We start from the raw sequence: 123,829 nt of genomic DNA on the forward strand, positions 1-123,829 counted from the left end.
GACACTGGGAGCTCCCCAGGATGGCAAAAAAAAAAAGCCCCAAAAAAACCCAGCTCTGCTTTTCCCTGATCTGCTGCTCCCCTTCCCAAACCTCTCCCATTCCCAAAGAAAAGTGGGAATGCTGTCACCACCGCTCCATGGAGAGGACAGGAATTTCCCTGGATTTTCCCTGGATTGACTCTCACCTTCCCAATTCCCTGCATCCCATTATCCATCCCTGATCCATTTTTCCTTTTTTTTTTTTCCCAAGGTCTCTTTTATTTTCATTTTTTTTTGGGAAGAAAAGCTGGAGCAGGCCTGGTTCTTGGGAAGGTTTTCCCTCACACAGTCCCATGAGGTATTTCCATGGATGTTCAGGCTCAGTTTCACCCAGAAACCTGGAATTTTTTTAAGGATTGTGGGTTTCTTTCCCCTCCAAATCCCAGCTGGAGGAGGCAGGCAGGGTAGGGTTTGTAGCACCTTTTATGGCAAAGCAGCTTGGAATTTTTTCCATTGAAATCCACAGGAATTCCAGGACTGGGATCGTCCTGGCTGCTCCCAGGGCTCCGGGGAATCCTCAGATCCAGCGAGACGGGGCAATTCCTTGGATTCAGAGCACTGCCAGGAATGCTGCTCCTCGAAACACAGCAGGGAAGAATTCTCCCCATGGAATTCCTGCTCGGGGGGTGGAGCAGCAGCCCGGGGTCCCAAGGGGTGAGGGAGGGAATTTGGGCCCAGAATCAGGGAAGGAGCCAAAACTCTCCTGGATTGGCTGTTCCTGGTGTCCCGGGGAGAGGAGGGAGCTGCTCCAGGAGGATGCTCCAGAGGGAACCACTCCATTCCCAGCCTCTGGAACCCACCAGGGACGGGCTGGGAGCGCCCATCCCAGGTCTGGGGTCCCTGCAGGATCCAGGGGCAGCTCCAGCAATTCCAGCAGCAGCTCCTCCACCTTCCCAGGGCTCCAGGGGAACCCCCACAGCCCATGCTCCTCCTTCCTTCCTTCCTTCTTCCACGGCTCCAAGCTTTTCCCAGGATGCTCCTGCCACTCCTGGAGGGTTTGGATCTCTTTTCCCAAATCCTGGGAAGTGGGGGAGCTGTGGAGCTGCTCAGGACTCTGCACTTTGTTTATTCCCCGGGGTTCTTCCATCCCCCTGGCTCCGTTTGCAGCTCTCCAGAGAGGATCAAAGCCTTGCCACGACGCCTGGGAGCAGATGGATCTTCCCAGAGAATTCCCCCTTTTTCCCTCCCTCTCCCCCACCTGGAAATTCCTGAGGTGGGATCCGAAAATCCGGCTGGATCAGAAAAACCCAGTTTTTCCTCATGCTGAAAATCCAAAAGCAAAAAATAAAAATCCAGAGACGTCCAAACTGAAAGCTTCCAGGAAAACTCGGGAATAGTGCCGTGACATTCTTTGTTCCGCGGGGACCCCGCGGGGCCGGGCTGGGTTCCCCCGGGATTCCTTCTCCCAGGAGCCGGGGCTCCAGATCCTGCTCTGCTGGGCTTCCTGGGAATGCTGGGCCCTCTCCTCCAGGAAAAGAGCAGCAGCAGCAGCAGCTCAGCCTCCTCCCCACCATGGCAGGAGGGCAACATCCAAATCCCTGCCGGGACAAAACACCGGGAACTGGGATCAGATGGGACTGGGAGGGATCCCATCGCGGGGGCAGAGAGGGAATGGGAATGGGAACAAGGGAGGAGCAGGAGGGTGGAGCCCTTCCCGAGGAAAGATGGGAATGGTCAAAGGCCAGGAAGCCTTGTTCCCCTTCCCAAGGAAAGCTGGGAATGGTAGAAGAACATGAAACCTTGTTCTCCTCTCCAGAAAAAGTTTGGGAATGGTAAAAGACGCCCGAGGGAGCAGCCACGGCTTCTCCAGGGGGGCTCTGAGGGAACAGGGTTGGATCCTGGGATGAGGAACCATTCCCAGCCATTCCTGGGGCATTCCCAGACCACTCCAAAACATCCACGGACCATCCCAGACCACTCCTGAACCACCCCCAGATCATTACTGAACCATTCCGAAACCATTCCCAACCATTCCTGGGGCATTCCCAGACCATTCCAAACCATCCACAGACCATTCCCAGACCATTCCAAACCATCCACGGACCATTCCAGACCACTCCAAACCATCCCCAGATCATAACTGAACCATTCCAAAACCAATCCCAACCATTCCTGGGGCATTCCCAGACCATTCCTGGGCCATCCACGGACCATCCCAGACCACTCCTGAACCACCCCCAGATCATTACTGAACCATTCCGAAACCAATCCCAGACCATTCCAGGACCATTCCCAGACCACCCCCAGAAAATTCCCAAACCATTCCCGGGCCATTCCAGGACCATTCCCGCACCGTCAGTGCCGGGGCGGCTCCGGCTCCGCTACGTGGAGGATTCGGGCTCCTGCTTCTGTCGGGAGATGAGCTGCGCCTCCTTGAGGGACAGGTACTGCTCCTCCTGCGGGTCGTAGTAGTAGAACTTGCGGATGTAGGAGATCAGGGGCCTGGAAAAACACCGGGAACAACCGGATCCCTGAGCCACAGCCCCTCTGAAACATTCCCAAAACACACCCAGAGCCTCTTCCCAGGAAAAACACCAGGAACAACCGAATCCTTGAGCCACAACCCCTCTGAAATTCCCAGAGCACAGCCCCTCTGACATTCCCAGCACCTCCAAAGAAACAGGAGCTGCCTGCCAAAGCTCTGGCACAGCAGGGAATTCCTCATTCCCAAGCTGCTCAGAATTCCCACTGCACCCACAGGCCATCGATCCCGCCACCCCAAAGCTGGAAAAGCCAAGGATTCCCTCCTGGATCTGAGCTCACAGATCCCTTCCTGCTGCCTGGGAGGGAGGGAGGGAATTCCAGGGATGATCCACGGGGGAATCCCAGCACTCACTTGGGCAGCGGGAGCTCGGGAATGTGGTCGATCCGGACCAGCTGCCGGATCCGGAAGCGGCAAAGGTGCTGCAGGGATTTGACGTTGCTGAACCTGGAGACAGGGTACAGGAGCTGGACGGGCGTCGGAGGGAGACCTTTTGGGGGAAAAAAAGGAGATTTTGGAGATCCGGATTAGGCAGGATTAGGCTCCCAGGCTCACCTGGAACATCCCATTCCCAGGTTCACGTGGATCACAGGAACATCCCATTCCCAGGCTCACCTGGATCCCTGGCCCATCCCATTCCCAGGCTCACCTGGCCCATCCCATTCCCATGCTCACCTGGGACCCGGGAGCGCAGGAAGTAGAGGAATTTCCCGTTTTTGGAGTGCATGATCGCCCTCTTGATGAACTCCACCACGGACTGGCAGCGGTCCTCGAACTTGGGGTGGCACCACAGGCTGAAGGTCCCTTCCACGAGAGAAAGAATTCCCATTATTCCAGGGGAATTTTTGGGAAAGCACAGGGGAGTTATTCCAAGGAATTTTTGGGAAAGCAGCTTTCCCAGCACCGCCACGGAATCAACAGGGGGAGGATATTCAGTGACAAATCTGGCATTCCCAAAATTCCGTGGAATAGGCTGTTTGACGGATTTGGGAACAGCTAAACTTTTCAATATTCTTATGTTTAATCAATATTCTTATATTTAGTGAATTTAATATTATTATATATAGGAAATTAAATATTCTCATATTCTGGAGTGTCCCTTGTCCATCCCAACATTCCCAAGGGAAGGTGACCTTGGAGCTCCAGGTGCTGCTGTCCCCATTTCCCAGCCTGGGATCATTTTCCATGGGAGCAGTTTCATGTTCCTGCTCCTTGATTAAGGGGATTGTTAATTAGGCCCTGGGTCACCCTTTGTCCCCGTGCTGTCACCTGACCTGCCAGGTGGCCCAGGATGAAACTGGAGCTGGGGACATCAGAGCTCCCAGTGGGTCTGGACACCCCCTCCTCCCACCAAAATCCGGGAATTCTGCAGGCTGGGAAAGATCCCAGCTGTCCCCTGGACAGCGGTGTCACCGTGTCCCCAGGTGCCACCTGCATGTGAGGCTTGGACACTTCCAGGGTCCAAAAGCCTGATCCAACGCCTGACCACACTTCCCAGGAATAAATTCTCCCTAAAATCTCCATTTGTCAGAATTTCCTTTAAATCCACTTTTCCAGGGCACTGCCAGCTCCTTATTCTCACTTTTCCAGGGCACTGCCAGCCCTTTATTCCTCAGTAGTGCTCCATGCAGGTGTGGTGGGTGATTTATAACCTCCTGAAGCTGGTGAATGGCACCCCAGGGATTTGGGATTCTGGGAATGGCTCACCTCAGTAATGCTCCATGTGGATGTGGTGTGTGGGTGATTTATAACCCCCTGGAGCTGGGAATGCTATCCCAAGGATTCTGTGATCCCGGGAATCGCTCACCTCGGTAGTGCTCCATGCAGGTGTGGTGTGTGGGTAACTTATAACCCCCTGGAGCTGGGAATGCTATCCCAAGGATTCTGTGATCCCGGGAATCGCTCACCTCGGTAGTGCTCCATGCGGGTGTGGTGTGTGGCTGTTTATGGAGCTGGGAATGCTATCCCAAGGATTCTGTGATCCCGGGAATCACTCACCTCGGTAGTACTCCATGCGGGTGTGGTGTGTGGCTGTTTATAACCCCCTGGAGCTGGGAATGCTATCCCAAGGATTCTGTGATCCCGGGAATCGCTCACCTCGGTAGTGCTCCATGCGGGTGTGGTGTGTGGTTGTTTATGGAGCTGGGAATGCTATCCCAAGGATTCTGTGATCCCGGGAATCACTCACCTCGGTAGTGCTCCATGCGGGTGTGGTGCGTGATGCCCTGCGAGCGGAAGCTCAGGCTCAGGATGTAGCGGGGGTCGGAGCTGTCCCGCACCAGGAAGGACCCGTCCGGTTTCCCCTTCAGCTTCATCTCGGCGTCCTCCCAGTTCATGGGGCCCCAGTACCACCCGCACTGGGAACAGAGAACGGCCGCTGCACAGGGATCGCCTCGGGAAAGCTCCCGGGAGCCGATCCCCATGGGAATTGCACCCGGTGCGGGCGGCCGGGATTGAGGGACTGAGGGACGCCAGGCCCTGAGGGGACAGAGGGGATCCAGACCCCCCTTCCACACTCAGAAAAGGTATTCCTGGAGCCCAAAATCATGGATTCTCAAATCCCAAACCCTGAGGGGCCGCATTCCCAAATCCCACACTCTGAGGGGCCGCATTCCCAAATCCCAGTCCCTGAGGGGCCGCATTCCCACATCCCACACTCTGAGGGGCCGCATTCCCAAATCCCAGTCCCTGAGGGGTCAGAATCCCACATCCCACACTCTGAGGGGCCGCATTCCCAAATCCCAGTCCCTGAGGGGCCGCATTCCCAATCCCAGTCCCTGAGGGGCCGCATTCCCACATCCCACACTCTGAGGGGCCGCATTCCGAAATCCTACACTTTGAGGGGCCGCATTCCCAAATCCCAGTCCCTGAGGGGCCGCATTCCCAAATCCCAGTCCCTGAGGGGCCGCATTCCCAGTCCCAGTCCCGAGGGCTCGGATTCTCCCCCTGTCCCCGGTACCTTCTCCAGCTCCCTCAGGCTGGCGGCGAAGCTGCTGGGGTCAGGCCGGGCCAGGGGACACTGCAGGTGCGGCGGGGGCGGCTGGCCCGGGGCCTCGGGGGGACGCAGGGGCACGATCCGGGGAAAGGCGTCTGCAGGGACAGACAGACAGACAGACAGGGTCACTGTCACTGTCACTGTCACTGTCACTCAGACACAGCCAGGGTCACTGCCATTGCCACCTACAGACAGCTGGGGTCACTGTCACTGTCACACAGAGACAGCCAGGGTCACTGTCATTGTCCTTGTCACTCAGACACAGCCAGGGTCACTGCCATTGCCACTGTCACTGTCATTGCCACCTACAGACAGCTGGGGTCACTGTCACTGTCACACAGAGACAGCCAGGGTCACTGCCATTGCCACTGTCACTGTCATTGTCACCTACAGACAGCTGGGGTCACTGTCACTGTCACCCAGAGACAGCCAGGGTCACTGCCATTGCCACTGTCACTGTCATTGTCACCTACAGACAGCCAGGGTCACTGTCACTGTTACACAAAGACAGCCCAGGGTTACTGTCATTGTTGCTGTCACTGAGAGACAGCCCAGGGTCACTGTCACTGTCCTTGTCACCCAGACACAGCCAGGGTCACTGTCACTGTCACCTAGAGATAGCTGGGGTCACTGTGACTGTTACACAGACACAGCCCAGGGTCACAGTCACTGCCATTGTCACCCAGACACAGCCAGGGTCATTATCATTGTCACTGTCACCCAGAAGCACCTGGAGATTGCAGGAGGGAAAAAGTGGGGACTCCAGGAGGGGAAAAGGGGGAGATTCCCAAAGGGAAAAAGCAGAATTCCAGGAAGGGGGGAAAAGCAGAATTCCAGGAGGGGGGAAAAAGCAGAATTCCAGGAGGGGGGAAAAAGCAGAATTCCAGGAGGACAGAGGCAGGGCTGGCCAAGCTGAGCTGACCTGGGGCGTGGGGCGGAGGAGGCGGAGGCAGAGGGAAGGATTGCAGGGAAGAGCCCATGGGCCCCACAAGCACAGCCGGAGGCAGCGTCCCACTGATGTCATCTAGGAGAGAGCAGAGACAGGTCAGGAAACAGAGAGAGAGCAGCCCCAGAGCCTGGGAAACAGCCTGGAAAAGGGAATTTGGGGATTCCCCATGGAGCCCCAGAAAACAGCACGGAAAAGGGAATTTGGGGATTCCCCATGGAGCCCCAGAAAACAGCACGGAAAAGGGAATTTGGGGATTCCAAGCAGCACCTCCTCTCTGGTTTGGGTTCTACAGGGATCCCTTTCTCAGCACTGGGATTCCCAGGGCTCCAGGGATGAATCCCAGGGACCATCCCCAGGTTTCCAGGGCCCATCCCAGGGCAGTACCCAGCAGGCTGAGGCTCCGGCGGGGCGGCGGCGGAGGGGTCGGAGGGTGAGGGGAGCTGAGCCCTCGCTGGGAAATGTCCACGTCCACCAGTGACACCGTCTCACCTGCGAGAGGAGAGGGAAAAGCCCAGTGAGGACCCGGGATGAGCACGGGGAAAGGAATTCCACAGGGTTTGGGAGGTTTTCCCCATTTGCTGCTCCCCAAAAAAATTTCTCCATCTTTGAAGAGGCCTTGAGTGAATTTGCCCCAAGCCTAGCAGCTGGATGGGATGAGGAGGCTCCATAGGATTTTTCCCAGCGTGGAATTTCCAGACTGAGCAGAGCTGATCCATGTGTGGCACCAGGGACACGACCATTTTAAAAACATTTAAATTTTTAAAGTAATTTAAAAATAATCAGATAAACCAATAAATAATGAAATCAACCTCCCAAATTAAAGTAAAAATTTGGCATCTCCAGGTTTTGCTCTGCAGATTCCTTTGAGGAGAAGCAGCTCCTTTCCTGGGGGTCTTGGGCTCAGATCCTCTCCTTGGGGTCTCCTTTAGGGTCTGAGGCCAGCAGCACCAGGGCACACCAGAGATCCCAGTACGGGATCCCACAGAAGCGAAATTCCCCATTCCCGGCTCATCCCACAGCAAAACAAAAAACCCCAAACTCGCACAAATCCCCCCCAAATCCTCACCTGTGAAGAGGGGGCTGAACACAACCGGGGAAAAGGCACTTTGGGTTCTTGTCAGTCTGTGTTTCCTGTGCGGGAAAACAGCGGAAAATGGGCTGAGGAGAGATGAGGGGACGCGGAACTCCCAAAGGGAAAAAGCAGAATTCCAGCAGGAAAAACAGGAGAGGCTTTTCCACCAGGAGAAACTTCTCATTCACCAGGAGAAACCACCTAAGGACCCACCCGGGCCCGGCTCAGCACCATCCTGGCCCGGCTCAGCACAAGTCACGACCGGACTCAGCACCACCATGCACCGGCTCAGCACCACCCCAATCCGGCTCAGCACCATTCAGGACCGGGCTCAGCACCATTCAGGACCCGACTCAGCACCACCATGCACCGGCTCAGCACCACCCCAATCGGACTCAGCACCACTCAGGACCGGACTCAGCACCACTCAGGACCCGGCTCAGCACCATTCAGGACCAGGCTCAGCACCACCATGCACCGGCTCAGCACCATTCAGGACCGGACTCAGCACCACCATGCACCGGCTCAGCACCATTCAGGACCTGGCTCAGCACCACCATGCACTGGCTCAGCACCACCATGCACCGGCTCAGCACCATTCAGGACCAGGCTCAGCACCACCATGCACCGGCTCAGCACCACCCCAATCGGACTCAGCACCACTCAGGACCGGGCTCAGCACCATTCAGGACCCGACTCAGCACCACTCAGGACTAGGCTCAGCACCACTCAGGACCCGGCTCAGCACCACCCCAATCCGGCTCAGCACCATTCAGGACCCGGCTCAGCACCACTCAGGACCGGGCTCAGCACCACTCAGGACCCGACTCAGCACCACTCAGGACCGGACTCAGCACCACCATGCACCAGCTCAGCACCACTCAGGACCCGGCTCAGCACCACCCCAATCCGGCTCAGCACCATTCAGGACCGGGCTCAGCACCACTCAGGACCGGACTCAGCACCACCATGCACCAGCTCAGCACCACTCAGGACCCGACTCAACACCACTCAGGACCGGACTCAGCACCACTCAGGACCCGGCTCAGCACCACCCCAATCCGGCTCAGCACCATTCAGGACCGGGCTCAGCACCACTCAGGACCGGGCTCAGCACCACCATGCACCAGCTCAGCACCACTCAGGACCCGACTCAGCACCACTCAGGACCGGGCTCAGCACCACTCAGGACCGGACTCAGCACCACCATGCACCAGCTCAGCACCACTCAGGACCGGACTCAGCACCACTCAGGACCGGGCTCAGCACCACCATGCACCAGCTCAGCACCACTCAGGACCGGGCTCAGCACCACTCAGGACCGGACTCAGCACCACCATGCACCAGCTCAGCACCACTCAGGACCGGACTCAGCACCACTCAGGACCGGGCTCAGCACCACCATGCACCAGCTCAGCACCACTCAGGACCGGGCTCAGCACCACTCAGGACCGGACTCAGCACCACCATGCACCAGCTCAGCACCACTCAGGACCCGACTCAGCACCACTCAGGACCGGACTCAGCACCACCATGCACCGGCTCAGCACCACCCCAATCCGGCTCAGCACCATTCAGGACCCGGCTCAGCACCATTCAGGACCCGGCTCAGCACCATTCAGGACCGGGCTCAGCACCATTCAGGACCCGACTCAGCACCACTCAGGACTAGGCTCAGCACCATTCAGGACCTGGCTCAGCACCACCATGCACCGGCTCAGCACCACCCCAATCCGGCTCAGCACCACCCCAATCCGGCTCAGCACCATTCAGGACCGGACTCAGCACCACCATGCACCGGCTCAGCACCATTCAGGACCTGGCTCAGCACCACCATGCACCGGCTCAGCACCACCCCAATCCGGCTCAGCACCATTCAGGACCGGGCTCAGCACCACTCAGGACCCGGCTCAGCACCATTCAGGACCAGGCTCAGCACCACCCCAATCCGGCTCAGCACCACTCAGGACCGGACTCAGCACCATTCAGGACCAGGCTCAGCACCACCATGCACCGGCTCAGCACCACCCCAACCCGGCTCAGCACCACTCAGGATCACATCTCTGTTCCCTCAGGCCCCTCAGCCGCCGCCACCGCCCCGGCCGGCAGGGGGCGCTGCGGAGATACCTCCGGGCCCGCCCCGGCCTGCGGCGGCCGCGGTGCGCACCCGGTACGCACCCGGTACACAGCGAGCCTCGGTGCGCACCCGGTACACAGCGAGCCTCGGTGCGCACCTGGCGCACATCTGTTATAAAGAAAAATCTGCCAGTTTTTTTGTGAAAAAGGAGTTGCGAAACCAGTCCGACGAGTTGCTGGCAAAGTGAAGTTCTACCTGTTTGTTACTATCATCACAAGTCGTTGTAGTTAATGGCTCCTTTTGTAAGAGTACAGGCCCTGGCTAGGGCTAAGTTAATGGCTCTTCTCCCCGGACAGCGCGGGGAAGGGACGTGGGCATCAGAAGGTGCAAAATAACTTCGGGACCACCATGGCTTGAGAAGTGTCAAACTTACGGAAAAGACCCCAAAAACAACGAGCCAATACAGAATTAAGAAATTAGAGTGATGTCTGGACGTGAGGAACAGACCGCTGAGCCTGCAGAGATGCTGAGAACCTTTGCTGCCCCTCACCCTGAGCAAAGACATCATCTGAAACCAAGACCACGAGCCGGGAGGGGGCAAAGAGTCGAGGTCGGGGTCACGCTCTCCTGCTCCCGCAAGAACAGAACCCCCAGATCAGCCCCTAGTGGCAAAGCTGCGCACATCCTCCTCCTCCGAGTCACCCTGGGAAAGAGGGTGGAGACTGCAGACCCGTCGGGCTTCCCAATCTTGAGCTGAGCACTTTTCATAGAGGCATTAAAAGGAGAAAAAGTCTCCTGCCCTGTTTATTTCACGCCGAGCCCCGGTACACACCGGGCCCCGGTACACACCCGGTACATCCCCGGTAGTCACCGGGCCCCGGTACATCCCCGGTACTCACCGAGCCCCGGTACATCCCCGGTACTCACCGAGCCCCGGTACACCCCCGGTACACACCGATTCCCCCTCCCCGGACACCGCCTCGCCCGGCGCTGCCGCCCGCTCCCATCCCCGGTTCCGCCCGGCCACGCGTCCCGCACGCGCTGCAGCCGCCGGGGCTGCCGGCCCTGAGCGTCCGTGGAGATGGCGGCAGCACCGGCTCGTGTGGGAGCGGCCTCCCCTCCGCACCCGCTCAGCACCGGCTCAGCACCACCTCAGGACCCTCTCAGCACCGGCTCAGCACCGGCTCAGCACCCCTTCACTCACCACCACCTCAGCACCACCTCAGGACCCTCTCAGCACCGGCTCAGCACCCCCTCAGCACCCCTTCACTCACCACCACCTCAGCACCACCTCAGGACCCTCTCAGCACCGGCTCAGCACCCCCTCAGCACCCCTTCACTCACCACCACCTCAGCACCACCTCAGGACCCTCTCAGCACCCGCTGAGCACCGGCTCAGCACCACCTCAGGACCCTCTCAGCACCCGCTCAGCACCGCCTCAGCACCTGCTCAGCACCCCCTCAGCACCCCTCAGCACCCCCTCACTCACCACCACCTCAGCACCCCCTCAGCACCCCCTCAGCACCTGCTCAGCACCACCTCAGCACCCCTCAGCTGCCCTGGGAAGCAGGGATGGAGCTGCCCTGGAAGCAGGGATGGAGCAGCTCTGGAAGCAGGGATGGAGCAGCCCTGGGGAGCAAGGATGGAGCAGCCCTGGACTGGGCACAGCTGGGACCGAGCAGCTCCTGCCCTGCTGGAACAGGGGTGAGAGGCAGGAGGGATCTGTGAGGTCTCAGCCCAAGAAATCCCGGGATTTGTGTCCCCATCCCAGCCAAGCTGGGGCTGGCAATGATTCCTCCTGGAGGGAGGGAGGAACAGCTGAGCCCCCACAGCAGCCGCTCCTCACGGGAGTGATGCTCCGAGCCCCGCTCCCGGTGCCGCTCCCTGAGGTTTTTCCGCCATCCCCATCAGGGATGCAGGCCTGGATCAGCGCGACCCTGCTCGGCCGGCCTCTCCCGGGCCCCAGCGCTCCCGAGTGAGCGACGAGGCCTCGGCAGCCGCTCCGAGAGCTCGATCGCAACCGGGCCCTGCGGGGCGGGATGGCCCCGGAACCCCGCACCCCTCTCCGGAGAGCATCACAGCACGGCCCCGGGACACCCCCGGGACAACCCCGGGACAACCCCGGGACAACCCCGGGACACCCCGCGCTGCCCCCCCCGGGGCGGCATCCCCCCCATCGCAGCCCGGTGCCCCCGTACCTGCCCGGCTCCTGCTCCCGGCCGCGGGCCCCGCACACATCCGTGAGGCTCCCGGCCGAGGCGGCGGCGCTGGCGGCGTCCCCGGTGGCCGAGCCGCCGCTGCAGCTCTTGGTGCGGAAGAGGCGGCTGAGGCGGATGCGGAGCGAGCCCTTCCTGCCGCCGGGGCCGGTGCCGGTGCCCGCGGGCGGCTGTGCAGGGCCCGGGGCTGCCGCTCTGCCGGCGGCACGGGCGGCCCCGCGCCCGGGGGACCCCGGCTCGTCCTCGGAGCCGCTGCCGGCCTCGTCGGGCTCCAGCGCCTCGAGCACCAGCAGCGCATCGCTGGTTTCCTCGCCGGCGGGCGGCCCGAGGCACGGGCAGGGGGTGCCCGCCGCGCCCGCCGCCCCCTTCGCCCCCAGCCCCGGCGGGCGCAGCCCCAGCGCCGCCAGCTGCAGCTCCAGCCCGCTCTGCGCCGCCGCTCCCCAGCCCGCCGCCGCTTTGGGCTCCAGCGCGCAGCGGTGCCGCGGGCACAGCTCGGCCCCGCCGCCCCCCGGGACCCCCCTGCCCGCCGCCGCCGCCGCCGCCGCCGGGCCGCAGTCCTCGCCGGGCCGGCCCTCGGCCGCCGCGTTGCGGAAAACCATCAGCTGCGGCCGCGGGCTGCGCAGCGCCGGCCCGGCCCCCGGCAGCCGCCCCCCGCCGCCGGGCCCCGCGCCCGCCGCGCCGGCACCGGCACCGGCGCCGCCCGCCGCGCCCGCCTCCGGCCCGGTGCCATAGCCCAGCAGCCGGCTGAGCACCCGGTACGAGGCCGCGGCGGCCGCCGCCGCATCCCCGTCGCGCTGCATGGCTACGGCCGCCGCATGGCCCGCGGGGACCGGGACCGCACCGGCACCGGCGGCCGCCGCCGCCGCCCTCGCACGGCCGCGGCGCCCCCCCCCCTCGCCGCCGCCGCCGCCCCGCCCCCGCGCTTCCGCCGCTGGCCGCGCCCCCCGGTGCCGGTCCCGCCTCTCCCGGTGGCTGCGGTCCCTCCCCGGTGTGGAGGCCGCGCCCCCGAGCCCCCCGAGCGCGCGTGGAGGGGCCGCGGGGACCCGCGGGGACGCCCTCGGGACACGCACCGGGCACAGGGAGCCGCTCGAGCCCCGCACCCGCCGCCGGCACCGGCACCCGAGGGTGGCTCCGGCACCCACGGAGGGACCCGCTCCGAGCCCCGGAGCCGCTCCGAGCGCCCAGACCCGCGGGCGGGAGCGGTTCCGAACCCCGGCCCCAGCTCGGTCCCGGCATCCACGGGCACGGGGGGGTCACGGATGGTGGGGCCGGGGGCAGCGAGGGCTCCCGGACGCGCAGCTCCAGCCGTGACCCTCGGACTCATCCCCCGCTCCGGGGCCGGGGGATGCAATGGGGGAAACTGAGGCACGAGGACGAGACGCTCCGTACCGCGAGCCCTGCGGGGCTCTTGCCCGGTTCTGGAGGGCAGCGCGTCCCAAGCGGAGCAGAGGGGACGGGGACCGGCTCTCCCCACACCTCCCCGCGGGCTGGGGCTGGGGAAGGTCATCGTTGCTTGAGGCTGGAGCAAGGAAACTGAGCGCCCTTCCGTGCCTCAGTGTCCCCCCTGCACCCCGGCTCTGCTACGCGGGACATCCCCCCGCACTTGGGGGGGGCTTCAGATCCCGCTCTTGCCCGCCCCCAGCCCCACAGGGACACCCCGAGTGGGGGACACCCCCCCCATTCCCACCCCATGGCCCGGGGGGCGCCGGGCACTGCGGGATTGGAACCCAGAACCGTATGGGGGCCCCGCGGGCGCCCCGTTCCCCCCGACTGCCGAGGGGCCGCGGGGAGGGGGATACGGGCAGGAAAATTCCGGCTGCCGTTGCCATGGCTTCCCATCAGGATGCGCTTGCATCACGGCCAGCCCGAGGGGCCGGGGCGCGGGGTCCCCTCGGTGCGCGGTGCCCACGGGGCTCAGAGCGGGGGGCTCCGGGCAGCGCTGCCGCCCGAGCGGGAGCGCGGGGGCGGGCGGGGGGGCTCCGGGCAGCGCCAGCCGCTGAACACGGTTTGGAGCCGGTGACGTCTGCTCCGGCATCGCCGAGGGAGAAGAACGGGCGGCAGAGCGCGGGGCCGGCTCCGGGCAGATCGGGGGCTCTGCCCGCCATGCGCCCCCCGCGCCGGCCGGGGGGGCCGCCGGGGGCCGGGGGGCTCCGCTGAGCCATGGGGCCGTGCCGGTGGCCGCTGCTCTGGGGCTTGCACGCCGTGCTGGTGCTCGCGGCGGGGCAGCGCCCGCAGGAGAGACCCCCGCGCCCGGCGGGATGGTCCCCGGCCCCCTCATCGTCGTGGGCGCCCACCGCGGAGCCGGGAGCGCCGGGGGACGGCGAAGGCTCGGCGGCAGCGCTGGCGTTCCTGCGCACGGGCGATGCCGAGCGCCTGGCCCGGGCCAACTGCAGCGGGGGTGTCGCGGCGGGGGCCCCCGGGCCCGGGCCCCCCCCGGCGCTGCGGGCGGCCCTGCGAGCCGCCCCCGAGGCGCTGGCCCACGCCGCCAACTTCCTCAACATGCTCTTCCAGACCAACGACATCCGCGAGGCCAGCGTGGCCGAGGACGTGGAGTGGTACCAGGCGCTGGTCCGCAGCCTGGCCGAGGGGCACCCGTGGGTGCGCAGGGCGGTGCTGGCCCTCGACGCCCACCCGCTGGCCCCCAAGCCGCGGCTGATGCTGCAGGCCACCAGGGGGGACGGGCAGATCCTGCTGCAGGACGTGTCCAGCGCCGCTCCCAGCCTGGGCAACCTCAGCTGGGACAACGAGTGGTTCAACGCCCTCAAGTCGCAGCGGGTGCCGGCGCTCCGCAAGCGGGTGCTCAGCAATGACCTGCGCAGCCTGGAGACGCCCAAGTGGCAGCGGGGGGACAGCTACGTGGGGGACCCGGGCCATGTGCGCTGGTCCCCGCCGTTCCTGGAGTGCCGCGAGGGCCGCTTCCTGCCCACCTGGGCCGTCACGCTCTCCTCCGCCTTCTACGGGCTCAAGCCCGACCTCAGCCCCGAGTTCAAGTAAGTGGAGCCCGGAGGGGTTCGGGGGGTGTCGGAAGGGGTGGGGGGTGCCCCGTGTGTGTGCCGGGGGTGCAGCTGGATGTGTCACCCACCCCGGGGCGTCCCCAGGGCGTCCCAGGGGAGGGAAGGCTCCGCTGGGATCAGTCCCAGAGCCCACGGCCCCATTCCCGCCCCCTGGGCTGACCCCGTCCCTGGCCACAGGGGGGTCGTGCGGGTGGATGTGGAGCTGCGGGACGTGGCCATCGACCAGTGCTCCAGCGGGCCGGGCTGGTTCTCGGACACGCATCGCTGTGACCCCAACAGCACCCAGGTACCGCGCCCCGGCACCCGCACCCCATCCCCTCCCCCGCCAGGAGCGGGTACCCCGCGCCCCCCAGCCCCGGACCCCGCGCTCCGCGTCCCTCCCTCCGGGCTGAGCTTTATCCTCTCCCGGGCGATCCATCTGCTTCGCTCAGCTGCTCTCGCACCGCGGGGAGAGGTTTATTGTGCAAATCTTCCCTCCCCACCGCCAGCCGCGCCGTGTGACCCGGCTGCTCCCTGTCCGGGCACCGCGGGGACGGTGGGGACGGGGCCTGGCAGCCGCTGGCAGCATCACCGCGGCGCCTGCAGCAGAGCCCGAGCGGTGCCCGAGCGTTTCGGGGCTCGGCACAAGCGGGCGGGGCGAACCCCGCAGCCCCCCAGCCTCGGGGTCCATCCGGAGCTGGGCCCAGGCGGGAAAGGCGTCGCCAGCTCCTGTTTCCTACCAGCGATGCCTTCCAGAGGGCCGGGCCCGGGGCCGGGCATCCCTCCAGAAAACAACAATGCCCAGGGAGCCGCCAGCGCGGCCGCCCGGGGCGGGATGCGGCCGGGGGGGATTAGGGAGCAGGGCCCGGGCCGAGGCTGCCGTCACGGCTGGGCAGGATTAGGGCGCTCGGCTGCATTAGGTGTCCATTTAGGTTTTAGGGAGGGATTTGGGGCCAAGCTCTGGGTTTTAATTCTGAAATGTTTAACCACTGATTCCTCATGGCTCCGGGGGAGGATGGCGTGGGGTCAGGTGCCCGTGAGCCGGGGGCTGCTGGAGCCCCTGGGGCGGGGGATTTGGGGACAGAGGGGACACAGGGGCTGGGGGATGTGTCTCAGGGTGTCTCCTTCAGTGTGTCCCCCAGGAGAGCCGCGGCTTCGTCCTCGGGAGGTACCTGTGCAGGTGCAAGCCGGGTTTCTATGGGACTGATGGAGTGGCCAGCAGTGCCTGGGCAGGTGGGTGCCACCAGGCCCCGGGGTCCCTGCTGTCCCCAGCGGCACACGGACACAGCAGTGGGGACCAGGCCTGGGGGGCTTTGGGGACACAGAACACGTGCCCTGGTGTGGGGGGCGCCACCAGGCCCTGGGGTGTGGGGATCCCACCTGGGGTGTGCTGATCCCACCCGGGGTGTGCTGATCCCACCTGGGAAGTGCTGATCCCACCTGGGAAGTGCTGATCCCACCCGGGATGTGCTGATCCCACCTGGGGTGTGCTGATCCCACCCGGGATGTGCTGATCCCACCTGGGGTGTGCTGATCCCACCCGGCATGTGCTGATCCCACCTGGGGTGTGCTGATCCCACCTGGGAAGTGCTGATCCCACCTGGGATGCGCTGATCCCACCTGGGATGTGCTGATCCCGCCCCAGTGCCGTGTTCCCCCCTGGCCATCGCTCTGTCCCCAGGTGTGGCAGGGACAGACGGGGGGTCCCGGCTGGGGTGCCGCCCGTGCCGCCCGGGCTGTGCCACCTGTGAGGACGACACGCCCTGCCTGATCCAGGAGGACCAGGTGCTGCGGGCAGCGGTGCTGTCGTGCCAGGCCTGCTGCATGCTGGCCATCTTCCTCAGCATGCTCGTGTCCTACCACTTCCGACGGAGCAAGGCAAGCTGTCCCCCCGTGTGCCCCTGCTCCGCTGTCCCTCCAAACCCTGCAGGGTCAGGGATGCCCCTGCCCTGGCCCTGGCCCCTCCAAGGCTGCACCCTCACGCTGGTATCCCTGCAGAGGATCCGGACATCAGGAATCATCCTGCTGGAGACCATCCTCTTCGGGTCCCTCCTCCTCTACTTCCCCGTGAGTACCCAGCTGCCCCCAGGGCTGGGAAGCTCCAGGATGGGGTTTCCAGGACGGAGCTGCCCCACGCAGGGCACGGCTCCATCTAATTGTTAATTTTGCTGGCACGGTCCCTGGGGGCTGCCGTATAAACCTTCTCAGAAAACCAAATCCCTTTTCTCCCGCTGCCTGCGGGAATTAATCCCTGCCCAAATCCCCTCTCCCCTCCCGCACGAGTGCAGCGGGAGCTGCGGGGTCACGGGGGAGGTGGCACGGGGCTGGCCTGAAAAGCAGGTGGCTCCCGAGGCTGGGGCAGGTGGGATCCAGCCCGGGTCCCTCTCTCCCACGCTCCAGGTGTTCATCCTGTACTTCAAGCCCAGCATCTTCCGCTGCATCGTCCTGCGCTGGGTGCGGATGCTCGGCTTCGCCATCGTCTACGGCACCATCACCCTCAAGCTCTACAGGTAGCTGGGATGGGGGGCTGGGGGCTCGGGACCCCCACAGCAGGAAGGGTTTGGGGCTCAGGACACCCATGGAAGGAAGGGCTTGGGGAGGCTGGGAGGCTTGGGACCCCCACAATGGGGAGGACTGGGGGCTCAGGGCCCCCAGAGTGGGAAAGGTTTGGGTACTCAGGACCCCCAGAGTGGGGAGGGCTTGGGACCCCCAAAATAGGATGGGTTGGGGCCTCAGTGGGATGGATTGGGGTTTCACTGGGACAGGCAGGAGTCCCAGTAGGACAGGCAGGGGTTTCACTGGGATGGGTTGGGGTCTCACTGGGGCAGGCAGGGGTCTCACTGGCACAAGCAGGGGTCTCACTGGGATGGGCAGGGGTCTCACTGGGACGGGCAGGGCTCTCACTGGGACGGGCAGGGCTCTCACTGGCACAGGCAGGGCTCTCACTGGGACGGGCAGGGCTCTCACTGGGATGGGTTGGGGTCTCACTGGCACAGGCAGGGCTCTCACTGGCACAGGCAGGGCTCTCACCCTCCTGCCCCGCAGGGTGCTGAAGGTGTTCCTGTCGCGCACGGCCCAGCGCGCTCCCTACGTGTCGAGCGGGCGGGTGCTGCGCATGCTGGCGCCCATCCTGCTGCTGGTGCTGTGGTTCCTGGCGGCCTGGACCGTCGGCATGCTGGAGAACGCCCGCAAGAACATCCCGCTGGTCGTCCGTGCCCAGACCAGCCGCGGCCTGCGCTTCTCCCTCTGCGGCCACGACTGCTGGGATTACATGATGGTCATCGGTGAGACCGGCCCCCGGCACGGCTGGGGGGCCCCACGGCCCCCGGACCCCACCCCGGGACTGCGGGGCTTTCATTCTCTCATCTGTTTAATCTTCCTGAAAGCTGCAAGGACCTGGGGTGCCCACAGCCCCACAACCCCATCCCATGACTGTAGACCTTTCATTCCTTTGTCTATTTAATCCTCCTGGAGGCTGCAAGGACCTGGGATTCCCACAGCCCTGAGACCCCATCCCATAATTTGGGGCTCTTATTTCCTTGTCCCTTTAATCCTGGAGGTTTCAAGGAGGGTTGGGGTCCCCCAGCTACCTCCCACCTTCCCCCCGAGCATCCCCTGGGGTTGAGTCCCAAACTTTGGGAAGGCCGTGCTGGGGTTTGCTCCAGACCTGGCACATTCCAGGGTGAGGGTGGTGGACAGCAGCTGAGCACCCCAAAAGCTGCTGGGGCTGGGTGTGGCCGCTCAGGGTGTGTCCTGCTCTGCCCCACAGCCGAGATGCTGTTCCTGCTGTGGGGCAGCTTCCTGTGCTACGCCACTCGTGCCGTGCCCTCGGCCTTCCACGAGCCCCGCTACATGGGCATCGCCCTCCACAACGAGCTCATGGTCTCTGCCACCTTCCACGTGGTCAGGTAGGGCCAGGAACCGAGGTTCCCCCCCCGGGGATGCTCAGGAACCGTGCCAAGGTGGGGAGGGTTTGGGTGCCCTGGATCTCCAAAGGAAAGGGGGTTTGGGTGCTCGGGACTCCCGCAGTGGGAAGGGTTTGGGTGGCCAGGCAGGGGGGCTGTGGGGTCTGGAGGTGGGGAGGGGCTGTGGTGGCAGCTGGCACTGCCCTCCTGGTCCCTTCCAGGTTCCTGATTGTCCCCTCACTGCACCCGGACTGGACTCTGCTGCTCTTCTTTGCTCACACCCACGGCACCATCACCATGACCCTGGCCCTGCTCTTCATTCCCAAGGTATTCCAGGGAAGGAACGGAGCTGGGGAAGGGGCTGGAGCACCACAAGAGGCTCAGGAAGCTGGGGGGGCTCAGCTGGGAGAAGAGGAAGCTCAGAGGGACCCTCTGGCTCTCCACAAGTCCCTGACAGGACCTGGGGAGGGTTGGGCTCTGCTCCCAGGGAATGGGGACAGGAGGAGAGGGAACGGCCTCAGGCTGGGCCAAGGGAGGTTTGGGTTGGATACTGGGGAAATTTCTCATGGAGAGGGTGATCAGGCACTGGAACCAGCGGAGTCCCCACCCCTGGAAGTGCTCGAGGTGTGGCTGTGGCACTGGGGACGTGGGTAAGCGGTGGCTTTGTCAGCGCCGGGGGAACTGCTGGACTCGCTGACCTTGGAGAGCTTTTCCAGCCCGCACAATTCCACGGTCCCATCGCTAACACTCATCCCAGAGGCTCGGGGAGCGGGGACAGGGCCCCCCGAGTGACTGCCCCGTGTCCCCGCGCAGTTCCTGCACACGGGCTCGCCGCTGCGGGAGGAGATCACGGCCGAGGTGTACGAGGACGAGCTGGACATGCGGCGCTCGGGCTCCTGCATGAACAGCAGCATCGCGTCCGCCTGGAGCGAGCACAGTCTCGACCCCGATGACATTCGGGTGGGTGGCACACTCAGGACCTTCTTTTGACGCTAGCTGTGCAGAGTAAGAGGTGCCTTTCGCAATCTTTTCCTGATGCAAAGCAGAGGGAGGGGACGAGGGGGTGCAGGGTGAGCGCACCCGGATGGGCAAACCCGCTGCGTTCCCTGGGCGGCGCGGGGGCTTCGGGGGCATCGGGAGAACCCGGGGCTCGGCGGGGCGGTCCCGGCCGCAGCCCCCGCTGTAGGCGCTCTCCTCTCTCCCTTCTCTCTGCCGCGTCCCCCCGCCCGCGGCGCAGGAGGAGCTGAAGAAGCTTTACCGGCAGCTAGAGGTGCACAAGACGTGGCGGATGGCGACCAACAACCCGCACCTGGCCAAGAAGCGCAGCTCCCGCCGCAGCCTCGCCCGCTCCATCCTGCGCCGCAGCGGCGCCGAGCTGGCCGAGAGCGCGTCCCGCCGCAGCAGCGCTGGGGACCGGGACCGGGCGGGGACCCCGTCCCGCCGCAGCTCCTCGGCCAAGCGGCTCGTGGATGCCGCCGGGACGGGCCCGAGGATGCGGGACGAGAGCTCCCGGCGCCGCTCCTCGGCCCTGCGCAAGTCCCGCAGCTCCGAGGGGCCCCCGCGGGAGCCCCGCCGAGGGTCGCGCAGCCCCAGCCCGCCCGAGGAGCCTCCGCCGGCGGCCGCGGCGGACCCGGAGCTGTCCGACAGCGACTCGCTGGACGCCGCCCCGCTCCTGTGCAAATCGGCCAGCGCCCAGAACCTGGCGGGGCACTGGCAGCGACCCCCGGGCCGCGCCCCGCCGCTGCAGAAGTCGCACAGCGTTGTCAGCGGGGCGCGGGAAGCGGCGCTGCTGGCCGCCCGCAGGGCCAGCCGCGAGCAGTGGCACGGCGGCCGCCACCTCTCCGCGCCGGCCCCCGCGGTCGCCAGCGGCACCGCGACACCGCCGAGCCCCGCCGAGAGGGGCCCGCAGGAGGACGCGGCCCCGCCGGGCGACGCCAAGGGACACAAGCATGTCACCTACGCGCCCATCAAGAGCGTCAGCGTTGACAGCGCCCAGCCGGCCAGGAAGGTGCGGGTGACCGTGAAGAAAACGCCCCCTGCGCCCCCCGTCCGCTACCAGAGCCTGCAGCGCTCGGGGACGCTCGGGGACGGCCCGGAGCCACCGCCGGGCCCCCCGGCACGGGCGGGAGAGGCGCAGGGGACAGCAGGGCCCGACCCGGAGCGCGCGTCCCCCCCGGCAGGGACGGGCAGGCCGCTGGCCCCGAGCGCCAGCGCGGCACACGTCTGTCCCTGGGAGCTGGTGCAGGACGAGATCCTGGGCAGGAAACAAAAAGCGGCCGAGGCGGCCGAGTCGGGGACCCCCGGTGACGCAGCGGCCGCCACCCCCGGCCCCAAGCCGCCCCCCACGAAGAGTTTCCGGAGCCTGGGACTCGCCATCAAAGCCCTCAACCGCTCCAGGGGGAAGAGCGTCCTGAAAGGGAAAAGCGAGGGGAGCCTCAGGAAGAGGGGGAGCAGCAGGAGGGAGAAGTGCGGCCTGGCAGAGGCCTCGGCCGTGTCCCTCGCGGGGGGCAGCCCCGAGGGGAGCGGGCAGAGCCTCGAGGTCCCCGCCCTCCAGCACAACAACAACGCCGCCACCCCCGGGGAAGCCGCGGGCTGGGGCGACAGCGGGACAGGAGGACAAGGGGACAGCCCGGCCGCGGCCACAGGCGGTGGGGACAAAGCGGCCGAGGAGCCCCGCGCTGCCCGAGCGAACGCGGGTACCGCTCTGGAGCCACCCAGCGCGGGCCACCAAGGAGCTGAATGTCCCCCGGAGGTGGCACGGGTACAGCCCCGGAAAGGGGACCGGGCTCCGGCAGCGGATCTGCGGGAGGACGTTCCTGGGGTCGCAGCGGAGGAAGGGACCCTTGAGGAGCTCGAGGGGACCAGCGGGTCCTGCCAGCCCCGGGAGGAGCAGCCCCGGGAGGAGCAGCCGCCTGCGAAGCCCAGCCCGAGCAGCGTGCGGGGGCCGAGGCCGCCCGGCTGGCCCGGAACGCCGGCAGGAAGGGGAGCCTTGCTGCGCCAGGCCGCGATCGCCCCCCGGGAGGACGGAGGGACCCCAGAGAGCCCGGAGAAGGCGCTGGAAGAGGGGGAGCGGCCAGGCCGAGCCCGAGCGGGGCCCCGGAAGGAGCGGGAGCGGGGCCGGGAGCGCGCAGGGCGAGCTCAGTGCTGGGGGAACGCGCGGAGATCCCAGCTCCAAAGCCGGAATCTGCCCCGGGAAGGGCGGCAGCGAGGGGGATTCTCAGCGCTCTCCGGGCATGGAAAAACCAGCAGGGCCGCTGAAAGTGGCCTCGGAGCAAGCCGAGGGCAGGAGGGCTGAGGTGTGCCCGTGGGAGAGCCGGGAACAGGGAAGGAGTGTCCGAGCAGAAATCTGCCCCTGGGACACAGAGGGGGCTCTGCCGGAGCAGGGATCCCCCCGATCTGGAGAAGGTGTGGAGCAGCCTGGGATGGGGCTCGCGGGGAAACCCCCAGCTCTGCCCAAACCCTCATCCCAGCGGGCTGGAACCACGGAGAGCAAAAAGGCAAACATCTGTCCCTGGGAGGTGGAGGATGAGCCGCACCCAAAGCCAGAGATCTGCCCCTGGGAAGAGGCTGCGGCTCCCTCGGGGAAGGAGAGAAAGCAGCCCCCAGCCAAACCCCTGCCCAAATCTCCTTCAGGGAGATCCCAGAGCTTGGAGAAGGCAGAGATCTGTCCCTGGGAGTCTCAGGACGTTGAATCCAGCAGCAAAGCCAAAATCTGTCCCTGGGAGGTGGCTGAACAACCCTTGGGTAAAGAGAAACCCAGACAGGACAAAGAGGATCCACCCAGGGTGAGCAAAAGCCCTTCCACAAGTCAAGGACTCCTGAAGGAAGTGGGAAAGAAGGACCGAGAGTCCATCTGTCCTTGGGAGAGCCTGGACACGGAGCAGCTCCCGGCCAAACCCCAGACTGGGAGCTCAACACTGCCCAAAGCAGCTCCAGGGAAATCCCAGAGCTCAGAGATCTGTCCCTGGGAGAGTCAGGACCTCAAATCCACTGGCAAAGCTGAAATCTGTCCCTGGGAGAGTCAGGACCTCAAATCCACTGGCAAAGCTGAAATCTGTCCCTGGGAGAGTCAGGACCTCAAATCCACTGGCAAAGCTGAAATCTGTCCCTGGGAGGTGGCTGCACCTCAGATGGAAAAAGGAACTGGCCCAGGTAAGGAGAAACTCCCAAGAAAAGAGGAAAGCAAAGCTCTGGAGAAGGGGAGCAGAGAGAGGGAATCGATCTGTCCTTGGGAGAGCCCGGACATGGAGCAGCCTCTGGCCAAACCCCAGACTGGGGGCTCAGCACTGCCCAGAGCAGCTCCGGGGAAATCCCAGAGCTCAGAGAAGGCAGAGATCTGTCCCTGGGAGTCTCAGGACTCTAAATGCAGTGACAAAGCTGAAATCTGTCCCTGGGAGGTTGAATCCAGCGGCAGAGCCGGGATCTGTCCCTGGGAAGCGGCCGAGCCTCCCTGCCAGCAGCCAAAGGCACAGCCGGTCCCTGCTGGGGGCCCCAAGCGCATCAGGCGCCAGGCGGCGCTGGGCAGCCCCGAGAGGCCCCGGGACAGCAGAGACAGAGCGTCCGTCTGTCCTGGGGAGAGCCTGGACACACCACAGCCTCCGGCCAAACCCCAAAGTGGGGGCTCAGCACTGCCCAGAGCCCCTGCAGGGAAATCCCCGAGCTCAGAGAAGGCAGAGATCTGTCCCTGGGAGACTGAATCCAGCAGCAAAGCTGAAATCTGTCCCTGGGAGTCTCAGGGCTCTAAATCCAGTGACAAAGCTGAAATCTGTCCCTGGGAGTCTCAGGGCTCTAAATCCAGTGACAAAGCTGAAATCTGTCCCTGGGAGGCGGCTGAACCTCAGCTGGAGAAGGGAACAGCCTCAGGTAAGGAGAAACTCCCACCAAGAGAAGCCTCCAAAGCTGTGGAGAAGGGAAGAGAGTCCATCTGTCCTTGGGAAAGCCAAGATGTGGAGCAGCTCCAGGCCAAACCCCAAACTGGGAGCTCAGCACTGCCCAAAGCCCCTTCAGGGAAATCCCAGAGCTCAGAGAAGGCAGAGATCTGTCCCTGGGAGACTGAATCCAGCAGCAAAGCTGAAATCTGTCCCTGGGAGTCTCAGGGCTCTAAATGCAGTGACAAAGCTGAAATCTGTCCCTGGGAGTCTCAGGGCTCTAAATGCAGTGACAAAGCTGAAATCTGTCCCTGGGAGGCAGCTGAACCTCAGCTGGAGAAGGGAACAGCCCCAGGTAAGGAGAAACTCCCACCAAAAGAAGCCTCCAAAGCCGTGGAGAAGGGGAGCAGAGCCCGAGAGTCCGTCTGTCCATGGGAGAGCCTGGACACAGAGGAGCTGTCCCTGAAATCTGCAGCAGGGAAGGAGCCATCCAAGAAATCCAGCAGCACGGAGAGCAGGAAATCTGCAATTTGCCCCTGGGAAGCAGCAGAGCCCATTGGGTTGGAGGAGGAGATGTCCCAGGCAGGTGTGCAGCCACAGGGAGCGCAGAGAGGTTCCCCTGCAGGGATGGGACAGCCGGGAGCCAGCGCTGTGTCTCCAACACTTGTGGAAAAATCCAGGGGCAGATCCCAGGGGGAAGCCGAGCACGAGCCCCTGTGCCGGCTCCTGCCCAGCATGCAGCACCCAGGGCTGGGCAGCAGCTCCAGCCCCAGTGCCGGCCTGGCTGAGGTTTGTCCTTGGGACGCTGGAGAGGCTCCAGCAGCACCTGCCAGGCCCGGGCTGGGCATGAGGAAAAGCTCTGAGGTGTGGGAGGAGGAGAGCACGGAGCCCTCCCAGACCCGCCCCAGGCAGGGCAGAGCCCGGGATGGGGATGGGGAGTGAGGGGAGCCCAGCACCAGGGGCTCATCCATCCATGGATCCATCCACCCATCCATCCATCCATGGATCCATGGATCCATCCATCCATCCATGGATCCATCCACCCATCCATCCATCCATCCTTCCATGGATCCATCCATCCATCCATGGATCCATCCATCCATCCATGGATCCATCCCTCCACTCATCCATCCCTTTGTCCTTTCCCTCCATCCATGGATCCATCCCTCCATGGATCCATCCCTCCACTCATCCATCCATGGATCCATCCCTTTGTCCTTTCCCTCCATCCATGGATCCATCCCTTTGTCCTTTCCATCCCTCCATGGATCCACCCCTCGATCCATCCTGATCCCCCCTGCCCAGCCCCAGAGCTGGACTGGGGGGTCTGGGGCTGAAGCTCCTGGTTGTGCAATTTTGTGTAAATGCAGGAAATAAACGGAATGAATTATCTTCGGCGTGTGCTCAGAGAGAGGCTCACTGAGAGGTGGGGAGAGCTGGGAAGGGGCTGGAGAGGAAATCCAGCAGTGCAGGGGCTGAGGGACAGAGGCTGGGAAGGGGCTGACTGGAAGGAAAGGCCATTCTCCCAAAAAACGCCTTTAAATTCAGAGTCAGGGCTGGGGAACCCCCAGAACCCCAGGTTTGGAGGGAAGGGACCTTAAATCCCACCCAGGGACGCCTCCCACTGGCCTTGGGCACTGCCAGGGATCCAGGGCAGCCACGGCTGCTCTGGGGATTCCATCCCAGCCCCACAGCACCCATCCAGGGAGGAATTCCTTCCAAATATTCCATCTCTCCTGCCCTCTGGAGCCCATTCCCTGTGTCCCTTCATCCCTCTGTCCATCCTCAGGGCTTCTTCAGGGAATCCTCAATGAAGCCACCCCAAAAAAATCCCCTTTTCCTGAACAATCCCAATCCTCTCCCCGCTCTGGGTTCAGGAATTCCATCCCCTCCTGCCCCGAGATCCATGGAGGGGTCTGAGCTCCCACACTCTGCTCCTGAGCGCGGCAGAGGCTCCATGGAGAAGATTTTTTTTAGGAACAGAGGGATTGTGACACCCCAGTGACATCCCAAAGGACATGGCAGGGATTGCACTGCTGGCTCCTCTCCCAGCACAGCACAAAGAGGAGGCCCTGCCCTCCCAAAAGGAACACTGAGGAGCAAAAAGGAGCCACAGCTCCCCTTTCAACAGCTCTGCAAAATCTCTCTCAAGGAAGAAATAAAAATTCCCTGAACTCTCCCACGCTCTGGAAGTGGCCGAGTTAAAAAGCAGGACAGGAAGGAGAAAAGGGTTTGTTCTTGGGTGAGCAGGGAGGATTCTTCTCTGTGAGTGAGGAGAACTGGCTGAGTAGAGCAGGAGTAGAGAAGGAGACCCACAGAGGAGGAAAAAGGAACCCAGGCAAAGCAGGGACAGCTGCAAATGTCCCCGTGTCCACAGGATGGTGCCACTCCCTCAGTGACAGCACCAGCTCTGCCACCAACACCAGCCCGTGTGAGGAAACGAAACTGAAATTAAATCCAATTATCAGCTGTGCTGCAGCCCCTCTGGGCAACCCCAAAGGCAGCACTCCCCTCACCACAGAACTTGAACTAAATTTTCCTGGTTTCTGTTAAAAAATAGGAATTTGTGAATCAGCAGAGAAAGAGAGATGGGAGAACACTGGTGAAGTTTTAATGGCTGGGCAGCTCCTCTGTGACCCCTCCCAGGGAGGTGACAAATGTTCCAAGGGCTCTCCCAAGGAATTCCGGGACAGAGGGCGGCTGTGGATGCTCCCAGGGCTCCTCATCCTCAGGGAAACCCAGCGAGGGGGAGGCTGCAGCACACGGAGTGCGGGACAGAGCCGAGCTCTTCCCACAGCTCATCCAGGTCCCGCTCCCAGCTCCTGGAGGGGCAAATCCGGAGTGGCTGGAGCCCATTCCCTGTTTGTTATCCCGGTCCACGTTCCAGAACCTTCTACTTCACTGTTTCATGCTCCTGTGAGGGATCCGGGGCTGGAATCATCACGGTCTGCAAAAGCAAGGGACAAAAATCAGCAGGAAAAAGGGGAGCAGAAGGTTCTGGAAAGGGAAAAAAGGGGGATAGGGGGATCAGAGGGAGGCAGGAGAAGGGAAGGGGATGGGAAGCCTTGAATCACACTGGAGTTCTCCCCTCCTTCTTCTCCACGATCTGTTTTTAGTAACAGAGGGAGGCAGAGACAAGTATGGAGGTCAGGCAGAGGGGGAAATAATTCCCAAAATTATCCCAGACTCGCCCTCAGCCTTTCCCAACCCTCAGCCTGCCAGGGAACAATTCCATGGCCATTCCAAACAGCTCTGCCCATGGATGAACCCCCCACCTTCCCCTCCCAGGCAGCCCAGCTTTGTCCAGGATGATCCCCAGGGATTTGCATTTTCCCCCAGGGATTTGCATCTCCCAGCCCTTTCCCACCTTAATGATGGGATCCTTGGGTGGGGCCCACTCTGGGACGATCTTGCCGTGCATCCTCCAGGTTCCATAGGGGTTCACCAGGTACCTCTCAAACACAACATATTCCAGAACATCCTTGGGAATCTCCTCCCCGCCGTACATGAGCCGCCCAAAACGGTCATAGATGGCCAAAATCTGTCAAAAGATCCAGAAAACGGCCCCAGGATGGATGGGGTTTGGAGCGACCTGGGAGAGTGAGAGGCGTCCCTGCCCACAGGATGGGATTTATGGGATTCCAACCCCAAAAAAAAGCTGGGATTCTCTGTGCTGGGCTGGCAGCACATTGGGGTTGGTGAGGGAAGATGCAGAGAGGGATTTTCCTAGAAAGAAAGGCTGGGAAAATTGGGATTGGTCATCCTGGAGAAGGCTCCTGGGTGATCCAACTGTGACCTGGGACAGTGGGAGGTGCCCCTGCCCATGGCAGGGGTGGAGTGGGATGGGATTTGGGGGCTTTCCAACCCCAAAAGAGGCTGGGATCTCTGTGCTGGGTGGGCAGAATTTTGGGATTGGTATCACCGAGGTGAGGGAAGATGAAGGGATGGATTTTTCTAGGAGGAAAGGCTGGGAACATTGGGATTGAACATCCTGGAGTCTTCTCCAGGATGATCCAACTGTGACCTCCCAGAAAAGGCTGGGAAAATGGGGATTGTTCACCCTGGAGAAGGTTCCTGGGTGATCCAACTGTGACCTCCCAGAAAAGGCTGGGAAAATGGGGACTGTTCACCCTGGAGAAGGCTGCTGGGTGATCCAAATGTGACCTTCCAGGAAAGGCTGGGAAAATGGGGATTGTTCATCCTGGAGAAGGTTCCTGGGTGATCCAAGTGACCTCCCAGGAAAGGCTGGGAAAATGGGGATTGAACATCCTGGAGCCTTCTCCAGGATGATCCAACTGTGACCTCCCAGAAAAGGCTGGGAAAATGGGGATTGATAATCCTGGAGAAGGCTCCTGGGTGATTCAAGTGACCTCTCAGGAAAAGCTCGGAAATTTAGGATTGTTCACCCTGGAGCAGGTTCCTGGGTGATCCAACTGTGACCTCCCAGGAAAAGCTGGGAAATTTAGCACTGTTCACCCTGGGGCAGGCTGCTGGATGATCCAAGTGACCTCCCAGGAAAGGCTGGGAAATTTAGGACTGTTCACCCTGGGGCAGGCTGCTGGGTGATCCAACTGTGACATTCCAGAAAAGGCTGGGAAAATTTAGGACTGTTCACCCTGGGGCAGGCTGCTGGGTGACGGGGGCAGCGGGAGGTGTCCCTGCCCTCTGGCCCAGGCTCACCTGGCGGCTGTGCATCCTCACTGTCACCTGCCCGTAGAGGTTGCCCCGGTTCAGGATGCCCTCACAGCGCACGTGCACCACCCTGGGCGGCTCCAGGGACTCCAGGAACCTCCAGCGGATGGTTCTGTACCTGTTCCCACGCACCATGTCCTGCCAGCAGAGATGAGCTCGGAATTAATTAAATTATCATCAATGATTTGTTCGCTCCTCCCAGCGAAAACCAGCTCCGACTCTGCTGGTGCTTTCTGGGCACTGGAACAGCCACGACCCCAGAGCTGGGAGGGATTGTTGGGATTGTGCTGATCCCTGGGGGTCCTTTCCATCCAGCTGAGACACCCCAAAATTCCAGGCACTTACGGGGTAGCAGCGCTCGGTCACCAGGGAGTGAAGCTTCTGCTTGTTAAAGCTGCAGAGGAAACGCCCCGGTCACCTCAGCACAGGAAAAGAGGTTCCTCAAAAACTCCTGCTTTCCCCTCAAATTCCTGCTTTCCTCTCAAATCCCACACAAATTCCTGCTTTCCCTTAAAATTCCTGCATTCCCCACAAATTCCACCTTTTCTCCCCACAGAAATTCCTGCTTTTCTCCCCACACAAATTTCCGCTTTTCTCCCACACAAATTCCACCTTTCTTCCCATACAAATTCCCGCTTTTCTCCCCACACAAATTCCCGCTTTTCTCCCCACACAAATTCCTGCTTTTCTCCCCACACAAATTCCACCTTTCCCCCCCACAAATTCCCTCTTTTCTCCCCACACAAATTCCCTTTTTTCCCCACACACAAATTCCACCTTTCCCCCACACAAATTCCCGCTTTTCTCCCACACAAATTCCGCCTTTCTTCCCACACAAATTCCCTTTTTTCTCCCCACACAAATTCCACTTTTCCCCTCACAAATTCCCACTTTCTCCCCACACAAATTCCCGCTTTTCTCCCCACACAAATTCCTGCTTTTCTCCCCACACAAATTCCACCTTTTCCCCCACACAAATTCCACTTTTCCCCCACAAATCCCAGCTCCCCATGGGCCAGGGAAGGGCCTTACTTTGCCAGGGAGTTGTGGGCCTCAATAAATATCTCCTGGGCTTTCTCAGGGAAGGTTTTGGTGCTGAAATCCGGGTCGTGATCCTTGATCTTCCGAAGGCTGGGAAAGAAAGGAGTTGAGGAAAGAACAGAATTTGAGCTGTCCTGGACATTTGGATCCTACAGGATTCAATCCCAGCTTTTACCAGCTGAGAATTTGAGATTCCCCCACTAAGACAAAACCTTCAGGTGATCATAAAAGAGCCAAATCCAAAGAATCCTAAAAGAATTGGGAGTGCACAGCGTGGCTGCTCCCAGCAGGAGAGGTGGGAACTCCTGGGGAAGGGGAACCAACAACAAAAATGGAAAAAACAGGGAGGAAACAGCCCCTGAATCCTAAAAATCACCCAGAGATCCCTCAGCCCCCTCACAGAGGGGGTTTGGTGGAGGTTGAGAGGGTGTGGGGGGTTTGGGGGGTTGACCCTGGAGGGGATTTAGGGGATCCTGGGTGGCTTGGAGGTGACTGGAGGGAATGCAAGGGGGTCACATTGGGGTCCCGGGGGGTTTGTGGGAGTTTTGAGGGGATTTGGGGTGGCCTGGAGGGGAACTGGGGGAGGAGTATCTCCCATGGACAGACCCAGGACAGGCCAAGCAGCAGGTTCATTACGCTAATTAGCTAACGAGGGGTACGTACGCCAGCTGGGAGGCCGCTGTTTGCCTCAGCTTCTGCATCTGCTGCGTCACCCCGTCCTTGGAGAGCGAGGTCAGGCGGGCATCGCCCTCGGGAGGGACGTAGGGATCCATGATCTCAGCTGGGGTGGGGGAAAAGCAGCTCAGGGGGAGGCTCAGAGCCCAGGGGATGAGCAGGGGAAATGGGAGAATTTCTGAGAGACAGCTCCTGGGATAAGCTCATACACAGGTGCTGAGCTCTGCTGTTCCCTCACAACGCACGGAAGAGGGGAAAATGGCTTCAAAATGAAGATTAGAGGGGATTTTGGGAAGGAATTCCTCCCTGAGAGGGTGGGAAGGGGTTGGGATGGAATTCCCAGGGCAGCTGTGGCTGCCCCTGGATCCCTGGAACTGTCCCAGGCCAGGCTGGACAGGGTTCAGAGCCCCCGGTATTGGGGAAGGTGTCCCTGCCCATGGCAGGGGTGGCACTGGAGGGGCTTTCCCAAGCCAAACCTCTCTGAGATTCCAGGATTCAAGTAAAAGGCACCAACAGCTTTGGAGATCAGGCAGGGAGGCCTCTCCCCCGGCCAGAAGGAACACTGGGGAAGGAATTCAGCCTGATCCTCTCTCTGTCACATCACCGGGGCCAGGCTGAGTGCGCCGTGCTGCCGTACCCGTGCAAGCCAAGAAGAAGGTGCGCTCCATGCGCTCGTCCGGGAAGATCGGCGCCGCGGACCGGAGCCGCCTCTCCCTCTCCTCGGGGCTCAGCTCCCGGGCCCACTCGGGCAGCCGCGGGCCCTTCCTCCTGCTCCGCACCGGCACAACCACACAGGGCGGCAGCGCCCCGGGACGGAGCAAGGACTCGGCGGCCTGAGGGGAGGCAAAGGCAGAGCCTGGAGTGAGCCCCGCAGCGCCAGGCCTGAACTGATTTCCCCTTACGCCTCGCACGCGCCACGGCCCCCCGCGCTCTCCCTCACCCTCAGCGCCCGCCCCGCTCATCCCGCGGCCCCACGGCCGCTCCCCGGCGCCCCTCAGGCCGCTTTCCCGGCCGCACCTGCCAGCAGAGCCGCGGGGCCCTGCGGCCCAGCCCCGCCGCCATGGCGGCCGCCATCTTTGCCCTGCCGCGGGGGATGGCGGGAACGGGGAGGGCGGGGCCGCGCGGAGGGAGGGAGGTGTGGGCGGGGCCGCGCGGGGCGCGCGCGCGCGGGAAGGGGCGTGGCCGGCGGGAGCCCGCGCCGCGCCCGCGAGTGGAAAATTCCATCGGCTGCGGAGGCCGGGAGGGCGGGGCCAGCGCGGGAGGCTCCGCCCACCCCCCGAGCGCGCGGAGGGGGGACCCCCGTGCGTGGTGCAGTGCGGGGGGCGGGGGGGATGGCACTGCCCCCATCCCCCACCCCCCACACGGGTCACGTGCGACACGCGGGACCCCCACCTTGCCCCGTGCGGGGGATGCTGCGGGTGTCGGAGCCCCCCCAGACCTGCAGAGACCCCCCCCGGATCTGTAGTGACCCCCCATGGACCGGCGGAGACCCCCCCCGTAACCCGCGGGGCATTCCCGGACACGCACAGCTCCCCCTGGACCTGCAGAGCCACCCCCGGACCTGCAGAGCCCCCCCCGGACCGCCAGATTTGCCCCCCCAGACCCGCAGGGACCCCCCCAGATGTGCATAGCCCCTCCCTCGGGCACGCAGGACCCCCTCCCCGGATTTCCAGAACCCCCCGGATCCACAGAACCCCCCCAGGTTCCTGCACCCCCAGCAGCTCCGTGGGGTTTGTGCGATGCTTTTGGGATTTGCCATCGCAGCAGCTCCTGACGCTGGCGGGGAGGGGGGGATATCGAGGGCAGGGGTCCCTCCAGATGTTCCTGGCACAGCCCAGGATGCGGCACCCCCGGGATGCTGCCCGCAGCGCGGGGGGCTCGGGGGTCCCTCCGAATATCCCGGGGACAATCCAGGATGCGGCACCCGCGTCCTAGAACACAAACCGGCTCATCCCAAACCCTCTTCCCTCGAAACCCCATCCCTGGGAGCCGCCGGGACACCCTGGGGATGCTCGTCACCCGCCCACGCCCGCGGGGCGAGGCCCGCGGAGCCAAAGGCGAGCCCGGCCCGGGGGTGCGAAGCCCGGGGGGGCCCTCGGGGGCGGGGGGCTAGCCGCGAGGCTCTGGCCGCGCTCACTGCGCCTGGCCCCGCTCCCAGTTTGCTTTGGGGACTGTTGATCTTGGCTCCGAGGACGCGTTGCTCCATCGGACAGCTGGTTAATGTGTAGTGACGGCTCCGCTGTGCCCGAGACCGTTGATCCCGGCCCGCGCTCTTATCTGGGCCGGGACGAGCCGGGAGCGGCCGTGCGGGGCCGGGCCGGGGCCGCGGGGGCAGCCGGGCCCCCCTGCCTGGGGGGATCGCGTCTGCTGCCCGCCAGCACCCCCCAAAATTCGGTGTGATGCTCACTGGGGTGTGCGGGGGGCAAAACCAGCAGAGAGCGCTTCCCGCAGCGCCCCGGTGGGAAAAGTGGAGCCCTCTGGAAAACTGGGATGAAGCCCCGGGGCTCCGGAGCCGATCCTGGAGCAGCCGGGGCTGAGTCACCGGCCCCAGAGCTTTCCCACGGCTCCCGACTCGTGGGGCTGGATTTTCCCAGCCCAGCTGGCTCTCCCGGATGGCCCGGATGCCATCCCGGCCGCTTTCACCTCCGTGGGCAGCGCTGACGGGCTCTGGAACCCCTCTGGAGCCACGTCCTTGCCCGTGGGGGGCTCAGCCTGTGAGCATCCCTGAGGAAATTTGGGATGGGGCCGAGGAGATGGCACCGGATGATGTCCCCAGCCCACCTGCGCTCTTCTCGCAAAACCACCACGTGGGGATTTGTCCCGTGGGAGAGCGGGATCAGGGCTGGGATCAGGGCTCGGCACCCGCCCCGAGCTGTCCCCGCCAGCTCCAGGCAGGGGCTGGGCCACGTTTGCCTCCATCCTTGTGCAACCTGTCCCAGGTGCCCGGCGGTGAGGCGGGAGGGGACGGGCAGAGCCGCACGCACACGCGGAGAGGGGGAAATCCAGGGAAAACGCCTCCCAAGCCGCCGGGAACGACCCGCGGAGCAGGAGGCCCCGCAGCTCGGAGCGCTGCTGTCCCCGAATACCAGAGATTCCAGCCCTAAGCCGGCGGCCCAGACCTGCGGGGCAGGATTAGCCGGTGCCCTCCGGCTGCTCCCGCTCCCGGCAGCAACGGCGAAAACTCCGGCGAAACAGAGAGAAGAAAAGAAAAGCCTCTCATGGGAATTTCATTTTTTTTTCTTTCTTCCCTCTTTTTAATTTTTTTTTTCCCCCTTGTTTTTCCTAATTAGAAAGGAGCACTGACAGCGGTTGGTGGCTTTGGGCTAATTACAGCTCCTGGCTTCCACCCCGTCCGTTTGTCCCCGGGCTCTCCGCAGTCTCGCACTACAGGAGAACCCGGTTTGGTCGGGACACGGCGGAGGAGGCGGCGTCCCCCCGGCTTTCTCCGCGGAGCCTCGCTCTTTTTCTCTCTTTCTTCCTTCTTCTTTTTTTTTTTTTTTTTTTTTCCCTCTCCCGGATTCTTGCTGACAGCAGCATCTGCCACCTCCCAGCATCTCCCGTGCGGGGCAGCACCCGCGGGAAGCGCCCGGAGCCCTTTGCCAAGCACAAGCCCCGCGGCCACCGCGGCCACCGATCTCCCCCCCGGCGGGCCGGGAGGGCACCCGGTGACCCCGCGGCCATCCGGGATGGGAATTAAAGCTGAGAGGAGACAATCCCCCCCGCTGCCCTCCCGCGGGGCCCAGCAGCTCCGCTCCAGGAATAGTTTTATCCTGGCCCTGACCTTCCCGTGGCTCTGCCAGGGACAGTCACCCGCGGCCACACGCGCTGCCAGCACCGAGGCCAGGCGGGAGGGGACGGGACTTTTGCCCTGGCAAAGTCGCCCAGCACGGCCGGGGCACAGCTGGGCTTCTGCTGCTGCCGTGGCCTCGGGGTGTCCCCAGCGTGGCATGGCCGGGCTGAGTCCAATTCCGTCCACGCCGGCTGCAAACCGGGCTGCACACGGAGCCTCCTCGCCGAGCCGTGGGGTGCAGCCCTTCCCTCGCTGCAGGGCAGACGGGGCTTTCCGCCCAGAACCCCGCCAGGATTCCATCAAACCCCAAAACACTCCCTGGCCCCGCTCGCAGCGCCGATGTCCCCCGCGCCCCGCCGCGGCGCTGCGAGCTGGCAGGACGGAGCAGGGCGGCAGCTGCCCAGCCCCCGCGCGGCTCCAGCTGTTTCCAGCTGTTTCCAGCTGTTCCCTTGTCTCCCTTTCCCTCCCCGGGGCTCTGCAGCACAATGCGGCCCCTCGGCAGCCCCGGATGAACCCGGGCTCGGCAGCGCTGGGTTTTTGTAACCATCTGCTGAGAGCCGTCTGTACTTTCTCCCTGCCCCAGTTCGTGCCGCCGGCTCCCCCAGGTCTCAGTGAATCCCCGCTCCCCCCCTGAAATCCCTGTTCCCTCCCTCGAACCCCTTCTCTCTACCTCAAATCCTATTCCCCTCCCCAAATCCCATCTCCCTCTCCTGAATTCCTGCTCCTTCCCTCAAATCCCTGCTCCCCCTGCCTGGAATCTCCACTCCCCTCTTCAAATCTCTTTTCCCTCCTCAAATCCCTTTTCCCTCCTCAAATCCCTTTTCTTTCCCAAATCCCCAATCCCTCCTCAAATCCAGCTCCCCTCCCCAGATCCCTGCTCGCTCTCTCCACTCCCTGATCAATCTCTCCCCTGATCAGCACTAACTTATATGTTTTAAACAGCAAAGTATCACTTTTAACAAAAATAAATCTCGTTGGGGAAGGAATAGTGAGAAATAAACTGAAATACAGAGAGGAAAGAGGGAAACCGGGGTGCCACCACTCCAGCTCTGCCCCCCGCCTGAGTGCACTGGGAGACCCAGGAGCTGTCATCCCCCTGAACTGGGAGTACTGGGAGCCCCGCTAACGGGGTGCCAGTGTCACCCCAAAACCAGGAGCCCCTGGGTGCACTGTGCCAACCCCCACCCAGGCCAGCTGCCCTGAGAGCCCACAGTTAACGGGGTGCCAGCATCTGCCCAAACCGGGAGCACCGGGAGCCTCAGTTAATGGGGTGCACTGTGCCAGGCCCACTCGGAGCGGACACACCGAGATCCCCGTTACCGAGATCCCCATCCTGGGATCCCCATTACCGGATCCCCATTACAGACACACCGGGATTCCCGTTCCCGGGATCCCCATTCCCGGGGCTCACCGGGATCCCCATTCCCGGGGCTCACCCGGATCCCCATTCCCGGGATCCCCATTCCCGGGGCTGCCCCGTCCCTCAGAACTGGGCAGGGGCGTGGCCAGGCGCGCCGTGAAGGGGCGTGTCCGCGCGGGGCTTGTCTTTGCGCAGGCGCACTCCTCGCCAGCGCTTACGCAACTCCTCCCGCCGCCTTCCCCCCCCACCCCCTCCCCTCCCCGCCCCCCGCGCGCGCTACGTGCGCGGCCGCGTGGCGCCGCCGCGCGCACGCGCACGCGCCGCCCGCGTGCCTCCCTCCCTCTCTCCCTCCCCCCCTCCCGCTCCGCTCCCCGCACTCCCCCACCGGGGCCGCCTCGAGCCGGGAGCGCGCGCGCGCCCCCGCCCCTCCCTCCTCCTCCTCCTCCTCATCTTCCTCATCCTCCTCCTCCTCATCCTCCGCTCCCGCCGCTGCTCCCTCTCGGTGCGTCCGTGCGGAGCCGCCTCGTCGCCCTTCCCGCGCCCCCCCCGCCGCCCCCCCGCCCCCCCCGCCCCCCCCCCCGCCGCCGCCGCCGCCGCCCCGCCGGGGGGGGCGCAGCCCCGCACCCCCCGCGCTCCCGCCATGCCGGAGAAGCGGCCGTTCGAGCGGCTGCCCGCCGACGTGTCCCCCCTCAACTATGGGCTCTGCCTCAAGCCGGACCTCATCGACTTCACCTTCGAGGGCAAGCTGGAGGCCGCCGTGCAGGTAGGGCCCCCCCTTCTTCCTCCTCATCCTCGTCCTCCTCCTCCCGCCCCGCCCCCGAGGGGTCCCGCCGGCCCGCGCCCCCCGAGGGGACCCCGCAGAGCCCCCGGGGGACCCCTCAATCCCCTCCTCGATCCCCTCCTCATTCCCCTCCTCACCCCCGGGGCTGTTTCCCCCCCGCCCTCAGGGACCCCGCTTCCCCTCAGGGCCCCTCGCCCCCTCCCGGCCGTGCCCTGAGGGACCCCCGGCCCCGATCCCCCCGTTCCCCTGCGCTCCCCCGGGCCCGGCCGGGCAGGTGCAGGGAGGCCCCTCGGGGCTCCCCCCGCCTCTCCTCCGCGTTTCCATTCACGATGGGCGGTCAAACCCCCTCCAAACCCGCCAAGAGCCCTCCGGGACCCCCCGATCCCGGCCCGGCCCGGGGGGAGCCCCGCCCAGCCCCGCTGCGGCCCCCGCGGGTCCCCCCGGGCGGCTCCTCCCGGGCTGGGCCGGCCCGCGCCGGGATGCGGGAGAGCCGCGGCAGCTCCGGGGTGAGCCCGGCCGGGATCCCCGGTGCCTGCAGCCCCCCGGGGACCCCCCCGTGCCGCGCTCCGAGCGGGCCTGGGGATGGATGGGGATTTTGCTGGAAAAGCCAAATAAGCCGTGAAAGGAGAAGTCCCCCCGTGCGGCTCCCGGGGAGGGTAGGCCTCGGTGTCATGGAGAGGGAGCTGCGGGGAGAGCCTGGGGATGAGAGCCGGGGAAGGTTTGCGGAGCCGAAACGCCGCGTTCTTCTGCAAGGCGAGAAGAATCCTCCTCGCCGTGCTCGTGCTTCAGAGCCGGAACCAGTTCTGTGAAATCCTTCAAGTCTCTCCCAGTCATTCTCATTGGCTGCTCTGCCAAGATTTCCCGAATTTGCTTTCACGTCTTTTTTTTTTTTTTTTTCCCTTGCGATTTGAGAGAGGTACAGAATTATATTAGCACAACTGTATTTTTTGGGGTTTTGTTTTTTTTTTTTTTTTTTTTTTCCTGAAAATTAGATGGTCGCACAGAGAGGCTTAAAAAAGTATTTGAGGGAGGCTTTAAGTCTTGAGATGTGAGCAGATCAAAGCCTTGCTGTGCTGAAGGGATGGTTAAACCTGGTTTTAAATAGATAGTAAATGCAAGGAGGCAATAAAAGCTGCAGGATGTGAAGCACAGGTAGGGAAGAAGGCGAGTTCTTCCCTGGGGAAGGCCCGAGGCTGGGGATGATGGGGGATCTTGTGACTTTTGGGAGCTGCAGGAACCCAAGCAGACATGAGTAACTTTGTGTCATGTGACAGAAATATTGAAAACCTAAATCTCCTCGCGGATTTGATCCTGGCTCAGGGGTTTGGTTCCAGCCTCGGGGCCGCTGCCGCCTCTTGGGCTGTTTCAGTTTGAGAAATTCCCGTTTTCTTCCACTCTAATCCCAGGCACCTATTCCTGTCCTCACACCCCGGCCCTGTTACAGCTGTGGGGCTGTAAATGGGATCACTGAAATCATCCCGGTTAAAAATAACGCTCGGGGGGAGGGGAGCAGTGGCTTTTGAAGCCGGAGCTGCGGAGAGGAGCGGCGGGAGCAGCCCTGGGAGCTCCTCTGGGCCGCAGGGATTGCCCGGGGGTTCCGGGCTGGGCTGCGTGTTTGATTCCCGGGCAGCGTTCGGAGTGTCCCGGCTGTGTCCTGGAGCAGAGGGTTCCACCTTGGACACGGGGAATGCTGCACTTCCCTGTGCTGAGGGAAAAGCTGTGACCCCACAGGTTCCAGGCTGTAAAACAAAATCCTCCTCACGTCCTGCAGAGCTGCTCTGGGGTTCCCACAGCAGAGAGGAGGGGAAAAAACCGCCAGCAAAACCCCAGAGGAGGAGGGTTTTGAAACAGATCTAAAGAATGTATCTTTATTTTGGATAACTTTTAGCGCGGCGAAGCCAGGAGGAGGCAGCTCCCAGCGGCCGGGGAGTGAGGGCAGGGAAGGGGATCGGGGGTGAGTTCACCTGCCCGAGCAGGGCGGGGAATCTGGGGAGGTTTCCTGGGGCTGCCCAGAGCCCAAAGCACAGGGAAATCCCAGGAAATTGGAGGGGAACTGCTCTGCACCTTGATGGGGAGAGGAACAACCAGCTCATCACAGGATGGTCTCTGTGCAGGGCTTGACGAACAAAAATTAATAACTGTCGGCGTATTTCTGTCAGGATGGTCCAGAAAAAAAGACTTTTGGATGCTTTTGGGGTCAAATTGCTTCAATTTAGGACCTTTTCTACCTGAACCTGAGCCCAGCAGAGATGTTCTGTTTCCAGCACCACCTGAGAGCTTTGGAGTCTCTGTAAACTCATCGAGGCAAAAGTGGCTTTATGTTAAAACACAAATTTTTTGGTTTTGGGTGGGGAAAATACACGTGCTGCCTCCTCTTGGAGATCCTGAAGTTGTTCCTTTAATCCCAGTCAGTAATAATTGCCAGCTCCTCTGCTCCATCCCAGCTGGATAATGGCAATAATCCACACCGTGATGCTTTCTGAGCCTCTGACACCAGAAAATAAAAACGCCCCAAAAGCAGGAAAAAAGTTCCCAGAGCCTGCAAAGTGCTTTGTTTGCTTTGCTATGTGGCATCTTTAGGAGCAGAGTGGAATTAGTGCAGGCTGTTTAGTCAAGGTATTACAAGTAGACACTTGATCATTCTTACTCACTCCACTAATAGGATTTGCAGCCCTCTGTGGAGAATTTGGGGCTTTCAAACCCTAAAAAAAACCCAAAACGTCCCAGCCTTGGCTGTGGGGCAGGACACTTGTGTTGGCTTTAGGACCTATAAATACCCTGAAGCACTTTGTGCCTCAGTAATAAATGTTGCCCCTTGCATGGCAGCTCCAGATAATCTTCAGGGGATAAAACCTCTGGTGATGCAAAAGATAAGAGGTGGCAGCAGATTCCAAAGCCTGGAAGGAGGAGCGGGGACCTGCTCGTGGTTTGTTCCCGTGTCCAGCTCGGGGAATTGTCCCCCCTGGAGAAGGGAATGACCCTGAAGCCTTGGCAAGTTGAGTTTCACAGCCCTTGTTTTGGAGCTGTGCTTCTGGAGGCTCTGGTAACCCAGCTCTTACAATTTTGACCGGTTCTTCCAGATTTTTAAATAATATAATTTGTGGCCACATGAACACTTTTGAAGTCCGTGCAGTTGTGTAACAATTACATAAACTGACAGTACATTATTCCCATTTATCACAGCTGAAAACCCCAAAAAATCCTTAAATGAACTGTTTCCCAAGGAGCCCTGCTCCCAGCTGGGACAGAGCGTGGCTGTGGGAGAGCCGGCGCTGGAACGGAGGCTCCTGCTCACACTCCTGTGATTGTTCTGCCACTTATGTCATCTCCCAGCATTCAAACTTGATTTGTTGAGGGCGTGGGGATGCCTCTCCACGAGCACAATTAAGATTGTGGGGTGGAAATGGTTCATTTTCATTATTCCTCTGTTGGCTGGAGCTTTAATTACGCCAGCCTTGGCTCTCAGGGCCTGGTTATCAGCACAGGGCACTTGCATTACTCAGTGTCTGGGTCAAACTTTATTTTTTTTCTTTTTTTTTTTTTTCCCCGGCTTTTTTGGCTCTTGGGAGGGTTGGAACAAAGAAGGGATGTGTGGCCCTGGTGTTGTCCAGCAGCAGAAGCAAAGCTGCCTGCAGCTCTCAGGCTTTGAAATGGAATTTTTGGATGCTGAGAGGATCACCTGCGAGGGGCAGGGCTGCCTCCCCTCTTCCTGGTGTTTCCCTGCCCATAAATTCCCTTCCTGGGAGCTGGGTCACTCCCCTGCCTGGAAACTCCACCGAGGTGCTCCTTGATCGTGGGACAACTTATCTGGGAGGAATTTACAGCCTGGGCTCTCTCAAACCCTGCTGCAGCGTTTAATGCACCTCTGGCAGGTTTAGCAATATTTAACTGCTTGTCTGCTGCTTTTTATAGGTTCATTATGCAATATCTGCTGGCCTAGGGAATGTATGGAGCTGGTTAAAGATTAATGCTGACACTGTGGGGTGGAATCCTGGCCAAATGCAGCTCGCTGGGTGTAGTATTTTAGTATTTGTGCTCCTGGGGAGCTGGTCCAGGATAAATCCTCTGCTCTCCAGCCTTGGAATTCGCATTTCCAGCACATGAAACTAAACCTGCAGTGGAGGGTTAAAGGGCTGGCAGCTCCAAAACTGGGGTTTTTAACCTTTTTCCCACCCCCCAAAGGCTCCTTGAGCCCCATAATTTCCAAGATTGGGGTGGATTTGCAGCGGTCACAAAAGGGATTCACTCACTCACCCCTGTGAATCCCACAGCCCTGGAGCTGGATGTGCTTTGGAACCAGGGGAATTTTTCCAGTGGGCCAATTGGTCCTGGCACTGTTAATTTTACTCCTCGGCCACTGGAATTTGCTGGAGATGCAGGTTAATAAATCTCTTTATTGCTCTCCTCATTGAGGCTCTGAATTCTTACAAAAGACACGCCCTGGAACTCAAATCCAGAGTAAATTTAGGTGTCTATTTTTAGAGAGAAAATTGCTAAAAACACACGCAGTTGTTGTAGTGCTGCTTTTAGAAAAGGGCTCTGGAGCCGTGTGACAAGACTGGAATTATCTGGAATTAATTTTGGCTCCAGGAGATCCCTTTGGATGCACCTCAGCCTGTGCTTCAGGTAGGCTGCAGTTCAAATCCCTGTTCCTGATATCCCAAAAAATTGGGAAAATATTTTCCATCAAATCCTTTCCCGCTTTGACCACCAAAGGCTTTACAGCACCTTTAGGTCTCGTTTGGCAGAGCTAAATAATTGACATTTTTAACTTTTCTTCCATCAAATATTAAACTTTTGGGGGGATTTCAGCTGTTTTCTCCTGCTGGATGAATTTCCCCTTCCCTGCTCATGGTGCCTGAGTCTGACCTCAAAACAGCGTTTGAATTCTGGTTAATTCAGTATTCAATTGAATTCATCAAGAGCCAGGAGTTTCCAGCCCTGAACCATCCCTTCCCTGCAGAGATTCCTCTTGGCCCACCTGATTTCTGAGCAGCGCAGAACTGCTCTTCTCTCAATTAATTAAATTAAATTAATTCGTTTTCCTTGCTGAAAAATCTATTTCTTACATATTTCTGACATATTTCTCATATTCCAGAGCAAGGTGAAGCAGGGTGACAACCCCACACGTTGCTGACTGCTTCTACCTTATGCAGTAATCTGCTTTTTTTTGGCCTTTAATGCATAAAAATCACTGCATTTACAGAAAATCTGCCTTGCAGAGCGTGGCATTTCGGAGGGATAAAAATTCATTTTTTTAAATGAGTTCCTTTTTGAGCTGTTCCTGCTCATGAGTGCCCCGTGCTGGGGCAGGTTCTGCTCCTGTTTTGTTTTTGTTCCCACAGGTGTGGCTGCACCTCCGTGGAGCAGGGAGGAGGCCCCTGCTGCAGGAAAAATTCATTTTCCCCTCGGAATTAAATTCTCAGGAGTCTCAGCAAACGCTGAGCTCTGCAGGCAGAATTTCTGCCTGCACGGTGAATCTCACCCCTTTTTTTGGATAGCTGGAAAACTGAACTAATTACCCTCCTGGCTCATTTTAGGTATTTCCTTCTATGCTGCCCTCTCATAAAACTGGCTTGATATTGGTAGGAAGGGAGGAAAAATATCTAAAAATAGGTAATTGCCTGTTTAAGGAGCCTCTGGATTTTCTCTGCTTAAACCTAAAGTTTCTTATTCTGCAGGCTCAGTGCTGCACTGAAAGTTGTGTCCTGGAAAAAGTTGTTTTTTAAAGATCAAGCCCATTGTTAAACTCACATTGTCTGCAATTTGGACAGCTCTGAATCCAGAGAGATTTGGGTTTATAGATTGAATAAAGGTCTCCAGACACTTATAAAAAGCTTTTCTCATCCTGATTTTTCTGTGTTTTAGAAAAACCTTGTAAACCCCCCCCCCAGCTCCAGTATTGTGGTAAAAACTGTTGAGATTTGATTTTTGGGTTTGGGGCGAGCTTTGTAATTTTTCAGTTTCATGCACTCGGAATTTAACAGAAACAATGGATTTCAGGTTGTAAATCTTTCCTGGGAAAACCAGGTTGACCCTGCCTCACCTCAGCTGTTAGGCTTGCTCTCAGTGCTTGACACAAACATTGCTTCCACAGGCAGGTTGGGTTCATTAATTGGAATGGATTTGATTTTAATTCCATCAAGAGGTGAAGGCAGCCTGAGTGCTGCACCTCTCGGTGTGACACGGCTGCAGGGAGCAGGCACCAGCAGTCCCTGCTCAAAAGGTGTAAATGCATCACATTTCTTTGCATGACATTTGTTAATTAAACAATGCCCTAATTGGGGACAAGCCAGGGGTATTGGTCAGGTCAGAGGGGACAAGGGGAGGCTCCTGGCTGGGTTGGGGTTGGGCTGGTGCTCCCTGCACCGCTGGTGCCTCAGGGATGGACCATGCTGCACCTCTGAAATCCCAAATTTGGATTCCTCGCTCCTCCCTTCTCCATGGAATGGCTCAGATTCGGGGTTTCTGTCCCAGATGGACGAGGGACATCCCTGAGGGACATCCCTGAGGGACATCCCTGAGGAGCATCCCTGAGGAACATTCCTGAGGAACATTCCTGGTTTATTCCCAGCTCCTCCTCTGGCCCAGGGAGCACTGGGGGGCACCTGAGCCTTTTCTTGTGGCTTTGCAAACCAAAGGAAATCACAATTTGTGTGCTGCCCGTGGGTGAGCTGGCCTGAGCACGCCCAGGGGCTCGGGCTGTGGAACTGGGGCTGGAAGGGACCCTAAATCCCAGCCAGGGCCACCCTGCACGGGCAGAGGGCACAGTGCCAGGGTGAGGGCAGCCAGAGCTGCTCTGGGAAGCCCACCCCAGCCCCTCCAGGGCAGGATCCATCTCAGCATCCCCCCCACCCACCCCTGTCCTCTGGCACTTCACCCCATTCCCCCTTTTCTCTTGGAAACTCGTTCATTTTCCTTCCTGCCTCCTTTCAGGGGACCTAAACCCAGCTCAGCCCTAGACCTGCTCTGCTCTGGGCTGAACAATCTCCCTTCTCCCAGCTTTTCCTCCCAGCAGAGCTGCTCCATCCCTCTGATCAGCTCCTCTGGGCTCTCCCTGCCCAGAGCCCAGAGCTGGAGGCAGCTCCAGCAGGTTCCTGGCTCCCAGCTCGGATGTGGGCACCTGGAATGATGGCCCCAGGAGTTCACAGGGCATTTTAGGGTTATAATAGTGGGGAAAACAAAACAGGGATGGAGTCTCTCAGGCTTTGGTGAGCTGATTCTGGGGTAGGAAGCAGTTTCTCTGTGCCTGTGTTAAATCTGGTTGGTCATTACAGAAATTTTTACTCCTTTATTTAAGAAACTGCTGGTGCCTCCAGCTAGAAATCCTATCCTGGACAAGCAGGATTCCCAGCTTGATCCAGCCTGATCATTCTGGTGCTTCCAGCCATAAATGTCTGAATAACTCCCTGGTTTAACTCCCAAATATTTTACCCCTTTGTAATTAATTTTTATTTAATTTGAATTCCTCTGTATTCAGGCTGTCGCATTCAAACAGAGAACTGGCACAGCCCCACGGTTTATTCCTACGCTGGGAGCTGGCACTGGGTAAATAAAGCAGAGAGTGTGGAGCCAAGAGCTGGCACAAGGGGAGCTCCCAGGGAAGGAGGAGGAGAATCTCCTGGCAGATGTTTTTGGGCTGAGGAGCTCAGGGAGCCTGGAGCACGCACAGAGGTTGTGTTGGTGATGTCTCCAAGAGAGGTTTTCACTCCGGTGTCCCTTAGGCCATCCCCAAAGGAGGCTGACGGGCTCAGGGTCTGTTTCTATTGGGTTTGGATTCCCAGGCCTGCACAAGGGCCCCATTGTGAAGTTTCCAGCCCTGTTTTTTTACCTAGCATGAAATAATTCCCAGTGGAGGTGAGTGGCTGAGCACAGCTCCTGCTCTGCGGTACCTCCTTCTCCATCCCAGACACCCAACTCCCCTTCAAACAGCTGGAGCTGGAGCTGCTTTTTAGATGGATGAGAGCTGAGAGTTCCCATTTCTTCCTGGTGCTGATGGAGTTTCTCTTGCAGGTGAAAAATGCAACCAACCAGATCGTGATGAACTGTGCCGACATCGACATCATCACCGCGTCCTACGCCCCGGAAGGAGACGAAGGTGGGAGCCCTGCCTGCTTTCTGCTTTCGTTTCTGCCCCTGCAGCTGCTGCCAGCAGCCCAGCAGCTCTGATAACAAAATGATGTCATGCTTTGATAAGCTCAGCCCTGCCCCTGGAAGCGCGGAATTCCTTATCTTAGTTCCATGCCGGCTCTCGTGGCTGCCGCTGGTGTCATGGTGCAGGAATTCCTTCAGTTGTGGTGAAGGAATTATTTCAGTTGTGTTATGATAGAGGAATTCCTTCAGTTTTGTTAGGGTAAAAAATTCCTTCGGTCTCCTCCACCTCTCCTGAGGGGTGAGGGCAGAGGATGCTTTGATATTATTTTTATATCTGGATGTTGTGTAAACCTCTAAGGACATCACCTGTGCCCATGGATTTGGGAATATTGACCAAATGAAATATTGACAGGGAATGCACCAGTAAGAGCCTGCAGTAGGAAATGGTCCCAGGAAATGGTTTGGAGAAACACTTAATTGGCATTCAGCAGGATTTTCTGAGTGTTGGGTAACGTGGAAAAGGGTGATTGTGAGGAGCAGTCCAGCTGCTCCTGGAGCCCTTCAGGGAACAAAAAATGCTGCAGGGCTCCCCTTTCCACCAGGGAATGCCCCTTTCCATATGGAAAATTCCACAAAAGGGTTGGTTAGAGCCATGGTTAGGGGTTAATGGGGTGATCTTGGTGAGGGTGGCAGGAAGGTGCTCTTTGGGGAGATGGAAGCTTTGTTCTTTGTGCAGGGGCTGGGCAGGGGTGGAGGGGAGGGCTTGGGGACCTGAGGAAGGGGAGGGATGTGAATTTGTGCAGTGGGGCTGACTCCAGCTATCCCAGGGGTTTGTGCCAGGGCTGGCAGCACCCAGGGACAGTGAAGGTGTCCCTGCCATGGCACGGCTGGCACTGGGTGGGATCTGGGGTCCCACCCAGGGCAGCACCAGGGCAGCACCCAGGGACAGTGGAGGTGTCCCTGCCATGGCACGGCTGGCACTGGGTGGGATCTGGGGTCCCTTCCCACCCAAACCATTCCATGGTGCCACTTTCAGGTCCTCGTAGCATTGCTCCACTTTTACAGGGGGAGAAATGCACTCAGGAGGGGATTTTGGGAAGGAATTCCTCCCTGTGGGGCCGCTCAGAGCCTGGCACAGGTGTCCAGAGCATCCCTGGAGCACTGGGACAGGGCAGGGGTCCCTGCCCTGCCAGGGGTGGCACTGGGGGATTTGGGGTCCCTCCCATCCCAAAAGGTTCTGCAGTTCCAGGATCCCAAGCAGAGCATCCCCGCCCAGCTTTGCCTTCCAGCAGCTTTGGTTTCTTTCTCGATTTTCAGGGTTTTTGGGCGTGAGGAAGCTGCTCTGGGAGGAGGGCGGGTGTGGAAAAGCAGAGCTCAGCTCAGGAAGGGCCGGGCAGGATCCTGGCACGGGGCCACCGGGCTGGGCAAAGTGTCCCCAAGTGCTCGGGGCTGTCCCCTGGCACCTCAGGGCTGGCCCTGCCACTGTGGGGGGGTTGCTGAGCATTTATTAATTGGGAGTTATTAAGAGAGAATGACACTCTGGCCCTCACAAACTGCTGCATCATAAACACGCCAGGTACAACTTGGTTGCAATTCATGCTAAAAATAGAATTAATTTCAAATTAAAATTAAGGTGTTTAAATAGAACGAAAATAATAAAAGGAAAATAATAGAATTTAAAATGTTAAAAGGAATAAAATGGAAATTAACAAAATGGAAATAAATAAAATGGAAATAATAAAATGAAAATACTCAAGTATATTAAAATTAAGAAAATGAAAAAAAGAAAATAATAGAATGAAAATGAAAAAATAAATACCTTCATTCTAATTAAGGTATTTAAAATAGAATGAAAATGATAAAAGGAAAATAATAAAATTTAAAATGTTAAAAGGAATAAAATAGAAATGAATAAAATGGAAATAATAAAATGAAAATACTCAAGTATATTAAAATTAATAAAATGAAAAAAGAAAATAATAGAATGAAAATAATAAAAAGAATAAAATTAAAATTAATCTAATTAAAATGATTAAAATATAATAATCCAAATTTATAATTAAAATAAATAGTTAAAATTACAATTAAAATAGCTTAAAATTAAAAATATTTATAAATTTAAAAAAATAATGAATTGCCACCATCACACCCAGGCTCCACAGGGTTAAAACCAGATCCGTGGGATTTGGGGAGGTGCCAAGGAGCAGAATGGCTTTGGAAGGAGAATGGCATGGAAGTGGCACCTGTTGATGCAGATGCTGCGGCTCGCTCTGTGCTCGGCCTGGGGATGGGCACAGAACGAGCCCTGCAGAGAGCAGCCCTGGGCGCTCCCTCTTGGAGGTTCATGGTGGTTATAGAGAGTTGTCACCCTTTGTTCTGTGGGCAGGCGTTTGTCTCATCCTCACCAGAAACAAAAAATAATTGGGAATTTGTCTCCTTTCCAGGCCTGGAAAGCAGCTGTGGGAATGAGATTTGATTTAGCAGATCCCAGTTCCCTGTTTAAGGAGCTGACCTGGTGACTTTAGTGCAGGATAATTTGTTTTTCCCCCATCCTTGTCAGTGCCCCTGGTGCTGATGGGCGCAGCTGAGGGCAGCACTTTGGAATCTGAGTGTGGATTTGCAGGGAGAGCAGATTATTGCCCAATATTTGACAGGAAGCTGAGGGAGGATCCCCACAGCTTTAAAGTCAAAGTGAGGAATTTTTGCTGTGTAATCCACAAAGGAGCAGCAAGAACTGAGTAACAAAACCAGCAGAGGTTGAGCACTGGGGAGCAGAAATTCCTCAGTTTCAACCCAAAATTGAGATTGCCAGGGAGGGCTCTGGGTTCCCTCCGTGCCAGCAATGCTGTAATGGAACAAAGCTGCTCAAAACTCCAGAGTTTTCCATGGCTGAATTCAAACTGGTTGGATATTTTTATATTTATTTTCTCCCCAGAGCTGTTATTTTTTTCTTTCTTTTGAACATTTCCAGTGGAATTTTAGCACCAAGGTGTGCGCGTGTCCAGATGGACGCCTTGGCTCAGCTGGAGTTTCACATAAATGTCATTTTTTTGGAGGGGTTGGGTTTCATCCTCGGGGGGTGTGAAGGAGTCTGGAGCTTCCTGTGAATCCTCTCCCAGCTGTGAAACCGTGCTGGAACTGGGGAATTTGCCTGGAATCCCCTCGGATCCAAAGGAGTTTCGGGGATTCCTGCAGGGTTGGCAGCGTCCCCGGGAGTCCCAGCGGCTCTGGGGGTGTTTGTGCAGCAGGAGGAGCACATGGAGATTTGGGCTGGGCTCACACCGAGGAGGTTTTTGGGTGCAGAATTCGTTATTTTGGGTTTTTCCTCCTCTGTGTGGTGGGGATGGGCCTGGATGTTACAGCAGGGATTTGGGTGGTGGTTAACATAGGACGAACAAGAAAAACCCCAAAAAACCAAAAGAAACCAATCAAAAAACCTGAAACCCAAACCAGATCAGCCGAAAAGAAACCCCAAAACCAAACCGACCAAAAAACCAAACCAACCAAGAAAAAACCCCCAAACCAAACCGACCAAAAAACCCAAACAAACCAAAAAAAACCCCAAAACCAAAGCGACCAAAAAACCCAAACCAACCAAAAAGAAACCCCAAAACCAAACCGACCAAAAAACTGAATCAACCAAAAAGAAAACCCCAAAACCAAACCGACCAAAAAAACCAAATCAGCCAAAAAGAAACCCCAAAACCAAACCGACCAAAAACCCAAACCAACCAAAAAAATCAAACCCAAACCTTAATTACCTGTGACTTCTCCACAGCACAGAAGGGATCCTTGAAAAAATTGCATTTTGGAAAAATTGCATTTTGGAAAAATTGCATTTTGGAAAATTTCCATTTTGGAAAATTTCCATGGTTTGCTCTGAGCTTTGTGCTGGCCCTGTTGGGAAGCAGCTCTGAGGGCTCAGCAGGGTTTGGGATTGTCCATGGCTGCAGCCCTTTGCAGGAAATGTGATTTATTCCAAATGCTGCTGGAGCAGTTGAGGTGCTCCCACTCCAACCCCTCAGACCTGCAGCAGCCCCTCTCTATTCTGTGTATTTGTTCTGATTGAAGTGGTAACACGTCTCACTCCTGGCTGCTTCCTCCCTTTATTTTCATTTTCTCATTTCTTATTTTCTTTTTCTCCATGACAAAAAAAAAAGAAAAAATTTAAAAAAAAAAAAAATCCCTTTTTCTTCCTCCAACTCCACAGCAGCTTTTTCCTTTCCCAGCCCGGGCTGTGCTGTAATGTGCAAGTGATTAACTTGCAACCTTGCAGTGCCAAGGAGCTGGGCTGGTCCCTCCAGGAGCTTTTGTTCTCCAGCCCCAGGAACGGAGCCAGGCCCTGCTGCACTCACGGATTGGTAGCAGCAGCTCCCTTCCAGCCCAGCCAAAAGCATTGTCCAGTGTTTGCCACGGTCCTGCTGCTCTGGATTAAATTATTGGCGTTGAATGAGGAGTTTAAACAACAACAACGAAAAAAAAAAGCAAACCAAAAAACCCTGAAACAAAACAAATAACCAAACAAAAAAAAAACACCCCAAAAACCAGCCAACCAAACAGAAAAACAATAGGAAAAAATAAAAACAAAAACACCCCAAAAACCAGCCAACCAAACAAAAAAAACACCCCAAAAACCAGCCAACCAAACAAAAAAAAACAACAGGAAAAAATAAAAACCAAAAAACCCCAAAACATACCACAAAAAACAACAACAACCAAAAAAAACCACCAAAACTCAAAAAGGAAACAAGCAAACAAAAAAAAAGAGAAAATGTAATCTGGACTCTTTGGTTCATGTCCTGTTGCTTTGGGGTTTGGTTTGGAAGGAGCTGCCTGGAGATTTAGCAAACCCTGAAGGTTTCAGTGTTTCATCTTCCAGCCTTGGTGATGCTCACCTCTGGGTTTTTGGGACAAGTTAAAACTTCCAGAGCAGCAGAAATTGCCCAAATTCAACCCCAAACAGAGAACTCCAGCTGGGAGAGGAGGGGGCAGCTCGATGTCCATTGTCAGCCTTTGGCAGAAGCTCCACGTGAGGAATTCCTGTGTGTTCCCGAGTCCCAGGAGCCTGCAGGATCACATCCTTGCCTTTGGAAGCTGTAAAAAAACCCAAACATGTTTTTATATTGTGGCTTTGCTGTGGTGGTGTTCGAAAATCCCCAGAAAATCCCCAGAAAATGCCCCAAAATGCAGGTGGGGAGCGTTGCTGCGTTCCTGGGCTGATCAGGGACCCTCTGAGCTCCTCAATTGATCAATTTGTGATGATTTATTTATTGATAAATCAGTGAGTTCCCAGCAGATGTGCAGCCCCTCTGTGGCCAGGGTCGCCCTCATTGCCCTGGTGGGCTCTGGAAATGACCAGGATCAAAGCCAGCACCCAGCTCCTCTCTGCTGGAGCCCAGTCCCATCCACCAGGGTTGTTCTCCTTCCAATCTCCCTCTCCTGCCTCGTTTCCTCCTCTCCTGCCTCGTTTCCTCCTCCCTGGACCATTTTCTGCCTCAGCATCCCCAGTTTGAGGAAGAAAACTCAAACTTTATTTTTGGTTTCCTGATATTTGCTGGCAGTTGGGCGTCCTTGGGTGGATTTTTCTTCAATGCTCAACTCGGCTGATTTGTAAAATCTTGGAACTCCTCAGCATGGATCAGGAGAGCCTAAAATTGATCCTGTAAAGGGTTTATTTTTGTAATTTATTCCAGCCTCGTGTTTTTTGCTGGTTTTTGGAGCCTCTCAGTGTTCTCTGCGCCCCAGCACGGTGGTAACTCAGGTTAAACCCTGAGCAGAGCTCTGTGAAACCTGTACTTAAACCTAATCCATTCCTGCAGCTCCTGCAGTGAGCAGAGGTTGGAATGAAGGCTGAGATCACAGTGCTGCAGGATAAACAGCCCTGGAAACTTCACCAGCATAAAACAAGCACGGTTCCAGTTCCCTTTGTCACTCCTGCGGGGCGCTGGGGCTGAAACCCAACGCTGGGAGCGACACCTGAGCAGCAAAACGAGTCCTTTTGTGGCTAAAATTGTCACTTCAGGCCGGCTTTTGTCATCCGAGCGGGCTTTGTTTGAGCGGCAGGGTTTCCTTTGGGGATGGGAAGTGCCTGGCTGGGTCCGGGCTTGCCGACTTTGGCAGCTGGAGGCGCTGGTTTGGAGCAGGTTGAAAGTTCCTAAGTAAAGATAATTTCTTACAGGTTGCAGCAGTGGCTGAGCACGGAGGGAGCAGCACCTGCAGAGTGAGGTTCTGTGGGGCTGTTCCAGGTTTTTTCAGCTGAGTGAGAACAGATCCACATCCCCTTGGAGGGTGTGATGAATTAGGAAGGGAGGAGCAGCTCCAGGTGCTCCAGGACTGTTTCATCTCCCTGCAGATCCCCAGCCTGGCCTCACAGTTTGGATTTTTGCATCCACAAATAGTTCCTGTGCTGTGTAAATGCCAAATTTCCTCTTTTTTGGGTGCCTTTGGGACCCTCTGCCTGAGCAGGGCGGGAACCCCAAAGCAGGGCCCTGCTTCTGAAGGCATTTCTGAAATAAAATCAACATTTATTTTGTGGTTGAGTCCGAGCAACCCCCCCCCTCCCCATTGCTGTGGAGATTAATGGGATTTTCATAGTGAGAGCCACAAATTAGGTCAATAAATCCTAAGCATCCTGTTTGGGATAATTAATGGGAATCCTGCTGCCCTGATGGGAGCATTTAACAGCAAGGGGGAGATTTGGGGCTGTATTTCACCATTCCTGGCATACACATCCCGTTTTTCCTGCAGGTTTGGGGTTTTTCAGCCCAACTTCCACTCCTGGAATCGCCATCACGAGGTTGTTCCTGTAGTTCCTCACACAGAATCGCTCAGAATTCATTCTGAGCTGTCGAGCTCAGCTGCTTGGGGTGAATCTGCAGAGGTTTGGGCCCAAAGCCCTTCCCAGGGTGGTTCTGATCCTGGTGCTGTTGTCCCTTTGCAGAGGTTCACGCCACGGGGTTCAACTACCAAAACGAGGATGAGAAGGTGACGCTGTCCTTCCCCAGCACCCTGCAGAAAGGTAGGAGCCCTCCCTGCCTGCGGGGCCTTGAGCAGCAGCTCCTTCCCTGGGTCCCTGCCCCGGAGCCTCTGGAATTGCGGATTTGGGCTGATTTCTGCTCAGATCCGTGACTGATTTGCCACAGTTCCTTAAATCCCAGACTTTGCAGACTTTGCTCCCAGTTTCACTGGAAGATGGAACTGTTGAGGTCCCTCTTGGTCGCTGCTCTGTTCAAAAAGATCCAGAACTCCTGTGGGGAACTGTGGGGGGTTTATTTTGTTCGGGGAGCAGCCCCAGAGCAAAGCCGGTGTGGTGGCGCCTGCCCAGGTCTGTGTGCTTGTGTTGCAGGGACAGGGACACTCAAGATAGACTTTGTGGGGGAGCTGAATGACAAAATGAAAGGGTTCTACCGGAGCAAGTACAGCACGCCCAGCGGGGACACGCGCTACGCCGCCGTCACCCAGTTCGAAGTAAGCCTCTGATCATTTTCATTTCTTTTCTTTTCTTTTCTTTTCTTTTCTTTTATTTTATTTTTATTTTTATTTTATTTTTATTTTATTTTTATTTTATTTTTATTTTATTTTTATTTTTATTTTCATTTTCATTTTTATTTTTATAAAATTTTAATTTTTATTTTAATTTTTATTTTCATGTTCACCTTAATTTTTACTTTCGTTTTCTTTTTTATTTTCATTTTAATTTTTATTTTATTTCAAAATTTTAATTAAAATTTATTTTAATTTTAATTTTTATTTTTAATTTTAAATTAATTTTAAATTAATTTTTATTTTAGTTTTAATTTAATTTTAATTTTATTTTTATTTTCATTTTTATTTCCATTTTATTTTTATTTTAATTTTTATTTCAATTTTATTTTTATTTTCATTTTTATGTTCATTTTCATTTCTAGCCAGGATTTATACTTACAACAGGCAAAGATGCATTTTCTTATCTTCCCCCATCCCCTCTGGATGAATATCAAAAATTCACATTATTTTTCATCCTTGTCCCTCCTTACAAAGAGCTCAGGGCTGGGCTGGTGCTGCCCAGGGCACTCCCCCAGCACCAACAGCATTTCTGGGGCTCTTTTGGACAAATTTGGGGCGGTTTGGGCACATCTGGGTGCCCTCAGTGCTTCCCCTCCTGCCGTGCCTCTGCTCAATTTGGGTCATTTTTTACTTAAAATCAGGAGTGAAAGAAGAATAAAAACCTGATTCAGAGGTCAGGAGTGCAGTGGGGAGACCAAACCACGCTTCTCCCTTTTTTTTGCTGGAAATCAATTGAATTTCTGTGGTTTTTACCACAATCTGCTGGGATTTATTTCTTTAATTCTCTTTATTCCAGGCCACTGATGCTCGCAGGGCTTTTCCTTGCTGGGATGAGCCTGCAATCAAAGCAACCTTTGACATTTCTTTGGTGGTTCCCAAAGACAGAGTAGCTTTGTCAAATATGGTAAGTTCTAAATATTTTAATTAAATATGCCCTTGATAATTAAAATTTTGCCTTGATAACAGCTGGGAATAAAATCGGCAATAAATGGAGAGAGAAACACAAAATCTGATGTCAGGACAAACCTGGTAGTTTTAAAAAATAAATTAAAATTAATTTTATATGCTGCTTGATTAAGAGGGACTGGGAAAAAATCCTTTGTGAGTTTTCCTGTCTGGGTTTCTGTCCAGACCTGGAACAAAATGTGGAAACAGAGGAAACACAAACAAACAAAACCCAGCATTTTTTATTTGCTGCCTGCACGTGTTTATAGGTGATGTTGCTGGAGAATAGGTTTTAAAATATGCTTTATTTTAATATGCTTTATTTTTATTATTATAAATAATAATAAATAATAATAAATAATAATAAATTTATTTCAATTTATTTATAAATAAATAAAGCCTAGCCTGGCCCTGCCACAAGGTGTTTGTGTCTGGATTTAGGGGGTGCCTTGCTGGGATGGCATTGATGCTGTTTAGTTCCTAATGGGACATAACTGAAATAGAAACAAAAATTTATTATAATATCAATAATATGCTAATATTATCAATATAAATATAATATTAAAATTACATATGTTGTATATTATATATTATATGTATTCTACATAATAATTATAATTATATGCAATAGTGTAATATTTATAATTACACTATAATTACATTATAATTCATATTATTTATTAATGTTTTATTGTAATAAAATCACACCTCCACCTGGGATGGGGCACTTCAGCCACGAGAGAACTGCTTGAAAACACCAAATCCTTTGAATTTGGGGTTTTTTGTGGTTTTTTGTTTTGTTTTTAGTTTTTTCCCTTGGCTTTTTCTTTCTTGTTTCCTTGCTTTTTGTGGGTTTCCCTTTTGGGATTTCAGTGCTGAAAACCCAGAATCTTTTGCTAAAAACCTGGGCTTTCTCTGCTAATTAGACCTGACCTTCCTCTTCCTATTGCAAAGAGCTGCTGGAATCCAAATACCCCACAGCTTGTGAGGTTCCTTGCATTGTAAAGAAACAGCATTGGGGTAAAAAAATTCCCCTTTTGGAGCCCCAAAGCTGCGCTGCTCTGGATTTGGGGTTGAGAGATTTTTCTCAATTTTTCAAACTGAGATTTGAACTTCCCCTGGAGTTTCGATTCAAGGTTTTGATTTCAAATTGAAATTTCAAGTTGAAATTGAAGAAATGTGTGAGGCAGCATAAAGAAATCCCGTTTAAAAATTCCATTTTTGGGGGTTTTTCCTCTTATTTTCAAGTCTGTCTTTCTGAACCTCTTTGCATCATAAAAACCCCCAACGCTGGGGTAAAGCATTGCGGTTTGGGAGCCCCCAGCCCCATTTCCGTGCACGCCAACCCCACCCTCCCTGTGCTGCCCCAGAACGTGGTGGAGCGGCGGCCGTACCCCGACGACGAGAGCCTGGTGGAGGTGAAGTTCGCGCGCTCCCCGGTCATGTCCACGTACCTGGTGGCCTTCGTGGTGGGCGAGTACGACTTCGTGGAGGCGCGCTCGCAGGACGGCGTGCTGGTGCGCGTCTACACGCCCGTGGGCAAGGCCGAGCAGGGCAAGTTCGCCCTGGAGGTAAGGGTTTGGGGTTTGGGGTTTGGTCATGCACTGAAATGAGCCATTTTGGGGTTTTTTGGGGTTTTTGGTGGGTTGTAGATGCACACACCGTGCTGGTGCGCGTCTACACGCCCGTGGGCAAGGCCGAGCAGGGCAAGTTCGCCCTGGAGGTAAATCCCAGACAGGTTTGGGGTTTGGGGTTCGGTCACTCACTGAAATGAGCCATTTTGGGGTTTCTGGTGGGTTGTAGATGCACACACCGTGCTGGTGCGTGTCTACACGCCCGTGGGCAAGGCCAAGCAGGGCAAGTTCGCCCTGGAGGTAAAGGTTTGGGGTTTGGGGGGTTTGGGGTTCAGTCATTCACTGAAACCAGGGAGTTTTGGGGTCTTTTCATGGGTTTTTGGTGGGTTGTGGTCACATGCGGAGTCTTGGTTCGCACCTGCACGCCTGTGGGAGAGAAAGGGGGAGCAGGGAAAGTTGGCCCTGGAGGTGAATCCAAGACAGGTTTGGGGTCTGGTCACTCAGGTAAATCTCAGCGTTTTGGGGTTTTTTATGCGTTTTTGGGGTTTTTTGTGGGTTGCCCATTGAGTCCTGGCACGGGTCTGCATGCCCATGGGCAAGGCCGAGCAGGGCCAGTTCCCCCTGAGGGTAAACCTGAGACAGCTCTGAGGTCTGGTCACTCACTGAAAGCAGCAAGTTTTGGGTTTTTTCTTGGTTTTTTGTTGGTTGTATTCCTGGTTTTTGGGGCTTTTTTGCCCAGAAGGGCAAGTTTGCCCTGGAGGTAAATCCGAGTCAGGTTTGGGGGTTTGGGGTCTGGTCATTCACTGAAATCTGGAAGTTTTGGGGTTTCTTTTCCTAGTTTCAGTCATAATTCCTTAGTTTCAATCCTAATTTCTTAACTGCAGTCACAATTTCTTTGTTTCAGTCAGGATTTCCTAATTTCAACCATAATTCCTTAGTTCCAGTCACAGTTTCCCAAGTGTTGCCCAGTTTCAGGTTAACAGAACATTTCTCCTCTCGTTTCTTACAGGTTGCTGCTAAAACTCTGCCTTTTTATAAGGACTACTTCAATGTTCCTTACCCTCTTCCTAAAATTGATCTCATAGCTATTGCAGACTTTGCTGCTGGTAAAGTAACTCACTTTATTGCTGAAATTGAATTTATTTGATTTTTTTTTTATTAAAAAACCTTTAGGAAGAGGTGTGGATCAATATCAATAAACCTTTGTATTTATTTTATAAAGGTGCCATGGAGAACTGGGGCCTTGTTACTTATAGGTATGATGTTAAAATACTGTCTTTCCCCCTCTCTGTTCATTAATTCTTGGAGTTAATTGGATTCATTTGAGGCAGCTCTAATTGTTGGGTGTCATCCCAAATCAGACAGAATCAATCCTTTCAATTTTTAGTTTGGTTTGGATGATTTACGGTGGTGTTACAGCTTAGGAAGGCAAAAAGCAGCCACTGGCTGAGGGTTTGAAATTGAAAAAACCTTCTTGGCCCCTTTTTTCTCCCATAAAATCTCCTGACACAGCTGGGAGAGTTTTATTTTACCTCGTAGGTAAATTTGGCAGCCACAGAGTAAAGGTGTGGAAGTGGGAAAATCAAAAATATTAACTCGCCTTCCTTTGCAGTTTGATTTTTTTTTTCCTTCTTCTGATCAAGCTTTTGCACTTTTGCTTGATATTAATTCGTTTTCTGTGCTGGTGGTCAGGAGGATTTCCCTGAATTTCGAACAACTTGTAAGCTTTGGACTTTAAACCCTGAAATAATTTGGGATTTCTTCTGCTCAGCTTTGAATTTGGCTTAAAAAAAAACCAAAACAAATTTGAGCCCAGGTTTTAAACTTTTCCCCGCTTATTGCGATTCTGATGAAATCTGATATTTTATTCCTTGTGGGGAAAACAATTTAAATGTATTTATCCTGGATGAGGAGCATTTTTGGGATGGAGCTGTGAATTTTTGCCCCTTTGTGCTGAGTTTGCTCTGCCCCATTCGGGGACCTGCAGACCCCATCCTTGGGGAGGTTTTTCCCTGGAGTTTCAGCATTCCAGAGGTCCCTGAGCAGGGCTGGAGGTGCCACAGAGGGGAAAAACCTCCTGGAAGAGCCAGGATTCCTTTGGGAGCACTGAGGGGAGCAGGATCTGAGCACAGAGGGAGCTGAGCTTCCAAAAATTACCTAGGGGAGCATTTTGATCAATAAAAACTGCATTTCCCTCCTTCTGCCTGGGTTTTTTTTTTTTTTCCTTCCACTTCTTGCATGCCCTAAAATAATTCCTGCTCCAAAGCATTGCAGCAGCAGCTGTGGAACTCACCCTGACAATTCCATGGCCACACTGAGAGAAATTTCGGGTCAGTTTTTTTGGGGGGGTTTTCTCCTCTCTTAGGTAATTTCACCTCCTTTGGGTTGTGGTTTTTTTGTCCTCCTGGGGCCGTCCCCGCCGTGCTGAGCTCTGATTTCTCTCCTCCACCACAGGGAGACTGCTTTGCTCATCGACCCCAAGAACTCCTGCTCCTCGTCCCGCCAGTGGGTGGCTCTGGTGGTGGGGCACGAGCTGGCTCACCAGTGGTTTGGAAACCTCGTCACCATGGTACCTCAGCCCCCCAGAATCCCACTTTTTGTTCCTCTCTGCCTCCTGTCCTGCCCAAAATCGGGGTTTGCATGCCCCTAAACGGCAGCACGTTGTGTTAAAATAGTTAATTTAATGTTGGAATGGAGGTATATGGTAGTTGACCGTTCAAAATTTCATTTTTTATTTAAATAATCTGCTTCCTATCCTGTCCAAAATCTGAGTTTAGATGCTGTTAAGCAGCAGCATGCTGTGATAACATAGTTAATTTAATATTTAAGTCGTAGTTTATGGTACCTCCAAAATCCCCTTATTTAATTTAAATTTCCTTCGTATCCTGCCCAGAACATGTGTTTGTGTGCCCCTAAAAAGCAGCACACTGTGATAATAAAATTTAATATTTAAATGGTGGTCTATGGTACCTCCAAACTCCCCTTATTTAATTTAAATTTCCTTCGCATCCTGCCCAGAACATGTGTTTGTGTGCCCCTAAACAGCAGCACGCCGTGTTACAATAACCAATTCAGTATTCCCAGTGGATTTTGCCCTTTATCCCTGGTTTGTGTGCCCCTGCAGGAGTGGTGGACCCACCTGTGGCTGAACGAGGGCTTTGCCTCGTGGATCGAGTACCTGTGCGTGGATCACTGCTTCCCCGAGTACGACATCTGGACCCAGTTCGTGTCTGCTGACTACACACGGGCCCAGGAGCTCGATGCCTTAGACAACAGCCACCCCATCGAGGTCAGGCCTCATTTCCCAGCCTTTTTCCCTCCCTTTTCCCTGTGATTACAAAGGGAATTTTGTGGTGGCCGCTGAGCCCAGCGGAATCCGCGGCTGGGGCTGCGCTCTGTGGGTTCTGCTCTCGCTGTGCCCCAAAAAGCTCCCTTGGAATTGCTGGGAATTCTAAACCTTAAAGATCTAATTCCTAGAGATCCAATGCCTGTGGATTCTAATGTTTTTTACAAAATATTTGGTGGAATAAATTTTGGGCATTAACCTTATCCAGCAGGGCGTTTTAGAGTGATTTACTCCCTGAGTGTGCCTTGCCCGCTATTCCTGGATTTAATAATCTTAATCTTAATTTAACAAAAGATTTGCTGCTTTTGGGAAGCCAAGGATTGAAGGAAGATCCCCAAATTTATCTGATCCAGCACCAAAACATAACTTGAACCATGTTTAACTTCCAAACCAGCCCTGACCCAGCCATATCTGGGGCATTTTCATTGTCTGGGGGCAGAGTTTGCTCTCAGACAAATCCAGCAGTGGGAGAGGAAAGAATCCCTCAGATTTTCACCTCTAAAAATTATTTTCCCTCACTTTTTCACCTCCAAAACGGACATTTTCCCTCAGATTTTCAACTCTAGAACTTTGCCACGAGCAAAATGCAATTTTTTGGCAGCCCAGATCCTTCTCACTGTGGGTTGTGGTGCTTCCCACAGGTCAGTGTGGGCCATCCCTCCGAGGTGGATGAAATATTTGATGCCATTTCCTACAGCAAGGGAGCCTCTGTGATCCGGATGCTGCACGACTACATTGGGGATGAGGTACAGGGATGGGAACTGGAGATTTTCAGGGCATTTTTAGCAGCTAAAATTACCGGGGTTTAAAAAAAATGAACTTGTTCTGTGTTTTGAAATTTTCTCCACTTCAAGCTCTGTTTGAACTTATCTGGGAAAAAATAACAATGGGAAATACAGAAGGAATTGGTGATTGTAAAGATTCCTTGCCTGATTCTTGGGGATAGATGCAGAGTGGGAGGCTGGGAGATCCCTGTGACATCTGCACTTGTGCATTCCCAGGATTTCCGGAAAGGAATGAACCTGTACCTGACCAAGTTCCAGCAGAGGAATGCTGCCACAGGTAACTGGGTCACTGGGATGGGCACAAAAGTTATTTCTGGACTCAAAACTGCTGGTTTTGCACCTGAAATAATTGAAATTCCTGGAAACTCCTGGCTTGCTCCCAGCTTCATGCCCTGCATGCCTGGGGAGTTTCTGTCCCTGGAGTGTGTGGCTGACGTGATCTCCAACATTTGTAAGATATTTTTCAGTTACCACTGAAAAATATCACAAATATTCTTTGGTTTGCCGAGAGAGCCTTCTGCAGTATTGATCTTGTGATTAAACAGGTCAAAGTCTGATATTTTTGCTTTTAAACCTTCTATTTTTGTGGATCAGGCACAAATGTAGAAGTGGGGACATCAAAGCTCCATCAGCCAAATCCAATCTGTGGTGTTTGGTCAGCGATTTTTGACATAATACATAAAAAACCCAAAGGGAAATGTTGTTCTCTTTTAATATTTAATGTTAATTTTTGTATCACAATGTGTATTGATTGGGTTTTTTTAGCAGTAAAGAAGTTGCTTTTCCCCTCTCTCCTTCCTGAGGAGGTTTAAACTATTTCCTTTTTTTTTTTTTTGCCTGTCGTCTGTTAAATTTCAACAAAACACAAAAGTGGAAAAGGTGAAGTAAGAACCCAACTTTCCCTATGCTAACCCTAATAAAACCTAATTCAAATCCTTTTCTCCTGCAGAGGATCTCTGGGAAAGCCTGGAAAAAGCCAGTGGCAAACCCATTGCTGCTGTGATGAACACGTGGACCAAACAAATGGGATTTCCACTCATTTACGTGGAGGCTGAACAGGTGAGAATGGAATTGTGCTTTAATTTTGGATCAGATTTAGCAATATTCCCTGATTTTGAGTATTCCCTTGGATCAGGGGTGGTAAAAATGGAATTGTGCTTTAATTTTGGATCAGATTTAACAATATTCCCTGATTTTGGGTATTCCCTTGGATCAGGGGTGGTGAAAATGGAATGGTGCCTTAATTTTGGATCAGATTTAGCAATATTCCATGATTTAGAGCACTTCCTTGGATCAGGGGTGGTAAAAATTGAATTTGTGCCTTAATTTCAGATCAGATTTAACAGTATTCCCAGATTCTGGGCATTCCCTTGGGTCAGGGGAGGCTCCGTGTGGGCTCAGCTCTGGTTCTGACGGGTGGGAGGTGCCAAATCCCTGCGGATTCACCCCAAAACTCCCTGGATCCCTGGGGTTTGCTGCCTTTGGGAGCCGTTTGTGCAGGGAGGGAATGATTCCCCTGCACTTCTGCTCCTTGCCCAGGCCTGCAGGGTGAGGGAGGATCCGGGGCCGGGGCTGCCCTCAGGCCGCAGGTCCAGGCCGCGGGTCCAGGCCGCGGGTCCAGGCTGCAGGTCCAGGCCGCGGGTCCAGGCCGCAGGTCCAGGCCGCGGGTCCAGGCCGCGGGTCCAGGCCGCAGGTCCAGGCCGCGGCTGCTGGAGCCTTTTCTGGCAGGAAAAACCAAATTATTCCATGAAGCAGAGGGCAGTGACACACAGGGACTGAAATGAAACGTGCTAATCGTCCCCTTTTCTCATTTTCTTGCCTTTTTTTCTTTTTTGATTTTTTTTTTCCCCCTCAGCAAGAAGATGACAAAGTGTTGAAGTTGGTCCAGAAGAAATTCTGTGCCAGTGGACCATATACTGGTAAGAGGAGAGCTGGGAGCAGGAATGGGTGGGCACAAAACCACAAAATAGCCCAATTTTGAAGGGATATTGTTGGGTTTTTGTTGTTTTTCATCCAAAATCAGCAATTTTGGGAGCTGGAACAGCCCCAGGCCTGTGCTCTGCCTGGATCCAGGTGGGGAAATCTGAGGAAATCCAAGTTTGGGCCTTTCCCACTTGTGGTTTCCATATCCTGGCATGGAGAGCAGCATTCCTTGTCTCAAAATTCCTTCAAAAATGTCAATTTTAGGGCCGGGGCCCTCTGAGGGGCTGGGGAGCAGCTGGTTTGTGGTGGTGCTGAAATAAATGAAATAAAAACACCTCAGGTGGGCACAACCACTGATTTCAGCACTGATTCCATTTCCCTTCCGTGCTTATCCAAATTAAAATATTTGGCTTGAAAGTTGATTTAAAGATTTTGGGGCTTTTAGCTCTAAAACTGTAATTTCCCTCATATTTTCAACTCTAAAACTGACATTTTACTCCAGATTAAAACTGTCATTGTCCCTCAGATTTTTAAAAACGGACGTTTCAGATTTGGACCTTTTTTTTCCAATTTCACGTTCAGTGCTGAACCTGGGCTGTTTTTGAGCTGTTTCTCAGTGTTTTGCACCCAATTTCCCCTCGTTTTCCTCCGCTGCAGGGGAGGATTTCCCCATGTGGATGGTGCCCATCAGTATTTGCACGAGCGAGGACCCCAGCTGTGCCAAAATGCAGATTTTGATGGACAAACCCGAGCTCACCGTGGTGTTGAAGGACACCAAGCCAGAGCAGTGGGTCAAGGTGAGGCCTCAAATTTTCATTTTCCTCCTCCTCCTTTTATTTCCCTTTCCCCTCGGAATTCTGGTTTTCCTCTGGAAAACCTCCTTTTCTTCCCTGTGCTGCTGTGGAGTTTTGGTTCCCATTCCTCCCCTTTCTTTCCCATTTCCTGACAACACAACTGCAATTTTTTGAGAATTCAAACCTGGAAAAAAATGTGAAATTAAAGGCAGGATTTGAGTTGAGGTGTGGTGGCTTTTTTAGTCATTGTTATCATTATTATTGCAATTATTGTTATTATGGTTATGGTATTATTGTCTCGTTACCATTATAATTATAATTATTACAATCATTATATACTTTATGCCATGTATTAAATATATTCTCTTACTATAATAAATTTATATTTAAATTCTTAACTATATATGTAAGTCTATGCATTATATTATTTTAATGAATACAAAATATATTTCTATATTTCTATTTTAAATATTTCTATTTTAAAATACATTTCTATTTTTAAAAATTATAATTTGTATATGCATATATATATTAATGCATAATTTAATACATTGTTTTTCTATATATAGTTTTCCTACATATGCTTCTCATATATAAAACACATATATGGACATAGGTATTTTAGATTAATATGAAGATGTATTTTAGATAAATATGCATAAATACAAAGGCATCTTTTAAATATATAACAATATAAAAATCTTTTAGATAAATATATATGGATACAAAGATTTTTTAAATAAATGCCTATAAATAGAAAGTTTAGATAGATAAGTATAAATACAAATACATATTTTATATAGATATAAATTGATACAAAGACATTTTAGACACATATACACAACAATATATTAATATAAATCACACTTTATAAAATCACATATAACAATAAATGACATTTTATTTAAATATACAGACATAAACCAAATTTAATTGAAATCTACACCAGCACAGCCCCTATTTTAGCCACAAACAGCCATGAGCTGTGTGATTGCTTGCTGCTGAGCCCCTGGGTGTTTGTGCTTTAGCTGAACCTGGGCACCGTGGGGTTCTACCGCACCCAGTACAGCCCGGCCATGCTCGAGAGCCTCATCCCAGCCATCAAGGACCTGTCCCTGCCCCCCGTGGACAGGCTGGGGCTGCAGAACGACCTCTTCTCCCTGGTGAGCCCTGGGATGGGGAAAAACAGCTGGGAGTGGGGGGGGAATCATCTGAGACTGGGGCAGAATAGTCTGGGAACGGGGGGAAAATCATCTGGGAACGGGAGGGGAATCATCTGAGACTGGGGCAGAATAGTCCGGGAACAGGGGGGGGATCATCTGAGATTGGGGCAGAATAGTCCGGGAATGGGGGGGGAAATCATCTGAGAATGAGGGGGGAAATCATCTGAGACTGGGGCAGAATAGTCTGGGAATGGGGGGGGGGAATCATCTGGGAATGAGGGGGGAAATCCTCTGGGAATGGGGGGGAAAATCATCAGGGAATGGGGCAAAGTCATCTGGGATTGGAGGAAAACCTCTGGGATGGAGAAAATCTTTCGGGACTGGGGAAAAAATCCATTGGTACTGGGGCCAGATCCTCTGGGATTGGGGCAAAATCCTCTTGTATAGAGAAAATACTTGGGATTGAGAAAATCCTCAGGGAATGGAGCAAAATAAATTGATGAGCAAATAAAAAATCAGATTAATCCCTTTTTTCCCTTAATCATCAATAAAATAAATGGATGAGCTATTAAAAATGGAATTAATCTCATTTTTTGTCTCCTCCCCAGGCCCGAGCTGGAATCATCAGCACCGTGGAGGTGCTGAAAGTGATGGAAGCGTTCGTGAACGAGCCCAACTACACCGTGTGGAGCGACCTGAGCTGCAACCTGGGCATCCTGGGCACGCTCCTGTCCCACACAGACTTCTACGAGGACATCCAGGTGTTCGTCAGAGACGTCTTCTCCCCCATCGGGGAGAGGCTGGGCTGGGACCCCAAACCTGGAGAGGGTAGGAGAGTCTGCTGGGGCTGCAACCTGCTGGGGCTGGGGGAGCACTGAGGGGAAACTCAGCGGGAAATGATGGGAAATCCAGCTTGGGGTTGAGTAAAAATCATCAGGGGTTTGGGGGGGAAATGATGGGAAATTCATCTTGGGGTGGGTGAAAATCATCAGGGGTTTGGGGAAATGATGGGAAATCCAGGTTGGGATTGAGTAAAAATCATCAGGGGTTTGGGGGAAAGGATGGGAAATCCAGGTTGGGATTGAATAAAAATCATCAGGGTTTGGGGGAAATTATGGGAAATCCAGGTTGGGACTGAGTAAAAATCATCAGGGGTTTGGGGAAATGATGGGAAATTCATCTTGGGATTGAGTAAAAATCATCAGGGGTTTGGGGAAATGATGGGAAATCCAGGTTGGGATTGAGTAAAAATCATCAGGGGTTTGGGGGAAAGGATGGGAAATCCAGGTTGGGATTGAGTAAAAATCATCAGGGGTTTGGGGGAAATGATGGGAAATCCAGGTTGGGACTGAATAAAAATCATCAGGGGTTTGGGGGAAAGGATGGGAAATTCAGTTTTGGGTTTGGGAATCTTGTGTATTAATGAATCATCAGGGATTTGGGGGAAAATTTCTGGAAAATTCAGTTATGGAGTTGGGAATCTTGTGTCAATAAATTATCAGGGATTCAGGGGAGAGAAGGGAGGAAAGTGAGGCTGAAAGAGGCATTCGACCACCCCTGGAGGCCTGGGTTCTCTGCATGTCCTCAGGGATTGTCCCACAGCTGCAATAAAGCTTCAATGCTGAGTTTTGTCTCCCAAATATTCCCATTTTTCTCTTCTTCCTCACTCCTAGACCCTCCCAAGGGGTCTGGTTTTGGGAAAATTAGGAAAAGCTCCAGATAATCCCATTTTTGTGTTCTCTCTCTCTCCTAGACCCTCCTGAGGGGGCTGGCCTTAGGAAAACTGGGGAAAGCTCCCAAATAATGCCATTTTCGTGTTCTCTGTCTCTGCTAGGGCACCTGGATGCCCTCCTGAGGGGGCTGGCCTTAGGAAAACAGGGAAAAGCTCCCAGACAATGCCATTTTTGTGTTCTCTGTCTCTCCTAGGGCACCTGGATGCCCTGCTGAGGGGGCTGGTTTTGGGCAAGCTGGGCAAAGCCGGGCACAAGGCGACGCTGGAGGAGGCGCGGCGCCGCTTCAAGGAGCACGTGGAGGGGAAGCACGTCCTGTCTGCTGACCTGAGGAGTCCTGTAGGTGCTGGGGGGCTTGGGGGTCCCCTCAGGCTGTCCCCTCCCCCTGGCAGGTGGATTCCAGAGGGTGGGGAACGAGAGGGGAGCAGGCTGGGAGATGGGAGCCGTCCCTCCTTGTGTCATCCCGGCCTTTCCGCTTTTGGAATTGCCAAAATCCTCCTGGAACGGAGGAAAACATCCAAGGGTTGAACTCCATCTCTCCAATGCAGAGTTGAAGCCCTGGTGCTTCCAGATGTGGGAATTCCAGCCCAGTTCCATACAAATTGCTGCTTTTCCAAGAGTGTGATGGTTCTATTTCCGATTTTCTCCCAGGTCTATGTGACTGTGCTGAAGCACGGGGACAGCTCCACCCTGGACACCATGCTAAAGGTGGGTGCTCGCTCTCCAAAACCCCACATTTCCCCCTAAAAATCCCTCTGGGCTGGGGTTTATCCACACCCAGTCCCTGCTGGTGCGAAATTCCCTTGGGAATTTCTCCCTGTGCTGCTTGACCTTTATACAAAGCGGTGGAAATCACTTTGTTCCTTGGAATTAACAGCGCCACCAGCCAGGCCAATTTGTCCCTGATTAGGTTTGCTGAGTAATTAGCAGCTCTGGCACCCACAGAGGGCTCATTAGGCGTGGGATTAATGATGAATGAATATTTGGATGTGTTTCCCTGCAGCTGCACAAGCAGGCTGACATGCAGGAGGAGAAGAACCGGATCGAGCGCGTCCTCGGGGCCATCTCCCAGCCAGAGCTGATCCAAAAAGTTCTCACCTTTGCACTTTCAGTGAGTTCCCTTCCCCTGGGCTGTTCCCTGGGGAGTCTCCTCCCGGGTCAGGCTTGCAGCTGGGCCTTCAGAGTTTTGGGGAAATTCCAAATTCAGAAAAATCTCAGCAAGCTGGGTCCAAATTCAGGAAAAATTTGGCTGAGTTGGGTCCAAATTCAGAAAAAGTTTGGCTGAGCTGGGTCCAAATTCAGAAAAAGTTTGGCTGAGTTGGGTCCAAATTCAGAAAAAGTTTGGCTGAGCTGGGTCCAAATTCAGAAAAAATTTGGCTGAGTTGGGTCCAAATTCAGAAAAAATTTGGCTGAGTTGGGTCCAAATTCAGAAAAATCTGAGAGTTGCTTCAGAGTAATACAAACCCGAGAGCCTTGGTTCCAAATTAACAAAATTTTGAGAGAGCTGGATCCAGATTAGCAAAAATCTGAGAGAGTTGGTTCCAAATTAACAAAAAATCTGAGTAAGGTGGTTCCAAATTAAAAAAAAACCCTCTGAATGTGCTGATTTCAAATTAAGAAAACTCTGATTGCTCTGTTTGGAGGCAGCTGCTGTGGGGATTCTGTGTGTTCAGAGCAGTTGATTCCCTGGTGCTGTGGGAATTAATCCCAATTTTCCTGGTGCTGCTCTGCTTCCAGCACCAATTCCCAGGAAGCCAAAATGCAGTGTGGCCTCTCAATTTACCAAAGAGCTAGAATAATCTCTCTACATCTTTCCTTTCTTCAGTTAAAATAAGATTTTTTTTTTTTTTGGCGGGTGTAACCTGGGAATAACTCAGGGATTTGCTTCTCCTTCAGTCTTTGAGTTGCACATTAAATTTTGGGGTAAAAAATTTGCCTAAATTGACAGATGGGCTGTAGAAATACCTAAAACCTCAAGCCAAGGTGCTGGAATTGTTGGGAAATGTGGAATATTGAGAATATTTCCCTCCCCAGGAAGAGGTACGTCCCCAGGACACGGTGTCAGTGATTGGAGGAGTGGCTGGAGGCAGCAAACAGGGCAGGAAAGCTGCTTGGAAATTCGTAAGGGACAACTGGGAGGAGCTTTATAATCGATACCAAGGTGGATTCTTAATATCCAGATTAATAAAGGTACGTGGGGCCCTGAGGAAAAGCCCTTCCCTCCCATCTGCCACTGGAAATGGTGAATTTCTCCTTTCATTTAATAATTAATTAATAATTTATTGTTGGTTTTTTTCCCCCCCTTCAGCTCACAGTGGATGGATTTGCAAATGATAAAATGGCTGCAGAAGTGAAGGTAAGAAGCTTTAATTAAAGAATTGATTCATTAGTCACTGATAAACTTGGGGTGCTCTGGCTGGAAGAATCAAATCCTGGTGGATTTTGTTGTTCTGTGCCCAAACTGCCCCTCTTTAGGTTGGATAAAATGTGATTGAAATGCCTTAAATCAGCATTTTGGAAGTAATCTGGAATTTCCACTGATTTATTCTTCATTGATTTCAAATTTTATAAAATCCAGCAGAGTTTGGCAGCAGCTTTGAGCCTCCCCAAAAAAGAAAACTTTTAAATATTCAGAATTGTCCCAACCTCCATCATTGGTAGAGCTCTGAGAGTGGGTGTGGATTTCATGATTTATTCTTTCCCCCCATTTTTCCAAGAACATCTTGGAAGAAACTTTAAAATAGGGCTGTTAATCTGTTAATTAGCACTGTCCTATTAGGAAAACACTGAGGAGGAATTGTAATTCCGAAGATCAGCTGAGCCCTGAACTGACTCTGTCCTTTTTATCATTTAGTGACTTTTCTTAGTAAAGATTTCATAGTAGAAAATACAGAGAAGTTTTGCACTAGAATTTATTTTATTTTATTTGTTTGCAAAACACTGAGCAGGAAACCCACCCCTAATTAACTCCCAGCTCATTTCCAAGAGAATTCCTGACCTTTGAGGGGGGAATTTCCCACGTGTGAGCCCCAGTGTCACCTTGCAGGGTGTGAGGTGCTCTGCCAAGTGCTGGGGAAAGCTGCTTGGAGGGAGGCAGGGACAGCTCGAGCTCCCTGGCCATGGAAAATGCAGAGTCACAGCAGCCCTGGGAGCTGCTCCTGCCGGGGAAACCGGGACTGCCCGGCCAGATGGGCCTGGGGGCACTGCCCAGCCTGAACTGGGGGCCTGAACTGGGCCTGGGGGCACTGAATGGGGCCTGAATGGGGCCTGGGGGCACTGAATGGGGCCTGAATGGGGCCTGAACGGGGCCTGGGGGACTGAACTGGGCCTGGGGGCCTGAACTGGGCCTGGGGGCACTGAATGGGGCCTGGGGGCCTGAACTGGGCCTGAACTGGGCCTGGGGGCACTGAACGGGGCCTGGGGGCCTGAACTGGGCCTGGGGGCACTGTCCATCCAAACTGGAAACTCAGGATCACCCTGAAACCTTCCAGAGTGGCTTCACCTCAGGGCAGTTTTGGGTGCCAGGGCTGATCTGAAGCTGTTGGAAAAGTGTTCAGATGGGGCCAGGGTAGGGTTTGGGGTGTCTGAGCAGGGCCAGGGGTTGAATTGATGCTCCCTGTGAGCTCCAGGGCTGTAGGGGCAATTCCCTCAGGGCTGTAGGGGCAATTCCCTCAGGGGTGTAGGGGCAGTTCCCTCAGGGCTGTAAGGGCAATTCCCTCAGGGCTGTAGGGGCAATTCCCTCAGGGCTGTAGGGGCAATTCCCTCAGGGGTGTAGGGGCAGTTCCCTCAGGGGTGTAGGGGCAATTCCCTCAGGGCTGTAGGGGCAGTTCCCTCAGGGCTGTAAGGGCAATTCCCTCAGGGCTGTAGGGGCAATTCCCTCAGGGCTGTAGGGGCAATTCCCTCAGGGCTGTAAGGGCAATTCCCTCAGGGCTGTAGGGGCAATTCCCTCAGGGCTGTAGGGGCAGTTCCCTCAGGGGTGTAGGGGCAATTCCCTCAGGGGTGTAGGGGCAGTTCCCTCAGGGGTGTAGGGGCAGTTCCCTCAGGGGTGTAGGGGCAATTCCCTCAGGGGTGTAGGGGCAGTTCCCTCAGGGGTGTAGGGGCAATTCCCTCAGGGACAAGCTGGCACTGTGGGGATCATCATCCTGTGCAGGGCAGGAGCTGGACTGCACACCACATCCCTGCAGGTGTTTCCTTATCCCTGGAAGAGTTTCCCCATCCCTGCAGCTGTTTCCCAATCCCTAGTAGAGTTTCCCTCTTCCTGGAGGTGTTTCCCCACCTCTGGAAGCATTTCCCCATCCCTGGAAGAGTTTCCCCACCTCTGGAAGTGTTCCCCCACACTCTGCAGGTGTTCCCCCATCCCTGGAAGCATTTCCCATCCCTGTTAGCGTTTCTCCACCCCTGTAGGCGTTTCCCCATGCTGGCCGATTTTCCGTCGCCCCCGCCCCAAGGCCCCGCTCGCTCTGAGGGGTCCCGGCCGTGTCCCCAGCGCGCCCGCAGCTGTCGCTGTCCCCGCAGGCGTTCTTCGAGAGCCACCCGGCGCCGTCGGCGGAGCGCACGGTGCAGCAGTGCTGCGAGAACATCCTGCTGAACGCGGCGTGGCTGCGGCGCGACGCCGACAGCATCCAGCACTTCCTGCAGCAGCGCCGGGCGCCGCCCGCCCCCGTGTGAGCCCCCCGCGCCCGCAGCGGCCCCAGCGCAGCCCCGGGCACCGGGAGGAGCCCCCACCGATCACCCACATGCCAAGAATTTGGGAGTTTGGTTTTGGTTTGTTTCCCCTTCTTTTTGTTGGTTTTTTTTTTCTTTTTTTTTTCCCTTTTTCTTTTTTATTTTGGTTTCTTTTCCTTTTTTCTTTTTTTTTGTTTATTTCCTCTTCCTCCTTCTCCTCCTCCTCCTCAAGCCCGTGGGGATTGGACCGTGAATGTAGAGTTTAATCGGTTCCTGCTCACACACTCCAAGAATTTGGGAAAATTCTGTTTGGAAAAAAAAACAACAACAGCAACAACAGCAACAAAAAAAAAATCTATCAGCGATTCTGCAGAAAGAGAGAGAGAGAAAAAAAATACAAAAATACAAAAAAAAAAGAGAGAGAAAAATCTGTAAATATGATAGTAATAAAATAGAGCATAACAAAACTGTGAAACTTCCTCAAGCCTTGTCAGTGGTTAAAATATTTAACACCCCCCTCCCCTTTCCTGACACTTATTGACAGATGTTCTGTTTTTTACACCCTCCCTCCCCCCAAAAAGAGGAAACCAGGGGTTTTTAGGTCAGTGCAGAGCCTGAGGCAGGAGTGGGGCCTCAGCCTTGTGTGGAACAGGTCCCGGGGCCAGGCAGGTGTGGTTGGACAGAACCTGTGCAAGGTTTTGGGGAGATGTCCCTGAACCCTCCCCACCCCAAGGATAGTAGGGTTCCCCTTTCCCTTTTGTGTTACCTCTCAGCAACAAAAAAACCCAAAAAACCCCAAAAAAAAACCCCCAAAAACCCCCCAACCTCCCTCTTCTGTTTCTCCTGGGTGCCCCCACCCCTGATGTCCTTCGAGGAGAGCTCGGGATTGTAAAGGAAGCTCCTCTCAGAGCCACATTAAAGCAGAAAGGTTCGTGCAGTTTGATTTCATTTCCGTTCTCCTGGCCCCTTCTCCCCGCGCAGGGGGACGGGGCTGCTGCTGCTGCTGCTGCTGCCGGGGCAGGGCTGCCCTGCTCCCCCTCCAGAGGATCCAGCTCCTCCTGCTCCTCCCTCTCCATCATTGCCGTGGAAATTTGGATTCTGAAGCCTTAAATCAGTGATGACGATGATGATGATGATGATGATGAAGCTGTGCCATCATCCCCTCCCAAAGCAACGTGGTCCTACTAACCAGCCACCCTCTAATACACAAAGGTTGGAGTTCCAGCTTTTTATTTTTGGTTTTTCCTCCCTTTTTCCTTATTTTCTTTAACAGGAATTCGTATTTGGTGTGGCTTAACTGTTAATTTTTTCAGAAGGTCATCAGATTTAACTTGTCAGACTGCTTCCCCTCGAGACATTTTTGTGCTATTGTTTAAAAAAAAAATTACAAAAAAACCCACAAAAAATAAAAAAAAATCAAGCAAAAAAAAAAGAGTACAAAATAAAGGAAAAAAAAAAAAGATTTAAAAGAGTTGGCGTTAATAAAAATGTCAATGTGAAATTCACGTCCTCACCTTGTGTTCTGTTTGAAGGCTGAAATGGACCCAAAGCTGGGTTTATTTGGAGCCTGAAAGGATCCAAAACTGAGTTTAATTTAGAGCCTGAAGTGACCCAAAGCTGGGTTTATTTGGAGCCTGAAGTGACCCAAAGCTGTGAGGGGACAGCAGAGGCCAAGGTGCCGCTTACAGGACCCCTCCTGTGCCGCTGGGGTAGAGTTTGTGTAATGTGAACAAAAACCACCCTCGGGCACTCCAGAACTGCCCAGGACTTAGCAGAGAAAGGAAAGAAAAAAGCTGTGAATAAAAATAATGTATTGAAGAGCGCAAAATTGATGGAATAACGCCGTGGAGGCGCTTCCAGGGTGGGGAAACGCCCCAGAATTGTCAATGTTGAGGCTCTGAGCTCTTGGCCGGTGGCACTGCCCAGGCTGGGCTGGGAACGAGCCTGGCTCGGGGATTTCGCTGCTGTCAGCACCAGCCCTGCCCCAGGCTAAGCCGCTTTCCCTTCTGCTGCCTGCACACGGACAAAGTGAAAATAACCCCGAGCGAGCGGGACCGGGGCACCCGCGTGGGACCGGCACAGAAACAGCAACCGCAGCAGCAAACGGGGCCGGGCTGGGCTGAATCCCCGTTAAAGGAACTTCGGGATCAGTCCTTCCCATAGGAATCCTTGATTTTTATCGTGGGTGACAAAGTAATGCTGGGGAGAGGGGCAGGACAGGGACAGAGGAGTTTTGCGGTGAGGCAAGGGCTGAGATGGGGCTCAGGGCGTGATTAACGAGGGGATTGTGGTAATTAAGGAGGGAATTGTGGTAATTAAGGAGGGAATTGTGGCTGCCACAGCCCTGGAGCGCCGGGACAGCGGGACCTGTCCCTGCCCGTGGCAGGGTGGCACCGCATGAGCTTTAACCTCCTTCCCACCCAAACCATGCCTTGATTTTGCCCACGGGATTTGGGAGCGTCCCCACCAGGGACACCTGAGGGATCCAAGGAGGGATCCCCGGATCCAGCCCAGAACTCCTGGAGCTCCGGGAGGTGTCGGATCACCACCGTTCCATGGAGAACTGTCCCAGGGCCCGATCACTCCCTCCCAAGCAGGAATTCCTTCCCCAAACCCTGTCCGACCCTGCCCTCTCCCCGCCGGGCGCCTCCTTTTCCCCGAATTCCCTCGGATCCCGTTTCTGGAGCGCGTCCCTTTCCCGGGATCCCGGAATCCTCCGGGAGCGAGGGACGATGCCAGGGCCGAGCCCGGCGCTCCCCCGCCCGGGGCGGCGCTCGCCTCTCCCGGCCCTTCCCGGTGCCTCCCAGCCGCGGGAGGGGCCGGGGCTGTGTCCCGGTAATTGTCGCTTGTCCCCGCGGTGTTTGCGGTTTGTGTGTCACTAATTGCCACTCGCCGTTACAGCCCGTTAATTATCACCCGCCGCTCTCCACCTGTCCCGTTTTCCCTTTTCCTTCCCGTTCCCGCATCCCTCGGCTGTGCCGGTGTCACCCGGTTTGGGGACACACCGGGGCGCGGAGGGACCGCGGTGCCCGTCCCGGGGGCACTCGGGGGACACCGGAGCCGGTGCGGGTTCTGGCGGGGCTGTCTCCCCCGGGAGCGCTTCCATCACGGCCCGAGGGACATCCCGGTTCCTGCAGGACCCCGTCCCGGAGCGACTCTGCAGGGCCGGGCAGGACACCCGGACACGGCCCCGGGAAACCCGCGCCGGCTCCGCTTCCCGCTGCGCGCCGAGCACGTGGCTCCTCCCAAGCCGGTTCCGGTGCCGCTGCCGCCGCTTTCCGCGCCCGCCGCGGGCGGAGCTGCGCGGGCCGTGGCCGGAACCAGCAGCGCTGCCGGTGGCCCAGCAGCGGTGCCGCTGTCCCGGCTCTCCTCCGTCGGTCCCGCCGGTCCCGGTGCCGCCCCCACCCGCGGCCCAACGTGGTCGCGCCCCTCTTCCCCCCCCGCCCCGCGGCAATGGTCCCGGCCCGGCCCCGCCCAAGCCCCGCGCGCGCCGCCGGAAGCCCCGCCCCTTCTCTTTCCTCCCCCGCTGTCCCCCTTTGCCCCCCCCACCGCCAATGTCCTCGCGCCGCCGGCCCAGCCAATAGAAAGGCGCGCGCGCCGGCCCGGGGGGGCCCCGCCGGCCAATCAGCGCGGCGGGCGCGGGGCGCGCGCGCGGGGCCTCCTGGCGTATCCCTCCGCCGCCCGGTGCGCGCGCGCGCCGCCGCCTCCCCGCTCGCGCGGCCCCTTCTTTTTTTTTTTTTTTTTTTCCCTTTTTTTTCTTTCCTTCTTCTTTTTCCGTTCTTTTTTTGTTTGGTTTTTTTTTTTTTGAAAATAACCTCCCGCCACCGCCCCGCAGACGCACCGGGAGCCGCCCCCGCCCCGCTCCGGCCTCCGCCCGCCGCCTCCGCGGGGCAGGCCCCGGCTTTCCGCCCTTCCCCTCCCTCCCCTCCTCCGGCCCGCCCCGCTTCCCCCCCCCTTCCCCTTCCCCTCCTCCTCCTCCTCCTCCTCCTCCCGCCGGCGCCGGAGCCGCCACGCCGCCGCCATGGAGCTCATCACCATCCTAGAGAAGACGGTCTCGCCGGGTAGGGCGCGGGCTGAGGGCTCAGGGCAGCGGGGCGGGCAGGCCCGGCGGGGCCGGGCGGGGCGGGGGCCGCGCAACCCGCGGGGCGGCCGAGGCGGCGCCCGCAGCCCCGGGGAGGGCGTGGGCGGCGGCGGAGGCCGTGGGGCGGGCGGGAACCGTGGCGGCGGGGAGGCTCCCGGGCACGCTGAGGAGCGCGCTCGGAGCCTGAGGGCCCGGGCGGTTGGGCCGCGGCTGACGCCGGTTTCCCCTCCGCAGACTGCTCGGAGCTCGAGGCGGCGCAGAAGTTCCTGGAGCAGGCGGCCATCGAGAACCTGGTGAGCGCTCGGGGCGGCCCCGGGGGTGGCGGGGCCGGTGGCGGGGCCGGCGCTGCCCCGAGCGCTCCGCGGCCCCCCCGCCCCGCCCGGCTCGGCCCGGCCCGGCCCGGCCCAGCCGCCATGGCCGCTGCCGCCCCTGCCCGCGCCCGGCGGCCGCGCGGGCCAATCACAGCGCGCCCTGCGGACCCGGCAGCCAATGAGCGTGCGGCGCCGGGCCGGGGGGCGGGGCCGGTGCGGGAGCGGCCGCGGGCCATGTGCGGCCACCGCGGCCATCGCGGCCCCGGGCGCCGCCCGGTCCTAAAGCCCGGCCGCCTGCGGGGACCCCCGGCCGGCCCCGCCTGCCGCTTCCAGCGCCTGCGGGCCCCCCGTTCGCTCCTAGTGCCGCCGCACCCCCGCCCAGTCCCGCTGCCCGCTCCTACCGCCCGGCCCTGCGCCCGCGGGACCCCCGGCCGCTTCTAGCGCCCGCTCCTACGGGACCCTCTCCCAGCCTTGCCGTCCGCGGGATCCCTGCCCAGCCCTGCTGCCCGGTGCCAGTGTCCTGTTCTACTGCCTGTGGGACCCCCGCCCAGCCCTGCTGCCCCGTTCCAGTGCCCTCGGGACCCCTGTCCGGTCCTGCCGCCCGGCGCACCGGGCCCGCCGCATCCCCTCGGGCCCCCCGGCCGGGCGGGATCGGAGCTTCGGGAATCTGGGGAGGAGCTCGGGGGCGGCTGGTGAGGAGGGAGGTGCGGCTGGGCAGGGGGAGTTGCACCCCCGGTGACCTTAGATTTGAGGAAGAAAAGAAGTCTGAAAAAAGAAAAGAAAGTGGGAACAAAAAGCCCAAAGCCCCGGGTGTAGTCGCGGTGCTGGAGCAGGGGATTCGAGGCTGGTGCTGCTCGAGAAGGGTTTTTGCTTAGTCAAGGCGTGGGGCTGCAGCCCTGGCTGCTCCCCGCAGCCCTGGGGAGCACTGGGGGTGCTGGGTCCCGGTGTCCCGGTGCTGTCCTTGTCACAGCCCCGCTGCCACCCCCAGAACTGGCACCTGTCAGCCCCAGCAGTTCCTCCCCATGCCCGCTGTGAGCTGGGACAGCCACGGGGGTTCTGTGTTTGTGGTGCTCCTCCTGGGAGGAGGGTGAGCTCCCCTCGGAGCAGGATTGATGCAGCCTTTGTGCTCAGCACCAGTTTTGAGGGAAAATCCTCTGGGTTGGTGCTGGGGGTGTCTCAGGATGGCCCAGCTGAGCCTGGGGCCCCAGGGCTCTGTGGTGTGAGGGATTTTGGGGTGATGGGCAGGAGCTGCTCATGGTCCTGATTCCCAGGTGCTGGGAAGAGCTGGGGAAATGAGGATTTCCCAAGGTTTCGTTTTTCCCCTCTGCCTGGGGGGATTGCTCCAAGCTTTCATTTTTACTTTGCTTTGTGAGAGCAGAGCTTGGGCTGGCACCAAGGATCTGTGTGGGAATGGTCCAGGCTGGGAGGGGCTGAGTCCTGGAGGAGGATGAGGGTGGGGATGAAGCAGGAGGATGAGGATGAGGAATTCAGGCCTGTCCCCACCACAGGATGTGGTCCCTGGGTGGGAAGAGCCTTTCCCAGGAGAGGGAAGGGGCAGGAGAGCCCCAGGGCTTTGGGAGCAGCTCCCAGTTCCCTGCTGGAGCCTCCTGCTCTTCCTCTCCCCCCTTCCTCCTCCTCTGCACCCCTAATTAACTCCCTTTAGCTCATTTATCCATTTTTACCTGAGCTGTTCCCTGACACCTCTGCAGATGTGCCAGGTCAGGCACATCTGCCCTCACCTTATCTCTCAAACCTGAGGTTTCTGATACTGCCTTTTTTTTTAGCTGAATTTACCCCAAAACCTCATGAAAAGACAAATTTTCCTGCTAATTTATGAGTGAGAAACCCAAGGATGCTTCTCCAGCTGTGAATTTCAGGAGTTTTCTTGTCCAAGGTGGCAGCAACACTTCTGGGTTGTCCTGTGAGCTAATTCTAGCTGGTTCCTCACTCCTGATACAATCACAATTATAATTTGGTTTGAAGTGGTTTAGTGGGGTCTGTTCTTTGGGTTTATTCTATTGCATTACATTTAGAATATTTCTAATGCTTTACAGCATCTCTTAAAGTTTTCCCCCATTTTTTTCCCCCAAATTCTTCAGTTTGAACTTGAAGAGTTTGGGATGGAACAACTACAATCAATTTTATCTCAAGAGCTGGGCTTGGGCATTGAAAACCTGGGGTCCAAGGCACTGGAGTTGTTTGTTCAACTTTTGAATGTTGAGTTAGTTTTAAAAATGGGTTTTGGTGCCCCAAAATCTTTGTAATTTAAGTTTGTTTTTTTTTTCTTTGAGGATATATTTTAAGATTTCTTCAAAGATTTTAGAACTGGGTTTATTGTAAAAAAGTAGAAGATTTTTAGGAAAATCGCTTGGAAAGCAATGCATCTGCTCCCACTATTTTCTAGGAAGGCTTTCCTGAGCAGGCAAAAAGCTTTTGAGGAAAAATATTCAGGAAAAAATAAAACTTCACTTCTGACACTTGACTTAAGGGAAGCCTCTGAAATGTGAAGAAATTTCAAAAAGGTTTGAAAGAAGAAAAGGTTTAAAAATCGAAGGTTTTAGCAAAGGAAGTGGCACCAGTGTCAAGGGGTTTTGTGTGCACTCAGGTGCTTTTGGGGGGGGTTGATCATAACTTTGGGGGGGTTGATCATAATTTTGGGGGGGTCGATCATAATTTTGGGGGGTCGATCATAATTTTGAGGGGCTAATTATAATTTTGAGGGGCTAATTATAATTTTGAGGGGCTAATTATAGTTTTGAGGCGTTAATCATCATTGTGGTCAGCAGAGCGTTTGGAATGTCACCGATCAGAGGTTCCCCATTTTACCAATCCCAGTTCGGGTGTGGAATCCCCCAAACAGCGAGCGGGGAGTTCCTCCATAATTCCCACCCAGAGCCTCCATGTCTGCCCCATAAATGCACTCATTGAGGGCGCTGTGGGAGCGGGGAAGGCGGCGGGGCCCCGGTGTCAGCTCTGAGGGGATCCCTCCCCACGCCAGCCCTGCCGAGCCCGTACCCCAGCCCCGGCTGACCCCGCTGTCTCCGCAGCCCACCTTCCTGGTGGAACTGTCCAAAGTGCTGGCCAACCCCGGCAACAGCCAGGTGGCGCGCGTGGCCGCGGGGCTGCAGATCAAGAACTCGCTGACCTCCAAGGACCCCGACATCAAGGCCCAGTACCAGCAGAGATGGCTCGCCATCGACGCCAACGCCCGCAGGGAGGTCAAGAACTTCGTAAGTCCCGGCCTCGCTCCTCCTGTTCCCTCGTTTGCGCCTCGGGTCATCCTCCCTGCTTCTCCACCTGAGGAGTCTTCTCCTGGTCTCTGCAGCAGCAGCTGCTCAGTTCTGGGAGCTGGTTTCATCCGGATGGGATTTGGGGTGGGATTTGGGCTAAGATCTTCCCCCAGGGGCTGGTTGAGTGCTGGTACAGCTCTCTATGGGATGGTTGTGATCCCAAAGCTGCTAGAACTCCAGGAGTTTGGGGTTGGATCTGCTGGGTTGGATTTTGGGGTTTCCCCAGAGGGTTTTTGAGCACTGGGACAGCTCCCCAAGGAATGGTGGTGATCCCAAAGCTCTCAGAGCTCCAGCAGTTTGGAGTTGGATTTTGGGGTTTCCTCCAGAGGGTGTTTGGGCACTGGGACAGCTCCCCAAGGAATGGTGGTGATCCCAAAGCTCTCAGAGCTCCAGCAGTTTGGGGTTGGATCTGTTGGGTTGGATTTTGGGGTTTCCCCAGAGGGTGTTTGAGCACTGGGACAGCTCCCCAAGGAGTGGTGGTGATCCCAAAGCTCTCAGAGCTCCAGCAGTTTGGAGTTGGATTTTGGGGTTTCCTCCAGAGGGTGTTTGGGCACTGGGACAGCTCCCCAAGGAGTGGTGGTGATCCCAAAGCTCTCAGAGCTCCAGCAGTTTGGAGTTGGGTTTTGGGGTTTCCCCCAGAGGGTTTTTGGGCACTGGGACAGCTCCCCATGGAATGGTGGTGATCCCAAAGCTCTCAGAGCTCCAGCAGTTTTGGGGTTGGATCTGTTGGGTTGGGTTTTGGGGTTTCCCCAGAGGGTGTTTGAGCACTGGGACAGCTCCCCAAGGAGTGGTGGTGATCCCAAAGCTCTCAGAGCTGCCAGGGGTGCACAGGGCGGATTTTGGGGTGTCCTGCAGGGATGGGAGCTGGGCTGGGTGATCCCTGTGGGTCCCTTCCAGCTCAGGATGTTTGGGATTTATGGAAGGTTCTGGGAGGACAGGGGAGGTTGGTTTTGGACTGGAAGAGGATTTAGATGAGCTAAAGGAAGAAGTTTCTACAGTGAAGCTCTAAAAACGCTGCAGGGATTGCCCAGAGCAGCTGTGGCTGCCCCTGGGAGAGTGGGGAATGTTCCTGCCCGTGGCCCTGGGTGGGATTTAGGGTCCCTTCCCACCCAAACCATTCCGGGATTCCATGGTTTCCCTTGCAGCCTGGCTGGGCGTTGATTTTTCGGCAGGAAATGCTTTTTGAGGAAGATTTTTCTTCCCTTTCTGAGGAGGATCTTCCCAAAGTGCTCTGCACTCCCCATCAGCATCTTTGAAATGAGTCTGAGCAACGTTCACATGAGGCCCAGCAAGTTTTAAAAGTGAAAAATGGGGAAGAAAAATGACAAGTTCCAGATAGAAAATGAATAAAACCGGGTGCGTTTGCCCGGCTGGAGTTCAGAGCCTGCAGGGACAGAAGTGGTGGCTCAGTGCTTTGTTGTTTCTTTTTGGCTGATGGGAGCAAAAAGCGGGGCTGGGATTTGTGCAGCGCTCTGTGACTGACTCAGCTCGGCCCCGAGCTTTGTGTTTATTTTCTGTGTGGAAATAGAATCGCTCTCTCGAATCCCAGAGTGATTTGGGTGGGGAGAACCCTGAATTCCATCAGCTCCCACCTTTCCTTCTCCAGTGTCCCAGTCTGGCCTTGGACATGGCAGGGATCAGGGGCAGCCGCAGCAGGGGCTGAATTTGGGTGCGAGAGGAGGGAGCACCTTTGGTCCTTTATTTCCATGGAATTTTACTGGGATCTGGAGCTGTCCCTGTGCACTGGAATTGAACAATTTGTTGCTGTTTTCAACACCAAAAACCCAACATTTAGGTGGAAACTTGGAAAATGAAGGTGTGGAACTGGAAATGCTGATAAAATGCATCCCACTCCCTCCAGTTTGGAAAGGAAATGTTGGTGGTGTGTAACTGGAAATGCTGAAAAAATTAATTCTCATGTCTTTGTTTTTTAAAGAAAGTTTCATTGGTGTACAACTGAAAATGCTGGAAAAAGGCTAATCCTTTCCTCTGTTTTTTATAGAAAATATTATTGGTATTTAAGTGGAAATTATCAAAAAAAAAAAAGCATTTCCCTCTCTATTTTTTTAAAAAAAGTTATTGGTGTATAACTGGGAATGCTGAAAAAAGTTCATCCCATTTCCCTCTGTTTTTTAGAGGAAGTTACTGGTGTAAAACTAAAAATGATGGAAAAGTGAAAACCCCTCCCTCTACTTTTTAAAGAAAAAGTTACTGGTGTATAACAGGAAAAGCTGAAAAAATGCATCCCCCTCCCTCCGTTATTTTAAGGAAAAGTTCCCAAATTCCACCACCAAAAATCAACCCCAATGTCCAACAAAATTACACAGATAATTTTGGCATTTAAAAATTTGCTTTTCGTGTTGATTTCAACCCCGATTTGTTGAACTTTTACCAGAAAGTTAAGGAAAAATTCCCAAATTCCACCACCAAAAATCTTCCTGATCGATCCCAATGCCTTACAAAACTACCAAGATACTTTTAGCATTAAAAAATTTCCTTTTTGGGGCAAATTCAACCGTGATTTGTTGAACCTTTACCACGGCAGTCCCAGCCAGGGTTGGCATCCCCAGCAGCGTTTTTGGGGTTCCCAGCAGCGTTTTTGGGGTTCCCAGCAGCGTTTTTGGGGGGTTCCCAGCAGCGTTTTTGGGAGGTTCCCAGCAGCGTTTTTGGGGGGTTCCCAGCAGCGTTTTTGGGGTTCCCAGCAGCGTTTTTGAGGGGTTCCCAGCAGCGTTTCTGCGGGTTCCCCGGTGATCTGTGGCCAGTCTTTTCCGGGTTCCCCGGTGATCCGTGGCCGGTCCCTGGGGTCTCTGATGCCCGTTTCTGCAGGTTCCCCAGTGATCCGTGGCCGGTCCCGGGGTCCCCGGGGTCCCTGATGCCCGTTTTTTGGGGTTCCCCGGTGATCTGTGGCCGGTCCCTGATGGCCGTTTGTGCGGGTTCCCCGGTGATCCGTGGCCGGTCCCTGGGGTCCCTGGGGTCCCTGATGCCCGTTTGTGTGGGTTCCCCGGTGATCCGTGGCCGGTCCCTGATGCCCGTTTTTTGGGGTTCCCCGGTGATCCATGGCTGGTCCCGGGGTCCCTGATGCCCGTTTGTGCGGGTTCCCCGGTGATCCGTGACTGGTCCCTGGGGTCCCCGGGGTCCCTGATGGCCGTTTGTGCGGGTTCCCCGGTGATCCGTGGCCGGTCCCTGATGCCCGTTTGTGCGGGTTCCCCGGTGATCTGTGGCTGGTCCCTGGGTCCCTGGGTCCCTGATGGCCGTTTGTGCAGGTTCCCCGGTGATCCGTGGCCGGTCCCGGGGTCCCTGATGCCCGTTTGTGCGGGTTCCCCGGTGATCCGTGGCCGGTCGCTGATGCCCGTTTGTGCGGGTTCCCCGGTGATCCATGGCTGGTCCCTGGGGTCCCTGATGGCCGTTTTTTGGGGTTCCCCGGTGATCCATGGCCGGTCCCTGATGGCCGTTTGTGCGGGTTCCCCGGTGATCCATGGCTGGTCCCGGGGTCCCTGATGGCCGTTTGTGCGGCGCAGGTGCTGCAGACGCTGGGCACAGAGACGTACCGGCCCAGCTCGGCGTCGCAGTGCGTGGCCGGCATCGCCTGCGCCGAGATCCCCATGAACCAGTGGCCCGAGCTGATCCCGCAGCTGGTGGCCAACGTCACCAACCAGCACAGCACCGAGCACATGAAGGAGTCCACGCTCGAGGCCATCGGCTACATCTGCCAGGACATCGTGAGTGCCCGGGGCTGCGGGGCTGCATGGGGTAGAGGGTGGGATGGGGCCGAGGCCACCACGGCGTGGGATGGGTGCCTGGGTCCTTGGGCTGGAGATTCTTGGGGTCTTTGGGTTGGAGATTTTGGGTTCTTTGGATTCCATTCTCTGGGTTGGAGATTTTTGGATTCTTTGGGTTTGATTCTTTGGGTTGGACATTTTTTGGATTCTTTGGGTTGGAGATTTTTGGATTCTTTGGGTTCCATTCTTTGGGTAGGAGATTTTTGATTCTTCGGGTTCAATTCTTTGGGTTGGAGATTTTTTGGATTCTTTGGGTTGGAGATTTTTTGGATTCTTTGGGTTGGAGATTTTTGGATTCTTTGGGTTGGAGATTTTGGATTCTTTGGGTTCCATTCTTTGGGTAGGAGATTTTTGATTCTTTGGGTTCGATTCTTTGGGTTGGACATTTTTGGATTCTTTGGGTTTGATTCATTGGGTTGGAGATTTTTGGATTCTTTGGGTTTGATTCTTTGGGTTGGACATTTTCGGATTCTTTGGGTTGGAGTTTTTTGGATTCTTTGGGCTGGATTCTTTGGGTTGCATTTTGGGATGGATTGGAGTTTTTTGGATCTTTTGGGTTGGATTCTGGGTTGGGTTTTGGCTTGGATTCTTTGGATTGTATTTTGGGTTGAAGTTTTTTGGATTTGTTGGGCTGGGTTTAGGATTGAGTTCTTTAGGTTGCACTTTTTCGGTTGGATGTTGAACTGGGACTTTTTAAGTTGGATTTTTGTTTTTTAAGGATTCCCAGGAGATTTTTATGTTCTGGGGCTTTTCCAGCCTTAAGGAAATCCTGATTTCCAGGAGACTTTAAAATTATCTTGGAGGGCTTTCCTGACATTTGGATTCCCAGGAAACTTTGGTGATGCTTTGATGATTCCTTAAGGAATCCCTGATTTCCAGGAGATTTGTGCGGCTCTGGAGGGGATTCCCTGGTTTCCAGGAGATTTTCCCCCTGCTGGCAGCTCCGGGCAGGTTCCTGGAAGGCCTGACCTCCTTTCCCACCCCAAATCCAGGTCACCATTCCTGGAGGGAAAGCGGAGCCTCCGTGTCCCCACAGGGCTGAGGGAAAACAGGGATCAGCCTTGGCATCCTCCCTGGGCTGCAAATCTGGAATTTCCTCTGGCCAGGGGATTTCTGGAGGATCTGTGCTCAGTTCAGGCTTCTCCTTCCCATCCCAAGTGCTGCAGGAATTCCTTGGATTTCCCATGATTTCCTGGTTTATCCTAAAATTTTTCTAAAACATTTATTTGTAGATCCTGACCAAAAAAAACCCCTTTTATTTGTAGATTCTACTGCTTGGAAACGGAAAAAATCTATTTAAATAATAAATAAATTTTAAAAATCTATTTCAATAATAAATAAATTTTAAAAATCTATTTAAGTAATAAATAACTTTATCCAGATTTTTTTTTAAATATTTTTTCAGGATCCAGAGCAGCTCCAGGACAAATCCAATGAAATCCTGACTGCCATAATCCAGGGAATGAGAAAGGAGGAGCCCAGCAACAATGTGAAGCTTGCAGCTACCAACGCACTCCTGAACTCTTTGGAATTCACCAAAGCAAACTTTGACAAAGAGGTGAGGGGGAAAAAAAAACCCCAAAAAAGCCAAAATCTTGGGAAGGGATTGCAGGGGGAGCTGCTGATCCACGGTCAGTGATGAGGGTTCATGCACCACGCTGAGTTTTGATGGATAAATCCTGTGGAAACTGAGACTTGGATCCAGCTCTGGCCAGGGAGGGAGCACTGATCTTTCTGACCTTTCCCCTTTCTTTCCTTCTTTTTTCCCTTTTTTTCCCCCCTTTTTTTTTTTTTTTTTTTTTTTAAGAAATTGCTGAAATAATTCAGGGACCAGCACGATTTTTGAATTCTGAAGTTCTGCTGTGTCTTTATTTTGGACAGCCTTGAAATGGAAGTTTTGGATTCCCGTTTTGGGGGGGAAAAAATTTCCATTTTGGTGGAAAAAAACCACTTCACTTTTGGGGAAAAATACTCCAGTTTTGGGGGGAAAATATTCCCACTTTGGGGGGAAGATGGTTTAAAGTAGAGCAGGGAGTGGTGCCCTGTGTCTGTGCTGGTCCAGACCTAAATTCACCCTCCCTGGGGAGCCTTTAAAAGCTTAAATTCTTCTTTGAACCCTTTTAAGGTTCTTTTATTTCTCTTTTTTCCAGTCTGAAAGGCACTTTATTATGCAAGTAGTCTGTGAAGCCACACAGTGTCCAGACACAAGGGTGAGTAAATTCAAAATTCCCTTCCTGGGGAATATCTGCCTACCAAAAATATCCTAAAAATAGGAAAATTGTGTGAAATTGGGCATTTTTCTCTGCCCCAGGTACGAGTGGCTGCCTTACAGAACCTGGTGAAGATAATGTCCCTTTATTATCAATATATGGAGACCTACATGGGGCCTGCCCTCTTTGCTGTGAGTGGTTTATGTTTTATTTATAAAGTAATTTTAATAATTAATAATAAAATTATTTATATATTTCTAATGAACATATATTAATTTCATATATAATTAGCATATATTAATATAATGTAATAGTATAATAATATTTATACACTGGTATAATAATAGATGTTAATAATATGTAAGTAAGATATAAAATTAATCTATAATAAATTATTTATTTATAATAAATAAATTTTATTTCTAATTCTCATATTTATTCTTCTGATTTTTCTCTGCTCGTATTTTCCCCCATTTGTATTTTTATTTCTCAGTTTATTTCTCTGATTTCTCCCCATTTGAATTTATATTTCTCACTCTTTTTGGCTGATCTCCCTGTGTTTATATTGATATTTATTTTCTTGATTTTCCTCTACTTATACTTCTGTGATTTCCCCCATTTGTATTTCTCATATTTATTGCTCTGCTCTCTCTGTACTTGTATTGGTATTTCTCAATTTATTTCTCTGATTTTCCTTTGTTCATATTTATATTTCTCATGTTTATTTCTCTGATTTCCCTTATTTATATTTCTCATGTTTATTTCCCAAATCTCCCTCAATTTCTGTTTATATTTTCCATTTTTATTTCTCTCAAGGCCATCTCTTTAAAAATTTCCATTCCTGATTTTCCTTTGTATCCCTGGGGATCCCAATCCCTAAAAACCACATCCTTGAAATTCCAAATGGGACAAAACCCTCAGTTCCAGGTGATAAAATAAGGGCGAAAAATCCGATTTGTAATTTTCAACCTCAATAACTTGAATTTCCCCCAATCTCCTCCTGATCTCCCACAAACCAGGATGAATTCCAGGCAGGATCAATCCCTAAAATCTCCTTTTTTTTTGGCACGGCAGATCACGATTGAGGCGATGAAAAGCGACATAGACGAGGTGGCTCTGCAGGGCATCGAGTTCTGGTCCAACGTGTGCGACGAGGAGATGGACCTGGCCATCGAGGCCTCCGAGGTGGGGCTGGGGTCCCCTCTTCCATGCCCTGAGATTCCCCTCATCCATGCCCTGGGAATCCCCTGAGATTCCCCTCATCCATCCCCTCAGATTGACCTCATCCGTCCCCTGAGATTCCCCTCATCCATGCCCTGAGATTCCCCTCATCCATGCCCTGAGATTCCCCTCATCCATGCCCTGGGAATCCCCTGAGATTCCCCTCATCCATCCCCTCAGATTGACCTCATCCGTCCCCTGAGATTCCCCTCATCCATGCCCTGAGATTCCCCTCATCCATCCCCTCATCCATCCCCTCATCCATCCCCTCATCAATCCCCTCATCAATCCCCTCATCAATCCCCTCATCAATCCCCTGAGATTCCCCTCATCCATCCCCTCATCCATCCCCTGAGATTCCCCTCATCCATGCCCTGAGATTCCCCTCATCCATCCCCTGGGAATTCCCTCTTCCATCCCCTCAGATTGACCTCATCCGTCCCCTGAGATTCCCCTCATCCATGCCCTGAGATTCCCCTCATCCATCCCCTCATCCATCCCCTCATCCATCCCCTCATCCATCCCCTCATCCATCCCCTCATCCATCCCCTCATCCATCCCCTCATCCATCCCCTCATCCATCCCCTCATCCATCCCCTCATCCATCCCCTCATCCATCCCCTCATCCATCCCCTCATCAATCCCCTCATCAATCCCCTGAGATTCCCCTCATCCATCCCCTCATCCATCCCCTGAGATTCCCCTCATCCATGCCCTGAGATTCCCCTCATCCATCCCCTGGGAATTCCCTCTTCCATCCCCTGGGAATTCCCTCTTCCATCCCCTCAGATTCCCCTCAGATTCCCCTCAGATTCCCCTCAGATTCCCCTCAGATTCCCCTCAGATTCCCCTCAGATTCCCCTCAGATTCCCCTCATCCATCCCCTGAGATTCCCCTCACCAATCCCCTCATCCATGCCCTGGGATCCCCTGCTCTTCCCTGAAATTTGCCATTCCTGGCTTTGGCCACCCCGGGAGCTCCTCCTGCCGTTCCTGGGGGGAAATGGAGAAATTCCTGACTGGTTTTGGGCTCACAGCACCACCTGAAAAGCCCTAAAAGAGATTTTGGCTCCTCTTTTTGGGAGCTTTAAATTCTTCCCTTGGGGGTTTTTAGCTCCTCCTTTAAAAGTTTTTTGGCTCCTTTGGGAGTTGAGTTTTTGCTCCTCCTTTGGGGATTTTTGGCTCCTTTTGGAAGTTGTTAGCTCATTTGGGAGTTCAAGTTTTGGCTTCCCCTTTGGGACTTTTTAGCTGCTGATTTGGGAGTTAGTTCCTCATTTGGGACTCGAGTTTTTAGCTCCTCACTTGGTTCTGGCCCAGGTCCTGCTCCCCCCAGGTAAACTGGAGGTTTTTAGCTGACACTGCATTTCGAATTCCTGTTAATCCCAAAATCCTGAGATGGTTTGGGTTGGGAGGACCTTAAATCCCAGCCATGGGCAAGGACACCTCCCACCAACCCAGCTTCTCTCCAGCCTGGTGGGTTTTGTTCAAATAACCCAATTTTACCATTCTTATTCCCTATTTCCACCTAAATCCACGTGCAGCTCCTATCACAGAGCTCTCCCATGCTTTTCCTGGAAATAATCCGTGGGATTAATGAAATAATGCCCAAAATTTTGGGGTCTGCCATGGTTATGACAGAGTTTTTCTTCCAAAAGATGGTACGCATTCCCTAAAATCCATGATTTATGAGTCAGACCTGGAATTCTGGAAGAAATAAAAGTAATTATCCTGTGGAATGGCTGGGGCTGGAGAGGAATTTGGGGAATTTGTTCTGCGTGCAGATGCTGTTTGCAGAAATTGTCTGTGGAGATCAATAACAGCTGAAACTTTGAAGGGCTCTGCATGAATCACATCCATTTTTTTAAAGGCAGCTAAATCTATATTTATGCTTGCATTCCCAAAAAATAAAAAAATCAAGGATAAAAGGACAGGCAGCAGCAGTGGGGTGGGGTTTATTTGCTCCAAACCTTTTGCTCCTTCACCTCGGGGTCACTTGGTAATTACACCTGACAGCCAAGTGAAAATGGGGATAATTGTGCCCTGTGAGGAGGGATGAGGAATTAAAGTGGATTTTGGAATATTTAAAGTGGATTGTGGAATATTTACCTCAGTGCCAAAGTGCCCTTGAGGCAGCTCAGAATTTGTGCTGGGGAGGAGGGGGGAAAAAAAAGGGAATTTATGCCTCCTGGAGTTGATCATTCAGCCTTTTAACGCTGAAAAAAATTATATAAAACCAGATAAAAATATTGATGAAAATAAACTTTTCACCTCTTCTTCTTCCCTGCAGGCAGCAGAGCAAGGACGGCCCCCAGAGCACACCAGCAAGTTCTATGCCAAGGGGGCACTGCAGTATTTGGTCCCTATCCTAACCCAGACCTTAACAAAACAGGTGAGTGCCACGTTCCTTGAGGGAATTGCAGCTCAGGAGCTCTTCCTGCCCCCTGGCTCCTTCGGGAATGGGGTTTTGGATTCCTCAAAATCCCTTTTGGATCCCCGAAATGGAGGTGGCAGTCCCTGGTCTGTGATGAGCTTTCATGCACCACTCTGAGCCAGTGATGCAGCAATTTTTTGGGCTGAGACTGGGACTTGCCTCCTTTTTTTCCCTGATCACATCCCAGCATTTGTGGTTTCCAGAGGGGTTTGGTGATTCCCTGTATTCCTGAAAGAATATTTGGGATATTAAACCAAATATTGCACAGCCCCTGCCTCATCTGAGCTCCAGTTCCTGGGATTTTTGAGGCCTTAGTCCCTGTTAAACTATATATAAAATAATTCCAGGGATTTATTGGAGCTCTGCTTCCCGAGATTTGTGGTTCCCAGAGGGTTTTAGTGATTCCCTCTATTCCTATTTGGAATATTTGGGATATTGAACCAAATATTCCACAGCTTCATGTGAGCTCCCAATCCCTGGAATTTTGGAGGCCTGGGTTTATTTACTTCCTGTTAAACACTTCCAGGGATTTATTGGAGCTGTGCTTCCCAAGATTTGTGGTTCCCAGAGAGGTTTGGTGATTCCCTCTATTCCTGACAGAATATGCTCCTGTAACTTGTGAGATTGTCCTTGTTCCCAAGCTGTAAAAGGAATTATTTTATCTCCTTACCCTGTGAAGAGAGCTCACCAACCCTTAATATGTATCTCAGACCCACACTGTAAAGCAGCACAAAATCTGAAAAAATTAAAATTCGAACTTCATTGCATGGCCGGGTGATGTTTTTCCCGCAGGATGAGAACGACGACGACGACGACTGGAACCCCTGCAAGGCCGCAGGGGTGTGCCTGATGCTGCTGGCCACGTGCTGCGAGGACGACATCGTCCCGCACGTGCTGCCCTTCATCAAGGAGCACATCAAGAACCCCGACTGGAGGTACCGCGACGCGGCCGTCATGGCCTTCGGCTGCATCCTGGAGGGGCCCGAGCCCAACCAGCTCAAGCCTTTGGTCATACAGGTCAGTGCTGGGCACGGCTGCAGCTCCGAATCCTGCGGGTCTTCAGGGCAGGGTGCTCCGTTTGCGTGAGCTTTTCGGTTCAGGAAGATCAGGAGGGTGCCATCTGCTTTTGGAGGTGAAAATGCCCTCTTTAGGGGCTGCTAGAGATAAAAGTCTTGTGGTTATCTGGAGGAGAATGTCTGATTTCTACATGCTCTTATTTAAAAAAAAAAATCAGAAGGATGTCACCTGTTTTGGATGTTTCCAGAGCCTGAGTTTTGTAGGGTTTTAGAGCCCAAAATCATTGGGTTAATTGATCTTATTTTAAGGAAAATCAGAAGGATGTCACCTGTTTTGGACATTTCTGGAGCCTGAGTTTTGTAGGGTTTTAGAGCCCAAAATCATTGGGTTAATTGATCTTATTTTAAGGAAAATCAGAAGGATGTCACCTGTTTTGGACGTTTCCAGAGCCTGAGTTTTGTAGGGTTTTAGAGACCAAAATCACTGGGTTAATTGGGAGAGAATGTCTGGTTTCTACATGATCTTATTTTAAGGAAAATCAAAAGGATGTCACCTGTTTTGGAGGCTTCTGGAGCCTGAGTTTTGTGGGGCTTTTGAGGGTTTCTTTTGAGGAAAATCAGAAGAATGTAATCTGGTTTTGGAGGTAAAAATCTCTTGTTTGGGGGTTTTTAGAATTTAAAATTGCATGGTTATTTGTAGGAGAAATTTTTTTTCCCCTCACGTGGTTTCTCCTGGCTCCTTCCAGGCCATGCCAACGTTGATAGAGCTGATGAAGGATCCCAGCGTGGTGGTCAGGGACACGACAGCCTGGACCGTGGGCAGGATCTGCGAGATGCTGCCCGAGGCCGCCATCAACGACATCTACCTGGCCCCGCTGCTGCAGTGCCTGATGGAGGGGCTGAGCGCCGAGCCCAGGGTGGCCACCAACGTCTGCTGGGTGAGGAGCCCCCCAGACCCCGCGGGAATCCACACCCAGTGGGAAAAGCAGCTCCCGGTGGGATCTGGAAGGGTTTTGGTGACACCAGGTCTGAGCGTTGTGCCGGGAGCAGCGCTGAATTGTGCTAGCTCTTCTCTGCTCATCCGTGAATTTGCTGGGCAATTCCAGAGACTGGCAGTTCAGCCCTGCTCCAGGCAGCTTCTGCAGATGCCTGGGACTTTTTCCATGAGGGAATTTTCCTTAATATCCAGCCTGGACATCCCTTAAGGCTGTTTGGTCTTGGCTGTCCGAATCTTGCCCGTTTCCCCTCACGAATCTCTCCTTTTTTCCCTCACATTTTCCCCTCACGGATCTCCCTCGTTTTCCCCTCACGGATCTCCCCCGTTTTCCCCTCACGGATCTCCCCCATTTTCCCCTCACGCATCTCCCCTGTTTTCCCCTCACGCATCTCCCCCATTTCCCCCTCACATCCACCCCCATTTCCCCTCACGAATCTCTCCTTTTTTCCCTCACATTTTCCCCTCACGGTTCTCCCCCGTTTTCCCCTCACGGTTCTCCCCCGTTTTCCCCTCACAGATCTCCCCCGTTTTCCCCTCACAAATCTCCCCTGTTTTCCCCTCACATCCACCCCCATTTCCCCCTCACGTCTCGCCCATTTTCCCTCAAGTTGGACATTTTGATATTTTGTGTCCCAGGCCTTCTCCAGCCTTGCTGAAGCTGCCTATGAAGCTGCAGATGTGGCTGATGATCAGGAAGAACCAGCAACCTACTGCTTATCCTCCTCCTTTGAGCTGATAGTGCAGAAGCTGCTGGAGACTGCAGACAGGTAAAGCAGCCTCTCCAGAAAGCCTTTTCTCATTTATTTCCCACTCCACGCTCTCAGGCTCTTCTTGGCAGCTGAGATCTGGTGTTGGATTAAAACGTGGCTTTAGTTGGTGTAAAAAAACCCAGAGGAATAGAGGATGCAAATCCCAGGAAAACAGCTCTTCCCACTGAATAATTTCTCATAATTTTGTCCATATCTGGTTTTAGGAAGTCCAGAAGTGTCCCTGCTCCCTTTTCCTTCAAATTTCTCCCATTTCCCCTCACATCTCCCACATTTTCCCCTCACATCTCCCCCATTTTCCCCTCACAACTCCTCCATTTTTTCCTCACATTTTCCCCTCACATCTGAGGGAAAATATTTTGCTCTCAGATGCAGGGGAAAAAAAGGCTAAAACTCAAATTTTATGGTGACTCGAAGGTCACATAAATCTGACAGCTCCAGGTTCAATCCCTGGATCAGCTCCATGGACTGATGGAGCTTTTTTTGCTGCTGATTCTCCTTAAAAGCCTTGTCCCAGTTCAAAATTTAAACTCTTTCCCTGTCTTCATCTGCATCCAGCCAGGAGTGGAGTGTCTGGCTCAAGGCTCTGGAGCCCATCAATCATCTCAGGTGCCTCAATTCCGAATTTCACACCCTCAGGGGTGTCTGGGGAGGGGCTCTGAAGTGCTGCTCACCTGACACCAACTCAGAGGCTCCTTCTGTCCCTCTCCTTGTTGTGAGAGCTGCTGAAAATCATTTCAAAAACTGAAAATCGTTAGAAAGAAAACTGCCAGAAGCGGCTTCACAAATTCCCTTTATTTCAAGGCTTTTCAAGTGGCTCCTGCTTGTCACAGCACTCAAATGGAGCTGTTGCTGGTTTACTAAAATTAAAAAAAATCTGTTTCCAAGCACTTGGAGCTGCAAATCTTCCTCCTTCTGTTGCAGACCTGATGGACACCAGAATAACTTGAGGAGTTCTGCCTATGAATCCCTGATGGAAATAGTGAAAAACAGTGCCAAGGACTGTTATCCTGCTGTCCAAAAAACCACCCTGGTCATCATGGAGAGGCTCCAGCAAGTGCTGCAGATGGAGGTGGGTAAATCCTGATTTAAAATTAAAAATTTAAATTTAAAACTCTATCCCTGAGAGTGTCCAAATCCAGGGATGGTGGGAGGTGTCCCTGCCCATTTGGGATTTAAGGTCCCAAACCACTCAGGGTTTCTATATTCAGCTTCTTCACAGCCCCTGTGCTCTGAAATCTGAAAAGAACAAATATTTAAAGTACAACCTGGCTCTCCCTGGAGCTGCCAGGATCCCAGGCAGCCTCTTCACATGTGGGATTTTGTTCTTGTTTCAGTCTCACATCCAGAGCACCTCTGACAGAATCCAGTTCAACGACCTCCAGTCTCTTCTCTGTGCTACTCTCCAGGTAAGTTCCTCTCTCCTGGGTTTGCTGTGGGAATAAAGTGGTTTTTGAGGTGTTTTTGTGCCCCTAAAGCTGCAACCTCAGCTCCTGGTGCTGAGAATTGAATGAAAAAAGCGGATTTTGGGTCCCAGCTGACACGTGGGAGGTGATGCAAGGTTCAGAAGTCTCTAAGTTGTGCTCTAGTGACAAAATTCCGGGCAATGTGACTCAAAGGATGCTGCTGGGGATTTTATAGGTTGTCTGTGCTGTCAGATTGGTTCTTGGGTTGGCTACAGCCTCAACAATCCCACAGACAACAACAACAACAAAAAAATTCCCTCAAGGCTTTGATTCCCTCATCTGCCTCTTGTGCTTGGTGCTCTTGATCCAAATGGCACCAATTAAAATGTTCTGAGTGTCCTCAGAATTCCCAATTAAACATCTGCTAATGAGCAGGCGCCACCAGGGCGGTGCTTACTGCTGCAAACACTGCTCAAAAAAGGGGTTTTTTTCCCCAAAAAATCAGCTCAGAGCAACCCAGGTGCTCTCCAGGTTGATCCCAGGTTGTCCCTAATTTCATCCTCAAAAGCTTCATGTTTGCTTTCACTCTCCAATTTTACGGTAATTTTTGAAAATAATGGGAAATGGGAATAAACTGTCCTTGGAAAGGGTTTTAATGGAGAATTTTTGCCCTGGAATCTCACAGGATGGGCACTGATCTCTGCCTGGGGAGTGTAATCGAGGTGGAATTAAGATGCCAATTTTAATGTCTAAATGTGGTTTTTTATTATCATCCCAGAACCTGAACCTGAATTCTTTACCCAGTTGCAGCAAATGCTAAAAAACCACAGAGTAAAACTCAGCAGAGGGACTTTTTTCAGTATTAAAAAGATAAAATATATGGGGGTTTTTCCCAATTTTTTTTTTTTTGTTGTTTTGCTGGAAATGCAATTACGAACATCCAGCAGAAGAAAAAACATTTGTTAATATTGAAAATTAAGTGAGAAAATCCCATCCCTGGAAGAAACAACTTGGTTTAGTGGGACGTGTTACTGTCCATGGAATTTGGGGATTTTTTAAGCTCCCTTCCCACCCAAACCATCCTGTAATTCCATAATTCAAATCTTAATTATATAAACAGCCAAAGTCCATTTTTGTGGAGTGCAAAATTAAACTTTAAATAATTACGTTCTTCTGGAAATTAAGGATTTTTTTTTTCTTTTCCTGGGAACTGTTGTATTTTGACCACTTCAAGCATTTCTAAACTTTTAATTCAGAAGGGTTCAACCCCTACAAGCTCAGCTGCAACAGAAAAGGATTTCATTATTATGTTTTTTTTAATAGGCTAAATTTGGGTTGGTCACATTTAATTCCAGCTTACACATGGCAAAGCTTTGAGAACAGCCCATGCAGCAGGAAAGGGAAATTCAGCTGGAAAATCTGAATGCAGCCAAATGAACGGGACTTTGCAGCCACAAAAGCAGATTTTTTTGGCTGCAAAAGGGTTCAAACAGCAGCTCTTTCATCCTTATCAAAGCTCTCAGGGCTGTGGGAATGCTTTATCTGTAGGATAAGCAGCAATTTTTGCCCGTTTTCCACGATTTTTCCCTCAGAATGTGCTGAGGAAGGTGCAGAACCCATTGGTGTGGGAATGCTTTACCTGTGGGATGAGCAGTGATTTTTGCCCAATTTCCATTATTTTTCCCTCAGAAGGAGCAAACCCATTGATGTGGGAATGCTTTACCTATAGGATAAGCAGTGATTTTTTTCCTATTTTCCACGATTTTTCCCTCAGAACGTGCTGTGGAAGGTGCAGCACCCACGGCTGTGGGAATGCTTTACCTGTGGAATGAGCAGTGATTTTTTCCCATTTTCCATGATTTTTCCCTCAGAAGGAGCAAACCCAGGGCTGTGAGAATGCTTTACCTATAGGATAAGCAGTGATTTTTTTCCTATTTTCCACGATTTTTCCCTCAGAACATGCTGCGGAAGGTGCAGCACCCACGGCTGTGGGAATGCTTTACCTGAGGGATGAATGGTGATTTTTTCCCATTTTCCATGATTTTTCCCTCAGAAGGAGCAAACCCAGAGCTGTGGGAGTGCTTTACCTGTAGGATAAGCAGTGATTTTTGCCCATTTTCCACGATTTTTCCCTCAGAACGTGCTGAGGAAGGTGCAGCACCCACGGCTGTGGGAATGCTTTACCTGAGGGATGAATGGTGATTTTTTCCCATTTTCCATGATTTTTCCCTCAGAAGGAGCAAACCCAGAGCTGTGGGAGTCCTTTACCTATAGGATAAGCAGTGATTTTTGCCCGTTTTCCACGATTTTTCCCTCAGAACGTGCTGCGGAAGGTGCAGCACCAGGACGCGCTGCAGATCTCGGACGTGGTGATGGCGTCGCTGCTCAGAATGTTCCAGAGCACGGCCGGCTCCGGGGGGGTGCAGGAGGACGCCCTGATGGCCGTCAGCACCCTGGTGGAAGGTCAGGAATGGGGTTGGATCCAGGAATTTTGGGCAAAGTGGTGAAAAATGTGATTTCTGGTGCAGGGAAGGTGGGGGGGGCTCCGTCCATGGAAGTGGCCGAGGCTGGAGGAACTTGGGATAGCGGAAGGTGTCACTTTAAGGTCCCCTTCAACCCAAGAAATCCTGGGATTCTGAAATCCAAACCACTTTAGAGAGTAGAGTTTTGGTTTCTTGTATTTTTTTATTATTCCCAAGGAAAATGTGGATAAGGCAGTAAAGGAGAGTTGGGGGTGTTCACATGGCTCAAGTGTCCAAGGCCAGGCTGGACAGGGCATTTCCTATAAGAATTTGGGAATTTGTCCAGTCCAGGAGGACCTGGATAATTTCACTGTTCTCAGTTGTCAAGTGGAACGTTGGTTTTCGCTAGGTTTGGGTGGAATTTGAGGGATTTCTGATTTATTGTTTATGGCAAATGCCAGGAATCGGGATTTTCCTTCTCACTGGAATGTTTTCCCTGCACAGTCCTGGGTGGAGAATTCCTGAAGTACATGGATGCCTTCAAACCTTTCCTTGGGATTGGTCTGAAAAACTACGCTGAGTACCAGGTGTGGATCCCATTTCTCTCTTTTCCAGGGAAATTGTGGCTGCCCCATCCCTGGAATTTTCCAGGGCCAGGTTGGATGAGTTTGGGGATAGTGAAAGGTGCCCCTGCCCATCCAGTGGGGTCACTTCCAACCCAAACAATCCCAGGATTCTCAAATCCAAACCACCTTGGAGCGTGGAATTTTGGTGTCTTAGGTTTTCTTAGTTACTTCCAAGGAAAAGTGTGGATAAGGCAGCAAATTCCCCTTGGAATGTCAAATCCTGGTGCCCCCCAGGGGAATTTGGAGGTTTTTTTCCCCAGCCCAGATCCTGGCTGGGATTTTCTCTTGAATTATCAATCCTGGCTGGGATTTCCTTGTGGAATATCAATCCTGGCTGGGATTTGCCCTTGGATTATCAATCCTGATGGCCTCCATGGGAATTTTGGAGTAGTTTTTCCAGCTCAAATCCTGTCTGGGATTTCCCCTTTGGAATTGGAATTTAGGGATGTTTCTCCAAGCCGAATCCCTGCCACTCCTGGATGTGCTGCCCTCATGCCTCACCCCGTGCTGTCAGCCAGCTCGTTATCCCCTTTAGGATTTAATCACCCTCCCATCCCTCCGGAGCACCAGGATGACCCCAAATTCCCGGGGGACGACCCCAAATCCCTGGGGATGCTCCCCAGTGCCAGAGCTGATCCCTGCTCCGTTGCAGGTCTGCCTGTCAGCAGTGGGGCTGGTGGGGGACCTGTGCCGAGCCCTGCAGTCCAACATCCTCCCCTTCTGCGACGAGGTGATGCAGCTGCTCCTGGAGAACCTGGGGGTGAGTGGGAGATTCCCGAGTAACAGTTGGATGCTCACTCTTCCCAGGGGAGTGGGAGGTGGGAGAAGCCTGGGAAAAGTGGGAGGAATTCTCCGGGAACGTCTCGTGTTTGGCGACGGCGCGCGGTTTGAACGGCGGCCAGGAGGTGCTGGGGGCAAGGGCGTTGGGTTCTGGGGGAATGTCTCATTTATCAGCTCGCTGAATTCCTAAATCAATTCCTTCTTGAATTCCTGAATTCCTCCCAGATTCCTTCCTCTCTCCCACTCTGCATCGCTCCCCCTGAATTCCTGAATTCTCTCTCTGAATTCCTTCTGAATCCCTTCCTGAATTCATTCCTTCCAAGTTCCTTCCTTCCTTCCAAATTCCTCCCTCCCTTCCTGTTGAATTCCTTCTGAATTTTGAATTCCTTCCTTCCAAATTCCTTTCTTCCTTTTGGATTCCTTCCTCCCTTTCCCTCCCTCTCCCACATTCCTGGGACATTTCCAGGCATTTTCCAAGCCCTGGCTGTAGTTGCTCCAACATTTTACACCCCTTTCCCTGGGGAAGCATTCCGAAGCACCCCACACAACCCCCCTGGCGCAGCCTGAGGCCATTTCCTCCTTTGCTTTGCCCCTTCCCACACTGATCCAGGACCCTTTTGGGATGCTTTTTTCCCAGAATGAGAACGTGCACAGGTCGGTGAAGCCACAGATCCTCTCGGTGTTCGGGGACATCGCCCTGGCCATCGGGGGCGAGTTCAAGAAGTACCTGGACGTGGTGCTCAACACCCTCCAGCAGGCATCCCAGGCCCAGGTGGACAAGGTGAGCTGTCCCCAGTCCCGGGGGCATTCCCAAGGTCTCACCTGGAAGCCTAAAGGGGCTGGGCAGAGTTAAAGGAATAAAGCAGGGATTTGTTAAAAGGCTTCAAGGATTCACCTTGGGCAGCACAAGAGCCTGGCCGTGGCTACACCCAAGATGGACTCAGAGTCAGGAGTTTTCTCACTTTTACAAGTTTTGGTCCATTTCCATATTGGGGTTAATTGTCCATTTACAGGCTATGCAGTCCCATCCTCACAGATTGCTCCCCTCAATTTGCTTTGTTCACACTTTTTGGGCCTTTGTGTTGTTCACACTTTTGGGCCTGAAGCTGCAAGGTTGTGCTTGGCCCTGGGGCTGGAAAGGGATTGTTTTGTGTGCCTGAGCTGTGAGCAGAACGTGCTGGCACTCCGTGTGAGTGCAGAACCTGGGAAATGTGGGAGCTGGGGCTGAAGGCACGGCTGTGTCCGTGTGTCTGTCCCCAGTCCGACTACGACATGGTGGATTACCTGAACGAGCTGCGCGAGGGCTGCCTGGAGGCCTACACGGGCATCATCCAGGGCCTCAAGGGAGACCAGGAGAACGTGCACCGTGAGTGGCAGCCCTGGGGATCCACCCTGGACATCAGCCACCTCCTGGCGTCCTGGGTATTCCCAGATACCCGACACAAACCTCCCCAGGCCTCCTTTTGGGGTGGTCGTGTCCCTGCTCCTTCCCTTCCTTTGAAATCATCCAGTGTCACCTCCAAACCACACCTCCTTTTTTTGCCCTTACTCCCCTGAATCCCTTTTCCCCCGTGAATTCCCTTTTTCCCCCTGAATTCCTTCTTTTCCCCCTGAATTCCCTGAATTCCCTTTTCTCCTGTTGATTCCCCGAATTCTCTTTTTTCCCCGAACTCCCAGTGCCACATCCCCGCATTCCTGGGACATTTCCAGGGATCCAGGAGCCCCCCTGAGCCTCCTTTCCCCAAACAATCCGGGATCGTTTCCGCTCCCCAGAGGGAGGGTCCGGGTGGGCCCCGGGCTGTTTTTGGGAGCATCCCAAAGCTCTGACCAGGCCTCTCCCCTGCAGCTGACGTGATGCTGGTGCAGCCCAGGGTGGAATTCATCCTGTCCTACATCGACCACATCGCGGGGGACGAGGACCACACGGACGGGGTGGTGGCCTGCGCCGCGGGGCTCATCGGGTGAGGCCTCCCCGCCCTGATCCTCCCAGGAAAAACCGGGATCGCCCCCTTTTCCTGCCTCCCTGAGGTTTTCTGGGTCCCTTTTGGGGCTGGAGTTGGGTGTTTGGCTCTAGGTGGGAAGGGATTTCGCAGGTGAGAGAATCATCACCAAAATCCCAGGTTTAGGATTTTTCCAGGTGCTCAGTACACAAAAACTCTCATCCTTAGGGAACAGGGGAAGCCAGGTTAAGATTCTGGAATCTGCCCTTTTTTCCTGCCTGTCTGAAGTTTTCAGTGTCAGTTTTGGGGTTGGGCTTCGGGTGTTTGGCTCAAGGTGTGAAGCGGTTCTGAAGGTGAGAAACTCGTCACAAAAATCCCAGATTCAGGATTTTTCCAGGAGTTTAGAACCACAAAAACTCCTCATCCTTAGGTAACAGAGAAAGCCAGGTTGAGGTGTTCTCATTTCTCCTGCTGAATTGAAGGAGAATTATGGCGAAATCAACCTTTGGCCAGGAACTGGAGCATTTTTAAATCCCATTTCTAACTGCGATTTCCCCAAAATCAGCCCCGACCAGCATTTTGTGCCACTCCCATGGGGTTTATTTCCCAATTCTCCTCTGCAAATCCAGGGATTTGTGTACAGCTTTTGGGAAGGACGTCCTGAAATTAGTAGAAGCCAGACCCATGATCCACGAGCTGCTAACGGAGGGGAGGAGATCCAAGACGAACAAAACTAAAACCCTCGCGACCTGGGCCACGAAAGAGCTGAGGAAACTCAAGAACCAAGCTTGGTGAGGGCTCATCCCCCTTTTTATCCCACCTAAAAAATCATGGAATTGGCTCAGCTTAGCCTTGGAAGAGTCACGATCCCAAAGTTCTGTTTTCCTGCTTTTTATGGGGGGAAAAAAGCCCCATTTGGGGGTCTCTTGACCCTACAAAGTCAATTTTTCTCTGTTTTAAAGTTGGAAAAGTCGCTGAGATTGAATCCAAGCCAATTTTTTCCCTCACTTTTTTTTTTTTATTATTATTATCTGTTGATTTGAGGTGTTTAGGTTTGGGGTCTCTATGTTGTAATCCTGGACTGTTAAATTTGGGAAAATCCCCAAGGTGGAGTCCAGCCCAAGAGCCCCATTCCCACGTTTTTAAACACTTCCAGGGCTTTAACTCCCTGAATTCCCTTCTTCCTCCTGACCCCCCTTTTTTCTCTGAATTCCTTTTCCCCCTTTTTTTCCCCCTCAATTCCCTTTCCCCTCTTGAATTCCCCAAATCCATTTTTTCCCCCCCAAAATCCCACTTTCCCCCCTAAATCCCCTTTTTCTTTTCCAGATCTGTTACCATTGGGACGACACCTGAGGACCCCCACTGGATAAAAAAACCAACAACAACACCAAGAAAAAAAAAGGAAAAATCTCCAATCTCCTACAAAACCCCCCAAAAGCCCCGGGAGTGAGGACGTGTGCGGAATGTTTGGGAATGAGAGGATGCTGAGGATGCGTGAGTGAGGCTCGGAACAAAAATCCCAACCTTTGGTGACCCCCGGCATCCAGGAGGGAATTCTGTGCCCTAAAAATTCCAAAATAAAAGGGGGGGAAAAAAGCAAAATTCCCTCCAGCCCAAGAGCGTCTGAGCTCGGAGGAGAAAATGAGGGAAAAACGGGGAAAATTGGGATTAAAGCGGTGCTCTGTGAGGTTTTGGCTGCTGGAGAGAGAGAGAGAGAGAAAGGTGGGAAATGGGGAATTTCCCAGGGATTTGGGATTTTCCCAGGGATTTGGGAGTCTCCGGGATGAGGCGAATCCCAGAGGAGAGAGAAGGAGTTTCAGGAGGAGTGAGTGTGTGTGAGTGAGGTCATATCCACATTCTCAACTTCCCAAAAAAAAAACAAAAAAAAAAAAAGATTTCATTGCAGTTTCTCTCTTTTTTTTTTTTTTTTTTTCCCAAAACCACATTAAAAAAATTCCGGGGAAAAAAAAAAAAAAAAAAAAACAACAAAAGACAGGAAAAAAAAAATCTAAAATATACAAAATTTAAGGGTTCAGCTGTTGCATTTCATAACTGAGGTTCAGGCAGTAAGAGATAGGGAAGAAAAAGTAGAAAAGAGGGAAAAAAAAATGAAATTTAAGGAAAGTCGCTTTTTTTAGGGATTTTATTTTTAGGGAATGCTGAATGTTTGGAGCTCTTGGCTTGTCCTGCTCAGCAACAAAAGCGCCTTTCCTTCCTTAAATATTCAACTGTGAATGTAGAAATGGGGGAAAAAACACAATTTCTGGGTTGCAGGGAATAGAAAAATCCATTTGTCCAGCGAGTTTCAGGCTTCAAAAAGTCCAAAAAAAATAAAAAGAAGTCAGGAAAAAAAATTAAAAATCAGATTTTTTTAAAAAAAGTGCTGCAAATTGGGAAAAGAGATCTCCTGACTGGGACTGTAGCAGAATCAAAATTGTGCCAAAGAGGTGAAAAAAAAAAAAGAAATAAATACAAATGTGCACAAAAAGAAAGAAAAAATTTAAAAAATTCAGGTGATATTTGGAGAGGAAATTGGATGTGGAAAGAAAACCACAAAAAATGGGATTAAAAGCTGTTCATTTGGAATTATTTGGGATTTTTTTTTTTGCTTTCTCAAGGATCGATTCGGATCAGGCTTGATGTGGTTTTTGGTCTCTTGCTGCACTTGGAAAAACACAAGGAAAAAATAAAAAACAGGAAAAAAAAAAGGAAAAAAAAAGAAATTTATATAAAATATATAAATATATAACTTGAGTTGAGCTGACAACGCCGGCGCTTGTAAAAGGTTTCTATTTTTCCACTGCAGTTGAAGATGAATAAAATGGTGTCAAACATTCCCCAATATTTTCCTTTTTTTTTTTTTTTTTTTTTTTTTTGGGATACTCTTGGCTCTTTTCCAGAGGGAAACCCAGGAAAAAATTGGGATTTTTAAATGGATTTTGGGGGTTTTTCCCCAGTAATCCACAAGGAATTTTTTCTTTGCCGCTTCCTGAATTTCTCGCCGTGTTGGGAGCGGAATTTTTCCTCTGGAAAAAGGAAGAAAGGGGGGAAAAATCAAAATAAAAAGGTTTTGTTTTTTTCTTAGGATGTTCAGGGTTTGGAGATTTGGAATTTTCACTTTGTTTGCAGCTCTGTGGAGGTGTCGGGAAAGCTCCTGGGAGGGGGAGCAGGAAAACTGGGCAGGATTTGCTCCTCAGTTCCTACAAGGTTGATTTTTAGTTTTTTCCTTTTAATTTTTCAATTTTTTCCATTTTTCCCTTAATTTAATTTTTTTTCTTTTATTTTTCTCATTTTTAATTTTATTTTTCCTTTTTTTCTTCATATTTTTAGCTTTTATTTTTCCAATTTTCTTTTGGTTTTCCTTTTAATTTCTTTTTCATGTTTCTTCTAATTTTCATCTGGTTTTCTCTTGATTTTTTTCCTTTATTTCCCTTTTAATTTTTCTTGGTGGTTTTTTTTTTTCCCGTCCCTAATTTTCTGTTTTCCTTTATTTTTCCTTTTTCATTTTTTGTTTTTCCTTTCCTATCCATTTTTATTTTCCTCTATGTTTTATTTTTTCCACTTTATTTTACTTTCATTTCTTTTAATTTTTTTATTTGATTCTTTCTCTTTTTTTTCCCTTTTTTTTTCAATTTTTCTTCCTCTTTTTTCTCAATTTTTTTTTATTTTTTCTCACTATTTGTCTTCTTTATTTTTCATTTTCTTCTACCTTTTTTCCCTTTTTTTCATTTATTTCAAATTTTTTTCCATTATTTTTTTCAATTTTTCTTCCTTTTTTTTCCATTTTTCTTCATTTTTTTCCTTCCCCCTTCAACTTTTTCCCATTTCCCCCAACCCTTTCAACCTCTTTTTTTTTTTCCCACCATATTTCTTCATTTTTCCTTATTTTTTTTTTAATTTTTTCCCCCCATTTTTCCTCCTCCCCTTCCCTTCTAATTCCCCTTTCAGTCCCTCCCGGCTGCCCCAGCTCGTACAGGGTATCAGACATGAATGTGCCTTCCGTGCTCTGCCCACCGCGCAGAACCGACACAAACGACCCAAAACACCCCAAAAAACCCCAAATCCGAGGAAAAACCGCGCGGCTCCCGCCGGGATCCCCTCCCAGCGATGCCTTTTCCTTCTCCTCCGGGGCGGGGGCGGCGATGCCCACAGGGGGAACACAATGAGAGAAAAACTCGAGGAAAATAAATACAAAAACTCTGAAACAAATGGAATTAAAGAGAAAAAGAGCAAAAGCCAAAAGCCGCGGCCGGGCGGGAGGAGCCGAGCGGCGCCGGGGCCGGGCCTGGCTCCGGGGCTGAGGCAGCGCAGAATAAACACTGAGAGTAGTGCAAGAACGCGCCTCCAGACTCGTCTTTTGGGGGTTTTTTTGTTTCTTTTTTGGGGTTTTTTTGGGTTTTTTTTTTTTTGTTTCTTTTTGTGGGATTTTTTGGATTTTTGTTCGGTTTTTTTGGGATTTTTTTGGGGTTTTTTTTGGTTTTGTTTTTGTGGGATTTTTGGGGTTTTTGTTTATTTTTTGGGGTTTTTTGGGTTTTTTTTTTTTTTAGTTTTGAAAGGTGTTTTGGGGCCTTTTTAGGGCCGTGTTTGGGGGCCATTTTGGGGGCTTTTTTTGGCTTTTTGAAAACTTCTTTAGGGCTGGGTTTGGGAGCCTTGCTCAGGGGTTTTGAGGCCTTTTTTGGGAGGGTTTGTTTTGGCTTTTTGAAGGGTGTTTTGGGGCCTTTTTAGGGCCGTTTTTGAGGGGTTTTGGGGCCATTTTGGGGGCTTTTTTTACCTTTTTGAAAACTTCTTTAGGGCTGGGTTTGGGGGCCTTGCTCAGGGGTTTTGAGGCCTTTTTTGGGAGGGTTTGTTTTGGCTTTTTGAAGGGTCAAAAAAGCCATTTTGGGGCCTTTTCAGGGCCGTTTCTGGGGGCTTTAAGGGCTTTGGTTTTTTGGGGGGTTTTGTTTCCTTTCTAAGGGACTTTTTCTGGTTATTGGGAACCTTTTTGGGGTGGTTTTTTGGCCTTCCTGGGGTTTTTTTGGTGGGATTTCCTTGGCCTCTTTTGGAGGTTTTTGAGCTTTGTGAGGGGCGTGGGCTTTTGGAAGGGTTCTTGGGACATTTTTGGAGCTTTTTTTTGGGACTGGGTTGGGGCCTTTGCGCTTCTTTTTGCCTTTCCTTGGGCGTTTTTATGGGGGCTTTTTGGGCCTGTTTTGGGGGGGTTTTGGAGGGCTTTTTGGGCCTGTTTTGGGCGATTTTTGGGGGGCTTTTTGGGCCTGTTTTGGGCGATTTTTGAGGGCTTTTGGGGTGTATCACAAGGAATTTCCTCCTCAAATCCGCCCCTCCTCGCTCCCGTCGCTGCCTGGGCATGGATCGAACTCTTCCAGCATCCTGTGGGATTTCTGAGGGGCTTTTTTGGGCCGCACCACCAGGAATTTGGTGGTGCTGGAGATGCCAAATTCCTGGGCATCCCACATTCCCAGAGACCCCAAACTCTTGGAGATTTCGGAATCCCCGCTGGAGATTCCCAAATTCCTGGAGATTCGGCTCCGTCAGCAGCTCCAGGCCCCTGATCCCACCCTGATCCCTGATCCCGTTCCTTCGGGATGGATCCCTCGGGATCCCCCACAACCCCAAAGCTGCAGCTCCACCTTCATTAATCAATCAATCAATCAATCAATCAAATCTATCAATCAGCAAAGGAACCAACCCCTGGCTGCTCCTCCAGCTCCCCAAAAACCCCGGGCAGGATCCATTTACTCACCTCCCAAACCGAACATTAAAAACCCCACTTTTATTTTCATTTTCCCCTAATTTTAAATTATTTTATTTTATTTTATTTTATTTTAATTTTTCCCTGCTGCCTCATTTCCCGGGAGCCTCTGCCAGGCGCCTGCCCCCGCTCGGAGACGCCGTGGGAGGGGAGAGCCGAGCTCGCGTTTCCTCTCCGGGGGAGCCGGAGGTGGCAGCGCCGTGTCCCCGGTGCCATCTGTGCCACCACCCCGGCCCGGGGACACGGCGCCGGTGCCGGGACCGTTCCCGGGCTCGGCCAGGAGCGGCCTGATGCTCCCACCCCCTAAACGAGGAGGGAAAGGGCCTTTCCTTTGGAAAAAGTGGGGAAAAAGAATCCACAAGTGGATTTTGGAGGCGACAGCGCTGTGTCACCGGTGCCATCTGTGCCACCACCCCGGGGACACGCCGTTATTCCCAGGATTATTCCTTCCCAGGATTATTCATTCCCAGGATTCTTCATTCCCAGGATTATTCATTCCCAGGATTATTCCCAGGATTATTCATTCCCAGGATTATTCATTCCCAGGATTATTCCCAGGATTATTCATTCCCAGGATTATTCATTCCCAGGATTCTTCATTCCCAGGATTATTCCCAGGACTGGCACTTCCCAACGCTGATGGGCTGAGCTCCCGCCTAAAAGAGAAGGAAAAGCTGATTTTTCTTTGGAAAAAGGGGCAAAAAAAGGGAGCCAGGAGTGGATTTTGGAGCCTCAGAAGTGACGCCAGCCACCCGCGCCCCCGCCCTGGCCTGGGGACATCACTGTGACTCCCGGGATCAGCAGCTCCCCTCGGGGATTTATCCAGGAGCCTTTCTCTGGGTCTGGGCGGGTGCTCTGGACTCCCACTCCGGGGGACGAAGCTGATTTTCCTCGGGAAAGGAGGGAAAACCAAGCCACGAGTGGATTTTGGGGCCTCGGGAGCTTTGCCCAGGCGCTGCCACCCGCAGGGGACGGGACACCCTGGAGCCGGTGCCACCCTCTGGAATGGGATTTTCCAGCCGAGAAAACGTTGGGAAGGGGGAAAAAGGACACGGGGGACAGAGGGGGGTTCCCGATGGGGCTCCACGGACAGCCCAGCCTTGGGAGGAGCAGGGGATCCCATGGGATGGCCCAGCGCTGAACACAGAGGCTCTGGGGACCCCAAACCCCCCAAATCCCAGCAGCTCGGACCTGTCCTGCCTCCCTCTGCTCCTCCGTTGGTCCCCGCGGTTTGTGCCCAGCTCCCGGGGACCTCCCGTGCCCCTGCATCCACCAGGACACCCCGGGATGGTTTTGCTTCCAAATTAACCCGGCCTGGCGGAAATCCTTCATTTGCACTTCAAAGCAGCCGATCCCCGGCAGGAGCGGCCGCTCGGGGCCGGCTCTGGGGCCCTGTTTGCGGCAGATCCCGTCCCTGCTGATCCCCCAGGATCCCCGCGGGTCCCGCCCGCCCTTCCCCGCCGCTCTCCCACCCCCGGGGCACCTTCCAGGGGCTCTTTGCTTCCCCAGGCCGCGCACCGAGGGCCGTTCCCGGCTGGAATTCCCGACGGGAGCGGCCACCGAGCGCCGGTGCCCCCGGCATTGGCCTCCCCGAATATTCCCGGCCTCGCGGTGCGGTTTGGGCTCCCGCGGGAGCCTCCTGGGATCTCGGCATCCCCGGGCGGTGCCCCCGATGCCAGGGACCCGCCTGTGCCCCCAGCGCAGGATCCAGAGCCTGGATCCCCTCCAGGCGCTCCAGGATGCCCGATCTGCATTGGGAATCCCAGTCTGAAGCTCCCAGTTTGAGGCTTTGCTCCCTCTGATTCTCCTGCTGGGACCCCAAATCCCGAGCTGGATTTTCCAGCGGTTCCTTTGCCCCCTCGTGCCAGAGCCACGCTCAGCACCAGGATTTCTCTGTGCCGGCATCTCCCAGCTCAGCTCTGGGGCCGGAGCCCCCTCCGTGCCCATCCCTGGGGCTGCTCTTCCCCCTCGGCTCCCCCAGAGGCCTTGCCAGGGATGTTTGGAGCGTCGGGGCCCCGCAGATTCCCCCTGGCCCCAGCCCTGGGGCTCTGCTGCCCATTCCCAGCCCCTCTGCCGGGGGGGATGAGGCCCTGGTAGGAATCTGGTGCCACTGGGGTCACTCGGGGCCGTGGGTCTGTCTGGGCCATGGGCCTGTCCATGCCATGGCTCTGTCTGTGCCGTGGGTCTGTCCATGCCATGGCTCTGTCTGTGCCATGGGTCTGTCCGTGCCGTGGGTCCGTCCATGCCGTGGGTCTGTCCATGCTGTGGGTCTGTCCGTGTTGTGGGTCTGTCCATGCCGTGGGTGCGTCCATGCCGTGGGTCCCTCCATGCCGTGGGTCTGTCCGTGCCGTGGGTCCCTCCATGCCGTGGGTCTGTCCGTGCCGTGGGTCCATCCGTGCCGTGGATCCCTCCGTGCCGTGGGTGCGTCCATGCCGTGGGTCTGTCCGTGCTGTGGCTCTGTCCGTGCCGTGGGTCACTCCAGGCTCTATCCCGGGGCTCTGGGGTGGCAGTGACCCCACCGCGGGCTCTGCAGGGCTCTGTCCGTGCCTTTTCCGGCTCTGTCCTCGGCCACCAGCCCTGCAGTGACCCCTCCCGGGGGGGTTTTTGTCCCCCGGAGCCCCCGGCAGCCGCGGCGAAAGGAGAGCAGCTATTAATAACCCTGCGCACCGGGGGAAAGATGTAATTCCATCATGGAAGCGGCTCCGAGAGCAACCCAGGGAATAAAATGTTCGGGCAGGGGGGAGGGGGGGTTCGGGGCGGGGGCAGGGGGCGAGCCCAGCCCCCCCCGCGCGGGGCCGCGGTTCCGAGGTGCCGGAGCCCCCCGGGATGGGGGGGAGCCCCCCGGGATGAGCCCCCGGGATGAGGGGGGAGCCCCCCGGGATGAGCCCCCGGCCCCGCCGCCACCCTGGGGGCTCCGGGCGGGCGCGGGAGGGGCCGGGGGCCGGTGGGGCCCCCCCGGTCGGGCCATGGCGGGGGTGTCGGGGTCCGGTCCCGGGGATGCTGTGGGGGGGGGGGGGGGGGTCACAGCCCCGGGGGCGGCCCCGGCGCGTGGCGGGGGAGGGGCTGGCGGCCGCCCGGTGCCCACGTGGTTTGTCGGTGTCTCCGGAGCGGAAGAAACGGCGGCGGGGCCGGGGCTGCGGCGGGCACCGGGAACGGGAGCGGCAGCGGGACCCGGCGGGGCGGGGACGGAGCCGCATCCCGGCGGGCGCCGCCGCAGCGCAGCAGCAGCGCCGGTGAGTGCGGGGCCTGGGCCGGGGGGCACCGGGAGCGGCGGGGGGGCAGAGCGGGCAGCCCCCGCCCCACCGGGCCTGTGCTCCCCCGCCACAGCGCGACCCCAGCCCCGGCCCCAGCGCCATCTGCCCCCGCCGCCTTCACCAGCCCCGCTTCATCCTCATCCGCGGCTCCATCCTCAGCCACATCCTCATCCTCACCCCATCCTCAGCCCCATCCTCATCCTCACCCCCATCCTCACCCCTATCCTCACCCCCATCCTCACCCCCATCCTCATCCCCATCCCCATCCCCGGCTGGATTCGCATCTTCATCCCCTCCCTCATCCCCATCCCCGGTTCCGTGCCCATCTCCGCCCGTGCTTCCATCCCGCTTCCGTCCCCATCTCCTGCTCCATCCTCATCCCCATCCCCGGCTCCATCCTCATCCTCATCCTCATCCCGTCCCGGCTCCGCCCCGGACCCCTCCTGCGTTTCCGTCCCCGTCCCCCGCCCGGCGCCCCCGGCGCGCTGCGGCCCCGGCCCGGGGGCGTTCGGGGACGGTTTCCCGGAGGCTCCGGGGCCGCCGCAGGCCGGACCCCCCCCGCTCACCCCACTGCGACCCCCGGCCGCGCTCAGCGGCGCTCCGGGCCTGGCTCCGGGGCTCGGGGGCGCGCTCGACCCGCCCCCCTTTCCCCGCCCGTTCTCCCCCGCTTCTCCTCCGGTTCTCCCCCGGTCCCACGGCGGTTCCACGCCCGCTGCGCTCGCTCGTGGCCGTGGAGGTGCCCCCAGCCCCCCCCGGCCCCTCAGAACCGGGACAGCCCCGGGGGCTCCCAGCAATGAGGAGGGGGCTCGGCCCGGCCGAGGGTCGGGGCAGGGGGGGCTGCCCCAGGCCGGGCCCTACCGAGCGCATCCCCCCGACCCCACAAAGGTTTTTATGGGGGGGGCAAGGCCTGTCCCCAACCCAGCCGGGTGCCAGAGGCCCGGCAGCACCACAGCCTGGCACATCCATCCCATCTCCATTCTTGTTCCTGTTCCCATCCCATCCCATCCCATCCCCATCCCCATTCTCGTTCCTGTTCCCATCCCCATCCCCATTCTCGTTCCCAGTCCTGTTCCCGTTCCCGTTCTCGTTCCCAGTCTTGTCCCCATTCCCACTGGAGCCCTGAGCCGGCCGAGCCCTCCAGCAGTGTCCCAGTCCCGGGGAGCTGCAGCCCGATTTTTGCTCCTTTTCCAAACCCCATTTCTGCTTTTTCCCAAACCCCATTTTTGCTCATTTTCCAAACCCCATTTCTGCTTTTTCCCAAACCCCATTTTTGCTCATTTCCCCAACCCCATTTCTGCTTTCCCCCAGGCATTTTCCGGCCTCGAGGAGGGGCCGGGAGCGCGGAGGGAGCGGCGGTGCCGCGGGGACCCCGCCTGGACCCCGATGAGAGCAGCTCCGGCTCGCGCCGATGTCCGGAGCTCCCGCACCTGAGACACGCCCGAGCCAGCCCGTGACACGCCTGTGACACGCCTGTGACACGCCTGTGACACGCCTGTGCCCGCCCGCAGCCCTGCCCAGCCCGCGCCGCTTTGCCCCGCGCCTGGGGCCCGCTGCAAGGCAGGTGTCCCGGGGAAACTGAGGCACGGCCAGCGGGGAGCAGCAGGGACGGCCCGGGGGCTCCGGGCCAGGCTGGGGACACGCAGCCGCCCCCAGGCCCTGAGTGCTGGGGACAAAGAGGGCGCTGTCACCGCGGTGCCTCCGCTGGCAGGGCCTGGGACCCCCCCAGGGCTCCGGGGATCTTCGTTTGGGGGGTCCCCAGAGCTTGGGGATCTCATCCTGGCTTCGGGGGTGCCTCAGTTTCCCCAGGCGCTGACGGCAGTGCCCTCCCTGCCCGAGCAGAGCTGCGTCCCCTCTGTCACCGCCCCGGCGGTGGATTGAACACCCCTGGTCCAGGATTTATCCCCCGGTGCCCAGGGGAGCCCGGGCCAGGGGGGGCCAGCGGGGCCGCGCTGTGCCCAGGCCGCACCAGCGGCTCCAGGGGGCCGCGCTGTCCCCTCCCCGTGCCCCTGCAGGTCCCTCCTCCCTCTGCCAGCTTCGTGCCATGAATTATTCGTGCGGCGGTGCCTCCCAGAGCTCTGCCAGGGCTGCGCCTGCCCGGGACAGGGGACAGCGCCACAGCGGCCGCGCTGCCTCCGGGCGCTTCTCCCACCGGGAATCGCCCCGGGAGCCCCGGGCACGGCGAGCCCCGCGCGGGGTCAGCGCTGCGGCAGAGCGGGACGGGCGGGGCGGGGACCCCGGCAGGGGCTGGGGACAGCGCCGGAGCCAGGCGGCCCCGGGGGGTGAGCGCAGCTCCGGTATTTAGGGCACGGCTGCGAGGCGTGGGAGGCCGGGAGCAGCTCGCGTGCGGCGCGGGGCGGGAGCGGCGGCACCGGCCGCTATTTCTGGTGCTCGTTCCCCCGAGGGGACGGCGGGAATGTCACCGTGTGCCCCCCCGGGGGTGCTCTCTGCTCCCACCCTCGTGCTGAGGGAGCCTGGCGGGTGTCAGCACCTCTGTCCCCCATGGAGGTGATGGCACAGCATGGCCGGTGTCCCCTCGTCACCCTCGAGGATGGTGTGGTGGTGGTGGCGGCTCCTGGCGCTGTCACCCGGCGCCACTGAGCTCCCACAGACCCCGCCCTGGCTGGGTCACCACCCCAGCGTCCCCAGTGTCCCCAGCGCTGCCCTGGCCGGGCCCAGCCCTGCCCCGGTGTCACCCGTGTGTCCCCACAGGCAGGACATGGACTCCATGTTCGAGGACGACATCAGCATCCTGACGCAGGAGGCGCTGGGGCCGGACGAGGACTGGCTGGACAGCCCCAACACCGACCTGTCGGGCGAGATGTGCTCGGCCTCGCACTTCGCCCTCATCACCGCCTACGACGACATCAAGAACCGCCTGACGGGGCTGGAGAGGGAGAACTCCACGCTCAAGCGCCGCCTCAAGATGTACGAGGTCAAGGTGAGGGGACGGGGGGTCCCGGGGGGCGCGCGGGGCCGGGGGGACCTCGCTGACCGCCCGTCCCACGGCCGCAGTACCCCCTGATCGGAGAGTTTGGCGAGGAGCACATCTTCTCCCTCTACGAGGCCAAGGAGAACTCGCTGCTCAAGAGCGAGAAGGCGTCGCTGCAGCAGCAGCTCAACCAGTTCCAGCACGAGGTGAGGGGCACAGGGGGCCTGGGGGGCTCTGGGGGTCCCCGAGCCGGCCCCCACCCCCAAATCCCCCCCACCTTTCCCCGGCAGCTGCAGAAGAGCAAAGAGCGGGAGGAGCAGCTGGAGGAGATGATCCAGGCCTACGAGAAGCTCTGCGTGGAGAAGGCGGACCTGGAGACGGAGCTGGGAGAGATGGTGGGTGACAGCCACCGGCAGGGGACAGCGGGGTCCCTGTCCCTTCTCCACCGCAGCCCCCGGGCCCCTGGTGTCCCTGTCTTTGGGGGTGCAGGGCTGGGGGGCGTTTTGGCCGCGCTGGGGTTTTAGGGATGCTCGGGTTCATCCATCCCCCGCTGCCCCGGGCACCCCCGGCTCCCCTTTCCCAGCCAGGAGCCACCGCTGCCACGCCGCTGTCACCAGATCGACCCCACTCCGAAAAGCGACCCTAAAATCCGCGTGTGCCGGGCTGGGGGGGCAGGAGAGCCCCGGGGAGGGGCCGAGGCTCAGCCGCGTCCCCTCTGTCCCCGCGCCGTGCAGCGGGCGCTGGTGGAGACGCACCTGAGCCGCATCCGGAGCTTGGAGCAGCAGCTGCGGCAGCGCGACGGCGGCGCCTTCCCCGGGCTGGGCGCCCAGGACGTGCCGTTCATCGCCCTGCACCCCAGCCCCGGCCTGAGCCACGGTGAGCCGCCCCCTCCCCGCCCCGCCGCGGCCCCGGGAGGCCCGGGCCGCGCCGGGGCTGAGCCGAGCCGTGCCCGCAGTGCTGGAGCGCGCCGGGGGCTGGCAGAGCCGCGGGCTGGAGGCCGAGCTGGAGGCGGCGCGGCAGGAGAACCAGCGCGCCCAGCACCGCGAGGAGCACCTCAAGGCCGAGTGCGAGCGGCTGCAGGCGGAGCTGAAACACCTGCAGGACACCCGCGAGCAGGTGCGGGGCAGGGCCGGCCTGGGACCGGCCCCGTCCGGGTGGGGGGGACTGGGAGAAGGAATGGGGCAGGTGCGACCCCAAAACCCCCCCTATCCCCCCTTCCCCACCTGCTGGGAGGTGTCTGAGAGGAGGAACAGGGCAGGGTCTGACCCACAGCACCCCTCATTCCCGGTATGTGGGGTTTGGGTGCTGGGAAGCGCCTGGGAGCAGGTGCAGGGCAGGGTCTGACCCCATAGGACCCCTCATTCCCGGTATGTGGGGTTTGGGTGCTGGGAGGTGTCTGTGAGGAGGAACAGGGCAGGGTCTGACCCACAGCACCCCTCATTCCCGGTATGTGGGGTTTGGGTGCTGGGAAGAGCCTGACCCCGCAGGACCCCGGTCCTGGTGCTGAGGGGGCTCTGCTGTCCCCAGGAGCAGTCGGAGCGGGACATGGCCTGGGTGAAGAAGGTGGGCGACGACCAGTAAGTGCTGGGAGGGGACTGGGGGGACACTGGGGGGACACTGGGGGGCACACACAGGACCGGCTGTGGGGCACGGCGGCCACCCCACACCTCCGCACGGGGGTCCCGGGGGGCTGCCTGCATTGAGTGCTGCAATGGGGGGGATTCCGCACCCCAAAACCGCCAACAGCGCCCCGGGGGCTGGGGCTGAGCGGGGCTGCGGGCCTGGGGTGCCCGGTTCTGGTGTCTGGTGCCCGGTTCCGGTGCCCGGTCCCGGTGTCCGTGCGTTGTCCCAGTGTCCAGTTCCGGTGTCTGGTGCCCAGTCCCGGTGTCCATGCGCTGTCCCAGTGTCCGGTTCCGGTGTCCGTGCGTTGTCCCAGTGTCCGGTTCCGGTGTCTGGTGCCCAGTCCCGGTGTCCGGTTCCGGTGTCCATGCATTGCCCCGGTGTCCGGTTCCGGTGTCCGTGCCTTGTCCCGGTGCCCGGTGTGGGCTCGGCGCTGCCTCCAGAGGGCACTGACGGCTCGCGGCTGCCGAGAGAGCGGCACCGAGTGGCACCGAGTGGCACCGAGTGGCACCGAGCGGCACCGAGGCGGTCGCGGTGTCCCCGGACCCCCCCAAACCCCCCGGTGGCACCGAGGCGGGGGCGCTGTCCCCGCTTTCACGCGGTCCCCAGGGCGGCGGTGACAGCGGGGCCGAGCTGCGGACAGATGGGAGGTGACACGCGGCCGGGAAGTGCTCGGGTGCGTTTCGGGGCTGGCTCCGGCCCCTCCGCTCCGGAGGCGTTGGAAGCTGTCGCCGTTTCTGTCGTCCTGGCGCAGATCAGAGCCAGGGGAGCCAGGGAGCGCTGGGTCCCTGCCGGGGCCGCTCCCGCCTCTCCCTTCCCCTCCTGGATTCCCTCGATTTCCACAAAATCACCCGAGCTCACCCCCCGATCGCCCCCACCCCTTTCCCGCAGCATCCACGGAAATTAAAACTCCCGAATGTCTCCATTAACGTTCCTCCATCACCCAAATCTTTACTTTTAAGCCCGAATTCACCAGGCTGGGATGGGGAAACTGAGGCAGGGCTGGCTCCTCACCCCCTCCCCGGGCACAGCTTTTCCCTGCGCGCTCTTTTCTTGCCGATTCAGCTCTTTTTTGTCACCTGCTTCTCTCCGCCGCTGTTTTCTTGGGTGTGAAAAGCGCCTTATCGGCGTTTTCCATCTCCGGGTGATTTTCTGGTGCTTCTGCCGCGCTGTGCTTGGGGCGGGGGTCCCCCCGCGTCCCGATCTTCCTCTTTTTTTTGGTTTATTTTCTGAGATTTGGAACTTTTTTTGGTTTTCTGAGCTCGCGGTTATTCCCTCTTGCACTGCCTCCCAAGACAAACCAGGAGCCAAATCTTGAGGAAAGCCCTGGAGAGAGCAGGGTGGGGATTTGGGGGGGTCAGACCGCCCCTCCCACTGCCCCGCCCCGCGTTTTTGGGGGGATTGTGTGGGTTTCAATGACTCTTGCGCCCATGGGTGCCAATGTCGGGCACGTCCCCACCCCTGGCTCCCCCAGCTCTGCAGCAAAAAGGGCCTGGGGGACACAAAGGTGACATCCTGCAGGTGTCCCCTAAGGTTTTTGGTTTTCTTTTCCTCCTTTTCTTTCTTTTCCTTTTCCTCCTTTTCCTCCTTTTCCTTCTTTTCCTTCTTTTCCTCCTTTTCATACTTTTCCTTTCTCTCCTATTCCTTCTCTTCTTCACCTAATTTCTTCCCTTTTTCTTTTCTCTCTTTCTATTATTTTCCTCCTTCCCCCCTCACTCTTTCCCCTCCTTTCCCTCATCCTTTTCCTCACTTTCCCCTTCTCCTCCTCCTCCTCCTTTCCCACCTCTCCGGGCCGCGGTGCCCGGGGGCCCGGCGGGGCCCGGCGCTGTCAGCCGCGGTTACGAGCGGCGGCTCCGGTGCCCGCGGTGTCACAACGGCTCAGCGGGACCGCGCCGGGACGCGCCGAGCTCCGGCCCCGCGGCTCCGTTCTCCCCTCGCGTCCCCGCCGAGAATCCCGGCTGGGAAAGCGACACCAGCTTGGGGCAGAATTGATGATTTTGGCAGCGCTCCTGAGCGCCGGGAGCGGGGGGAGCCGCACCCGCCGCGTCCCGGCTGCTCCGGGGCGCGATCCGCGGCCGCAGCTTCGCCCTTCGGAGCTGGAAAAATGAATTTGGGTCGGGTTTGAGTTGGTGCTGGGGCTCCGCGGGGCCGTGTCACCCGCAGAGCCACTGTGTCCCCTTCGGGAATTGTCCTCTGGGTTGGGTGGCGTGGCAGGGGCGGAGAGAGGCAACCTCAGACACCCTGAGGCGCCTTTTTTCCACCCTGGGCCATTATTTCCCTCCCTTTCCTATTTTCCTGGGGGAATGCTGGAAGCACCATCCAGGCAGCTGCCCCAAACCATTTCTAGTTGTATTTATTAAAAAACCAAACCAAAACAAAAACCAAAACCCAAACCAACCAATATTCCGGGGGGAGGTCAAGCCCCGCTGAAGGATTTAACCCCTGCTGAAGGATTTAACTCTCCCGAGGGGTTTAATGGGATTTAACCCCCGCTGAAGGATTTAACCTCTCCCGAGGGGTTCAATGGGATTTAACCCCTGCTGAAGGGTTTCTCCCGGGAACCCCAGGGCCCCCTTTGCCCCCTTGCAGGGTGAACCTGGCGCTGGCCTACACGGAGCTGACGGAGGAGCTGTGCCGCCTGCGCAACCTGAGCTCGCTGCAGAGCCAGATCCTGCGGGCGCTGCTGCAGGACAAGAGCCCCAACGGGGGTAAGGGGGACCCGGGGCTGCCAGGCCGGGATGGGGGCACCAACACCGGGAAAAGGGGGGGTGGGCTCGTCCTGCGGGTGGGGGTGTCGGTGCCCAGGGGTGCCCAGCCCCGGGGGTGCCCCACAGCAAGGGCGTCCCCAGCTGGGTGTACCCGTACCTGGGAGTATCCATCCCAAAATGTCCATCCCTGGGAATATCCCATCCCAAAAACATCCAGAATTGGGAGCATCCATCCCTGGGAGTATCCATCCCAAAATATCCATACCTGGGAGTATCCATCCCAAAATGTCCATCCCTGGGAGTATCCCATCCCAAAATATCCATACCTGGGAGTATCCATCCCAAAATGTCCATCCCTGGGAATATCCCATCCCAAAATATCCATACCTGGGAGTATCCATCCCAAAATGTCCATCCCTGGGAATATCCCATCCCAAAAGCATCCAGAATTGGGAGCATCCATCGCTGGGAGTATCCATCCCAAAATATCCATACTTGGGAGTATCCATCCCAAAATATCCACACCTGGGAGTATCCACCCCAAAATATCCACACCTGGGAGTATCCATCCCAAAGCAGCCGTACCTGGGAGCCTCCCAGCCCCAAAATTCTCCAGAGCATCCATAACTGGGAGCGTCTCATTCCAAAATATTCTGTACCTGGGAACATCCATATGTGGGATCACCCGCACCTGGGAATGTCCCATTCCAAAACCATCCACACCTGGTGGTATCCATCCCAAAATATCCATCCCTGGGACCATCCACCCCTGGCTGCATCCCCCCAGAATCTCCCCACGGCCGCATCCCCCCCGGCTCCCTCCGGGCTGCCCCTGGATGCTGAGGCACATTTTCCACATTTTCCACATTTTCCACATTTCCTCGCTCTCCGAGCCGCGGCGCTGACGCGGAGCACTTCCCGCGTGTCCCCCTTGTCCCGTGCCAGGCCAGCGCCACTCGCCGCTGTCCCAGTGCCACTCCCCGGCCCAGCAGCGCCGCTCGCCCGCCCCGCAGTGCCCCTCGCCCGTTCCTCCGGGACGCTCGCAGTGCCAATCCCCCGCCCTCCAGCGCCGCTCGCCGGGACCCCCCAGCCAATCTCCGGCCCAGCAGCGCCGCTCGCCCGCCCCCGGCCCGTGCCAGTCGCCGGCCCAGCAGCGCCGCTCCCCGGTGCCGCCGCCCAGCCAGTCCCCGGCCCAGCAGCGCCGCTCGCCCGCCCCGCCGCCGCCGCCCTGCCCCTCTCCGAGCTCGGCGTCCCCGCACCGCCTGCCCGGCGAGAGGATGGAGCTGGCCTACGCCAAACCCTCGAGCCGCCACATCAAGGCCGGCTTCCAGGGCCGCCGCAGCTACTCGGAGGTGACCAACGTGGCCCTGTACCAGCAGAGCCGCTCGCTCTGGCTGCAGCCCGAGGCCTCCACGCTGCCCAAGCACCGGCCCTACGGCGAGGTCTACCTGGGGGCCGCGGGGGCCCCGCTGAGCGCCCACGAGCCCTTCGAGGAGCACGTCCGCTTCGAGAAGCAGTCGTCGGACGAGGAGGAGTGGGCGCTGCCCAGCCCGCCCAGCCCCGAGGCCGGCGCCATCCGCTGCGCCTCCTTCTGCGCCGGCTTCCCCGCGCCCGACGCCGACGCCGCGCACCGGACGGCGGCCGCCTACGCCCGCGCCGAGCACGCCCAGTCCTGGCCTTCCATCAACGTAAGGAGGACCCCCCCCAGTCTCCCCGCGGGGTTTTGGGGTGGGTTTGGTCGAGGGAACCCCCCCGGCGCGGTGGCGCCCGCAGTGAGGTGCGTGCCTCAGTTTCCCCGGGGCAGCGGGGGGTTCTGGGGGGTGGCAGAGGGGATGTGGCCAGCGCGGGGGTCCCAGCGCCGCCCCGTGCCCCCCGCAGCTGCTGCTGGAGACGGTGGACTCGGAGGTGCGGAGCTGCCCGCTGTGCCAGCTGGCCTTCCCCATCGGGTACCCGGACGATGCCCTGGTCAAACACATCGACTCGCACCTGGAGAACAGCAAGATCTGAGCCTCGCCCCCTTCCCCTCCTTTGGATGCTGCATGGAAACACCGGGAGCGCCCGGCTCCCGAAATACCTCCAAGTCTTGAGTAGCTACGGAAAGACTGAGCCCCCCCCGCCCGCACCCAGAGCCCCCCCGAGCCCCCGGCCCGTTCGGAGCGGGTCCATCCCCCGTGCCAGGGGTACCAGGGTCACCCCCGAGCCCCCGGCCCGCTCGGAGCGGCTCCATCCCCGCCCGCCTCACTCCCGTGCCAGGTCCGGGTGCTCTGCCCGGGGCACCGTCCCCACCGTGCCAGGCGCTGGCCGCAGGGGACCCGTCTGTGCCCCTGGGTGTCCCCTGTCCCCTCGAGTGTCGCTGCTTGATCTCAGGGAGGATCCGAGGGGCCGAGTCCCGGATCCGGCCCCCAGGAAGGAGGAGAGGGGAAGGGGCCGCCCCTTCCCCGGCCCGAGGGGTCACAGGTGGGGTCGGGGGTGGGAGCGGGGGCAGCTGCTCGTTCTCGGTCCCCTTTGAATCTTTCCTCTCTTTTACATTAAAAGCACCCCCCACCCCCGGATTTCCCCCCTCCCCACAACGATGCTGCTGAGAAACGAGCCCGGAGGAGCAGCATGGACCCCCCCACACCCCGACATTGCACTGGGCTCCCCGGGGCTCCCCCTGACCCCCCCCGCGCGGCGTGGGGACAGCGCAGCCCCCCAGCAGCCCCCCCAAACCCCCGGCCCCCGCTTTAACCGGGGGCTGCAGGCGGCTGCTCTCCCTGAGCCCCCCCCGTCACCCCCGTCCCCCCACGTTCGATCTACCTCAAAGCCGCCGGGAGAGGGGGGGGCGCAGCGCTGTCCCCCCTCCCCGGCCGCTGGCGCTGCATGTCCCCCCCGTGTCACAGCGCACACCCCCCAAACACACACACACACAACGCCGGGGCGCGGCCCCCCCGCCCCACGCCGGGACCCCGGAACGAGGGACCCGCCCGCCCTCGCTGCGACCACCGACTCCAATAAAACCTGCCCGAAACGCCTCGGACGGGGCGGAGGCCTCTCCTCTCTGGGGGTCCCTGGGGATGGGGCTGGATTTGTCCCCCCGGGGATGGGGCTGGGGTCGGGGGGCCCTGGGGGTGGCAGGCCTGGGGTGTCCTGCAGCTCCCGGCCCGTTTGGGGCTGGCTGGGCAGGAGGGTGACACAAACGGGACAATCAGAACCAGAGCAGAGCTCGGCAGGCTCGGGGTGACAGAAGGGACACGGCCGGAGCTGGGGGGGCGGATGGCGGGGGGGCTCTCCCGGGTTTCCTGGGGGGCTCTGGGCTGGGGGGGCTCTGTCCGTCCCTCCCTGCTCTGCTACTGGGGGTCCCACAGCCCCTCCTGCGGGAGCGCCCACCCCGGGCTGAGCTCGGGGGCCTGGGGGGGTCCCGGCGCGGCCCCCGAGCCCGGCCCGGCCCCGAGCAGGTGCGCAGGCGGCTCCCAGCGCCGCGGCCGATGGTGTGAAGGAGATAAGCGCGCGCCGCAGCCTTATCGCCGCCCATCTCCGCGTGTGCCCGGGCACGGGGCAGGAAGAGCAGCCCCTGCCCAGCGCCCCCCCCCGCCCCGGTGGGCACCGGCAGCCCCAGCGGGGCCGGAGGGCGCGGGCAGAGCCGGGGGACACTCGGGGACCCCCCCTTGGGGACGGTGCCCGCGCCGTGCCCGGGGTGCGCGGGGCGGGGGCCGGGCCGTCCCCGGCCGGGACCGGGAGCGCTGGGACGGGGCCTCCCTGCGCTGGGGGGGCCCGGCCCCCACCTTCTCCCCCGGTTTTTTCTCTCTTTTTTTGAAATCACGTGATAAATGCCAAACGGCGCTGCCGTTACTCATCCCGGCCCCTCCCGGCGCCGCTTCCCCCCGGGGGCGGCGGCGCTGACTCAGGACCTGCCGGGCTCTCCCCGGCACCGCGGGGACCCCCCCGCGCCCCCGAGCCCCCGTCCCTTCAGGAGGCGTCACCTGGCGCAGCAGCAGCGCCCCTGCGATGCTCAAGTGAGTCTGGGGGCTCCCAGCACCCCAAAGCCGGGGCCGGGGGCTCTCCCCGCTCGCGGGGGTCCCGGGGCCGTCCCGGGTGCTCGCCGTGGCGCGGGGCTCGCTGGCCGCGGCTCGGGGCCGTGCTGGCCCTTTTGGCACCTCCCGCCACCGGGGTGGGGGCGCAGCCCCCCTCTGTCCCCGTGGGGAGACTCCGACCCCTCCCCAGCGCGAGAGGGGGGGAGCGGCTCCCACGGCTGCCCCCGTGCCTCAGTTTCCCTTTCCCACCGCCTGGCTCCGCTGCCCACTGCGGAGGGAAGTGGGGGTGTCCGGGGAGGGCGTTGCTGGCCCCGTTTCCTGTGACCCCCCCCGAGCTGCCAACCGCAGCCTGGGCTGTGCCTTTGGTGGCAGCACTGTCCCACGGGGTGTCCTCGCCGTGCCACCCCCGCCGTGTCCCCAAGGCCACCCTGAGCCCCCTCGGCTGCGCCGCCCCGGGGGGGCTGCGGGGGACGTGGCCCCGCTGTCCCCAGAGAGCGGGACAGGGGACAGGGCACAAGGTGGCGTTTGGTGGCTCTCGGTGGCCTCCCGGGCCCTGCTGGAGGCACCAGGTCCCCCGTGTGGCCTGGCCGTGACAAGGGACAAGCCAGGCCTGCCTCGGCCGTGAGGATGGGGGGGCTACGGGTGCTTCCTGCGGGGACAGGGGCTGGGCTTTGTCACCTCCCGCCTGTCCCGAGGGCAGTGGGAGCATCCCGGGGGGAATTGTCCCCTCTGAACGCCGGGGGTGTCACAGGGCACCGTCCCCAGGGCCACCCAGGGGTGCACAGCGCCCTCACACCCTGCCCTGCCTGTGTCCCCCGCCCCTGGTGGGACACAGCTGGCTCCTGGTGTCCCCCGCGTCCCCGTGTCCCTGTGTTCCCCATGTCCCCATGTCCCCCATGTGCCCATGTCCCCCGTGTCCCCCATGTCCCCATATCCCCTCTGTCCCCATGTCCCCGTGTCTCCCATGTCCCCATGTCCCCATGTCCCCTCTGTCCCCCGTGTCCCCATGTCCCCATGTCCCCATGTTCCCATGCCAGCGGGTCACACTTTGCCATCTCCTAGGCAACAACTTCATTTCATTGTTTTTCCCATCAAAACCCCCTCTTATTTCGGGCACTTTTAAGGTTTCTTTTTCCAGCTTTCAGTTGGGTCGGGGTTTTTTTTTCCCCTTTTCTCAGTGTTTTTATCATTTAGGGGAAAAACAAAACAATTCTCCCTGCTCGGGCCCCGCTTTCCCCTGCCGGGGGGAGGGAGGGACCGAGGCCGCTTTGGAGGGACGGGACCGTCCTGGTCCCGCTGGCTGCGGGTGTCGCTCGGGGATTCTCCGATGCCCTCTGAGTGGCGCTGGGGTCTCACTCCCGGCCGTCCCTTTGTCCTTCCGGGGGATCCCTGCGAGCACCAGCCCGGGGGGGCTGCAGGGACCCCCAGCCCGGCTCGGGGGAGGCGCCGCCATCCCCGTGTCCCCTCCGCGGCGTTTATAGGAAACGGCTCTGCGAGGAAGTGCCCGGCTGGCTGCCCCCGTGAGGGTTTTTTTCCTGCCGTGGGCGCCCCGGGGCTGCGGGGGATCCGGTGTGAGTCAAAGCCGGAGCCCCGGGGTCCAACCGCAAGCCCGGAGCTGCCGTGTCACGGCAGAGCCGCGCCAGAGGCGTTTATAAGAAATGGAGGGGCTGCCCTGAGGGGGAGGGACCCCGCTGGCACCGCGGCCGTGCCCGCCACCCCTCGGGGACCGCTGCCCTGGCGCCGGGGCTCGGGTCTCAGCCCGGGGCTGCTGCAAGGGGCCGGGGCTGCTGCGCCTCAGCCTCGCAGCTCAGCCCCTGCCCGGCGTGCCTGGATCCCCCCAAAGTGCCCGAACCACCCAAGGGTGCCCTTGTCACACTGAGGTGACCCCAGGCACCTCATCCAGCTGGGGGCCTGCATCACCCCTGAGCGGCTGTGTCCAGGCTGGAAATCCAGTGCCAGCATCACCCTGGGTGCCAGCACCACTCTGGGGTCCTCAGGTCACCCTGGGTGCTTCATCTAACGGGGGGTGCTGGTGCCAGCATCACCCCTGGGCACCTGTACCCAGCTCTGTTCAGGTGCCAGCATCACCCCTGGGTACCTGTACCCAGCTGCATTCCAGGTGCCAGCATCACCCCTGGGCACCTGTACCCAGCTCTGTTCCAGGTGCCAGCATCACCCCTGGGCACCTGTACCCAGCTCTGTTCCAGGTGCCAGCATCCCTCCAGGGTGCCCCCATCACCCCCAGGTGCCTCAATCCTGTTCCTGCCTCACCCTGGGGTACCCACACCCCGAGCGGGGCTGCTCCTGTGTCCCCCCGGTTCTCCTGTCCCCCCTCCTGTGGCTGCCCTGCTGTCCCCGCTGCCCGCTGGCCCTGTCCCACTCGTGTGCCAGCAGCTCCTGGCCTCTCACAGATGCTCTTCCTGGGGCCAAGGGTGGTGGCACTCGCGGTGCCTGGGGACCTCCTGCCCTGCACACTCCGGGGAAGGCCAGGCCGTGTCCCCTCCTGGCCGAGCCGCCGCGGTGTCCCCGCTGCCCGTGACAGGATGGGCTCTTTGCTGTCGCCCCCTCCCCGCGCCCAGCCATGGCGGCCTCGAATGGCAGCGCGGGGGGGACAGGGCCCCACACACACGGCACAACCGCGGCCCCGGCTGCCATGTGCCCAGCGCCATCGCGGCTGCCGCGGAGCGACAAGCGCCACCGGGCCCCTCGGGAGCCGCGGGCCGCCCCGGAGCCGCCGCCGCGCTGCGGGGAGGTGACGGAGCCAACGCGCCGTGACACGGGGCTGGCGGAGCCCCCCCCGCCTCGGCCAGCGCCTCGGCAGCGCCCGCCGGGGGCAACTCTCGGCTGTCACAACCCATCTGCGCTGGGGACAGCGTCTGCCGGCGCCGTAAGTGGGGTTAAACTCGGGGTCACCCCCACCGAGCATCCAAAGGGAGGGGGGGGGGTCCTGCTGGAAAGGATCCCCCCCTCCCCAAATCCCTCCGTGTCCCGGCCCCGCTGTCACCAGGGTGGGACGCTCGGGGGGGGACAGTGAGCGCGTCCCCCGGTGCCCCGTGGCTCTCGGGGACAGCAGCGGTGGTGGCCGGGCACGGCGGTGGCCCCAGGGCCGCTGCTCAGCGCTCGCTGCGGGTCACGGCGGCCACGGGGACCCGCGGGGCCCCGGATCCGGCACCCGCCTGAACTGCGGTGACCGCGGGGAGCGCGGCCAGCGCGGCCCCCCCGGCACCGCGCCGCCCTCCCGGGGTCGCAGCCCAGCGCTGCCGGGTGGATCCGGCCCGATCCCCACCGGGGCTGTCCTGGAGCCCTCCAGGGCCGCGGCGGCCGCGATGTGGGGACAGTCGGGCCCCGCCGGGCCGCAGGAGCCGGTGCCGGGCAGGTGCGGTGTGGGGCCGGGGTCCCAGGGCCCTGGCAGAGGATCGTGGTGTGGGTGCCGAGTCCCCTTCCCCTCACCTCCACCGCCCCCCGTCCTTTTCGTCCCCCCCGCCACCGTCCGGGCTCTCGCGGTGCCGCCGGACCCGCGGGCGGCTCCTTTTAACCCGCGGCTGAAATGAAACCGGCTCCGGCTCCTTCCCCGTGACCTATTTTTAACATTTGATTGGAATCTGTTTGTTTCCTTTTTATTTTCCCCTCCTCTCCTCGCCGTTCCCGCGCGCCGGCCCCGGGTGCGAGCGCGGTGTCAGCCCCGCGTCACATCAATTAACGCGCGCGGGGCGTCATTTGTCACTTCGCATTTCCCCAAGGCCACCTCGCCGTGGCCGCGGCGGTGGCGGGGGGCGCACGCCGGGCTGGGGGTGGCCCCTCCTGGGGTGAGGGGAACGAGGATTCTCCTCCCGCCCCGTGGTTTTGGGGCTGGGGCGGGGGGGAGGCACCGGGACGCGGCTGCCGCCGCCGCCGCCGCCGCCGCCCCTGTCGGTGGGGTCCCGGTGCCGGGCGCGAGGGTCGCTGGCGGGGGCCGGGACACCCGAGTCCGGCCCCCCCCGGCCCCGAGCAGCCGGTGCCGACACCTCCACTTCCGTCGGCAGGGCCCCCTCGGGTATTTTTAACCGCGGGCGCTGCCGCTTGGCACGCTCCGAGCGTCCGTCCCTGCCTCCAGCTGCCTCCCCCGGCCCGCGCCGCCCCCCGCGGCAGCACCGGGGCCTCCGGAGCCGCACCGGGCGCTCCGCGGCTGCACGGGACAGGAGCGGGACTGTGGGACTGGGGTGGGCCCGATGGGGCTGACCCGAGCAGGGTGGGACCCCACGGAGCGGGACGGGGCCGTGCAGGGCAGGAGGGGATCCTGTGGGGGATGACAGTCCCCAAAAAGCGGGGCGGGACCCCACAGAGTGGGGAACCTCTGGAGCAGGGTTGGGAGATGGAAAGCAGGAATAGGATCAGACTGTAGGGGAACATGGGACCCTGCAGGGTTGGCCCTACAGCTCCTGCAGGGCAGAACCTTCCAGATCGTGATGGGATGCTGCGGGACAGGATGGGACCCGGCAGGTGGGACAGTCCCCTGTGGGACAGGACTGGTCCCAGTGGGGCAGGATTGGTCCCAGTGGGTCCGGATTGGTCCCATTTGATCAGAATTGCTCGCAGTGGGGCAGGAGCGGTAGCTGTGGGGCAGGATCCACATCTCCACCCCTTCCGCCGGGCAGGACCATCCCCATCCCCATCCCAGAGGGGTCCAGCCCCCCCATGTCCCCGCGTCACCCACGTCCCCCAGTTCGCGGGACCCCTCCCCTGGCCGGGTCCCGGGCCGGGGGGGCTCCGTGGCGGGCGGGGGCAGCGATCCCGCACACGCGCTGCCCGCGGGGCCCGCGTGTTGTCAGAAGCTGTAGCCCGTGTCTCGCCCGCCGTCCCCCCGCCCGGGCAGCGCACATCACTCCCCGGCCTTCGCCTCCCGCTGACGAAGAGGAAGGGCCGGGGGCGCCGGCCCGGAGCCCCCCGCGCCCCCGTCACGCTAAGCCGGCCGGACAGGGGCTGCAGCCCCGCGGCGCTCCCCAGGGAGCCGCGCTCCGCGCCGAGGATGCGGCTCCCGCTGAAGAAAATCACCTCGTACAGGAGCGGGGCGAGGGGCCGGGCACGGCGGCGGGGGGTGAAACGGACACCCCCGGACCCCCCCGGACCCCCCCGGACTCCCCCGGACTCCCCCCGACTCCCCCGGCCTGGCGCTCGGTGCGGCCTCATGCGCGCACACGGGCGCAGCTGCGTCCCTGCACAGCCCCGGTGCCGCCCTTGCGCACCCCGACACCCACCCGGCCCCCGCGCACACTCGGGGACCCCTGGCCCCCCCCTCGCCCCCCCAAGGTGCCCTTGCACACCCAGCCACCCCCCCCGGCCCGTCACACACCTTCGCACACCCACGCAGCCGCTGACGCCCCCGGTGCTGCGGCCCCGGGCGCGGGGGGCGCCCCCGAGGCGGTGACACCCGGACACGGCGGGAGCTGCCCGCGCACGCCGCCGCCTCCCACGCGGGGCTGCCATGGCCAGGGTGAGGAAGAGGAGGAGGGACCGGAGCCCAAGCGCGGATCGGTCTCCGGGGGACAGGAGGGGACAGGAGGGAACAGGGAGCCGCCACGGCTGAGTCCCGGCAGCGGGACCACCGCAGGGAGGGGTTTTGGGGACCCCCGGTGCCACCCAAGCCAGCGCTCCCCGGGGGCGCGGTGACAGCGGGGCCTGGGGGCACGGGGGGCACGGGGGGCACGGGGGGCACGGGGGGCACGGGGACAGCGGTGCGGGCGGCGCGGGGCTCAGCACCAGCCGGGTTTTGGGTGGCAGCGGCTGGAACGATGTTAATGACTTTTCTTCCTGTCGCTCTCCTTTTACACCGAGGGCAGCTCCGTAACCAGAGCCGCTTCCTTCCCCGAGATTAAGGAGCCGTCTGCTCGCCCTGCCCGGGCCGCTGACCCCCCCCGCCACCGAACTGTCACCCCCGGCTGGCCCCGGCCTGGCCCTGCTGGGGACGCCCGCCCCCGTCACCCTTGGGTGCCCCTTCCCCGCGAGGGCTGAGAATCCTCCCAGAGCCGCCCAGGACTTGGGGTTCGGGGCTCCTCAATGGGAACCGGGCTCGCCGCGACCCCCCCGCTCCCCTCCCTCCCTCCCTCCCTCGGTCCCTCCGGGGGCTCCCCCAAAGCCCGGGGGGGGCGCAGCGGCCGCTGCCAGCTCGGGGGCGCTGGGGCAGGGAGGGGACGGTGACAACGCCGGGCTGAGGAGCCGCGGGGTGGGGGGACAGCAGCTGGGACCCCCAAACCCCCCCCAGCGCCGGCTCTGCCCGTGCCCACTCGGTGCCACCCGCGACTCCATTTCCCCGCTGGGACTCAGAGGAGCTGGGGGACCTGGCCAGGTCCTGCGGGGGGGACAAAGAGCTCGGGGTGGCCTGGCCGGGGGACGGGAGGGGCCCGGGGGAGGGGGTCAGGAGGGCTCCGGGGGAAAGCGGGGATGCGGCACTGGCTGCAGGTGGGCGGCGGATGCGGCCCGGGCCGGGGGTCCCGGGGGCTGGCAGGTGGCCGGGCCGGGGGTCCCGGGGGCTGGCAGGTGGCCGGGCCGGGGGCCCCGCGGTTTGTGCACTTGGTGGCTCCATGGAACGCTCGTCACCGCGCTGCCTTCGAGCAGCGGCGAGATGCAAATTCCTCTGGGGTGGGGGCAGTAATTTTTGTATTTTTGGTTCTCCCTGAGCCCAAATTTAGCCCCCGCGGGTGCCCGGTGCCCTCGTGCTCATTTTAATAATGAAAACAGGAACGATGCCACCGAATGAGAAAATTACCCGCAAGTTTCCCCTGGTTCCTCAGAAGCCAAATTCCACGGCAGAGGCAGAGCCTGCCTGGGGGCTGGGCTGCAGGGGGGCGTGGGGACGCTTCGGGGACACTTTGGGGACATTCTGGGGACACTTTGGGGGCTACAGAATTGCCCCCCCCCCCGGCTGGGTGCGACCCTCGCCCCTCTGCGGGGTTTTGGTCCCGGGATGATGCCGGGAGTGGGGACATGCGGGGTGGTGGCGCTCCCCAGAGGGGACAGGGGAAATCCGGGGTAATCCCCCCACGGAGGGTCCAACCCCCACCCCGCGACCCCCTGGAGACCCCAGGGATGGAGGAAACTGAGGAACGGGGGCGATGCCGGGGTTGGCTCAAGGGACGCAGAGCTCGGTGCCGCCGCTTCGCAAGGGAGGCGGCCCTTGGTGACAAATGTGTCCCCAGCCCCGGGCGCATCCTGCAGCCGCGCCGCTTCCTCCCGGCCCCTCTGTGAGGGCGTTGGGCACCCCCGAAGCCGCGGGGGTGGCCGGGAGGGACCGGGCGCGGCGGCCACACGGAGCTGGCCTCGGCCACCCCGGGCTGTGCGACATCAGCCACCCACAGAGGGGAAACTGAGGCACCAAAGGAGGGGGTTCAAGCCCGAGGAGGTGCCGGAGCTCCCGCGCTGCAGGAAGGGGAGGATGCCCGGCCCTGGGCAGGGCTGGAGCCCAAATCCCCGCGGTCCCTCTCGGTGGAGGGCCCAGCTCGGGCTCGGAGTGCCCCGAACCAAGGGACGCCGTGTCCCAGCGGGGGCCGGGATGTCCCAGAGCATCCCCGTGGCCGGCAATGGAACGGCTGGTGGCTGTTCAATGTGATGGTCAGGACACGGCTGCTGTCCCTGCTGTCCCTCCCGGCCCTCACGGGGACACCTGTGACAACCATCTCCCCAGGAGTCCCGCCGCGCCTTCCAGTGTCCCTGGTGTCACTTTACGGTGCCAGGGGGAGTCTCAAGGGCGTGAGGACAGGGCCTGTCCCGCCC

At 56.6% G+C, this 123,829-nt stretch overlaps 6 protein-coding genes and 1 long non-coding RNA gene across 8 annotated transcripts; 4 read left to right on the forward strand and 3 right to left on the reverse strand.

Annotated features, from left to right (window-relative positions):
* Positions 1-255: 255 nt before the first annotated feature.
* On the reverse strand, positions 256-13,074 carry SOCS7 (suppressor of cytokine signaling 7). Its single transcript, XM_071451042.1, has 10 exons — positions 11,814-13,074; positions 7,532-7,596; positions 6,850-6,954; positions 6,439-6,540; positions 5,481-5,611; positions 4,710-4,878; positions 3,197-3,325; positions 2,876-3,011; positions 2,333-2,481; positions 256-1,577 (listed from the first exon to the last, which is right to left on the reverse strand). The coding sequence occupies exons 1-9, from the start codon at positions 12,629-12,631 to the stop codon at positions 2,361-2,363; spliced, it is 1,776 nt and encodes a 591-aa protein (XP_071307143.1). The 5' UTR covers positions 12,632-13,074; the 3' UTR covers positions 256-1,577; positions 2,333-2,360.
* A 720-nt stretch (positions 13,075-13,794) lies between these two features.
* GPR179 (G protein-coupled receptor 179) lies at positions 13,795-24,989 on the forward strand. Its single transcript, XM_071451041.1, is given in 13 exon segments — positions 13,795-14,821; positions 15,023-15,131; positions 15,955-16,057; positions 16,506-16,702; positions 16,823-16,891; positions 17,225-17,334; positions 17,870-18,108; positions 18,594-18,732; positions 18,951-19,056; positions 19,543-19,689; positions 19,967-21,790; positions 21,792-22,454; positions 23,079-24,989. Coding segments are annotated over 13 exon segments (5,997 nt in total). The 5' UTR covers positions 13,795-13,991; the 3' UTR covers positions 24,540-24,989.
* A 1,197-nt stretch (positions 24,990-26,186) lies between these two features.
* On the reverse strand, positions 26,187-31,159 carry MRPL45 (mitochondrial ribosomal protein L45). The gene is made up of 8 exons (XM_071450813.1): positions 31,023-31,159; positions 30,643-30,838; positions 29,994-30,111; positions 29,322-29,420; positions 28,635-28,683; positions 28,278-28,427; positions 26,965-27,138; positions 26,187-26,544 (listed from the first exon to the last, which is right to left on the reverse strand). Exons 1-8 carry the CDS (start codon positions 31,077-31,079, stop codon positions 26,491-26,493), a joined length of 897 nt encoding a protein of 298 aa, XP_071306914.1. The 5' UTR covers positions 31,080-31,159; the 3' UTR covers positions 26,187-26,490.
* A 4,516-nt stretch (positions 31,160-35,675) lies between these two features.
* On the forward strand, positions 35,676-68,979 carry NPEPPS (aminopeptidase puromycin sensitive). The gene is made up of 23 exons (XM_071450974.1): positions 35,676-35,918; positions 43,950-44,034; positions 50,971-51,048; positions 51,376-51,497; positions 52,372-52,479; positions 53,891-54,091; positions 55,104-55,200; positions 55,317-55,350; positions 56,549-56,663; positions 57,219-57,383; positions 58,082-58,186; positions 58,442-58,502; positions 59,175-59,284; positions 60,081-60,144; positions 60,806-60,945; positions 61,971-62,105; positions 62,714-62,933; positions 64,032-64,174; positions 64,487-64,543; positions 64,839-64,946; positions 65,870-66,025; positions 66,144-66,191; positions 68,351-68,979. The coding sequence occupies exons 1-23, from the start codon at positions 35,796-35,798 to the stop codon at positions 68,501-68,503; spliced, it is 2,628 nt and encodes an 875-aa protein (XP_071307075.1). The 5' UTR covers positions 35,676-35,795; the 3' UTR covers positions 68,504-68,979.
* Positions 68,980-72,153: 3,174 nt separating this feature from the next.
* Positions 72,154-98,653, forward strand: KPNB1 (karyopherin subunit beta 1). 2 transcript variants are annotated; one of them, XM_071450973.1, is made up of 22 exons: positions 72,156-72,561; positions 72,816-72,874; positions 75,940-76,122; positions 79,701-79,901; positions 81,367-81,519; positions 82,112-82,171; positions 82,273-82,362; positions 83,246-83,356; positions 85,679-85,780; positions 86,615-86,839; positions 87,585-87,776; positions 88,472-88,602; positions 89,527-89,674; positions 89,940-90,011; positions 92,327-92,471; positions 92,975-93,057; positions 93,749-93,856; positions 94,514-94,657; positions 95,137-95,242; positions 95,723-95,837; positions 96,446-96,607; positions 97,143-98,653. In XM_071450973.1, coding segments are annotated over exons 1-22 (2,631 nt in total). In that variant the 5' UTR covers positions 72,156-72,521; the 3' UTR covers positions 97,144-98,653. The 2 variants fall into 2 exon arrangements, with proteins under 2 accessions (XP_071307073.1, XP_071307074.1); XM_071450972.1 differs by lacking the exon at positions 97,143-98,653 and having other exon boundaries at positions 72,154-72,561; positions 96,446-96,611.
* A 5,947-nt stretch (positions 98,654-104,600) lies between these two features.
* TBKBP1 (TBK1 binding protein 1) lies at positions 104,601-115,089 on the forward strand. Its single transcript, XM_071450754.1, has 11 exons — positions 104,601-104,795; positions 106,125-106,377; positions 107,530-107,754; positions 107,829-107,951; positions 108,036-108,140; positions 108,480-108,621; positions 108,701-108,861; positions 109,273-109,322; positions 111,955-112,073; positions 113,019-113,761; positions 113,952-115,089. Exons 3-11 carry the CDS (start codon positions 107,533-107,535, stop codon positions 114,078-114,080), a joined length of 1,794 nt encoding a protein of 597 aa, XP_071306855.1. The 5' UTR covers positions 104,601-104,795; positions 106,125-106,377; positions 107,530-107,532; the 3' UTR covers positions 114,081-115,089.
* LOC139601610 (uncharacterized) lies at positions 112,156-112,713 on the reverse strand. The gene is made up of 3 exons (XR_011682970.1): positions 112,629-112,713; positions 112,400-112,598; positions 112,156-112,230 (listed from the first exon to the last, which is right to left on the reverse strand). It is a non-coding gene; the product is annotated as an uncharacterized lncRNA (long non-coding RNA).
* Positions 115,090-123,829: the final 8,740 nt, after the last annotated feature.

This window comes from Agelaius tricolor, unplaced genomic scaffold (genome assembly GCF_023055355.1).
Source record: "Agelaius tricolor isolate 1412-34295 unplaced genomic scaffold, bAgeTri1.0.p SCAF_31, whole genome shotgun sequence".
Classification (NCBI taxonomy): Eukaryota; Metazoa; Chordata; class Aves; order Passeriformes; family Icteridae; genus Agelaius; species Agelaius tricolor.

Excerpts from the sequence above, each read along its gene's own strand:
- MRPL45 (XM_071450813.1), bottom strand. The coding sequence starts at position 31,079 with ATGGCGGCCGCCATGGCGGCGGGGCTGGGCCGCAGGGCCCCGCGGCTC. Across the intron at positions 30,839-31,022 it reads CCCCGCGGCTCTGCTGGCAG|GCCGCCGAGTCCTTGCTCCG; the intron begins GTGCGGCCGGGA and ends GCCTCCCCTCAG. Across the intron at positions 30,112-30,642 it reads CTTCTTCTTGGCTTGCACGG|CTGAGATCATGGATCCCTAC; the intron begins GTACGGCAGCAC and ends CCCCCACCCCAG.
- NPEPPS (XM_071450974.1), top strand. The coding sequence starts at position 35,796 with ATGCCGGAGAAGCGGCCGTTCGAGCGGCTGCCCGCCGACGTGTCCCCC. Across the intron at positions 52,480-53,890 it reads GAGTAGCTTTGTCAAATATG|AACGTGGTGGAGCGGCGGCC; the intron begins GTAAGTTCTAAA and ends GTGCTGCCCCAG. Across the intron at positions 66,026-66,143 it reads TAATATCCAGATTAATAAAG|CTCACAGTGGATGGATTTGC; the intron begins GTACGTGGGGCC and ends CCCCCCCTTCAG.
- KPNB1 (XM_071450972.1), top strand. The coding sequence starts at position 72,522 with ATGGAGCTCATCACCATCCTAGAGAAGACGGTCTCGCCGG. Across the intron at positions 90,012-92,326 it reads TTCTCTGTGCTACTCTCCAG|AACGTGCTGCGGAAGGTGCA; the intron begins GTAAGTTCCTCT and ends TTTTTCCCTCAG. Across the intron at positions 95,838-96,445 it reads TGCGCCGCGGGGCTCATCGG|GGATTTGTGTACAGCTTTTG; the intron begins GTGAGGCCTCCC and ends CTGCAAATCCAG.
- TBKBP1 (XM_071450754.1), top strand. The coding sequence starts at position 107,533 with ATGGACTCCATGTTCGAGGACGACATCAGCATCCTGACGCAGGAGGCG. Across the intron at positions 107,952-108,035 it reads TCAACCAGTTCCAGCACGAG|CTGCAGAAGAGCAAAGAGCG; the intron begins GTGAGGGGCACA and ends TTTCCCCGGCAG. Across the intron at positions 108,862-109,272 it reads TGCAGGACACCCGCGAGCAG|GAGCAGTCGGAGCGGGACAT; the intron begins GTGCGGGGCAGG and ends TGCTGTCCCCAG.
- SOCS7 (XM_071451042.1), bottom strand. The coding sequence starts at position 12,631 with ATGCAGCGCGACGGGGATGCGGCGGCGGCCGCCGCGGCCTCGTACCGG. Across the intron at positions 5,612-6,438 it reads TCCTCCGCCCCACGCCCCAG|ACGCCTTTCCCCGGATCGTG; the intron begins GTCAGCTCAGCT and ends CTGTCCCTGCAG. Across the intron at positions 3,326-4,709 it reads CCGCATGGAGCACTACCGAG|GGACCTTCAGCCTGTGGTGC; the intron begins GTGAGTGATTCC and ends CTCTCGTGGAAG.